Consider the following 144,179-nt stretch of genomic DNA (forward strand, 5'->3'; position numbering starts at 1 on the left):
TATGTATTATACAGTTTTCACTATTACACTGCATGTATTGATATATGTAGGCACTTTTAATTTAACACTTCTCTTGGGGATCTGTGGGGGACCCCGGGAGGGACATTTATTATTATGGACTGTAATACAGGTTCCATAGCTACTAACCTACTACTTTTTTTTTTTGGATGTGTACTATGTTGCATATGTGCATCACCATACTGCCTAAAGTCATTTTAGTGTGTTTGCCCGATCCGGGGGTTTGTGGTGGGCACTTGGTGGGACAAACAATACATTACACATATGTTTGAAGTTATCATTATTATCTTTCTGTCACTGCTGAATGTAAACTTTACAAATCACATGCGTCTCTCCATTGGCCAGCAGCCAGGGCCATGATGAGGACAACATAGAGAAAGCATAACCTAGGAATACACTAACTTATAAATAGCTAAAATAATTTTTACACAGACAAACAAAGCAGATTATGGCAGTCCGAAACTTAACAACACACAGCTAACCTATATTCTGATATGGAATTGGCGCTTATGTTGAATCAGTTCTACGGTTTATATTAATTGGGTGTAAAAATACTAAAGAGGCATCACACTCAATCCTTTAAATAGTAAGAAGCCCCTTAATACAACATCCAATATAGTACGGACATTTGGTTTATATGTAATAATCAGATGGTTGGGCTCTGGTCACTAGTTAATCAATAAGATCTAAGTAAGTTAGTTTGGATTTGTTATAACACCATAGGTCCAAAAGTGACTGACTCTGCCTTAAGGGGACAAAAAAATGGGGACCGGACATTTTATCCATAATACCAGATATGCTGTAAATACCTGAAATGACTGTTGAATACCTTGTAAAAGCATATATTGTATTGTGTTGTCCTCAATAAATAAATAAAAAAATATATAAAAAATAAAAAAATAAAAAAATATATAATAAATAAATAAATAAATATATATATATATATATATATATACATATTTAAAATTAAAAGAATATTTTCTTCTACATGAAGAACATTGGAATGTAAAGTAGTTTTATTCAAAACACAGTAAAACATATTAAAAACTGAACATATTAAAAACTATTAAAACTGGATAAAAATGATGAGAAGAGATTAAAGGTGTAAATATATGTGTATATGTGTGTTTATATGTGTATATATGTATGTAGATTAGTGATGTTGCGAACATAAAATTTTGCGTTCGCGAACTGCGAATGCGAACTTCCGCAAACGTTTGCGAACGGGCGATCCGCCATTGACTTCAATAGGCAGGCGAATTTTAAAAACCACAGGGACTCTTTCTGGCCACAATAGTGATGGAAAAGTTGTTTCAAGGGGACTAACACCTGGACTGTGGCATGCCGGAGGGGGATCCATGGCAAAACTCCCACGGAAAATTACATAGTTGATGCAGAGTCTGGTTTTAATCCATAAAGGGCATAAATCACCTAACATTCCTAAATTGTTTGGAGTAACGTGCTTTTTTTTTTTTAAATGTACACTTACACTACTATTAAACAAGATATGAGTGGTGGCACTGGGCAAGTGGGCACAGTATACGCTGTGAGCCTGACACAAAAAAGCAGATTGATGCTTAACAGTCCAAAAGGTTTTTTTTTTAAATGTACACTTACACTACTATTAAACAAGATATAAGTGGTGGCACTGGGCAAGTGGGCACAGTATATGCTGTGAGCCTGACACAAAAAAGCAGACTGATGTTTCACGGTCAAAAAAAGTTTTTATTTTTTTTAAATGTACACTTACACTACTATTAAACAAGATATAAGTGGTGGCACTGGGCAAGTGGGCACAGTATACGCTGTGAGCCTGACACAAAAAAGCAGACTGATGTTTCACAGTCAAAAAAGTTTTTTATTTTTTAAATGTACACTACTATTAAACAAGATATGAGTGGTGGCACTGGGCAAGTGGGCACAGTATACGCTGTGAGCCTGACACAAAAAAGCAGACTGATGTTTCACAGTCAAAAAAGTTTTTTATTTTTAAATGTACACTACTATTAAACAAGATATGAGTGGTGGCACTGGGCAAGTGGGCACAGTATATGCTGTGAGCCTGACACACACGCTGGCAGGCAGGCAACTGCAATTAGATTACACAAGCAGACTGATGTTTCACAGTCAAAAAAGTTTTTTTTTTTAAATTTACACTACTGTTACACCAGATATGAGTGGTGGCACTGGGCAAGTGGGCACAGTATACGCTGTGAGCCTGACACACATGCTGGCAGGCAGGCAACTGCAATTAGATTACACAAGCAGACTGATGTTTCACAGTCAAAAAAGTTTTTTTTTTTTAATTTACACTACTGTTACACCAGATATGAGTGGTGGCACTAGGCAAGTGGGCACAGTATATGCTGTGAGCCTGGCACACACGCTGGCAGGCAGGCAACTGCAATTAGATTACACAGGAAAAAAAAAACAGACTGATGTTCTAGCCCTAAAAAGGGCTTTTTGGGGTGCTGTCCTTACAGCAGAGATCAGATGAGTCCTTCAGGACTGTAGTGGACACTGAATACACTAGCCTAGCTATCGATTTCCCTATTAATCAGCAGCAGCTACACTGTCCCTCCTCTCCCTAAGAATGCAGCTTCTGAATGAATCTAAAATGGATGCTGTCCAGGAGGTAGGAGGGTCTGGGAGGGAGGGTCTTCTGCTGATTGGCTGGAATGTGCCTGCTGACTGTGAGGTACAGGGTCAAAGTATTACTCAATGATGACGAATAGGGGGCGGATCGAACATCACATATGTTCGCCCGCCACTGCGAACGCGAACAAGCTATGTTCGCCGGGAATTATTTGCGGGCAAACTATTTGCGACATCACTAATGTATATACATATTTACACATATTAACACATAATTACTTAGGTATATATATATATATATATATATATATATATATACATACACACACATATTTAGACACATATATACAGTATATAAATACCTTTCCTTATGCCATATCCCTAATAACCCATAGACAACATTTTTATTAATATTTATTTGAGCTATTTTTTATCACATTGTGTACATATGAGTGTAATACTTTATTCTAATATATTTTTGATGTGTTTGGTGAACTTGTTTTAACCCTTACAGTTTACGCTAGGTCTTCAGTGTGCTTAGTACATGCTAGGACTAAAGTGTACTAATGACAGTGACATGTTTATGTGCTCAGTCCCTGCTAGGACTAAAGTGTACTAATAACTAAGCCATTGGGGCCTAGTTATCAAGCCGTCAACCTCAAATACGCTGGAATTCCGCAGCGTATTTGTGGCGAGGCTGATTCGCCTTAGTTATCAAAGGCTTGAGACCGGCAAAAGTAGAATTTTGTGACGTAAACTTCGATCCGCCGGACTCAGTCCGACACAGATCGATTCTTACGTCACTCCAGATGTTCCGCACACAAGTGCGGCACAATCTCACTACTTTTGCTAGTTATCAAAAAACTAGCAGGTACGCTCGGCACTTTTACGGCCCAGCGTACCTGGTTTTCAAAGCGCCAGCCTGGAGGCGGCGGATCCCATAGGAATCAATGGGAGTCTGACCATAGCGAAAGTACAAGTTCGCTGCTGACAGACATCCCATTGATTCCTATGGGAGCTGTCTACACCTAACACCCTAACATGTACCCCGAGTCTAAACACCACTAATCTGACCCCCCCTACACCGCCGCAACTAAATAAAGTTATTACCCCCTAAACCGCCGCTCCCGGAGCCCACCGCAAGCTACTCTATACATATTAACCCCTAAACCGCCGCTCCCGGAGCCCACCGCAACTATAATAAATGTATTAACCCCTAAACCGCCGCGCCCTGAACCCGCCGCAACCTATATTAAATGTATTAACCCCTATCCTGCCCCCCCTACACCGTCGCCACCTATAATAAATTTATTAACCCCTAATCTGCCCCCCCTACACCGTCGCCACCTATAATAAATTTATTAACCCCTATCCTGCCCCCCACTACGCCGCCGCCACTGTAATAAAATTATTGACCCCTAAACCTAAGTCTAACCCTATCCCTAACGCCCCCTAACTTAAATATTAATTAAATAAATCTAAATAAATTAACTCTTATTAACTAAATGAATCCTATTTAAAACTAAATACTTACCTTTAAAATAAACCCTAATATAGCTACAATATAAATAATAATTATATTATAGCTATCTTAGGATTTATATTTATTTTACAGGTAACTTTGTATTTATTTTAGCTAGTTAGAATAGTTATTAAATAGTTATTAACTATTTAATAACTACCTAGCTAAAAGAAATACAAAATTACCTGTAAAATAAATCCTAACTTAAGTTACAATTAAACCTAATACTACACTATCATTAAATTAACTAAATAAACTACCTACAAATAAATACAATTAAATACAATTACATAAACTAACTAAAGTACAAAAAATAAAAAAAGCTAAGTTACAAAAAATAAAAAAATAAGTTACAAACATGTTAAAATATTACAACAATTTTAAGCTACTTACACCTAATCTAAGCCCCCTAATAAAATAACAAACCCCCCCAAAATAAAAAAAATCCCTACCCTATTCTAAATTAAATAAATTTCTAAGCTCTTTTACCTTACCAGCCCTTAAAAGGGCCATTTGTGGGGGCATGCCCCAAAAAGTTCAGCTCTTTTGCCTGTAAAAGAAAAATACAACCCCCCCCCAACATTAAAACCCACCACCCACATACCCCCTAATCTAACCCAAACCCCCCTTACAAAAACCTAACACTAATCCCCTGAAGATCATCCTACCTTGAGTCGTCTTCACTCAGCCGAGCCACCGATGGAACTGAAGAGGACATCCGGAGCGGAAGAAGTTAATCCTCCAAGCGGCGCTGAAGAAATCTTCCATCCGATGAAGTCATCATCCAGGCGGCGCTGAAGAAGTCTTCGATCCGGCCGATGTCATCTTCAAAGAGGCGCTGAAGAGGTCTTCTATCCGGGCGAAGTCATCTTCCAAGCCGGGTCTTGAATCTTCCTTCCGCCGACGCGGAACCACCTTCTTCACCGACGGACTACGACGAATGACGGCTCCTTTAAGGGACGTCATCCAAGATGGCGTCCCCTCAATTCCGATTGGCTGATAGGATTCTATCAGCCAATCGGAATTAAGGTAGGAAAAATCTGATTGGCTGATGGAATCAGCCAATCAGATTGAGCTCGCATTCTATTGGCTGTTCCGATCAGCCAATAGAATGCGAGCTCAATCTGATTGGCTGATTGGATCAGCCAATCGGATTGAACTTGAATCTGATTGGCTGATTCCATCAGCCAATCAGATTTTCCTACCTTAATTCCGATTGGCTGATAGAATCCTATCAGCCAATCGGAATTGAGGGGACGCCATCTTGGATGACGTCCCTTAAAGGAGCCGTCATTCGTCGTAGTCCGTCGGTGAAGAAGGTGGTTCCGCGTCGGCGGAAGGAAGATTCAAGACCCGGCTTGGAAGATGACTTCGCCCGGATAGAAGACCTCTTCAGCGCCTCTTTGAAGATGACATCGGCCGGATCGAAGACTTCTTCAGTGCCGCCTGGATGATGACTTCATCGGATGGAAGATTTCTTCAGCGCCGCTTGGAGGATTAACTTCTTCCGCTCCGGATGTCCTCTTCAGTTCCATCGGTGGCTCGGCTGAGTGAAGACGACTCAAGGTAGGATGATCTTCAGGGGATTAGTGTTAGGTTTTTGTAAGGGGGGTTTGGGTTAGATTAGGGGTATGTGGGTGGTGGGTTTTAATGTTGGGGGGGGGTTGTATTTTTCTTTTACAGGCAAAAGAGCTGAACTTTTTGGGGCATGCCCCCACAAATGGCCCTTTTAAGGGCTGGTAAGGTAAAAGAGCTTTGAAATTTATTTAATTTAGAATAGGGTAGGGTTTTTTTTTTTATTTTGGGGGGGTTTGTTATTTTATTAGGGGGCTTAGATTAGGTGTAAGTAGCTTAAAATTGTTGTAATATTTTAACATGTTTGTAACTTATTTTTTTATTTTTTGTAACTTAGCTTTTTTTATTTTTTGTACTTTAGTTAGTTTATGTAATTGTATTTAATTGTAGTTATTTGTAGGTAGTTTATTTAGTTAATTTAATGATAGTGTAGTATTAGGTTTAATTGTAACTTAAGTTAGGATTTATTTTACAGGTAATTTTGTATTTCTTTTAGCTAGGTAGTTATTAAATAGTTAATAACTATTTAATAACTATTCTAACTAGCTAAAATAAATACAAAGTTACCTGTAAAATAAATATAAATCCTAAGATAGCTATAATATAATTATTATTTATATTGTAGCTATATTAGTGTTTATTTTAAAGGTAAGTATTTAGTTTTAAATAGGATTCATTTAGTTAATAAGAGTTAATTTATTTAGATTTATTTAATTAATATTTAAGTTAGGGGGGCGTTAGGGTTAGACTTAGGTTTAGGGGTTAATAATTTTATTACAGTGGCGGCGGCGTAGTGGGGGGCAGGATAGGGGTTAATAAATGTATTATAGGTGGCGACGGTGTAGGGGGGGCAGATTAGGGGTTAATAAATTTATTATAGGTGGCGACGGTGTAGGGGGGGCAGGATAGGGGTTAATAGGTTTAATATAGGTTGCGGCGGGTTCATGGAGCGGCGGTTTAGGGGTTAAACTATTTATTTAGTTGCGGAGAGGTGCGGGATCAGCAGGATAGGGGTTAATAATTTTATAATAGAGGGCGACGGTGTAGGGGGGGCACGATAGGGGTTACTAGGTATACTGTAGGTGGCAGCGGTGTCCGGGAGCGGCGGTTTAGGGGTTAATACATTTATAAGAGTTGCGGCAGGGTCTAGGAGTGGCGGTTTAGGGGTTAATACATTTATAAGAGTTGCGGCGGGGTCTAGGAGCAGCGGTTTAGGGGTTAGTAACTTTATTTAGTTGCGGGGGGCTCCAGGGGCGCCGGTATAGGGGGTAGAACAGTGCAGTTTAGTGTGAGTGCTTAGTGACAGGCTAGCAATAAAGCTGGGAAAAAGCCGAAGGGCAGCGAGATCGGATGAGTGATAACTGTCACAGTCCGCTGCTCATCGCCCCGCGGCTTTTTGACAGCTTTATTTGATAACTTAGGCGTATTTTTTCAGGTCCGCGGCGGCGAAGGTAGGCGAGCTTAGGCGGGCGTATTGGGCCGGCGAAGCAAGAAAAGTAGACGGCTTGATAACTACCCACCATTGAGTGCAAATTTTGTTAGCTCTTGAGTGCAATAATTTACTTTCAACTAGTAATATGTGAAGTCATATTAATGCTTATCCTGTCCAGCGTTAACCTTAGAGTGTCATTTGTAACTAGCCCTTAATGTTTATTGTCGCTTTAAACATACAACTGACAAGATATACATTTTACACCAAATGCTTAGCTTAATCATCTAAAAAATATTACTTTTGGCTAAAGCATTTACCAGTTTTTTCTATTACTTGTGCCCAGAATTGTATTTTTTTTGTACTGTACAATTCTAGGTTCATTTCTTTGTTAATGTGATCAGGAAAACAACACAGAGCTAATGCCAGCACTGATTGTCTGTGTCTAATGCTGCACATAGCCCAACTATTTGTATGGCAATACAACGGCTACTTGCAGGTCCCAGGTGTATGAATCCCAACATTTTCTTTCATGATTCAGATAGAGTATGCAATTTTAAACAGCTTTCTAATTTACTTCTATTAGCATTTTTTTCATTCTCTTGGTGTCTTTTGTTGAAAAGCAGAGGCATATGCTTAGCAGCTGGCCCATTTCTGGAGCACTATATAGCAGCAGTTTCACAAGAATGTTATCTATTTACAAGAGCACTAGAGGGCAGCACTATTTCCTGCTATGCAGTGCACCAGATGCTACCTAGGTAGCTCTTCAACACAGAATACCATGAGAACAAAGCAAATTTGATACTAGAAGTAAATTGGAAACATTTTATAAATGTTATGCTCGGTCTGAATCACAACAGAACATTTTGAATGGGTGAATCCCTGGGAGGTTAAGAATCTTGTCATGACTGCTAACATTGTAGATTAAAATTGGTCAAATCCATGACTGTGTCGATATAGCTGAAACTACTATTAGTCTCAGAGAAAATGTATTGGCTTCATTACATCCATTTGATGGTCTGTCAGTTATGTATTTAGACTGCTCTGTGTTCTTCAGCTACGTGAGTAGAAATATAAACTAGATTACACGTAAACTACAGGAATTAGACACAAATAGCACGGAACAAGATTCACTTGTCTTAGTAATTAACAAACAGCTAGATTACGAGTTATGCGCTATAGGGAAATTAACAAAATTTGCGATATGGTGGTTTTAAGCTCCATACCGCACTCAATTCAAGCACTGTTTTGACATGCTCGTGCACGCTTTCCTTATAGAACTCAATGGGTAAAGCGGGTCAGAAAAAAGCTTACCACCTGTGACCGTGGAAAGAAAAGCTCCGTAACGCAGCCCCATTGATGTCTATGGGGAAAAAAAAAATTAACATTTAAACCTAACACCCTAACATAAACCCTAAGTCTAAACACCCCTAATCTGCTGCCCCGACATCACCGACACCTACATAATGTTATTAACCCCTAATCTGCTACTCCCGATATTACCGCCACCTAAATAAAGCTATTAACCCCTAATCTGCCGCTCCCGATATTGCCGCCACCTAAATAAAGCTAATAACCCCTAATCTGCCGCTCCCTATATCACCGCCACTATACTTAAGTTATTAACCCCTATTCCCCTGCACCCCAACATCACCCACACTATAATAAATCTATTAACTCCTATTCCGCTGCTCCCTGACATCGCCAGCACTAAATAACGTTATGAACCCCTAAACCTCTGGCCTCCCACATCACTACCACTAAATAAACCGCCAGCCCCCCACATCGCAACAACCTAAATTTAACTATATTAACCCCTAACCCTAATGTAACCTTAACCCTAATCCTAAACCTTACACCCCCTAACTTTAACATAATTAAAATAGAGCTAAATTAAAGTTACAATTATTAACTAAATAATACCTATTTAAAACTAAATACATACTTACCTGTAAAATAAAACTAAGCTAGATACAAAATAACTAATAGTTATATTGTAGCTAGCTTAGGTTTTATTTTTATTCCACAGGTAAGTTTTATTTATTTTAACTAGGAAGACTAGTTAGTAAATAGTTATTAACTATTTACTAACTACTTAGTTAAAATAAATACAAACTTACCTGTGAAATAAAACCTATGCTGCCTTACACTAAAACCTACCATTACAAAAAATAAAAAAAACTACCATTACAAAAAAATAACAAACACTAAAATTACAAAAAATTAAAAAAACTACCATTACAAAAATAACGGAATTATCTAAAACAATAAAAAATATTCCTATTCTAATACCCTTTAAAAAATAAAACCCACTCCAAAATAAAAAAGCCTAATCTAGAATAAACTACCAAGGGCCCTTAAATGGGCCTTTTGTGGGCCCTTAAAAGGGCCTTATGTGGGCCCTTAAAAGGGCCTTTTGTAGTGCATTGCCCTAAAGTTAACAGCTCTTTTGCTACAAAACAAAACAAACACCCCCTAAAATTTAGCCCTTTTTCCTGCCCTTAAAAGGGCATTCAGCTCTTTTATGAAAAGCCCAAGCCCTAATCTAAAAATAAAAACCCACCCCAAAATGAAAAAAAATACATTAAACAAAATAACAAATTATCGAAAATAATAAAAATGATTCCTATTCTAATATCCATTTTAAAAAAACCACCCCAAAATAAAAAACCTAATCTAGAATAAACTACTAATAGCCCTTAAAAGGGCCTTTTGTAGGGCATTTCCCTAAGTTAAACAGCTCTTTTACCTGAAAAAAATACAAAGACCCAATAACATTAAAAAAACCCTACCCCCCCAAACCCACAAAATAAAAAAAACTATCTAAAAAAACCTAAGCTACCCATTTAGCTCTTTTGCATTGCCCTGAAAAGGGCATTTAGCTTGTTTAAGAAAAGCCAAGACCCTAAACAAAAAAAAACCCACCCAAAAAAACCTTTAAAAAATCTATCACTAACCACCGAAGATCCACTTACAGTTTTTGAAGTCCTGCTTGAACGATCTTCATTCAGGAGGTGAAGTCCTCATCCAGGCGGCGAGAAGTCTTCATCCAGGTGGCCTCTTCTATCTTCATCCAGGCGGCGAAGTCCTCATCCAGGTGGCCTCTTCTATCTTCATCCAGGCGGCATCTTCTATCCTTGTCCCAGCGGCGGGGAGCGGGTCCATCCTGAAGACATCCGGGGCGAAGCATCCTCTTCATACGGTCGCTGCCGTATACTGAATCTTCAATGGATGGTGCGCAATTCAAAATGGCATCCCTTGCATTCCTATTGGCTGATTTGATTTTGGAAATTCAAATCAGCCAATAGGATGAGAGCTACTGAAATCCTATTGGCTGTTCAAAACAGCCAATAGGATGAGAGCTTATGAAATTCTATTGGCTGTTCAAATCAAATGTTTTTTGTAATGGTATTTTTTAATTTTTTTTTAATTTTAGTGGTTTTTTTTTGTATTGGTAGGTTTTAGTGTAGGGCAGTTTAGGTTTTATTTCACAAGTAAGTTTGTATTTATTTTAACTAGGTAGTCAGTAAATAGTTAATAACTATTTACTAACTAGTCTACCTAGTTAAAATAAATACAAACTTACCTGTGAAATAAAAATAAAACCTAAGCTAGCTACAATATAACTATTAGTTAAATAGGTATTATTTAGTTAATAATTGTAAATTTAATTTAGCTCTATTTTAATTATGTTTAATTAGGTTATGTTAGGGTTAGGGTAAGGTTTTATGGTTAGATTTAGGGGTTACTAGTTTAAATTAGTTTATTGCGATGTGGGGGGCTTTCAGTTTAGGGGTCAATAGGTTTATTTAGTATATTTCCTTGTGGGGGGTTGCGGTTTTAGGGCTTAATAACTTTAGTATAGTGGGGGCGATGTGGGCGGACAGCAGATTAGGGGTTAATAATACTTAAATAGTGTTTGCAATGCGGGAGGGCCTTTTAGGGGTTAATAACTTTAGTATAGTGGCGGCAATGTCGGGTAGCGGCGGAATAGGGGTTAATAATTTTTATAGTGGCGGCGATGACGGGAGCGGCAGATTATGGGTTAATAAGTTTAATATAGTGTTTGTGATGCGGGAGGGCCTTGGTTTAGGGGTTAATAGGTAGTTTATGGGTGTTTAGTGCACTTTGTGACACTTTAGTTATGAGTTTTATGTAACAGTTTTGTAGCGTAAAACTCATAACTACTGCTTTTAGATTGCGAAATGGATCTTGTCGGTAAAGGCTGGAACGCAAGCTTTTTAGCCTCACCGCAAAACTCGTAATGGCAGCGGTATGGAAGTCCTATGAAAAAACTGATTTTTTTTTAGTGTGGGACTGACGTTGTGTTACAGGGTAAAGGCTTGTGGTACAGCTATACCGACAAGACTTATAATGGCTGCAGTGCAGTTTTAAAGCTGAAATTACCATTTTTTTAGCATTAAAACACGAACACAAAACTCGTAATCTAGGTGTTATTGAAGGAGAAGGTGATGCATAAAAAGATAGTAACACATACTTGGGTGGAAAGGACTATTATAAAGAAACACAACCAATATTTCAAACATAAAATCCCCCCCCCCCCCGCCAGAATTGCCAGATACATTTTGGCCAGTCTAATACTCACCATATAATTCTAGAGCACATATATGTTATTAATAATCATGCATACATATCTATTGCTTCTGCATGAAAAAGATGACTCATCAGGTGCTGTGATTAGCCAGAGACACTCCAGTGGATAGGGCTCTATGGTGAAATGTAGTCTAGGGTCTACTATGTGCTCAGAGCACTCAACTCCAACAGTTCATGTGACATAAATATGCAAACAATACAATATGCTGTCTATCTGCTTACATTTCACCTCATATAAAGATAATTTAGCTGTTTAACAACACATACATTTATGCACACACACATATATACACACACATGCACACACACCCATACTCACACATGCATACACACAAAGACACACATACTCACACACACATACTTGCACACATACATTTATGCACACACACATATATGCACACACATGAACACACACCCATACTCACACATGCATACACACAAACACACACATACTCACACACACATACTTGCACACATACATTTATGCACACACACATGCATTCATGCACACACGCATACTCATACATACATTCATAAGCACACACATACACATAGTCACACATACATTCATGCACACACACACATACTTACGCATATATTCATGCACACACACATGTACAGTTATACACACACATACTCACTTACACATGCATTCATACACACATACATTTATTTACATGCACACATACACACATGTACACTTTCACACGCACATAAGTAATTAAATGCCCTATCCTCCTGGCTTGCTGTATTATAACATAACAGTCATAGAACTGACTGAACAATAACAATAATAATATTAACTTATATACTTATAACGTATAAATAAACACAAAATACAGAGTGTGGGAAAAGACCCGTGGGTCACGTTTATTATGGAACAAGAGAACTGGCTGGAAGCAACAAGGCAAACCTATACCAGGTGGCGGCAATCTAGCTAGGAGAGTAAGCAACCCCCTGCTAGGAAGATAAGCCGCGTCCGTGAATGCCTACACAAGCGGAGCTTAGCTGCACACAGAAGGCTTATGGAGTTCACTGCATCATCAGAATGGGGGTGGGATCCCAGGCGCAGGCCTGCAGTGACTGCCCTCCCCTGGGCAGCCATCACTCTACCTCTGATGGCAAACCGGGGTGCGGGCCAACTGCCCAATAAGGGTGTAAAACATAGAACTCTGAACCAGTAGGACCAGGTGTGACTAGGCGCGTGCGCATGCCACTACCTGGGGAGTAAAAAACTACTGTCCTTGGACTTAAGGAAACAAGCCGCATAGCCCTCATCCTGCCTCAGACACCCTGCTGAGAACACCATAGTGATGCCCAGCGTAAAGATTGCCGCCTTACCAGATTAAAGGGAGGGAAGATTTGAAGACGAGCTGGAAAGAGGGTCTTGGGCCTGTAACCTAGCTTCTTATAGGTAAGCTAAATCCCCACCCACTCTAATGCAACATTGTTGCCACTTCACAGCAGCACACTCCTAAGGACCTTAATTCTTATGTTTGTTACGGGCTATTCTGCCCTCCACTGTCTTAAGTAATTAAATGCCCTATCCTCCTGGCTTGCTGTATTATAACATAACAGTCATAGAACTGACTGAACAATAACAATAATAATAATAACTTATATACTTATAACTTATAAATAAACACAAAACACAGACGCCTAGATTTAGAGTTCTGTGGTAGCCGTCAAAACCAGCGTTAGAGGGTCCTAACGCTGGTTTTTACCGCCCGCTGGTATTTGGAGTCAGTCATTAAAGGGTCTAACGCTCACTTTGCAGCCGCGACTTTTCCATACCGCAGATCCCCTTACGCCAATTGCGTATCCTATCTTTTCAATGGGATCTTTCTAACGCTGGTATTTAGAGTCTTGGCTGAAGTGAGCGTTAGAAATCTAACGACAAGACTCCAGCCGCAGAAAAAAGCCAGGAGTTAAGAGCTTTTTGGGCTAAAGCCGGTTCATAAAGCTCTTAACTACTGTGCTCTAAAGTACACCCATAAACTGCCTATGTACCCCTAAACCGAGGTCCCCCCACATTGCCGCCACTCTATTAATTTTTTTTAACCCCTAATCTGCCGACCGCACACCGCCGCCACCTACATTGTACTTATGTACCCCTAATCTGCTGCCCCTAACACCACCGACCCCTATATTATATTTATTAACCCCTAATCTGCCCCCCACAACGTCGCCGCCAGCTACCTAAAATAATTAACCCTTAATCTGCCGACCGGACCTCACCGCTACTATAATAAAGTTATTAACCCCTAAAGCTAAGTCTAACCCTAACACTAACACCCCCCTAAATTAAATATAATTTAAATCTAACGAAATAAATTAACTCTTATTAAATAAATTATTCCTATTTAAAGCTAAATACTTACCTGTAAAATAAACCCTAATATAGCTACAATATAACGAATAATTATATTGTAGCTATTTTAGGATTAGTATTTATTTTACAGGCAACTTTGTATTTATTTTAACCAGGTACAATAGCTATTAAATAGTTAATAACTATTTAATAGCTACCTAGTTAAAATAATTACAAAATTACCTGTTAAATAAATCCTAACCTAAGTTCCAATTAAACCTAACACTACACTATCAATAAATTAATTAAATACAATACCTACAATTATCTACAATTAAACCTAACACTACACTATCAATAAATTAATTAAATACAATACCTACAAATAAATACAATTAAATAAACTAACTAAAGTACAAAAAATAAAAAAGAACTAAGTTACAAAAAATAAAAAAATATTTACAAACATTAGAAAAATATTACAACAATTTTAAACTAATTACACCTACTCTAAGCCCCCTAATAAAATAACAAAGCCCCCCAAAATAAAAAAAATGCCCTACCCTATTCTAAAATTAAAATAGAAAAGCTCTTTTACCTTACCAGCCCTTAAAAGGGCCATTTGCGGGGCATGCCCCAAAGAATTCAGCTCTTTTGCCTGTAAAAAAAAACATACAATACCTCCCCAACATTACAACCTACCACCCACATACCCCTAATCTAACCCAAACCCCCGTTAAATAAACCTAACACTAAGCCCCTGAAGATCTCCCTACCTTGTCTTCACCACACCGGGTCCCGATCGGTCCAGAAGAGCCTCCGATGTCTTTATCCAAGCCCAAGCGGGGGCTGAAGAGTGACGTCCATCCTCCGGCTGAAGTCTTGATCCAAGCGGCGAATGAATAAGTCCATCTTCGGGAAGAAATCTTCATCCTATCCGGGCAGAAGAGGACATCCAGACCGGCAAACATCTTCATCCAGGCGGCATCTTCTATGTTCTTGCATCCGATGATGAGCGGCTGATCTTGAAGACCTCCGGCCGGATCCATCCTCTTCATTCGACGTCCAACTGAAGAATGAAGGTTCCTTTAAGGGACGTCATCCAAGATGGCGTCCCTCGAATTCCGATTGGCTGATAGGATTCTATCAGCCAATCGGAATTAAGGTAGGAAAATTCTGATTGGGAATGGGGAAGGGACCCCAGGCGCATGCCTGCAGAGACTACCCTCCCCTGGGCAGCCGTCACTCTACCTCCGATGGCAAACCGGGGCGCAGGCACAGCTCTTGCTGCCACTCTCATAGATGTAACAAAATAGCACACCTCAAATTACACAGGAACAGGTCAATGCCCCTCTCAGAGAGGTGCACCCCATCCATCCTGTAGAGACTCCTCTCAGCCGTTGTAATGTTCCTGTGTTCCACAACAAAACCTCCTAACTGTCCTAGGAAGACCATAACTTCCCTATTAAGCTTCTTCCGAACCTGAAAGGCCGCCCTGTGGGACTGCATATGGCGCCACTCAATTCTAGGGATGATGTTGGACCACCCTAACTTTGCATTGGGAACCCACATCTGAAAAGTGCGCAGATCCGACTGAATCACCGCACTGAGCTGCTTGCACAGTAAGAGCCCCATATCATTCCCCCCTGCATGAATGATCATAACGTTGGGTTTCTCCCCAATGCTACGCCCCATGCAGTAACTCAGGCAGACCCTGCCAAGTCAGACCCCTACGCCCCAACCATCTAATGGTTACCCTAGAGGAAGGGAACCCCAGCTGACGCCCATAAGGTCTCGCAATCGCTCTCAGCTCCGCCCAATGGTTGTAGGAGTGACCCATGATCCACACTCTCAATGGACCGTCCCTCGACTCTGCAAAGAAACCACAGTTAAACAGGGAACATAGCAAGTTGAAACAAACATTCACACAGTTAAAGGCCTAACATACAACAGGTATCTCTTAGACCTCCATCTCCCTAGTGATCTAATGTGGTCAGCAGACCAGCCCAAACCCATGGCAGAGGTAGCCGCTCCAACCCTGAATGAGTGAGGAGCAATGACCCTCAGGTCAAGGCCCACTTTATATGCCGCCCAGCCCAGGACTCTCCAGAATTGGAATCTTGTCAATGGGGAACTGTCCCTGTGAACAAGGAATTGCGACGGACCCTCCGAACGCACGTCCATGTAGGTCCTAAGGAGCCTGACTGGGCAACATGCTGAGGCAACGTGGGCCGGTAAAGACATCCAAACTCCTTTCCCTTCTTAGTCGATCTTCGATCTGGGGAGAAATACAAGAATAGATTACTCATTATTCTTGACATGAGAGGCCTGAAGACCTCTAGGTTTGTTCCTCGAGGGGGGGGGGGACCAATTCCCCCACCCTGAGTGCCCCGTGAAAAGCCAACCTGAAGGCGGCCAAGAACAGGGTAGCCTCGTAGGCAGACGAACACACTGCAGGCAAAGCTTGACACAGGACAATCAAGCGCTCGATAGTGACTAGTTACCTAACGTCCTTTGTTCTGAGCATCATATGCCCCCAACCCCTCAATACCTGCCTAACCAGGAAGGTCTTTGAAGAATCAGTGAGGCCATATAGTTTACAGAAGAAGGACATGGCAGTCAATCGAGAACCGTCCACTCTTTAGATACCCCATTACCTTTGAACTCAGTGATCTACTCCAGAAGACCCCATTGGTTGCCATCGCAAGATGGTCAGCCCATCCTATCACTGAAAGTGATTCACTCAGTCCAGTGCTTCACATACGTTTTCCAGGTAGAAGTGGCAAGCGAAGAATGGATCATCCAGATCAAAGGTCCCAATCCAGTGCTACCTGCCATAGATAATCTGGACAAAGGGATCCTTTAGTATCTGCTTGAGGAACCAATGCGTAGAAGGCTTCCCATTGAAAATCCTATTCTGGACACCAGGGACATGCTTACCATGGAACACAATGTTCAGGTGCAGACACCTCAGCACCAGCAGCCTTAAGTATTGCACCACCGGAGGAGACCCAGAGGTGAGTTTGTTAATAGTAAAAACAACGCTCATGTTATCTGTCCAGAATACCACTTTGCGGTCTCGGAGCTGGTCGCCCCAAACCTCGAGGGCCACTATGATAGGGAAAAGCTCCAAAAGACACAGATTCCGAACCAGTCAAGCCACAAGCAAGGCCATGGGCTGGTGCTCCATTGACTGGACAAATAGGCACTGTACCCGTGGGACCCTGCCGCATCTGTGAACAATTGAATTGCAGAGTTGGAAGGAACAGCCTTCCGCTACAGGCAGATACCATTGAAATGGCTCAGAAAATGCTCCCATACCGCGAGGTCATCCACCAGTTCAGTTGAGATGCGAAACCTGCGCATTTGGGACTGTTCACCGCACAACTGCTGTTCGAGCTGTCGAAGGAAAATCCTACCCATAGGAATAATCATGCCAGCAAAATTCAGGAGGCCCAATAGGGTCTGAAGGTCCTTTACGGAACCGTAAGGCTCCGATTTCATGGACCTTACAGCCCCCAACATGCGGGCAATTTTATCTTGCGGCAAACTACACTGTCTTGCCGCCGAGTCGATTTCAATGCCCAGAAAAGTGAGGCACATACAAGGACCCTGGGTCTTGTCCTCAGTCAAAGGGACTCCCATTCTGGCCAGCAGGTGTCTAGTGACCTTCATCCAGAAAGTGCATTCAGCAGACCCTGCACGCCCTACAAGCAAGAAGTCATCCAAATAGTGTGCAAGGCCATTGAAACCAGCCACCGCTGCAATCGCCCAGTGCAAGAAACTACTGGAAGCTTCAAAATAGGCACAGGAGATGGCGCAACCCATAGGCAAGCATTTGTCTATGAAATACTTCCCCTCAAACCAACACCCCATGAGGCGAAAGGAGAAGGGGTGAATGGGAAGGAGCTGAAATGCGGATTCCACATCCAGTTTCACCAAACAGGCCCCTGCCCTATGGACCAGTGCAAGTGCGTCGTCGAAGTACTGTAATGTACTGAACTAAGCTCGGGAGAGATAGCATCGTTAACCGATTGCCCCTTTGGAAAGTAAAGGTGCTGAATGAGCCGAAACTTACCCGGCTCCTTCTTTGGAACGATCCCTAAAGGAGAGATAACAACCCAGGAATCAGAATCTCCCCAAACGGGCCTGCTATGTGACCCAAAGCTATCTCTTTGCTCAGTTTGTCCCTCACTACGCTGGGAAATTGATACGCGGATTTCAGATTCCTAAGAACAGAGGAATTAATGACTGCAGAGCCGACGGGTATAGTAAATCCCCATCGGAGACCGACACAAAGTAAATCGGCAGCCCCTTTATCAGGATAAAGCAGCAGCCATCTCACAATTATGGTTACCCTCAGTGGGGTGACTGCCCTTTCCAGCAGTGAAAGGCTTGGGGCCTGAGACCAGGCCGCTCCTGGGAGTGACCGGCGTCCTGGGATCTGGTGCACTTGGAACCCAAGTGGCCACCCCCGCAGTGCTTACAAGTGTGGCGGAACGCACACTCCGTTCCCCTAGTGCAGAGCTTATCCTGGAATCGCCAGCAAACCCCTGTGGGCAGCCGTCGAGAACGCTGGGGGGCTAGGATGCAAGAAGGTCCGGCAGGGACCTTCCCAGGTATGACCTGCTTTTCAGGCCCCAACTGCGCCCATAGCCATGAGTCTACGTCCCCGAAAGACAGGAGAGGGTTACCAACCTTCTTCCTGAGAAACGCCACATCATAGTCGCACCACACCCGGTTTCAATGGAATCCTGATATTTCAGAATATCCAATGTCTGATTGGGAAATTTAGTGATATAGCACGACGCGTACACCCAAAAACATTTAAGCCACTCGTCAAACAAGTCAACTAACCATTTCAACATCCTATACATTCTCTTCTGACCCTTGGCCTCCAACCCCAGTGACCTATCACTTTCAGACCCAGAATAATCAGAAGATGAACTAAAGCACCTATGCCCAGAAGACAAAATGGCCTTACCAGTTCCCAGAGGACGCTGCACCGGCAGGGGATCAGAGGAAGTTAATGGCTGCTCACGACTCTGCTCCTCCTCCCCACGACCAATTGAATTGGACTGCAAGGCTACCAATGCACTCTGGGACTCCATTGTATCCTGAAATGAAAAATGAGAGAGAGGAGTACCACGGTGGGAGGACAAAAGCCAATCAACAAAGGCATCAACCCCCTCTGGTCTAACATTCCTGTGCCCTGCGCCACATGCAGACTCCGTCAGACACTCCGCCCACGTACACATCCAACACTGCATTAGCAAACTGAACCTGCCTGCCCGGGACCTGTTCTGTGCTCATTGGAACCCCTTGGCATAAACTGGGCGTGACACTAGGGACTTTCTTAGCAGAAGTCCTCGTAGTAACACCCGGGGAGGCCCTACTAAGGGCCACGCCCACAGGTGACCCACGTGCACCCCGCTTCTTGCCCCCCGCCTAACTTGATAATGGCTGAGGCCCTAAATTATCCATTGCAACTGGCGTGTCCCCGGTCAGGCGTGCGGCCTGCTTATAATCACCAGTATTGCCCCCTACTTGAAACTCGCCACCCTGCAAATTGTCCCCACATGGCTCTTGGCCTTGGCCCCCTGAAGCACCAAACACATTGCCCCCACGCGAGTGCTGTACCCCCGGGGCACTCCTCTCTTAGCTGAGCACCCTGGAGGCGACGATGATGCTAACCGCTTTCCTGCCGCTACTCGAATGGCCGGACCGGAAGTGACGTCACCGGACGTGACATCACCGGAAATTACCAAACCAGAAGTGACGTCATCTGAAGAGGACATGGCCGCCCGCATGGATGACGGTTCCTGCGACTCAGAAGCCGACCAACGAGCCGGAAGAGGAGACCCGACGCTTATGCCCGCCGAGGGAAAACTACCACCTGCCAAAACAGACGCTAAGGACTGGAGGAGCTCAACGGCAGCAGACACCACATTGCTGGATAGGGTAACCGACAGCGACGGTAAGGCCAAGATGCTCCCACTAGGCCCAACCACCGACCATTAGGGGGCAACATTTGTGAAGGGGGAGAAATAATCCCGGACTCGCCCGCACAGGAATCAAGGAGAGGGGGGCATGACGGAGGGACCGCAGATGGAGGGGCCTGGGAAGGGGGGACCACATGGACCTCGGGGCATAAGGAGGAGGAGACCGGGGCACAACTCACAAGGAATTGGGGTGATGGTGGCACGACATCCTCCTCAGAGACAAAGTCCCCAATCATAAGCTCTTCCAATTCCTCAATCCTCACAGGAACTCCGGCTGATCGATCCATGCTGCAGCAGACTGGTATCAGACATAATGACAGCTCATGCAAGCTTTGAAGATGAGCTGGAAAGAGGTTCTGGGACCTGTAACCTAGCTTCTTATAGGTAAGCTAAATCCCCACCCACAATAATACAACATTGTTGCCGCTTCACAGCAGCACACTCCTAAGGGCCTTAATTCTTATGTTTGTTATGGGCTATTCTGCCCTCCACTGTCTCACACGCACATGCACACATACAATCATACACATATACATTTATTTACACGCACACACACACATGTACACTTTCACACTCACACACACATATACACTTATACACACACACATACTTCACTCACACACACATATACACACACACATACTTTACTCACATACACATGTACACTTATACACACATACACACATGCACACACACTCACGCACACATATACACTTATACAAATACACATATTGTACTCACATTCACATGCACATAGTCACATCTACACTTATACACACATACACACATGCACACACACTCACACACACACATACACTTATACACACATACACACATGCACACACACTCACGCACACATATACACTTACACACACATACTGTACTCACATACACACATCTACACTTATATACACACACACACACATACAGTAGTCACATACACATCTACACTTATACACACATACACACATGCACACACACTCACACACATCTACACACATACACAAATGAACACACACTCACTCACACATATACACTTATACACACACACATACTGTACTCACATACACATACACACATCTACACTTATATACACATACACACTCACGCACACATATACACTTATACACACACACATACTGTACTCACATAAATATGCACATACACACATCTACACTTATACACACATGCACACACGTACTGTACTCACATACACATACACACATCTACACTTATATACACATACACACATGCACACACACTCATGCACACATATACACTTATACACACACACATACTGTACTCACATACACATGCACATACACACATCTACAATTATACTCACACACACATGCACACTCACACACACATCTACACTTATACACACATGCACACTCACTTACTTACACACAGCCCTTCTAACAGGCTCTTTTCCTATCTTGGCTGCTAAATCTAATTAAGAAATTAAGGATACATATTAGGGCACAGCTTTCAGGGACTCAAGTCTGGGTGCAAAGCCCATAGGGAAAATTACAAAACAAATTTATAAACACAACACATAAAAATCTGCCACTCTGTCTCTTGCAAACGCAGGTAGATTAAAAGCAAAATGGAAGAGTTAGTTAAAGCATTTGGCCAGATAGTGATAAGCCCAGGACCACATCAACGTCTCTTCCTCCCCGGGTGCCTGAGTGCCTGGGAGCTGCTATTTAAGAGTGTAAATACAATGTATAATACATGTTAAACAGCACATACCAATACATAGACTATACAATTTGATAAACTTAGGGGTCAGTAAAATACATTTGTATGTGTAGTTAATGAGATGCAAAGTCTTACATGGTTAGTATGTACTTAAGATAAATGTAGTAAGTAGAAAATCTAATTATCCCAATCACACTGAATCTGTTGCTTCCTTAAAGTTACTTAATTGTGTATATTTCATAATGTTAATATAAGCTTCTTGAATATTTTCAGTGTTTATATGTGTCTAAAATACATTATAAAATACCCATAATGAACAAATGCTAACACAAGGTTAATTTATTGTTATATCAAATTAATTCAGATATTACACATTGCCTGTAAGGCTGCTGCATATCCATAAATATAGTTGCTAAACTTTGCAGTTCCTTCTCACAGCCAAGGTATTAATGAATATTTGTTAACATTTTAAAACAATTAGCCATGCGTGCAATGTATTCATGAACTACAGTTAAATACAGCCATAAGTAGTGCGTATTTTGCAGCCTCTATACCCCTTTTAAAGGGACAGTCAAGTCAAAATTAAACTTTGATGATTCAGATAGGGCATGCAATTTTAAACAACTTTCCAATTTACTTTTATCATCAGATTTGCTTTGTTAACTTGGTATTATTTGTTGAAAGCTAAACCTAGGTAGGCTCATATGCTAATTTCTAAGCCCTTGGAGGTTGCCTCTTATCTCAGTGCATTTTGACAAGTTTTTTTGTGCCATATACAAACCATGGAGGAGTTATTTATGAGTAAGTACTGATTGGCTAAAATGCAAGTCTGTCAAAAGAACTAAAATAAGGGGGCAGTCAGCAGAGGCTTAGATACAAGGTAATAACAGAGGTAAGACGTGTATTAATATAACTGTGTTGGGTATGCAAAACTGGTGAATAGGTAATAAATGGATTATCTATCTTTTTAAACAATACAAATTCTGAAGTAGACTGTTCCTTAAAGTTTAAAGGAAAAGTAAACTCAATATTCAACTTTCATGATACGGAAAGAGCGTGCAATTTTAAACAACTTTACAATTTCCAACTATTATCTAATTTATTTTTTATCTTTGTATCCTTTGTTAAAGTACTTGAATAGTCTAAGGTGCAGCAATACACTACTGCGAGCTAGCTGTTGATTGGTAGCCGTATATATATGCCTCTTATCACTGGCTAACCTGACGCGTTCCGCTGGCTCATAGTAGAACATTGCTGGTCCATTAACAAAGAGAATGAAGCAAAATTTACCAAATAAGTCAATTGGAAAGTAGTTTTACATTGTATGTACTTTCCTAATTTTGATTATTTTTATTTTGACTTTGCTTTTCCTTTAACAGAGGGGAATAAAAGCTGCAAGACATGTAATTTAGATTAAAAAAAATTGGTTAGATGTCCCTTTAATTATTTTTGTTGTGTGTTTGTTTTGCCTAAGGTAATAGAGCCACTTAGAGGATATGGGGATAAATTTAACAAGCAGCAAATGCTGCTTTCTACTCCCGAAGTTTTAGGTCTGCCTGAAACTTAAGTTAACAAGCAGCGGTCGTAAGACAGCTGCTCCTTAACTTTTCCGCCTTTTAGGTGGCGGACAGCAATCAGCCCAATCCGATCGGAATGATTGACACCCCCTGCTAGCAGCCAATTGGCCGCGAATGTGCAGGGGACGTCACAAGCATTTCACAAGAAGTGATTTCGGGCGGACATGATCCGCTACAGCCCGGCATATGATAAATGTACCCCTATATTGCATGTATTTGTTCTTGATTAGGATTCTAAATCTGCACGTTTTCTTATAGGTGTTTTCTGTAAAGTGTCACATGCACACTAGCACTTCTCAGCTTCGGGGACAACAAGCTAATTTACAGGTTAGCGCACAACTATACAAGGAATATGGTGAGGGCAATTTAATGTTAGAGGGGCTGTATTGCTCAGAACTGGGGGACTAAAAATAAGCAGTTATCAGAGGAGCCAGATTAGAGGATGGGGGGTATTTAAGTAAAAAAAAAGAAAACCCCCAATAATATCAAATTAAAAATCTCTATCACCTAGATTACGAGTTTAGAGGCTATGCAGTGCTAACGAGCAGTTTTGTCTCACCGCTCACTTAGATGCAGCGCTGGTATTCTGAGTTTTCAGAAACTCGTCGTTAAAAGACAAGAAGTGAGCGTTGAGCAAAATTTTGCTCATTACCGCACTCCAATACCAGCGCTGCTTAAGTCAGCGGTGAGCTGGTGTAACGTGCTCGTGCACGATTTCCCCATAGGAATCAACGAGGAGAGCCGGCTGTTCCAATCAGCCAATAGAATGCGTGCTCAATCCTATTGGCTGATTGGATCAGCCAATAGGATTTTTTCTACCTTAATTCCGATTGGCTGATATAATTCTATCAGCCAATCAGAATCTAAGGGACACCATCTTGGATGACATCACATAAAGGTACCTTCATTCTGTTTTAGTCATCACCAGAAGAGGATGCTCCGCGTCGGCTGTCTTGAACATGGACCCGCTCCGCGCCGGATAGATGAAGATAGAAGATGCCTTCTGGATGAAGACTTCTGCCTGTCTGGAGGACCACTTCTGCCCGGCTTGTATGAAGACTTCTGCCCGTCTGGAGGACCACTTCTGCCCGGCTTGGATGAAAAATTCTGCCCGTCTGGAGGACCACTTCGCCCGGCTTGGATGAAGACATCTCCCGGTAAGTCGATCTTCAGGGGGTTAGTGTTAGGTTTTTTTAAGGGTGTATTGGGTGGGTTTAATTTTTTAGATTAGGGTTTGGGCGGCAAAAGAGCTAACTGACCTTTTAAATGCCCTTTTCAGGGCAATGGGGAGCTTAGGTTTTTTTAGATAGTATTTTATTTTGGGGGTTGGTTGTGTGGGTAGTGCTGATTACTTTGGGGCAATGCCCCGCAAAAGGCCCTTTTAAGGGCTATTGGTAGTTTAGTTTAGGCTAGAGGGGGGGTTTATTTTGGGGGGGCTTTTTTATTTTAATAGGGCTATTAGATTAGGTGTAATTAGTTTAAATTTCTGTAATTTGTTTATTATTTTCTGTAATTTAGTGTTTGTTTGTTTTTTGTACTTTAGCTAATTAAATTTAATTTAGGTAATTGTATTTAATTTAGTTAATTTATTTAATTATAATGTAGTGTTAGGTGTTAGTGTAACTTAGGTTAGGTTTTATTTTACAGGTAAATTTGTATTTATTTTAGCTAGGTAGTTATTAAATAGTTAATAACTATTTAATAACTATTCTACCTAGTTAAAATAAATACAAACTTGCCTGTAAAAGAAAAATAAATACAAAGCTAGCTACAATGTAACTATTAGTTATATTGTAGCTATCTTAGGTTTTATTTTACAGGTAAGTATTTAGTTTTAAATAGGAATAATTTAGTTAATGATAGGAATATTTATTTAGATTTATTTAAATTATATTTAAGTTAGTGGGTGTTAGGTTTAGGGTTAGACTTAGGTTTAGGGGTTAATAACTTTAATATAGTAGCGGCGACGTTGGGGGCAGCAGATTAGGGGTTAATAAATGTAGGTAGGTGGCGGCGATGTTAGGGATGGCAGATTAGGGGTTAATAATATTTAACTAATGTTTGTGAGGCGGGGTGCGGCGGTTTAGAGGTTAATATGTTTATTATAGTGGTGGCAATGTTGGGGCGGCAGATTAGGGGATAATAATTGTAGGTAGGTGGCGGCGACATTGGGGTGGCAGATTAGGGGTTAATAAATATAATGTAGGTGTCAGCGATGTTGGGGGCAGAAGACTATGGGTTTATAAGTATAATGTAGGTGGCGGCGGTGTCCGGAGCGGCAGATTAGGGGTTACATTTTTTATTTTAGTATTTGCGATGCAGGGGGCGTCGGTTTAGGGGTTAATAGGTAGTTTATGGGTGTTAGTATACTTTTTAGCACTTTAGTTATGAGTTTTATGCTACAGCGTTGTAGTGTAAAACTCATAACTACTGACTTTAGAATGCGTTACGGGTCTTGGAGGTAGAGGGTGTACCGCTCACTTTTTGGCCTCACAGGACAGACTCGTAATATCGGCGCTATGGAAGTCCCATAGAAAAAAGACTTTACAAAGTTTACGTAAGTCGTTTTGCGGTAAGGCCAAAAAAGTGTGCGGTGCCCCTAAACCTTCAAAACTCGTAATACCAGCGGGCGCAAAAAAGCAGCATTAGGACCTCTTAACACTGCTTTTTTACCCTAACGCACAACTCGTAATCTAGCCGTATGTGTTTTGAAGTGTTGATCAACAAAGCATTGGTTGCATATTGTACAATATCCCTTTAAAAGTATGTTTGTATGTTTAATTAAATCATTTTTCAGAATTAAACAAACTCATTAAAATATTTATGGAGAAAACTCTTTTTGTAATTTATATTTGGTCAATTATCGTTCAAAACATGAAATATCAATTATCGTTCAAAACACAATTTAAATAATACTACCAAGCATTGTTCTAAGATAGCTACATCTGTAGGATTAATTCAGCAGATTGAGATATAAAACAATTTTGCACGCTGCACGCTCCAAGATTAAAATACTCTAGATCATTCCGTCTAAGTTTCTAAAATCAAATCCATAATTATATTTTAATTATTGCAGATAATTCTAATAATCAGAGAATGATTTGCTTTGGCATATACTTTATTCTGGTGCTTATTGGGGTTAGACAATTATTTTAGGTCCACAAAACAGAAGAATACTAGCTAACATTTTAAATTTGAAATAATATTATGTATTACTATTATTTGTAATATAATACAAGATAAGTGTACTAATTAATTTTCTTGATTTACTTTTCATTGACAGATGTGGTATTTTTGTATGCTAGGGATGATATGACATATCTTCAAATGATAGAGAGAATAGTTTTTGTACAGGCAGAGTCTATTGGGTGCAGTGCAGTTTGCTCCTAATTGGCCTTAAAAATGGACACCAGGTACATATTTGCAAGAGGAATTTCAAAAGATTATTCTTAGACTACAGCAGGTTTGTGAAACTCTGCTTTAAAACTATCAAGCTGTTATCTATCTATCTATCTATCTATCTATCCATCTATCTATCTATCTATCTATCTATCTATCTATCTATCTATCTATCTATCCATCTATCTTCCAGTCAATTATCTATCTGTCAATATGTAAATCTATTTGTCTATCTACCTTTTCTCTCCGTCTATGTTTTTCTATATTAAATCAAGATATCAAGAGTTTCACAGGTGCTATTTTTCCAGCACTTTTACAGTTACATTTTGAAACAGATTAATTTGCAAGAGAGATTGCAGTAGCCTAATATGTACCCTAATAAGATGCTGCTTTTTAGCTCAAACTGGTTGTTAATACATGGAACAGGCATCTAGGCTAATAAAATGATTACAATGTTTAATCCAAAAGTCATGTTCCATCACAGCAGGATCCCAATGAGATAAAAAGCCTGGCAACTATTTATATCATATATATATATATCAATCTATCATCTATCTATCTATATATCATCTATCTATCTATCTATCTATCTATCTATCTATCTAATCTAATATATCTAATTTATCTATCTAATCTATCTATCTATTCTTCTATCATCTATCTGTCATATATATATATATATATATATATATATATATATATATATATATATATATATATATATATATATAATCTGTCTATCTATCATCTATATATCTATATATTTATCTATCTATCTATCTGTATATCTGTCTATCTATCTATCTATCTATCTATCTTATATCTATCTAATATATCTAAATATCTATCTATTATTATATCTATCATCTATCTATCTATCTATCTATCTATCTATCTATCTATCTATCTATATGTCATATATCTATCTCATCTATCTATCTATCTATCTATTTATCTATCAATCTATTATTCTATCTATCATCTATCTATCTGCCATATATCTATCTTATCTATTTATCATCTATCTATCTATCTATCTATCATCTATCTATCTATCTATCTATCTATCTATCTATCTATCTATCTATCTATCTATCATCTCTATTCTTCTGTTTCTGTACCTTTCTTTCTGTTTCTTTGTTTAAAAAGTCTTGAGATGAAAACATCCCCATTCAAGTGTCCCCTACCCTCTATAATTAAGGATACTACAAAGTACACTGAAATACTTTGTCTAAAACTTAAATAATGATCACACATTTAGCTACAAAGGCAGACTCTGCACAAGTGAATTCATGTTAAATGTACAATGAGTTTGTTCGCTCCTCAACCTTTCATCTTACTCAATGACTTAATAACAAGTTATATAAATGTCTAGATGAAGGAACATTGAATATCTCCATATGTAATTGTCACTGTTAAACCAATGACTAAAGGCATTTTCAACAGGATATTATTATGATGAAAGCCTTTGCTCAAAATTCCACTCACTATGCCGAAACTCAAACTGGTCATATATTTTATGATTCAAGTATTGCACATTTATGGCTTAAATACAGAACGATTAAAATTCTTTGTGAAAAACATCCTCCATTTTTGTTTCGCAAAGCAAAATTATCATTTTATTCATTTAGAAGATAACTAAGATGTTACTTGCGATATATTTTTATGTTTTTACTGCTAAGAATTGCCAGATGTTCTAGCACATTGATTAACACTACAGATGTTTGCTGAATTTTGTTCTAAGTGCATACAAAATGTTTGCTAAAAAAATGATGCATTTTCATATGTTGAATCAACTACTGCATTAAGTATACTGAAAGGTAACATTTGTTTATTTTGTAAACACATGTAATATTTGGTTAATCAAAATATTTGAATAAGCAGATGAAATGTCAAGGGAGACATTTGTCCTGGTATTCAAACATCATATAGAGGTATTCACTCATCCATAGTAGCAGCTATACTGTTAGATAATTGTATGAAAAGACTAAGACTTCATATCACATGGCATTAGTATAAATGATGAGTATAATTAATTGGTTGTTGGTCAACATTAAAGCATTTTTTACATGTAAGGGACATCCTTAATTTTTTCAGTGCAACACTTTAAATGGATAAAGCTTTATAATAAAATCATTAGCAGTTGAATAACTTATTGCAAGAACAGATGATAAACCATGGTCCAAAAAGCTGTTAATTATTATTTTAGCTATATAAAATGGGTTATTCAGGAGGAGTGTGTCATCCATCACCTATAGATCTTTGGGAGTTGTCTTTATCAGCCAGTGAGAAATCCTCCCCTTGGAATTAGTTGTGCACAATCATACCTTTCCCATTATATTCAAAATGAAATAAAAATAAAAAGCATACCTAGGTAGGCTTAGGAGCAGCAAAACATTACTGTGATCTGGCTAGTGATTGGTGGCTACACACATATGCCTCTTGTCATTGGCTTACCAGATGTGTTCAGCAAGGTTCTAGTAGTGCATTGCTACTCTAGAGCTGACTAAGGGTTTGATTACCACCTATCAGCGATTTGCTGCTGAAATGGCTTTTGGCTTTTTGCCTGATTTAGTCATCAAGTGTTCACAATGCAAAATGAATTTGTTTATTATAATCTTGGAACCACAAACACCTTTTCGACAGAAAAGATTCCAAAAAGGTCTTTTTGTGTGTTAAGTACCTGCTTTAAAAATTGAAACTGGGAAGTCACCTGAAACTGACAGATACAATAGCCCATACAACTCTTAATGTTACAGTAAGGTCTATACAATCAACTTCTTTGTTCTCCATGGAAGGGAAATACTCATGTGCGGCATTAACCTATTGTAAACATAATCCAACCATGCAACTGATCCCATTATCCAATCATCCCATCATCCCACCATCTGAATCCCATTTGTACCTTGGCATGATGGGCATACTTAGTTACATCAGGACCCCAACATCTGCAAATTACATATAATCTCCTAAAGTAAACATTTGTTTCTAAATCCCACTTGCAAGGTTATGATTGTGTCTAGTACTGGCATCTTCATCACTTTGAAACAAACTGTTGTGACCGTGTTTGGAATTAGAGTACATGAAGGCGCTTCCCCTATAAAAACCTGTTCATGAAGGTTCAATCATGTTTGAACATCTTCTAGGTAGATACAATGTTTTGAGAGAGCGGGTTCACCCTCCACAGTTTAAGTACTGTTAAAATCCAGGATAAGAAGTGACAATATAGCAATCACAAAATGGTGTCCTGAATACCCTTCATGCCAACATACAGTTGGCATTGAGACGTTTTAGCAGCAGCTCATGATAGAAATAGATGCATTTAGTTCCTTTGAAACTTTTGATTTGGAAAATCTCATTTAAAAACTTGATTATGAAGATACCCATAGTGTTTGTGACAATCACGACAATGCAAGTGTGACTTACAGTAAAACATTCACTTTAAGAGATTACTTCATGACATTTGTATACTTTTTTTGGTCCTGATGTAAATTCTTGCAGACCTCCTTAACTTGTACAGGATATCATGTACTCAACACTTATTCATATGACCCTATACATATGAAAATATGTGCTTTGCCCACTGTAGACCCCTATACAATAGTGATAAATAGAGTTTTAATGAATCAATACCGTGAATGTTAATATACCTCTACAATGTCTCCTGTGGCCACATGTGTTTTGCGCATGTACAAGATAATAGACTAAACAAAAAATAAAAAGATCCAACAGACTACCTTGAATGATCAAAATATAGTTGCTTTATTCCAGGTTAAAACAACAGGACATGCAGTTAAAATTCAAAACATAGTCTGACCAGTTTCGGTCTCCCTAACCATAATCATAGACTAATGTTTTGAATTTTAACTGCATGTCCGTTGGATCTTTTTATTTTTTGCTTAGTCTGCATAGTAGACATTGGGATGTCTACTCCTTACCAGAAGCCTTATTCCCTTAGGCTCTCTGCTCATTATTCTGTTTTGGGACATCAAGGTACTATGCTGCTGTGTCTGTCATAACTTTTGTGTACTATATTTTTTTGCCTCTACAAGCAACATTGATGTGTATCGCCTGCTGCTCTCTCACCCTCCCTCCTAAGGGTAATTGCTGCCCGGAGTTTCCATAGTGATTGAGGTTGAAGGGGTATAGAGAGTATGATATGCTTTGGATAAAGAGGCCTACTATCAATACAGTATAGCCTATGGACTACTGAGGCTGCATATCAAGGTTCCTGTACTGTTGAATACAGCCTGCACCAGTTGGGTTATTATTGGGAGGAGTGTTTTGAAGTTCCAGCTGGTTCTGTACCCGATTGGCCACAGGGTGGTCACATGATACCAGAAACACAGAGTCTCCAGTATCGATGCCGGACTAAATTAACAACAAAGTAAGCTCAGCTGCTTTTTTCATTACCTGCTCGCAGCGGGCTGTGTATTAAGAACCCTATGCTGTTGGATACAGTTGCAACCAGCCACGGTGCCATTGGGAGGAGTCCTTTTTGCTATGAACCGGTTCAGCTTTTGATTGGCCACAGGGTGGTCACATGATACGGGAAGCATCAAGTTAACAGTAACAACGCTGGATCAGCACGGAAATGAAGTAAGCCTACCTGCTTTTCAGCTAACTACACACACCGGGTTAGTGAATATACTACCAGGCAGCAAACTGGGTTTCTATTATTATATTTAAAGCTTATCCTCACGCTGTGTCCATTGACCTAGTGAGGAGGTTCACTCCGACCTAAATACTGCCTTTGGAACTTACTTTCACCACGTTGTTTTCCAATTTCATTTGGCAAAGCCAGCTTACTGTCAAGGTTATTTTATACCATTCAATTATTTGGAGCTCGTGTTGAACGATATAAGAACTGAGTAAGCCTCACCCGGTTGTGAATACAACTTCTTATTATGGGACTTTTTCATTACTTCAGTGATGGGACTGTTGCTACATATATATATTAAAGGGACAGTATACTATAAAAAAGTTTTTTCCTTAATGTGTTTCCAATTACTTTTTTTTACCAGCTGCAGAGTATAAAATGCATAAGATTTGCTTTTTTAAAGCTTATTTGTGTATATGAATTAGCTGATTTTGTGTTTTGAAGCCACAGCCTAATAAAATGGGTTGAGCTTGTAGGTATAATGAGATTGTGTTACTTTATCACATTGTGTACATATACCTGCTTCTTTATCTTATATCTGTCCATAAACCAATCACCAATACTTGGAGAGAACAATGGAACATTAACATTTTATTACCTTATCTCTTCTATACCCCACTGGGAGTGTAATTTCTTTTACTGGCTGTGTTAACACAGCTTGGCCTCGAGACCAAAAACTTTTAGAATAGGTGGGGATACCACAGGCTAAATAAACTAATTCAAAAGCCAATATAAGGTTAATGGAAATACTTGTAAACAATGTAATACACTCCAGCAGGTAAAGTGGATCATTGGGGACAAATTAAAGGGGAGAACATTTTTGAGTAAACTGTCCCTTTAAGTCACTCTGTGTATTCCTCAGCTGTTACCATTGATGTCTTGTTTCTCTCTTGCTTGTTCTCTTTGTCATAAGATAATAAACTGTTTCCAACTAGTCCTGAAATACGTACAAAGATGTCCACATGCCATTTTAGGGTTTTATTAAATGCCTTGACTAAAAAAATGTTGAAAAGTCACTTCAAACTGGATTTTGATCACAGAGAACACTGAGGCACCAAAGTAAAAAGAGTGAGATCCAAAAACACGGGTGCAGGAAAGAGCTGAAGATGCGTTATTGTAATTGCGTAGAATCGGCCAGAAAACGAAGCGAAAGGCCTCAGTTTACTGACATTAAGTGTTTAAGCCTTTTGCAGGGCTGTTGTAAATAGTTAAATATGCACAAAAGAGTTCTATAACAAAATGCTCTAACATGATAGCTTATTTTCTTTTTGCATTTGTATGTTTCAGACTGCACTCAGTTATATATTGTTTTCACACAATAAAAATCATTTAAAGCTAGTTTGGTAATGAGTGATTTTCTTCGTTATCTATTTTGAACAATTACATTCTGCTAATTAGTCAGATTAAGCAACTTGTAGTTTAACAAGCAGACTGCATGAGCCTCAGTTTTCAGTCTTAACACTACAGAGGTTATATAATTATTGTGAAACTTAGATTGTTTAATTGCTCTAATCATGTACAGGAACATTTGCCCATGAGTATCTGGTGCTGTTTTATTCACACATTGTATCTATGACAACAAACATTGTTGCATGTGAGTTTTGTCTGAAGTGAGTTACACTTTACTTGGTGTCTCACTGATAAGCTCCCTGTGATGCCCAAAGATCTGACAAGTAAATTAATGTGAATACAACAGATTGTAACTGCCGGAGTGCAGAGTCAGAAACACATCCCAGGCATCTATGTGCCTCACACTTCATTTGGCACATGTAAAAATGCATTATTTAAAAAGAAAGAAATTCAAGACTGATTGATATAGGTACATTGTTTTTTTTAGTATGAAAACTGTGATCCAGCTGGGGATATATTTGTTCTTTTAATTAAAGGCAAGGGATGCCTCTACCCTAAGAAATGTGTACATTTCTCACCTCCTACCCTTCTAGATTATAATTTTCACAGGAATAGGACCCTCAATTTCCCCTGTATTTGTTTGCCAAATTTTGTCTTGTCTCTTACAAGTATTGTATCATTGTTTCACCTATATATATTGTACCTATAGACAGAATAACAGGATATTTATAAAGTATAATAATAATGATAAAAGTAAAAAAATAAAAATACTAACAACGGTGTCCATTATTCTAGTCTAAATATGAAGGATGTAGAAAGTGCTGTAGGGAGTCTAACACCTAGATTTAGAGTTTTGCATTAGAAGGGGTGCGTTAGCTACACGTGTTTTTTTCCCCCGCACCTTTTAAACAACGCTGGTATTTAGAGTTCTCTGAAGGGCTGCGTTAGGCTCCAAAAAGGGAGCGTACAGGCATATTTACAGCCACTTCAACTCTAAATACCAGCGTTGCTTACGGACGCGGCCAGCTTCAAAAACGTGCTCATGCACGATATCCCCATAGGAAACAATGGGGCAGTTTGAGCTGAAAAAAACCTAACACCTGCAAAAAAGCAGCGTTCAGCTCCTAACGCAGCCCCATTGTTTCCTATGGGGAAACACTTCCTAAGTCTGCACCTAACACTCTAACATGTACCCCGAGTCTAAAAACCCCTAACCTTACACTTATTAACCCCTAATCTGCCGCCCCCGCTATCTCTGACCCCTGCAGTTTATCATTAACCCCTAATCTGCCGCTCCGTACACCGCCGCAATCTACATTATCCCTATGTACCCCTAATCTGCTGCCCCTAACATCGCCGACCCCTATATTATATTTATTACCCCCTAATCTGCCCCCCCAACGTCGCCGCTACCTACCTACACTTATTAACCCCTAATCTGCCGACCAGACCTCGCCGCCAGTATAATAAATGTATTAACCCCTAAACCGCCTCACTCCTGCCTCAAAAACCCTATAATAAATAGTATTAACCCCTAATCTGCCCTCCCTAACATCGCCGACACCTAACTTCAAGTATTAACCCCTAATCTGCCGACTGGACCTCGCCGCTACTCTAATAAATGTATTAACCCCTAAAGCTAAGTCTAACCCTAACACTAACACCCCCCTAAGTTAAATATAATTTTTTTCTAACGAAATAAATTAACTCTTATTGGATCAGCCAATCAGATTGAGCTTGCATTCTATTGGCTGTTCCGATCAGCCAATAGAATGCAAGCTCAATCTGATTGGCTGATTGGAGTAGCCAATCGGATTGAATTTGAATCTGATTGGCTGATTCAATCAGCCAATCAGATTTTTCCTACCTTAATTCCGATTGGCTGATAGAATCCTATCAGCCAATCGGAATTCGAGGGACGCCATCTTGGATGACATCACTTAAAGGAACCTTCATTCGTCGGGAGTCGCCGGAAGAAGAGGATGGATCCGCGTCGGCTGCTTCAAGATGGTCCCGCTCCGCGCCGGATGGATGAAGATAGAAGACGCCGCCTGGATGAACATGTCTACCGGTCCGGATGTCCTCTTCTTGCCAGATAGGATGAAGACTTCGGACCCTCTTCTGGACGGATCGGTGATACCCGGCGTGGTGAAGATAAGGTAGGGAGATCTTCAGGGGCTTAGTGTTAGGTTTTTTAAGGGGTGTTTGGGTTAGATTAGGGGTATGTGGGTGGTGGGTTGTAATGTTAGGGGGGTATTGTATGTTTGTTTAAATGTAAAAGAGCTGTTTTCTTTGGAGCATGCCCCGCCAAAGGCCCTTTTAAGGGCTGGTAAGGTAAAAGAGCTGTTAACTTTTTATTTTAGAATAGGGTAGGGCATTTTTTTATTTTGGGGGGCTTTGTTATTTTTTTAGGGGGCTTAGAGTAGGTGTAATTATTTAAAAATTCTTGTAATCTTTTTTTATTTTTTGTTATTTAGTGGGTTTTTTTGTAATTTAGTTTAGTTGATTTAATTGTAGATAATTGTAGATAGTTTAGTTAATTAATTTATTGATAGTGTAGTGTTAGGTTTAATTGTAACTTAGGTTAGGATTTATTTTACAGGTAATTTTGTAATTATTTTAACTAGGTAGCTATTAAATAGTTATTAACTATTTAATAGCTATTGTACCTAGTTAAAATAAATACAAAGTTGCCTGTAAAATAAATATAAATCCTAAAATAGCTACAATATAATTATTATTTATATTGTAGCTATATTGGGGTTTATTTTACAGGTAAGTATTTAGCTTTAAATACGATTAATTTATTTAATAAGAGTTGATTTATTTCGTTAGATAAAAATTATATTTAACTTAGGGGGGTGTTAGTGTTAGGGTTAGACTTAGCTTTAGGGGTTAATACATTTATTAGAGTAGCGGCGAGGTCCGGTTGGCAGATTAGGGGTTAATACTTGAAGTTAGGTGTCTGCGATGTTAGGGAGGGCAGATTAGGGGTTAATACTATTTATTATAGGGTTTTTGAGGCGGGAGTGAGGTGGTTTAGGGGTTAATACATTTATTATAGTGGCGGCGAGGTCCGGTCGGCAGATTAGGGGTTAATAAGTGTAGTTAGGTAGCGGCGACGTTGGGGGGGGCAGATTAGGGGGTAATAAATATAATATATGGGTCAGCGATGTTAGGGGCAGCAGATTAGGGGTACATAGGGATAATGTAGGTTGCGGCAGCGTGCGGTCGGCAGATTAGGGGTTAAAATTTTTTATTAGAGTGGCGGCGATGTGGGGGGGCCTCGGTTTAGGGGTACATAGGTAGTTTATGGGTGTTAGTGCACTTTAGAACACAGTAGTTTGGAGCTTTATAAACCGGCGTTAGCCCATAAAGCTCTTAACTCCTGACTTTTTTCTGTGGCTGGAGTTTTGTCGTTAGAGTTCTAACGCTCACTTCAGCCAAGACTCTAAATACCAGCGTTAGAAAGATCCCATTGAAAAGATAGGATACGCAATTGACGTAAGGAGATCTGCGGTATGGAAAAGTTGCGGCTGGAAAGTGAGCGTTAGACCCTTTCCTGACTGACTCTAAATACCAGCGAGCGGCCAAAACCAGCGTTAGGACCCCCTAACGCTAGTTTGGACGCCTAATGCAGAACTCTAAATCTAGGCGTAATATTTTACAACCGGTCTTATTATGGGGTCGATTTAGCAAAGGCTTTCACCAGTCTTTGACCCCCTGTGACTGCAGGTTCTCACTAGAGAACCTGCAGTCCGTATTTAACAAGCAGCAGTTATCAGACCTCTGCTTTCCTAGCGTATGTACACCCCTGTCCGCAACAGCTTGATAAATCGACCCCTATATGTATCTATGTAGCTATGTATTTATTTATGTATTTATTATTTAATCCTCGTATCCATGCTTTATATCACCTTGTTATAGGTACAGCACTGGACATACAAAAGGTACTGCATTGCAAATACAGGGTAGCAGATACTTTGCCCATAGTAATAAATGGGGTGTGTATTAGTTTCCAGCAACCCCCAAAACCACAAATGATTTAGAAATTTTAGAAACCAAATAACAGGGACTTTAGGGATTTGTGGGATGCAGCACAAAATCTAAATATACCACTGGAGCCTACGATGAAGAAATGAGATGCTACATAGATGACTTTTTTAATACATTTTAAATTACATTTTTCTAATAGCTTTCTGTGAATTAAATGCTTTTTATCTGTTCAAATGATGCCAGTATTAGTTTTACTGTAATTTCCACTGATTGCAAACCATTTGTCATAGTGTTTCATTTCTCTATGATGAAGATAAATTTAATGACTCCTGAAAAAAGACAAAGGGATCATTTTTTTTTATCAAAAACTCTGAATCTTTATTCAGACAATATGAATGCTTCTTTCAAAGATGAGCTGCTCTGTTCTGCTTTGAAATATATTTGATTAATTCCACTAAAGATATTTAGTAATGCAGTGGGAAAATCAAACAGCACATTAGCCTGCTCAGTTTTATAAACAAATACCAATGTTGATATAATCTGAAAATGTATTTATCTTCTCCTACTTAAAGAAACAGTAAACTCACAATTAATAGTTTCATTAAAGGGACGCTCAAGCCAAAATAAGCAGCAGTTTTAAGACACTTTCCAGTTTGCTTCCATTATCAAAATGTGCACAGTCTTTTTATATTCACACTTTCTAGAGAAGAAGATACTACTGAGCATGTGCACAAGTTCACAGGGTATACGTATACTAGTCTGTGATTGGCTGATGTCTGTCACATGATACAGGGGGCTAGAAAATGGGAGAAAATGTAAATTTGTCAGAAAAAAAAATCTACTGCTCATTTTAAACTCAGAGTAGGTGTTAAATAATTGTCTTTTTATTATGTACTTATTGATTATGCAATTCTACTGCATTGAGGGGTCCTTTAAGCATATTTAAGAACTGTATAGTTTGACCTCTTTATTCATTGTGCCTTCCTTTTCTGTAATTTCCCCCTGTACATTGTGCTTTTTTCCTTAACCCCAGAGAGGCTGGGAAACATCCTGCATAATTATGTGTGTTGCAGGTATGACCTGCTACATACTACACAGTAATTTATTAGATCAGTGCACAAGCTAATTTGCATCTACCTTAAAAATGGCAAAAGAGGCTAGGTGAATATCTTCAAGAGGGGTTTCAAGGGATATAAAACTCCCAAAATTTTGTGAATCAGACAGAGCAGAGCACACGATCCTTAAAAAAAAAGTATCCACTTTACTTCTGTTATCAAATTTGCTTCGTTCTCATGTTATTCTTCATTGAAGAGATATGTAGGAAAGTGCCTGGAGCACTACATGACAGGAAAAAGTGCTGCCATCTAATGCTCTTGCAAATGGCTAACATTCTAATAAAACTGCTGCTATATAGTGCCCCAGACACGTGCACGCTCCTGAGCATATGTCATTGCTTTTCAACAAAAGCTACCAAGACAATAAAGGTAATTTTATAATAGAAGAAAATTAGAAAGTTATTTAAAATTGCTGCTCGATCTGAATCATAAAGAAAAAGTCTGGGTTTTATGTCCCTTTAAGCACCAGTGAGTAGCCTGTACTTCCTGTTAGTTTAAATATCTAATTGAAGAGCTTTCACTTAGCGCTTTTCATGCATTTGTTTTTACGTATTCCATTGCTGCTCTTTCAAGTATATGATAGAAAACCCTTGAATGAAATGCTCTTCTGAATCACAGCACAGTACCTCAGGAGAGCTGATCTTAGGGGTGAAAAGGGTGAGGATTTATTGTGTGATGTTAGCAACTGGGATACAAAAGGTTAAATAACTACTATTAAAAAAAAGCAGATAGATTATTAAATCACATACAATAACAATGGTAGACCTAGAACTGGGTAAACATATTCCAGGTTGTCTAAGAGTTTATACTGGTTCTTTCTTTTTATATATTCTTTTTAATAAATTGATTTGACATAAATGGACAAAGAGTATATTTTATCCTGTGCTAGTAGAGTGACACAACGGTGGTGACGAGTGTTTCTGACTACCCTGTGTTTGATTGATTATACCAATGATTGGCTCTGATTGATCCACATATTCGGCGCCTCTCTTGTTTCTTGAATGTTTTTTAGAAGTCTTACACTTCAAGCAGCCTTATTCCATTGGAGTGTGATTATAAGAATTGAAGCGCTTCCCAGTAATTTCCCTTTATCAATACTGGCTTCGAGGACTATTGGATTATCCCAGGGATTGTAGTTGGTTCTTATGATTATATATACTTACACATATCTTTTTTCTTTTTATATGTGTTTATCATTTGGTAGGATTTATATTTGTTAATATTTTTACCTGCCAATTTTATTTGATTCAGGTTTTTTTTGCGGCCCCTACTATTTGTTGATATTTATCCCAATATATACATTCAGTACACAAACCAGTACACAAACCTGTCTCACACAAGCTGTACTGAGGCCTGAGATGTTATTGTTGAATCTCATGTCTACCTTAGTGTTTCACATTCATGTGTTATCACAGGAGCATTATTTTTTTATGAGCACAGAAGAGTACATGTAATTTTAAACATGCTACTGTAGGGTTGGTGTTTGTGTATGTGAGTTTATACATTCCTACCTGCACCATGTTAGCATCTTGACTGAGCCACATTTTGATACCCTGATCTCAGACTCCCATGCTCCCACTAGCTATCTGTGGTTATCTGCAACCTTCTAGTTCTCTGTATTCTGTTTCCTTCTGACTCCTTGAATTCTGATTTCCTGGCTTGACCTTAGAACTACTTTTTGACTTTGATTTGTATTTCTTCCGGACCTTTCAATACCACCAGCTCACGTCTACTCTTTGTCTGGAGTACTTGTCTCATTAATGTTTCTTCAGACAAAGGGGTAGATTTATCAAGCAGCGGATGCTGCAATCTACCCCCGAAGTTTATGGTCCGCCTGTAACTTAAGTTTAGAAGCAGCGGTAGTACCTCATTCGCCAGCTCTGAGATGGCGGACAGCAACCATAGCGGCCGCATATGTACGGGGGCAGCATTGCACAAGCATTTCACCAGAAATGCTTGTGCAATGATAAATGCAGACAGCATATGCTGCTCGCCCGACATTTGATAAATCTACCCCAAAGTGTATTTAAGGCTGTGCTATAACCTATGGACCCTATTCCAGCTCCTCTGGACACTAAAGGTAACATTACACATATATCCAATAAAATTACTTCTGTTCACACATTTACAAAGCTCTGTAGGCTTCAGGTATCCCTTGCCCACATGCAGCAGTTAAGAAGCTTGTGCTGAATTAGGTTAGAGAATCTCTGAATATTTCATACTCACTAACAAACGTGTTTCACTAATCATATTGGCTACTTTGTATATTGGTTACTTTGTTGATCATGTGTAACGAGAACATCTTGCAAGTATTAACATACACACAAAAAAATAGTACAGATCCAATAATCCATTCAACATGATAACATTTTTTATAAGAAATATATATATATATACATATAAACACGTAAATACACATATATAGATATATATATAGACATGTCATGTATACATATAAACATACAACTATTTAGAGGATTCTGGTAAGATATGCAAATAAGATATGCAAATAAGATATGCAAAATCTCAGATTTTTTGCTTCAAATACTGTTTTAACACAGCGATCCCTTAATAGGTTATTGCATCAATACAGAAACCCTATTAAGGGATCACTGTGTTAAAACAGTATTTGAAGCAAAAAATCTGAGATTTGGCATATCTAAATGGAGTTTTACTGGGGGAAAGCAAGCAGGGAACTTGCCTGGATGTGCTAATTTCCTATGCAAAAAAATTGTATTGATTTACTTTTGAGACATGGAGGATTTTAATCTCCGACTTTTATCTCCACCATAATTTTAATGAATATATATATACTGTATATATATATATATATATATATATATATATATACTTTCTGATGAATTACCATATAATTGCTGGCAGCAGTTTGCTTTATTTTCATTGATTTAAAGAGGCATCTGTGCAGACTTTTTTTTAGAAATACAAGGAATATTTAAGGATCTTCCAATCTAACAAAAATAATTTTGTTTTATGATGGTCTGTTATTGAATGCATTCCTTCATCAAAGAGTGCATTTTGTTCAGACCACAATTACAAACAAATCTCAAATGTTTTCCACACCAGGGATTCTCTACCATTCTCTGTCCATTTCATCATACTGTGTATATGTCATGCGTAAAAATGAATAAACCAATACAATGCCAGTTGATTCACAATTTCCGTAAGCACTTTCCCCTCTGCTTTAAATCAATTCAAAGGGACATGTTACTGAAAATGTTTCTATCATTTATGTAAAAGACCAGCAGACGTTAAACATATTAAAATTATTTTTGCATGAAAAAAAGGTTAAGTTGTGAAGTTAACATTAAGGGCATGACTGTTAAGAACTGAGTCCTGGGACTCTACTGCTCATTGGATGATATGAACACACATCAAGTAATGGTTTTATTAAGCAGACGGGCATTTGTTTTTCAAAAAGCAAAGCACTGTAATACATTTTGAAACATTCCTTTTTATATGGTACAAATTAATTGTTATTAGTATCATACACCTTTTAATATAAATAATACAGAAATAACAATAAGCATACCAGCTTCCTATTCTCAGATAATGAATTACTGGAATTATCAATATGATTCATAAGTCAAGCAGCCTTTCATAGCTGATGAAACATTTTCTTTCTTTTATTCTAAGGACAAATGGGGTCACTATATCTTTTTTAAAACCTGTGTTTCTCACCGTAGCATTCAATTCATGTCAAATTTTAAATAGAATCAAATCGTCAGAAAGCACACTGAGCCTTTGGTCTCTCCAGTCATATTATTTCTATAGTATTCTATGTTCACTAAAGAATGTAGAGGTGAGTAATGTTTACTTAAGGGGATTTTAGAATAACAAGCAAAAGGTAAGTTTTTAGAGTCTATTTAGGAGAGGTTAAATAGGGCTGTAAATTCTGGCCTTCCTAACCTTGTGAAGAAATAATCTAGATTGTATTTATGACACAGAGATTAATATTTTGACACAGAGATTAATATTTTGCTTTACTCTTTCTAATACTACTCAGTAAACTTATTAACAATAAAAGTCTAGATTAAAAGTGGCATGCAAATTTTTGCGTGCACAATATTAAAATATTGTGCCGCGTTAACTTGCGCTCTTCTTACAAGTTGAAGAAAGCGCCTCTGCACAAGCTTGTTGGGTTAGCGTGACTGAAATCCTCAATTAAAGGGTTAGGGCTAAATAAAAAGTTGCACCAAACAGAATATTAATAAACTAAAATATACTTTTTACAATCCTGTTATATACACTATCTAATAAACATTATACATATAAATATTAATTTAAAAAATGGTATAAGGGTTCAAAGGTATTTGGTATATGACAAGGTGTTTGACTGGAAAGGGCTATTATATATATATATATATATATATATATATATATATATATATATATATATACATATACATGTTAAAATATAAATATGTGTTTGTGTGTATATATATATACTGAATATATATATATATATATATATATATATATATGCGTGTGTGTGTATAAATACTTTATATATAAATATACGCACACGTGTATTTAAGTGTGTATATATGTATAATTACAAATATATATACTTGTATATATATATATATATATATATATATATATATATATATATTGTATATACTGTATATATTTCTTCCCTCATGTGTGTACTCTCACTTAAAGGGACACTCAATCAAAATTAAACTTTCATTATTCAGATAGAGCATGCCATTTTAAACAACTTTCCAATTTACTTCCATTAAAGGGACACTGTATCCAAAATTGTTCTTACATGATTCAGATTGAGCATGAAATTTTAAGCAACTTTCTAATTTACTCCTATTATCAAATTTCCTTCATTCTCTTGGTATCTTTATTTAAAATGCAAGAATGTAAGTTTAGATGCCGGCCCATTTTTGGTGAACAACCTGGGTTGTTTTTGCTGATTGGTGGATAAATTCATCCACCAATAAAAAATTGCTGTCCAGAGTAATGAACCCAAAAAAGCATAGATGCCTTCTTTTTCAAATAAAGATAGCAAGAGAACAAAGAAAAATTGATAATAGGAGTAAATTAGAAAGTTGCTTAAAATTGCATGCTCTTTCTGAATTACAAAACAAAATTTTTGGGTTCAGTGTCCCTTTAACTAAATGTGCACAGTCTTTTTATATTTAAACTTTTTGAGTCACCAGATCCTACTGAGCATGTGCAAGAATAAGTGTGTATGCATTTGTGAATGGCTGATGGCTGTCACATGGTACGTGTATGCATTTGTTATTGGCTGATGGCTGTCACATGGTACAGGGGGAGTGGAAAAAGACATAACTTTTAAAATTGTCAGAAAAAAATCTACTACTCATTTGAAGTTCAGACTAAGTGCTATTGCATTGTCTTGTTATCTTGCATTTGTTGATTATGCAAATCTACTGTGTTGACTGGTCCTTTAAGGAATTACAAGCACTCAGTGAACTTAAATCAGCAGCTTTTTTTTTTTTTTTAAATAAAACTACATCTGCTGATTTAAGTTAAATGAGTGTGTGTAAGTTTGTTGGGATATATATATATATATATATATATATATATATATATATATATATATATATATATATATATATATATATAAAATAAAGTAAGTGCACTCGCCAGGACTTATTAACAAATTTATTCCACCGCAGGCATATCTTCTGGAATCTGGAGTGCTTGTCTGTTCTGATATATATATAAACCAAAAAAAGAAGGAAGGCACTCTCCAGGTTTACATAGGGGTAATCCTTTTAATCCATTGTGTGATGTTTCAGGGTTCTACCCCGTCTTCAAACCAACAATAATACTATTACCATACAGCCAATTTAAATACTAATCACCTGCTGTGCTCGTTACTCCCAAGTGAACCATAGCAGGGGTGCGGCGTGGTGCACCCGTCATCACGCGGCATCCGTTCCTTAGCAACCTGCAGTAAACATTTACTATTGCTAGAAGCAAGTGACTATACCCCTTGTGCAAATTAAAAGCAAGGAAAAGAACAGGTAAGGTAAAAAACAAAGTACATGGTTTGCACTTAAAATACATACAATACGTACGAGACCTAGTAATCTTCAAGGCAAATAACGAGCGCCTTAATTGTGGACGATCTTAGTCCTAACAATTGCACTACCCTTGATAATATAAGCTGCAATAGCATACTTCATAAACATATTATATTATCAATATCCATATGTTTTAATGGAAGTAGCAGCTAACAGGAACACCAACCAATACAAACAAGACAAAACATGGGGCTTTTGAAAATAAAAATTAAAAATAATAAAAAATAAAAAATAAATTAATAAAATAAAACGGAAAATAAAGTCAGAAGAAAAGGGAAGACCATATATATACAGGGAGTGCAGAATTATTAGGCAAGTTGTATTTTTGAGGATTAATTTTATTATTGAACAACAACCATGTTCTCAATGAACCCAAAAAACTCATTAATATCAAAGCTGAATAGTTTTGGAAGTAGTTTTTAGTTTGTTTTTAGTTATAGCTATTTAGGGGGATATCTGTGTGTGCAGGTGACTATTACTGTGCATAATTATTAGGCAACTTAACAAAAAACAAATATATACCAATTTCAATTATTTATTTTTACCAGTGAAACCAATATAACATCTCAACATTCACAAATATACATTTCTGACATTCAAAAACAAAACAAAAACAAATCAGTGACCAATATAGCCACCTTTCTTTGCAAGGACACTCAAAAGCCTGCCATCCATGGATTCTGTCAGTGTTTTGATCTGTTCACCATCAACATTGCGTGCAGCAGCAACCACAGCCTCCCAGACACTGTTCAGAGAGGTGTACTGTTTTCCCTCCTTGTAAATCTCACATTTGATGATGGACCACAGGTTCTCAATGGGGTTCAGATCAGGTGAACAAGGAGGCCATGTCATTAGATTTTCTTCTTTTATACCCTTTCTTGCCAGCCACGCTGTGGAGTACTTGGACGTGTGTGATGGAGCATTGTCCTGCATGAAAATCATGTTTTTCTTGAAGGATGCAGACTTCTTCCTGTACCACTGCTCGAAGAAGGTGTCTTCCAGAAACTGGCAGTAGGACTGGGAGTTGAGCTTGACTCCATCCTCAACCCGAAAAGGCCCCACAAGCTCATCTTTGATGATACCAGCCCAAACCAGTACTCCACCTCCACCTTGCTGGCGTCTGAGTCAGACTGGAGCTCTCTGCCCTTTACCAATCCAGCCACGGGCCCATCCATCTGGCTCATCAAGACTCACTCTCATTTCATCAGTCCATAAAACCTTAGAAAAATCAGTCTTGAGATATTTCTTGGCCCAGTCTTGACGTTTCAGCTTGTGTGTCTTGTTCAGTGGTGGTCGTCTTTCAGCCTTTCTTACCTTGGCCATGTCTCTGAGTATTGCACACCTTGTGCTTTTGGGCACTCCAGTGATGTTGCAGCTCTGAAATATGGCCAAACTGGTGGCAAGTGGCATCTTGGCAGCTGCACGCTTGACTTTTCTCAGTTCATGGGCAGTTATTTTGCGCCTTGGTTTTTCCACACGCTTCTTGCGACCCTGTTGACTATTTTGAATGAAACGCTTGATTGTTCGATGGTCACGCTTCAGAAGCTTTGCAATTTTAAGAGTGCTGCATCCCTCTGCAAGATATCTCACTATTTTTGACTTTTCTGAGCCTGTCAAGTCCTTCTTTTGACCCATTTTGCCAAAGGAAAGGAAGTTGCCTAATAATTATGCACACCTGATATAGGGTGTTGATGTCATTAGACCACACCCCTTCTCATTACAGAGATGCACATCACCTAATATGCTTAATTGGTAGTAGGCTTTCGAGCCTATACAGCTTGGAGTAAGACAACATGCATAAAGAGGATGATGTGGTCAAAATACTCATTTGCCTAATAATTCTGCACTCCCTGTATATATATATATATATATATATATATATATATATATATATATACTGTATATAATAAGAAGAAACCAACAGAAAGGAAAACAAAAGCCCTAAACCCAAGAAAGGCCCAACAGAATATAGGCACTATAAGAAACTGTGCCATTCTAGTTTCATATTAAGTCCCTTCGGGATAAGTGTATACAACTCAAATGTCTATCTTGCTTCCCTCTGAAAGAGTAGTTTATTTCTATCACCTCCTCTTTTTAGCGCTGGCACATGATCAATTATGAAATTTTTCAGGTCCGCCACATTGTGTCCAAATTGCTGGAAGTGCCATGCGAAAAGCTGATTTGACTCTCCCTTCTTAATGGCCTGCGGTGATTCGCCATACGAGTTCTCAAGCCATCACTCGTTTTGCCAACATAAAACAAACAGCATGGACAGTGAAACAACTAGATAATGTAGGGGGTGGTGCAGGTTACTCTATGTTTAAGATGGTATTGTTTCTTGTGCCTGGGGTGATAAAAAAATTGCTCAGTTAGGATTCCGTTGCAGGTCATGCAACCACTGCATCGATAGCACCCAGGTTTCTGTTCTTGTCTTCCTAGCCAATTCTTAGAGTAGCAGTGGGCTGGATCCGTCATCTGTAGGCTATCTTTCAATTATTTGCTCTTCCGATATCCCAGACGTAGCATGTCCATATTCTTGAAAGGTAATATTTTGTCACTTTGTAAGATACTCCAATTGTTTCTCAAGATACGGTTAAACTCATTTTTATCAGCTGCATATGTCATGGTGTATGTTAACCTATTTTTGCTCTCCTGGCCTATTGTTTTTTCTTCTTTAACAGAGGCTAATTCCATCTGTTGTTTTAGGGCCCAGTTCTGGTAGCTTCTTGTTCTAAAGTTTTGCTGAATTCCTTGTGCTGGATACAGGCAGCCTCTTTGGTGTTGTTTCTCCGTACCCTCATAAATTGGGACTTTGGGAGTGCCTTTTCTAAAGCCGGGGGGTGACAACTTGAAGCCTCCAATAAATCATTTTTATCAGTAGGTTTCTTGTAAAGGGTGGTATGAAGCATACCCATCTCCTTACAGATTTTCAGGAATTCAATCTCTTCTCTGTTCCAGTTCATTTTGAACTTCAATGACTCATGATGCTGATTAAGTTTGACAAACCATGCTTGTAGAGATGTTGAATCTCCTCTCCATATGATCAGGAGGTCATCGATGTATCTTTTATACAGGATCACACTGGGGTTCTGGAATATATTAGTTTTATCCATCTCAAACTCGTCAATAATCAGGTTCGCATAAGATGGGGCCATTCTAGACCTCATTGCAGTCCCTGCAGGTAATACTGCTTTTCAAACTGAACAAAAATATTTCTTAGACAACTTTCCAGGAGATCTAGTATAAAATCAGTTGGTGGCCCTATATAAGGGCATATCTGTAGGTGTCTTCGTATTGACTCAATCCCTTCACTGTGTTGGATAACCGTATATAGACTTGTAACATCTAACATTTCAAGCAAGTCATCATTTTCAATAGGTCCCAATTCTTTAAGTAGTGTGATTACGTTGCCAGCATCTTTCACATAGCTGGCCATATGTTGTACGATCGGTTGCAGCATGTTATCAACATAAACCGCCAAAGGTTGCAACAATGAGTCCACTGCTGCCACAATAGGCCATCCTGGTGGTTCATTAAGGTCCTTGTGCACCTTAGGCAAGGTGTAGAAGACAGGAACTTTTTGGTGTTCAACCTGCAAATAATCAAATGTCTGTTTGTCAATCCATTCCATCTCCAAGGCTTCAATTAGTAAGGCATCAATCTCTCTTTTAAATTGTGATGTCAGATTACTTGTAAGCTTGCAGTATGTAGTGGTGTCATTAAGCTGTTAAATAATTTCTTTCTGGTAATGCAAGTACGCCATAACGACGGCAGCACCGCCTTTGTCAGCAATTCTTATGGCTATGGTGTCGTCCTTCATTAATCTAGTGAGGGCTTCCCTCTCTTTTTTTAGTAAGGTTATATCAACCTGTTTTTCTGGCCATTGCAAACTCTAGCAAGTCTTTTTCCAATTTATGGCAGAAGGTTTTAATAGTTGTATTTGTACTGATTGGGTAAAATTTCCCTTTCTTTTAAAATTGACTGTATTCCCCTATATTAGGGCCAAAATATTCATTAAATTTCAGGATACGTTGGAATCGGAGAATATCTATATGTAGATCAAACTTTTCGGTATAATTGGTGGGCACAAATGAAAGTCCTTTTGTAACAGTGTTGTCTCTTCTGGGGTCAACATCCTATTACTGATATTGATCACCAGGTTATTTTCTCTTATCATCTCCTCTGATGTGGCGGTCTGCCCCTTATTGTTACCTCTCCTCGGCTGCCCCGCTTTTTGAGCGAGTGACAATACCCCTTTCTTCGTCTGATATACCTGTGTCCTGTGTGATTTGTAGGTTGTCCAAATCCATCCCGGACCCTGAGCTGTCAATGGTAGTCTGATTACAAGGCCTTCTTGTCCTAAATCATCTTGTCTCATTCTTCTGGCTTAAGTAGCCATTTATAAACTCTCCTCTCCCGATAATCCTCTAACACTGCTTCATATTTCCTATTTTTAAATTTGTTGAGCTCCTTTTGATATTGTTCCAGTTGGGTATTTATTTTATTCTCCCAATCCGTTTCTCCTTTTTCAATCAATGATGGTAAGTGCTCTTCCTTATAATTTGCTATTTCAGCTTTACAGAAAGCAAGCAGCCTTCTCACCTGCTGGATTATCAGCAATTTGAGATCCAAAGAGCATTTATTAAGAATGCTACACCACCATTCACAAAATATAGGATTATTTTTGCCTATTTTGGGGACATTTTTAACTCTAAATCCTTTAGGAATATAGGATTTCCTGTGGTGTTCTGATGGGTATTATCCATGAAATTCCAAATCTTTATCTTTTTTATTTAACTTAAGCAGATGTGACAAAATATGTGTAGCTGGTTTTTCTAGGGGTACTGTTTCACATAGAGCATTCAATTTTAAGCAACTTTCTAATTTACTCCTATTATCAATTTTTATTTGTTCTCTTTTCTATCTTTATTAGAAAAAGAAGGCATCTAAGTCAAGAAGCCAGAAATTTTGGGGTTCAGAACCATAGACAGCACTTGTTTATTGGTGCTGTCTAATCAGCAAGGACAACCCAGGTTGTTCACCAAAAATGGGCCGGAATCTAAACTAACATTCTTGATTTTCAAATAAATAAGAGAATGATGAAAATGTTATAAAAGGTAAAATTTTATAAAGTTGATTAAAATGGCATGCTCTATCTGAATCACAAAAGAAAAGATTTTTTTTTCAGTGTCCCTTTCATCCTCTTCAGAAAAGTGAAAAACATTATCTCCTGGGATTGTAGTATCACTGATTTCCTTATCTGTTTTTACCTCAAGCTGTGACATAGTACATGAGGTTAGTAAGAATAAAAGTTCACTGTCGGCTAGATTTAGAGTTCTGCGGCCAAAGGGGTGCGTTAGCTACGCGTGCTTTCTTCCCTCCGCACCTTTTAAATACCGCTGGTATTTAGAGTTCACAGAAGGGCTGCGTTAGGCTCCAAAAAGGGAGCGTAGAGCATATTTACCACCACTGCAACTCTCAATACCAGCGGTGCTTACGGACGCGGCCAGCTTCAAAAACGTGCTCGTGCACGATTCCCCCATAGGAAACAATGGGGCCGTTTGAGCTGAAAAAAAACCTAACACCTGCAAAAAAGCAGCGTTCAGCTCCTAACGCAGCCCCATTGTTTCCTATGGGGAAACACTCCCTAAGTCTGCACCTAACACCCTAACATGTACCCCGTCTAAACACCCCTAACCTTATACTTATTAACCCCTAATCTGCCGCCCCCGCTATCGCTGACCCCTGCATATTATTATTAACCCCTAATCTGCCGCTCCATACACCGCCGCAACCTACATTATACCTATGAACCCCTAATCTGCTGCCCCTAACCCCCGCCGACCCCTTAATTATATTTATTACCCCCTAATCTGCCCCCCCCCCCAACGTCGCCGCTACCTACCTACAATTATTAACCCCTAATCTGACGACCAGACCTCACCGCTACTCTAATAAATCTAACCCAAACCCCCCTTAAATAATCCTAACACTAAGCCCCTGAAGATCTTCTTACCTTATCTTCACCATGCCGGGTATCACCGATCCGTCCAGAAGAGGGTCCAAAGTCTTCCTCCTATCCGGGCGATGTCTTCATCCAAGCGAGGGCTGAAGAGGTCCATCATCCGGCTGAAGTCTTCATCCAAGCGGGGGCTGAAGAGGTCCATCATCCGGCTGAAGTCTTCTATCAAGCGGCATCTTCAATCTTCTTTCTTCTGGCTCCATCTTCATCCCGCTGACGCGGAGCATCCTTCCTCCACGACGAACGCCCGACGAATGAAGGTTCCTTTAAGGGACGTCATCCAAGATGGCGTCCCTCGAATTCCGATTGGCTGATAGCCAACAGAATGTTCCGATCAGCCAATAGAATGCGAGCTCAATCTGATTGGCTGATTGGATCAGCCAATCGGATTGAACTTGAATCTGATTGGCTGATTCCATCAGCCAATCAGAATTTTCCTACCTTAATTCCGATTGGCTGATAGAATCCTATCAGTCAATTGGAATTCGAGGGACGCCATCTTGGATGACGTCCCTTAAAGGAACCTTCATTCGTCGGGAGTTCGTCATGGAGGAAGGATATTCCGCGTCGGTGGGATGAAGATGGAGCCGGAAGAAAGAAGATTGAAGATGCCGCTTGATAGAAGACTTCAGCCGGATGATGGACCTCTTCAGCCCCCGCTTGGATGAAGACTTCAGCCGGATGATGGACCTCTTCAGCCCCCGCTTGGAGGAAGACTTCAGCCGGATGGTGGACCTCTTCAGCCCCTGCTTGGATGAAGACATCGCCCGGATAGGAGGAAGACTTTGGACCCTCTTCTGGACGGATCGGTGATACCCGGCGTGGTGAAGATAAGGTAGGAAGATCTTCAGGGGCTTAGTGTTAGGTTTTTTAAGGGGGGTTTGGGTTAGATTAGGGGTATGTGGGTGGTGGGTTGTAATGTTGGGGGGGTATTGTATTTTTTTTTTTTACAGGCAAAAGAGCAGAATTCTTTGGGGCATGCTCCGCAAAAAGCTCTTTTAAGGGCTGGTAAGGTAAAAGAGCTTTTCAATTTTTATTTTAGAATAGGGCAGGGCATTTTTTTTTTTTGGGGGGCTTTGTTATTTTATTAGGGGGCTTAGAGTAGGTGTAATTAGCTTAAAATTGTTGTAATATTTTTATAATGTTTGTAAATTATTTTTTTTATTTTTTGTAACTTAGTTCTTTTTTTATTTTTTGTACTTTAGTTAGTGTATTTTTTTGTATTTATTTGTAGGTATTTGTATTTAATTTATTTATTGATAGTGTAGTGTTAGGTTTAATTGTAACTTAGGTTCGGATTTATTTTACAGGTAATTTTGTACTTATTTTAACTAGGTAGGTATTAAATAGTTATTAACTATTTAATAGCTATTGTACCTGGTTAAAATAAATACAAAGTTGCCTGTAAAATAAATATTAATCCTAAAATAGCTACAATATAATTATTATTTATATTGTAGCTATATTAGGGTTTATTTTACAGGTAAGTATTTAGCTTTAAATAGTAATAATTTATTTAATAAGATTTATTTTATTTCGTTAGATAAAAATTATATTTAACTTAGGGGGGTGTTAGGGTTAGACTTAGCTTTAGGGGTTAATACATTTATTAGAGTAGCGGTGAGGTCCGGTAGGCAGATTAGGGGTTAATAATTGTAGGTAAGGTAGCGGCGACGTTGGGGGGGCAGATTAGGGGTTAATAAATATTATGTAGGTGTCGGCGGTGTTAGGGGCAGCAGATTAGGGGTACATAGGGATAATGTAGGTTGCGGTGGTGTGCGGTCGGCAGATTAGGGGTTAAAAAAAATTAATAGAGTGGCGGCGATGTGGGGGGCCTCGGTTTAGGGGTACATAGGTAGTTTATGGGTGTTAGTGTACTTTAGAGCACAGTAGTTAGGAGCTTTATGAACTGGCGTTAGCCCAGAAAGCTCTTAACTCCTTGCTTTTCTCTGCGGCTGGAGTCTTGTCGTTAGATTTCTAACGCTCACTTCAGCCAAGACTCTAAATACCGTCGTTAGAAAGATCCTATTGAAAAGATAGGATACGCAATTGGCGTAGGGGGATCTGCGGTATGGAAAAGTCGCGGCTGGAAAGTGAGCGTTAGACCCTTTCCGGACTGACTCTAAATACCAGCGGGCGGCCAAAACCAGCGTTAGGACCCCCTAACGCTGGTTTTGATGGCTAACACAGAACTCTATATCTAGGCGTATGTTTTTCAGGCCAGGTGCTGCAGGCAAAAATATTCAAACAAATCCAGCCTGGCCTTGCACTCACGGGAACCGTGTCTTACCGGAGTGCACTACAAATACATGCAAATACCAAAAAAGAAGAAAGGCACTCTCCGGGTTTACATAGGGATAATCCTTTTAATCCCTTGTGTGACATTTCTAGGTTCTACCCCCGTCTTCAAACCAACAAAAATACCTTTACCATTTATGTAACTTAAATACTACTCACCTCCTGTGCTCGTTACTCCCAAGTGAACCATAGCAAGCGTGCGGCCCGATATGCACGTCATCAGGCGACCTATGTTGTCTAGCAACCTGCCTTAAACATTTATTATTGCTAAAAGCAAGTGACTATAACCCTTGTGCAAATAAAAAGCACAAGGGTTATGGCGAATCACCAAAGTGCCATATGTCAGACCATTAAGAAGGGAGAGTCAGATCAGTCTGTGGCATGGCACTTCCAGCAATTTAGACACAATGTAGTGAACCTAAGATATTTCATCATTGATCATGTGCCAGCGCTAAAAAGAGGAGGTGATAGAAATAAACATTCAATTTTAAGCAACTTTCTAATTTACTCCTATTATCAATTTTTATTTGTTCTCTTTTCTATCTTTATTAGAAAAAGAAGGCATCTAAGTCAAGAAGCCAGAAATTTTGGGGTTCAGAACCATAGACAGCACTTGTTTATTGGTGCTGTCTAATCAGCAAGGACAACCCAGGTTGTTCACCAAAAATGGGCCGGAATCTAAACTAACATTCTTGATTTTCAAATAAATAAGAGAATGATGAAAATGTTATAAAAGGTAAAATTTTATAAAGTTGATTAAAATGGCATGCTCTATCTGAATCACAAAAGAAAAGATTTTTTTTTCAGTGTCCCTTTCATCCTCTTCAGAAAAGTGAAAAACATTATCTCCTGGGATTGTAGTATCACTGATTTCCTTATCTGTTTTTACCTCAAGCTGTGACATAGTACATGAGGTTAGTAAGAATAAAAGTTCACTGTCGGCTAGATTTAGAGTTCTGCGGCCAAAGGGGTGCGTTAGCTACGCGTGCTTTCTTCCCTCCGCACCTTTTAAATACCGCTGGTATTTAGAGTTCACAGAAGGGCTGCGTTAGGCTCCAAAAAGGGAGCGTAGAGCATATTTACCACCACTGCAACTCTCAATACCAGCGGTGCTTACGGACGCGGCCAGCTTCAAAAACGTGCTCGTGCACGATTCCCCCATAGGAAACAATGGGGCCGTTTGAGCTGAAAAAAAACCTAACACCTGCAAAAAAGCAGCGTTCAGCTCCTAACGCAGCCCCATTGTTTCCTATGGGGAAACACTCCCTAAGTCTGCACCTAACACCCTAACATGTACCCCGTCTAAACACCCCTAACCTTATACTTATTAACCCCTAATCTGCCGCCCCCGCTATCGCTGACCCCTGCATATTATTATTAACCCCTAATCTGCCGCTCCATACACCGCCGCAACCTACATTATACCTATGAACCCCTAATCTGCTGCCCCTAACCCCCGCCGACCCCTTAATTATATTTATTACCCCCTAATCTGCCCCCCCCCCCCCAACGTCGCCGCTACCTACCTACAATTATTAACCCCTAATCTGACGACCAGACCTCACCGCTACTCTAATAAATCTAACCCAAACCCCCCTTAAATAATCCTAACACTAAGCCCCTGAAGATCTTCTTACCTTATCTTCACCATGCCGGGTATCACCGATCCGTCCAGAAGAGGGTCCAAAGTCTTCCTCCTATCCGGGCGATGTCTTCATCCAAGCGAGGGCTGAAGAGGTCCATCATCCGGCTGAAGTCTTCATCCAAGCGGGGGCTGAAGAGGTCCATCATCCGGCTGAAGTCTTCTATCAAGCGGCATCTTCAATCTTCTTTCTTCTGGCTCCATCTTCATCCCGCTGACGCGGAGCATCCTTCCTCCACGACGAACGCCCGACGAATGAAGGTTCCTTTAAGGGACGTCATCCAAGATGGCGTCCCTCGAATTCCGATTGGCTGATAGCCAACAGAATGTTCCGATCAGCCAATAGAATGCGAGCTCAATCTGATTGGCTGATTGGATCAGCCAATCGGATTGAACTTGAATCTGATTGGCTGATTCCATCAGCCAATCAGAATTTTCCTACCTTAATTCCGATTGGCTGATAGAATCCTATCAGTCAATTGGAATTCGAGGGACGCCATCTTGGATGACGTCCCTTAAAGGAACCTTCATTCGTCGGGAGTTCGTCATGGAGGAAGGATATTCCGCGTCGGTGGGATGAAGATGGAGCCGGAAGAAAGAAGATTGAAGATGCCGCTTGATAGAAGACTTCAGCCGGATGATGGACCTCTTCAGCCCCCGCTTGGATGAAGACTTCAGCCGGATGATGGACCTCTTCAGCCCCCGCTTGGAGGAAGACTTCAGCCGGATGGTGGACCTCTTCAGCCCCTGCTTGGATGAAGACATCGCCCGGATAGGAGGAAGACTTTGGACCCTCTTCTGGACGGATCGGTGATACCGGCGTGGTGAAGATAAGGTAGGAAGATCTTCAGGGGCTTAGTGTTAGGTTTTTTAAGGGGGGTTTGGGTTAGATTAGGGGTATGTGGGTGGTGGGTTGTAATGTTGGGGGGGTATTGTATTTTTTTTTTTTTACAGGCAAAAGAGCAGAATTCTTTGGGGCATGCTCCGCAAAAAGCTCTTTTAAGGGCTGGTAAGGTAAAAGAGCTTTTCAATTTTTATTTTAGAATAGGGCAGGGCATTTTTTTATTTTGGGGGGCTTTGTTATTTTATTAGGGGGCTTAGAGTAGGTGTAATTAGCTTAAAATTGTTGTAATATTTTTATAATGTTTGTAAATTATTTTTTTTATTTTTTGTAACTTAGTTCTTTTTTTATTTTTTGTACTTTAGTTAGTGTATTTTTTTGTATTTATTTGTAGGTATTTGTATTTAATTTATTTATTGATAGTGTAGTGTTAGGTTTAATTGTAACTTAGGTTCGGATTTATTTTACAGGTAATTTTGTACTTATTTTAACTAGGTAGGTATTAAATAGTTATTAACTATTTAATAGCTATTGTACCTGGTTAAAATAAATACAAAGTTGCCTGTAAAATAAATATTAATCCTAAAATAGCTACAATATAATTATTATTTATATTGTAGCTATATTAGGGTTTATTTTACAGGTAAGTATTTAGCTTTAAATAGTAATAATTTATTTAATAAGATTTATTTTATTTTGTTAGATAAAAATTATATTTAACTTAGGGGGGTGTTAGGGTTAGACTTAGCTTTAGGGGTTAATACATTTATTAGAGTAGCGGTGAGGTCCGGTAGGCAGATTAGGGGTTAATAATTGTAGGTAAGGTAGCGGCGACGTTGGGGGGGCAGATTAGGGGTTAATAAATATTATGTAGGTGTCGGCGGTGTTAGGGGCAGCAGATTAGGGGTACATAGGGATAATGTAGGTTGCGGTGGTGTGCGGTCGGCAGATTAGGGGTTAAAAAAAATTAGGACCCCCTAACGCTGGTTTTGATGGCTAACGCAGAACTCTATATCTAGGCGTATGTTTTTCAGGCCAGGTGCTGCAGGCAAAAATATTCAAACAAATCCAGCCTGGCCTTGCACTCACGGGAACCGTGTCTTACCGGAGTGCACTACAAATACATGCAAATACCAAAAAAGAAGAAAGGCACTCTCCGGGTTTACATAGGGATAATCCTTTTAATCCCTTGTGTGACATTTCTAGGTTCTACCCCCGTCTTCAAACCAACAAAAATACCTTTACCATTTATGTAACTTAAATACTACTCACCTCCTGTGCTCGTTACTCCCAAGTGAACCATAGCAAGCGTGCGGCCCGATATGCACGTCATCAGGCGACCTATGTTGTCTAGCAACCTGCCTTAAACATTTATTATTGCTAAAAGCAAGTGACTATAACCCTTGTGCAAATAAAAAGCACAAGGGTTATGGCGAATCACCAAAGTGCCATATGTCAGACCATTAAGAAGGGAGAGTCAGATCAGTCTGTGGCATGGCACTTCCAGCAATTTAGACACAATGTAGTGAACCTAAGATATTTCATCATTGATCATGTGCCAGCGCTAAAAAGAGGAGGTGATAGAAATAAACTACTCCTACAGAGGAAAACAAGATGGACATTTGAGTTGTATACACTTATCCTGAAGGGACTTAATACGAAATTAGGCACAGTTTCTTATAGTGCCTATATTCTGTTGGGCTTATACTGTGCCTCTTGGTTTTGATATCTCTTTATACAGTATTGTGTGCACAGTGCCCTGTGGTGTCCCTTTAATTTTGTATATCCCTTTCTTGGGTTTAGGGTTTTTGTTTTTCTTTATGTTGGTTTCTCTTTATTAGTTTTTTTCTATATTTGGTCTTTTCCCTTTTTCTTCTGACTTTATTTTCCGTTTTATTTTATTTATTTATTTTTATTTTCTATAGTCCCCATCTCTTGACTTGTTTGTTTTGGTTGGTTTTCCTGTTAGCTGCTACTTCGATTAAAACATAAGGATAATATAATATGTTTATGAAGTATGCTATTGCAGCCTATATTATCAAGGATAGGGCAATTGCTAGGACTAAGATCGTCCACCATTAAGGCATTCGTTATTTACCTTGAAGATTACTAGGTCTCCTACGTATTGTATGTATTTTAAGTGCAAACCATGTACTTTGTTGAAGTAGTACCTGTTCTTTTCCTTGCTTTTAATTTGCACAAGGGTTATAGTCACTTGCTTTTAGCAATAGTAAATGTTTACGGCAGGTTGCTAGGCAACGGACGCCGCCTGATGACATGCGCACCGGGCCGTGTGCCTGCTATGGTTCACTTGGGAAAAACAAGCACAGGAATTGAGTAGTATTTAAGTTGGCTGTATGGTAATGGTATTATTGTTGGTTTGAAGACCGGGGTAGAACCCCAAAATGTCACACAAGGGATTAAAAGTATTACCCCTATGTAAACCCGGAGAGTGCCTTCCTTCTTTTTTGGAATTTGCATGTATTTGTAGTGCACCCCGGTAAAATAAGGTTACCGTGAGTGCTAGGCCCGGCTGGATTTGTTTATATATATATACAGTATATATATATATATATATATATATATATATACATATATATATATATATATATATATATACACACACACACATTGGAGTCCTTTCCAGTCAAATCCCTGAAAACAATAAAAATAATTTTTAATCAAAATTAATAAATAATAATGTGTTATAGTGTGTATGTGCTGCAAATATTTCAGATTCCAATATAGGTGTAGATATATATATATATATATTTAAAAAAAATATATCATGACAAAACATTATGTAGTTGCCTGCGGGTACTGTAATTTGGAGGGGGAGCTAATTGCTTGACTGGTTGTGCTGCATTTTGTACTGCACTTGAGTGCTATAATTTAGGCTGCATACTTAAGTTAATTAAAGATTGTGATCGATGATTTATAGCATCATTTAGCAGAGATATGCTTTAATGAGAACATTTCTCTGTGGTTCAAAGCAGCTAAAACGGAGCACGGTGTAGGGACTCAAGAGATGCAGACCTTTCTTTGTTGCCTTTGAGAAGAGCTGCTCTGTAACCAGTTTTCTCTGTACTGTAGCTTTGCAGGTTTTGTTTTATGACATAGAAGATTCAAACACTATGGGCCACATGAACAAAAGTATTTATTTACATGTTGTAACAAGGATCTACCACTGTCTTCTATGGCAGATGCAGACATAGGAAAAGTTCAGTTCAGTTTATGAATCCTTCACAATTCAATCGGTAACACCATTTTTTTTATTGGATCTGATATTGGGCATTTCACCGATATGATACCTGGCCAGCAATCTCAATGCTTCAAAACACAAGTTATTGACTAAGGGCCAGATTAAGATGTGCTAAATATTTTTTTTCGCTCGCACGCTGAAACAGCTGGAAGTAAATGAACAAGTGTGCAAGTGAAACCCGATGCATAATATTTTTTCACTCGCATGCTGACACAGCTGGAAGTAAATTAACAAGCGAGCAAGTGAAACCTGATGCATAATAACTTAAGGACTTTGAATATCGTGATAATGTTCTTCTCCCCATAGACTTCAATGGAGCATGCTTTAAAAAAATATCTAACACTTATATTTCACGAGAAAACCTGATACTGCGTTATACCAACTGCGCTAAATCAGAACGTAGTTATGAATATTTCACATTCCTATGTATACAAACATACACATATTTAGACATTTATAATCAAGAAAAAAAACAGCTGGAGGAAAATCCTTCACCTATATGGCAGCAAGGTCATGGAACTCCCTCCCGTTGCACCTCAGACAATCCACCTCCCTTACAAACTTCAGGTTTACCTCAAGACCTGGCTCTTCAACTGAATCGTCTTCCCCTAGCCCCCCTCTCCCCACCTCCCATAGCACCTTGAGACCCTCACGGGTGATTAGTTTGCGCTTTACAAGTACCCAATAGCTAGATAGATAGATAATAGCATTTTCCAGTCAAACACATTGTCATATACCATATACCTTTTTACCCTAAGTTTTTTTTTTATATTTATATTAATCTTTTTTTTTTTTTTTTAAATAAATATAGTTTTTTTATTGAGGTTTTGCAATAAAAATACAACTTAAATGAAATACCATAGAGCACAAAAGACAAAATCTATACCAAACAAATAGCTACAAATAAGGTAAAAGTAAGGCGGTAAATCACTATAGGTAGTCGTCTAGAACCTCCGTTTTATATTATTTTCTTAGGTGGGTTCCTCCTTTGGCACTAAGGGTTACTCTTGAACCCAATATAACTTATATAGGGGAGGAAGTTGGCTTTGAAGTTGGTCACTTTTGGACCTAGTTAAGTAATAAAAGGTTAGCAACTGAAATTAAATAAATATGACAATATAAGGTGTAGAATAGTATAAAAAAGAAAAAAAGAAAAAGGTTGGGGTAAATCAGCAGGTAAGAACTGCTTTAGGTTAAAGGAGGGGAAGTGGGGGGCGGGCCCTTGTAAGGATTGTGCATTATCTACGAGAAAGGCGATTAAAAAGACAATAGAAAGATGGAGTTCAACTAAATGCTATAGTTAGAATGGAGGATGCTCTAATAGGAGTTTAGGCTTAATGGAATCAATATACTCTGGGTATTGACTATTGATATATATATACCAAATAAAGGAAGATATAAAATAGTGGCCTGCTAGATTAAGTGGTGGGAGATGTCGGGTAAGGGACAAGTAAGGCAGTGACCAATATATGGTGACGTGTGCGAACCTGGTAGCGGAAGTAACATGCAACCATGTGAGTAGCTTAAGGAAGACAATCCTCATCAGTAATGACATACTATCCCCTCAGATTTAAGGGCAGCACAATCAACTGATTAACTATGATAGACTAGGGAAGCGTATGGTAAACCATAGTTGGAGCTATAAGGTAGTTGAATTAGTCAGGAGCTAGGGTAGGAAACCTAACATGTCATTTAAGTATGAAGGGTTATATTATCAGTTAGGTTCCAGATGGCATAGGGAACCTACTTCTAGATTATATGTGGACTATGGGCTTCCCAAATGTCAAGTTCAATGTGCCTGGAGGTTATAAAGTAACAGCGTTCTTGGGTTCTCTGATGTATCTAAAGCCTGGAGGGATGACCTGATGATACATATCTGCCAAGTAATAACTGACACAGGTCTAATTGCTTATAACAGGCGTATTTGAGGCACAAACTGTGAGAACCATCAAATATACAATTTCAATAACATCCATAAGCATAAAGACAGATATAATGAAGTGAGATAGGAGGTACCTCTGTAGATAACCCTTAAAAAGCAGACACAAAGGTAGGAAGCATGTATCAGAATACAAGCATATTACACAGGAACTCACTAATACCACATATCAACAATCAAAACTAGCACTAAATATGAAAGGCAATTAAACTAGTAAAACTTTCAAAAACTAATTAGTTAATCCAACTAATAGTATAGTTTAGGAAAAAACAGACTGTTCCTAATAGGAGAGAACATATAAAATTTTACCCGGAGCTAGAGCGGGGGTACTAAATTAGATCAAAGGGAGGGGGAAACATTCCTAAAGATGGTTTCCATCATTTAGTATTAGGATTTAACCTGATTAATTACCCACTAGAGTTGAATAGAGCCCTAATATATTTGTTAAATTAAGCGGATAATCGTGTATGGGTAAAACTATATTGGAGATGAGTTGACTGAGTCCATCTATCTAATAGCTAGCAAGAACAAGCGGGCAAATCAGATACCTCAAGGGATGAGTTCCTTAAATGAAATAATGCAAGTGTGAGTTATGGAGAAGCGTAAGGGCTAGGGCAACATTAGTGAAACGGGAGGTTACTGATATATAGCTGTTTGTGGGCTAAATATAAAATTTGTTATGGTTACTACTATTAACATAATGTGTACTCTATAAATTGAAACATTTTTTTTTTTTTTTTTTAAAAGAGGTGAAGTATATAGGTATTATAACTGGAGGGCAATACCGACTAACATTAACAAGGTAACCAATAATATATGTCCAGTAACAGTCTATCCCAGTCATAACATTATAAATAGACCAACAACCACTGAACAGGTAGAGGCATAACAAGCTGGACCAATGTAAAATATATACAGTTCAAAGATAGAGAAGCATAATTATCACCACCCTATGCATCGAGTCTGGATGCGGCAGAAAGGAAACCTCTCTGAATAAGGTTAGGGTATACATTTGATCACCCTATTCCAGAGCGATGTCCATATAGTGAGTAATGATGTTTGCTCAGTTCATCGTGAAGGATAATGTGGGAGTCCCAAACCTGTGAAAAACGGCTCAGATTGTTGGACAGGCATCGTCTCTCTATCCAGCAGATCTCCCCGTCAGTTATATGACCCTCGGAGGAAAGAAAAACAAGGACTGTGATTACTCTAGGGGGGCTTGCCGCATCTCCCCAGTCTGAAGCCAGAGGTAAGTGGCTAAGTGTCCAATCTGTATCGGGACCAAAAGTAGGAGAGGCTAAAAGCTGGGTACGCTGTGAGCACAGATGCCGGAGTGACTTCTTACAGCCCATTAAAGCACCGCTCATCTGTGTAAGACTCCATGAGACCTTGGCGTGGGAAGATGGGATATCAGCAGAGCACCACAACATTGCGTCTACATTGCTCCCTCCTGTAGCCGAGCTTGGATCCTGCATAGGCCTCTCCTTCTGGGATAGTGAGAGCATGTTTGCGGTAAGTGTTTTCTCAGGTGGGCCCGAGACCTCCAAGTCCCTATTAGTTCGGAGTCGGACGCCATCTTGCTTGAGCTGCCCGCTAACTGTAGCCATGAGATCATTAAATCCGCTGTCCAACTTGCTGTCAAGTTCCATCAGCAAGGTGAGGATATCTGAATAGGATGCCTCCATCATGAGTGGATAATGGGATGATTTTGTTTTACCCGGTAGCCCGGGGAAGGTTAGTGCAGTTGCACATAGAAGGCCGGCGTCAGTCTTGTATTTTGACGTAACACTGTAAATCACACTGAAATTTTTTGCCACTTATATGCTTCTGAATGGCTAGGGTCTTAAAAGACCATATGTCAGTCGATAGGAGCTTATTCAGTATTATTTGAGAAATATTTAAGGTAATTCTCATAGTAGTTCCAGAGCTATTAAAATGTGCGACTTATCATGGCCACCGGTTAGCCACGCCCCTAGATTAATCATTTTATTCAGATAGTTATAATTGTAATGCTTTATTTTAATGTACTTATGTTGTGCATGGTGCAGCTTATTTTACCCCTTATTATGGATAACTGTGAAAAGGAATCATATGTCCTTACCAACTTTGAGGATTTAACTACACAGTATGACACTGAGGGGGATATTTATTAAAGGTCTGGTGGACCTGATCCAACAGTGCGGATCAGGTCTGCCAGACCTCGCTGAATGTGGAGAGCAATATGCTTTCTGTATTCAACATTGCACTAGCAATCGTACTTGATCGGGTTGAATTGCGGCGGTGTACAGGTTATGAAGCAGCAGTCTTTAGACCACTGCTTCATAACTGGTGTTTCTGGCGAGACTGCAGACTCCCCAGAAACACAGGCCCTCAAGCTCCATCCGGAGTTTGATAAATGGGCCCCTGAGGATGAGATGGTACATGCCATTGACAGTTTTTTTATGAAATTGACACCCTGAGAAAAATTTGGAACTTGATATTAAGACTTTTCTAATATATAAAAATATAATAGAGGATTACGCATAAGAAAGTTAGAGTGACAGAGGTTGAATTTATGAGTAAATGGAATGCTATTCTGAATGTATGCTCTTTTGCCCTAATTGAACTGCTGATAGAATATAAGCAGAAACAAAGAGTTGATTTGCTGGCTGAAATTAAAGAGGTACAGGAGAGACTTAAATCAGTCCAAAAAGACCCAGAGTTTAAAGTAAATGATAAGCAATTTGAAAAGAATATGCTTACTTTTCGTCAAGAGCTATGGGAATCTAAATCTAGAAAGATTTCTAGGGACAAATATGATTATGATCACCATATTGTTTATAGATGGGACTTGATAATTTCAACCGTGACTCTAATAGAAAGAAAAAAATGGTTCAAAAATAGGGCCAAGAAAGCAAAACAGGTCACTTTCTCTGATACAGAGTATGAAGTAGTGTCCTCAGATGGTGAAGTTAATATTGATGAGCCTACCCCTGCAGTTTTTCAAACATCTCTAGAATTACTATCTACTAGTGCCTCAAAAAACGAACAGCGAGAGAATTTACCAGTGGTAAAAGAAAAAATACATAGAGGCAAAAGAGGGCAAGGCCACAAAACAAATACTGGACAAGGGAGGAGAGGAGAAATTACAAGAGAACAAGGGGAAACAACTGAGAACTTACCTGACAAGATCGGGGAATCGACAGAAGAAATATGCTTAAATAAAAATAATGTTCTGAACTTGTCCAGTGTAAACTTATCTGACCTAGAAATATGTGTGTTATCTAAGGGCTTAAATGTTGTTCCCTCACAGCATTTTAATTTGTTTAACACAATTGTAGATGTTAACAAATTTGTGCGAAAATTAATTTTACGCAAACATTTTGTGGATGCTGAAAGGGTACAGAATGAAAGTAGAACTGAACCAAATAATGTGAATATTGAAAATTATTTGACTTTTTCTGACATTTGTTCTGTTTCTGATTTACAAGAGCTCTTAGGTTAGAATGATGTGAATACTGAAGGATTAGTATCCAAAAGAAACATTGATCTAAGTAAATTTAAAGGGACACTGAACCCAAATGTTTTCTTTTGTGATTCAGATAGAGCATGACATTTTAAGCAACTTTCTAATTTACTCCTATTATCAAAATTGTGTCATTCTCTTGGTATCTTTATTTGAAATGCAAGAATGTAAGTTTAGATGCCGGCCCATTTTTGGTGAACAACTTGGGTTGTCCTTGCTGATTGGTGGATAAATTAATCCACCAATAAAAAACTGCTGTCCAGAGTCTTGAACCAAAAAAAGCTTAGATGCCTTCTTTTTCAAATAAAGATGAGAACGAAGAAAATTTGATAATAGGAGTAAATTAGAAAGTTGCTTAAAATTGCATGCTCTATCTGAAACACGAAAGAAAATTTTTGGGTTCAGTGTCCCTTTAAGAAAAAGAGCAATTTTTACCCTGTACACTCTAGGTCTAATGCGGTGGAGATTTTTCAGAGGGTTGTAGAGGGAAAACTAAGAGCATTAAACCAAAAACCTAGAAAAAAAATGAATTTAACATTTAAAGAAAGATAAGCTTTAAATAAATTGAACCAGGATTGTACCATAACAATTAGAACTTCAGACAAAGGGGGAAATGTTGTTATTTTGGACAGGGTAAAATATATAAGGGAAGCAAATAATCAATTGCAGGATATGGATGTATATATTAAATTAAAGGATATTCCCTCCCAACAGTTTAAAATGATCTTGGAAGAAGACATCACTAACCCCCCAGGGCGCCCTATAATAGCTGGGATAAATTCACTAAATGAGCCCCTTTCTGACCTGATTGATAGCTTTCTACAACCATTAGTGAAAGCGTTACCAAGCTTTATACAGGACACTACTTCCCTACTACTTAAGCTGAAGGATGTTAAATGGAAGCCCACCTATAAGTTTTTGGTGGTTGATGTGGCCTCTTTATATACCTTGATCACACATGTTAAGGGGCTACAAGCAATAGAGTACGTCCTTGACCACAAAAAGCAATTTTAATCCAGCCACCAAACAATTTTTACTTAATTCAATTAATTATCTATTATCCCACAATTACTTCATGTTTGAGGACAGCTTCTATCTTCAAAGGCGTGGAACAGCAATGGGGGCAAAATTTGCCCCCTGCCATGCCAATCTCTTTATGGGATGGTGGGAGCTGCTCCACGTCTTTGGAGATAGAAATCCCTATCGAGATCATATTGTCTTGTTCGCCAGATACATTGATGATTTGATGTTTATAAAGGATTGCACAGAGGAAAGCATTGATGTATTCTGTGCTTATTTAAACAATAATAATTGTGATATCAAATTGGTAGGAGAACAAAATAAAGACAGGATTACTTTTTTGGATATAACTACTATCAGTGGTAACCCGAATACAGGTGTAATAAAGACTGATCTATATAGGAAGACCACAGCAGGCAACACTATTCTTGATTAAAAATCATGCCATCCACGACACACTGTACATAGAATTCCCAAAGGGCAATTTATAAGAGCCAAAAGAAACTGTACTAATGAGGAGAATTACATCAGGCAGGCTGATAAGATTACACAACGACTTAAAGTAAGGGGATATAATTAAAAAACCCTAGATAAAGCCCGCAGGGAAGTGGATTCCATACCAAGAGAAAAACTGATGCAGTACAAGAATAAATATCTTGAAGATAAAAATGACAAACCAAAATTTATTACCACCTATAGCTTGGAATACAATGGTATATGTAAAATTATTGAGGCAAGTCTAACCATTCTACATACAGATCCTATACTCAAGAAGGTAATCAATGAGGGATGTCAGTTTATTCCTAAGGAGGGTAAAACAATGGGTAATTTTATATCGCCTTCAGATTTACTCAGAGTAAATTAAACCTGCTGGCTTAAGCGTAGAAATGGTTTTTATAAATGTCGACACAATATATGTAAAACTTGTGATTTTGTGAAAGAAAGGGAACATTTTATCTCTATGCAAACTAAATGTACCCATAGGCCTCTAGTTATCATGCCATCAACCGCAAATACGCCGGATTTCCACAGCGTATTTGTGGCAAGGCTGATTTGCCTTAGTTATCAAGCCCTACAGCCCGGCAAAAGTAGAATTTAGTGACGTAACATACGATCTGCCGGTCTCAGTCCGACACAGATCGATGGTTACGTCACTACAGATGTTCTGAACGCAAGTTCGGCACAATCTGACTACTTTTGGTAGTTATCAAACACCTACCAGGTACGCTCGCCACTATTCCAGGCCAGCGTACCTGGTTTTCAATCTGCTGCCCTGGAGGTGGCGGATGCCATAGGAATCAATGGGAGTCTGACAGCAGCGAGAGCTCATGTTCGCTGCTGCCCGATATCCCATTGATTTCTATGGGAAATGTCTGCACCTAACACCCTAACATGTACCCCGAGTCTAAACACCCCTAATCTGCCCCCCCTATACCGCCGCCACCTACTTTATACTTATTAACCCCTAATCTGCCGCACTGACACCGCTGCCACCTACTTTATACTTATTAACCCTTAATCTGCCCCCCTACATATACTTATTAACCCCTAAACCGCCGCTCCCAGACCCCGCCGCAACTAAATAAACTTACTAACCCCTAAACCGCCGCTCCCGGACCCCACCACAACTATAATATATATATTAACCCCTAAACCGCCGCTCCCGGACCCCGCTGCCACCTACATAATACCTATTAACCCCTAATCTCCCGCCCCCTATACCGCCGCCACCTATATTAAATTTATTAACCCATATCCTGCCCCCCCCTACACCTCCGCCACTATATTAAACTTATTAACCCCTAAACCTAAGTCTAACCCTAACCCTAACACCCCCCCTAACTTAAATATTATTTAAATAAATCTAAATAAAAATTACTATCATTAACTAAATTAATTAAAGTAATCAGCTCTTTTACCAGCCCTTATAAGGGCTTTTTGCGGGGCATTGCCCCAAAGTGATCAGCTCTTTTACCTGTAAAAAAAAAACAACCCCCCCAACATTAAAACCCACCACCCACACACCCCTACTCTAACCCACCCAAACCCCACTTAAGAAAACCTAACACTAACCCCCTGAAGATCACCCTACCTTGAGCCGTGTTCACCCAGCCGGGCCAAATTCTTCATCCAAGCGGGGCAAGAAGAGGTCCTCCATCCGGTAGAAGTCTTCATCCAAGCGGTGTCTTCTATCTTCATCCAACCGTGGCTCCATCTTGCAGACCTCCGACGCGGAACATCCTGCTGGCCCGACGACTACCCGACGAATGAAGGTTCCTTTAAGGGACGTCATCCAAGATGGCGTCCCTCGAATTCCGATTGGCTGATAGCCAATCGGAATTAAGGTAGGAAAAATCCGATTGGCTGATTCAATCAGCCAATCGGATTAACCTTGTGTTCTATTGGCTGATCGGAACAGCCAATAGAATGCGAGGTCAATCCAATGACGAATGCAGGAAAGACAGCTTGATAACTAGAGGCCATAGGATCAACTTTTACATAAATTGTGCAACAACACATGTCATTTATCTATTGACCTGTAGGCAGAACTAAGAGACCCCTAAAGGATCTCTTTCTTTGGCATGTACGATCCATTGAGGATCCTTATTCAGATACTCCAATCGCTAAGCATTTTAAAGAATTACATAATTCTGATTCAACATTATTGTCTGTACAGGGCATTGACCACATTCCCCGGTGGAAAAGGGGAGGGAATCGTGACAATAAACTTAATACAAGAGAGGTATTCTGGATTTTTACCTTGAACACCTCGATACCCTATGGTTTAAATTTTAGGAAGGACATTACTCTACGTGTATAGGGATTTAATTGGTTATTCACTTTGCTTGTTCTATATTATTAATCTTTTTTATATCAAAATATAAAGTAATAGAAATGACTTATATGAATATGTATAATATGTGATATATTTCATCCTTTACCTTTTCCCTTTACAAATATTCCATGTTTAATTTAGAATAATTTGCAACAACTAAGAAGGGATATAATAAATGTGACTGTATCTTTAAAATGACACAGCTGTAGCCTATATAAGCTGAGGGCAGCTGCAGCTCCTACAGGCAGTGAGCAAGTACTTGGGAAGCACGAAACATGGCTGCTGTATGAGGAGCTCAGCTTTCCCTTCTTAATTTTAAGCTGTCAGTCATTGCTATGCGGTCTATGGCTGTATTCTAACATGTTTTTAAACATTTGAATGAAAGCCTGGATTTTTTACTATATGTGGCTTGTGCTTGGGACTTTCTTCTGCTATATTTTACCCCTTACGCTCTACTCTATCATGTCCACCCAACATCGCTAAATGCCTACAGCATACGCTGTTGGCATTTAACATTGCACAAGCATTTCTAGTGAAATGCTTGTGCAATGCCTCCCCCTGCACATTTGCGGCCAATCGGCCGCTAGCAGGGGATGTCAATATCTTGATCGTATCTAATTGGGATGATTGAAGTCCTCCAACTAAAAGGTGGTGGAGAAGTTACCGCTGCTTCTTAACTTAGGTTTCCGGCGAGCCTGAAACTATGGGGGTAGATTGCAGCATCCGCTGCTTAATAAATCTACCCCTAGGTCTTCAATTGCAGTAATCAGACAAACACACATTTTGTTTACTTTCGACTTGTAATATGCGCACAAGTTAGCATGGTTTCGATATTGCTTATAGCTAACTTTAGTGTGCCACTTGTTATCTAACCCTAAAGGAAATATTTATCAAGCTCTGTACGGAGCTTGATGCCCCGTGTTTCCGGCGAGCCTTCAGAAGTTATGAAGCAGCGGTCTAAAAATTGCTGCTCCATAACCTGTCCATCTGTTCTGAGGCTGCGGACAGAAATCAACAGAAATCAACCCGATCGAATATGTTTGGGTTGATTAACACCCCCTGCTAGTGGACAAATCTGCAGCGGGTGGCATTGCACCAGCAGTTCACCAGAACTGCTGCTGCAATGATAAATGCTGAGAGCGTATGCTGTCGGCATTTATCGATGTGCAGCAGACATGATCCGTTATATCGGATCATGTCTGCTCACACAATCATAAATATGCCCCAATATTGACAACAAAACACACACATTGAATTTAACAGTCAAAGGGTGCTGATAAATACAAAACTGGCCTTTTTGACATGTTTGCAAGTATTTGTAATAATTCTATTATGTTTCCCATGTGTAATAACCACAGACGTAACAGCAGTCCCTTGGAATAGAAATTTACATAACTATATGTAGCAGAGAACTTAAGTTGCATCCACTTTATTGTTATGGAATTCAAATTCCTACAGCATTTTTCTTGATTTTAGATGAAAATCTAGAAGCATCACAAAACAAGGTTTTCTCGATCAATAGTGCTAGGAGTAGAGCTGGCGCTAGATTGAGGGTTGTCAGTCAATGTCTTAAAGCCCTCTCTGGCACAAAAGGGGTTAATAATAAAGTTTGTACCCTTGTGAGCTATGCCAATATCCAATATAAATGTGGTAACATTATTGTAAAATTGTGCCCACAGAGAATCACCAGCTGATATATACAGGCAAGCATGATAAAGAGGTGAGTAGTGGTCCATACAGACACAGATTGCCACTGTAGTTCCTGCAGGAGACAGACGGCTTTCATGATCCAGGCAGGAGTATGTTATTTTTTAAAAAGTTTCCAATTTACTATTATCAAGTGTGTGTCATTCTCATAGTATTCTTTGTTGAACAGATACCTAGGTAGGTAGTGTGCACTTGTCTGTACCTGACAGGAAAACTGCTGCCATATAGTGCTCCAGAAATGTGCATGCTCCTCAACTTACCTCCCTGCTTTTCAACAAAGGATACCAAGAGAATAAAGAACATTTAATAATAGAAGTACATTGAAAAGTAATTTAAAATTGCATGTTCTATATGAACCGTGCAAAGAAAAAAGTTGGGGTTTCAGGTCCTTTTAAGATCAATATTACAATTCAATTGCTGAGCAATGCCTCCCTGGCTCGTACACATTCATTAGGAAGAAGTGAAAGACCAGCACCAGATAAAATGTATTGATGGGTTGCCCAGTACTTTAGGATAAAGATACAAGATAATACAAGACCAAATGCACTCTTACTAATCTTGTTTTAAAGTATCAAGAACATCCATGAGTTTATTAAACATTAATAAATATAGTATTCCTTGGGACTAAAGCAGACTCACTTGTGTCATTATCCCTTAACACTGAGTAAATCTAATAAATAAGCGTCTGATGGAGCCAACTTCACACAAATCCGCTCAGTGTGGCAGACTCAAGCCAGCTGTGTTCATTAATTAATAGACAATCTAAGTAAAGTTTTGCCTTAAAGGAACAATTTGTAACAACGAGGGATTGAACAGCAGCAACAAATGTATCAGGCAGCGAATCTGTGATCTTGTGTAGATTTTATACTCATAGCTGCTATGTACAACAAATTATTCTCAAAAACACCTTTATCTAACCATGTCCTGAGTAGTGCATAGAATCAAACTCTGTAATGCTTGATTGTATTTCCAAGCACATGGATGATTGTAGAGTAAACTATTTGCTTGGGATTTATCAGTAACCCTCTACTAGTGCTCACACTGTGCAGTGCCCTCTGTAAATGGTCTCCTATCTAAGCACCCACTTGAGTCACTGTTTGATACCATTGAGTCAACATTTTTAAATTGATGCATACATGATATTACCACTGATATTATTATGTTTAAAGCATATTATTTTTTGCCCCCCAAAACAATTCTGTTGATATGGATGCAATTCTGGTTTGTAATTCTGTCCCGCTGTCTCCCCTATGCCTAAAATGTGCCTGTAATTGTTTGTGAGGCTGAAAAAAATGCTCAGCTTGGTCTCTGGATCTAACTCCACCCACTGTGGCTCCAACTAGACCATAGTGATTCCTTGTGGTTTTAGACACCAACTAGACCATAGTGATTCCTTGTGGTTTTAGACACCAACTAGACCATAGTGATTCCTTGTGGTTTTAGACACCAACTAGACCATAGTGATTCCACATGGTTTTAGACACCAACTAGACCATAGTGATGCCACATGGTTTTAGACACCAACTAGACCATAGTGATGCCACATGGTTTTAGACACCAACCAGACCATAGTGATGCCACATGGTTTTAGACACCAACTAGACCATAGTGATGCCACATGGTTTTAGACACCAACTAGACCATAGTGATGCCACATGGTTTTAGACACCAACCAGACCATAGTGATGCCACATGGTTTTAGACACCAACTAGACCATAGTGATGCCACATGGTTTTAGACACCAACTAGGAATTGTTGGGATGTATTCCTCATTCCCATTTGTACCATACACAAAACACCATGAGAGGAGCTGACAAGTTGACTTTGGGGAAATGCATTTAGTGGTGCAGGTAATCCATGAAGGACAAGCAATATCATTTGAAATAACTGCTGGGGCAGCTTACACAAGTATATGTAAATGGGATGAGATAATTCAGGGGTGGTCATAGGCTCTAAACTTTTTGGGTGCCTAAAAACTGCTGTAAGCCCTATATCAAGATCTAACAGTGAGCTAGTGAGAATTCGTCAAATTTTATTAATATATCATTATTTTTTTTATTTTTCACCATTTATTTACATTATTTACATGTCTCCCCTTTATCAGTAGAACAAAGGACATGTTAAATGCCCCTGCCTTTTACATTTATGGAAACAGACACTTTTGAGAATTGAGAGCGCTCCAGTTATGAATGAGGGCTTTAATTACATATATAACATTATTATAATCATTCTGTAGTGTTTCCCTTATCTCAACACAGCTTCAATGGTACATTTATGTTTCTCCATTGTAGGTCCAGTCACTAACATGTCATCTAGAAGGTCTTGTATTGCTTCTGCCCCAGCCATCTGGCAGAGCACCATGGATGAACTGCTGCCGGTGATTGCAAGTACACAGTGCTGCGCTATAGAGTAAAAAGTCATATGCACACATGAATCTGTCTAGGTTTACTCTTTAACAAATGAGACCAAGAGAAAGAAGTGTTTTAACTTTATCATTTATATTTAAACCAGCGGTGTTCTGGGAGTTTCATTGTTACTGTTTGTCACTTTAATATTTCACCCTTGGGTGCTGCTCCCTGACAACTGCCTAGTGCCCAGCGTGCCTGAATCTACAGAAATATTTAATGTTGTCCCATAAAGCTCAGTAATGAATTCGTATTGGTACCCATTAGAGGCTGCTGGTCTCTCTTGGAGCCAAGCCATTGTTATTTTGATTATTTTCTAAATGTGACTTCACTTAACCCTTTCTGACCATCAGGGGCTGCATCACATTACTTAGTGATAATCATTAATAGTATTACTATTATGATGATTATTATTAGTATTATCAGGCATTGAAAGTACATTTTATGAATAAAAAAATCTCAATAATTAATGAAAAAATAAACGCATATGGGGAATGTTTTCAATTGTCCTGAACAGTAAATAATAGAATATTTTGGGTTTGGAGAGCAACTAGATTTTCAAAATTAAAGTTGGATTTGTTAAATATATTAAATTCAAGAAAAGACAAAATTTACAGCTTGTGGCTAGAATGCTGAACACTAGGAACAATATGACGCTTTGGCATTTGAGATGATAAATATCATTGTTTCACGTGTCTCAGGCACAAAATAGAAGCTGTAAACTTTTGTAGAAGTTGTTTATCTGGAAGTGCAGATCGGCTAAATTTACAATGCAAACTTAAAAGGTCAATTAAAGTAATTTATTCTATCAATCCATAAGGAGGTTTTCACTGTACTGCACAAGATCTGCAGAAATAAGTTAAGAGCATTTAAAGCTGTCATTGTGGGGTTCATTCCAAAACATAGAAGTGATTTTGGTTTTAGTGTACTAACTCCATAAAGAGTTTTTATGGTCAGACACAGTATGGAAGCAAAAGCTGTTCTATACATAGTAACATATTAATATAGTAACATAGTAGATGAGGTTGAAAAAAGACAGAAATCCATGAAGTTCAACCTATACAAATCTAATATACTTACAAAAAAGCTCCAGCTATGAGGATAGGCTAGCCAAACTGGGTCTGGTCTCTCTAGAAAAAAGATGCTTGAGAGGCAACATGATTACTTTATATAAATTTATTCAAGGCTCATATACAGAGATGGCAGAAGGTCAGTTTATTCCAAGAAAATTGTTTGTGACTAGAGGTCACAATTTAAGGCTGGAGGAAAGGAAATGTAATCTCCTGCAACGTAAACGTTTCTTCACTGTAAGAGCAATAAAATTGTGGAAATCATTACCTAAGGAGGTAGTAAATGCCAATACCTTAGATACAAGAGAGAGGTGACTTTTGGCTTAGGATTACTAAGTAACATACTTTTAAATGTTTTTATATGTTTTCTTTCCCCTACAAACTACCATGTTGTTGAATGTGAAAGTGCCATAAAACATGTTGAGATCTGTGCATATCCTAAAATGGGCTAATTAAGTAAAAATAGTTTGCATAAAAAAATTGTTAATTGCTGGCAAGTGTTTTAAAATAATTTTAAAAAATAAGCAAATTTACTTACATAGTCATGCTGTCTGAAGTAGTCTGAGCCACCCCCCACACACACACACACACCTTATCAGTTCACAGCAGCTTATTTGCTTCTAGGCATACTCCAGTAGATAAGTGTTCACTTCTGCATTCTACTAAAACAAAGGTAGATATAGATACAGAAATAGAAGGAAATGTGTGGGGGAGGTTAGAGCTGTAAAATTCGGAAACTTAAAAGAAAGGGTAAATGGCGAGGCACTGCAGTATAATTTAAAAGTACATATTATTATATTTTGTCTCTAATCCAACTTGTTTTATGTCCATTTAAATCAAAATAGAGGTAGGGTTACACTTAACACTTTTTAACCCCTACCCTACCCCCTCCTGAAAAAGGTCTGTGGATATCTTAACTAGATACCTATCATAAAAGCTAACACACACACACACAAATGTATTTGAATTAAAGATGAATTCATCACAAAAGTCCAAAAATAACTCTGGTTAAAAGAGTATGCATTGAGTGAAGGTTTACAATTAGGTTTAACCCCTTGGATAGAAAAGATAGCTCTGCTAAAATCTCTGCGGCATCTTACGAGTTAACTAGAATGGTTCAACATAAAACCAGGTAAAACATATACCTGTATCTCACAAAGTCACCAAATTCTATCTAGAATAGATATGTTTTTAATAGCAGACAGTCTGATGGGATTTGAATGTAAGGCTGATATCAAAGACATTATTCTGTCAGACCACTCAATTATTTCTCTGGAGTTTAGAATTAATTCCATTAAAATGAGGGGCAATAATAGTATTTTCTTTCCCAAATATTTATTATCTAACAGCAATTTTCAGAATTTTTTAAAGATTAAATGGGCAGAATATCAAAATTATAATGGGGATTATGTGGAGAAAATGGCGAAGGCGGTACTCAGAGGGAATATTAAGGCATATCTCTGTAGAGTTAAGAAGAAATCCAAATAGAAAGAGCTACAACTTTCAAATACAGTGAGGAATTGTTATAATGCATATGTTGCCTCTGCAAATAATGAAACATGGGGGAAATATATTAATGCTAAAACCCAGAGGGATATATTTTTGAAGCAGAAAACTACTCAGGAAAGATTAAGACAAAAAGCATTGTATAGAGGGTTTGCTGGGAGAGCGGCAAAATACTTGGCTAGAATCTCTAAACCTAAAGGCAGTAATGTGATTACAGCTATTAGACAGAATGATAAAAGGTATACTCAGATCGAGGATATTAAGAAAGTTTTTTATAAATATTTTCAGGAAATATATAAGACAGAACCGCTGAATTTAAAACATAAAAATATGTTTTGGTCTAAGTTAAATTTGCCTAGAATTTCTCATGAGGAAGTATAAGAATTAAATTTACCAATCACTATGCAAGAAGTAATTAGTGCCATTAAAGAAGCTAAAGTGAACATAGCCCCGGGCCCAGACTGTCTCCCGATAGAATTTTAAAGAATTTTGCAAGAAAAAATAACTCCAACATTATGTAGATTGTTTAACACTTACTATGGATCTCAAGTAGGATGTTCCAAATCTTTTACAGCATCCAATATTTCACTGATCTTGAAAAAAAATAAGGACCCCGAGAAGGCAGCATCATATAGGCCAATATCACTGTTAAACACAGATTATAAAATATTAACAACAATATTAGCCAATAGATTGAAACCTTTACTTAAAGGGATTATTCATGAGAATCAAGTAGGCTTTATGCAAGGGAGAAACCCGGTTAAGAATATATGGAAGACTATGATTATTTTAGATTACTTTTGGAATAAAATAAAATAAAAGGGTGAAAGAATGTTGGATTCAGCTATATTAACCATAGATGCGGAAAAAGTATTTGACTACATACGTTGGAGTCATTTGTTTACTACAATAGAAAAATTCGGGTTTAGTGTTCATTTTAGTAATTTTGTACAGCTAATTTATAGCAATCCAGTCTCATCCATTATTATAAATGGTTAAACTACAGATTATTTTTCCCTTCAGAGGGGAACGAAACAAGGATGTCCACTATCCCCACTATTATTTAATATTACAGTTGAAGCGTTGGCAATTATTTTACATGAGCAATTAGATGGCATTAATATAGGGGAGCAAAAGTTTATTCTTTCGCTATATGCGGATGATCTTGTCATTTTCTTAAGTAATTTAAAAGTTAGTCTACCTAAGCTGCTAGTAAACGTGCAACTTTTTGGGCACGTTTTTATCCAAATCTGAGTTGTTATGGATAACGAAACCAGTAAAATTTGCTGTTAAAGATTCACTCAAAGAAACTAAACAGATCAACAACTTAGGTATAGTTTTAAGTAGCAATCCACAAGAATGGTATGATCTGAATATCTCAGACTGTTTAAAGGGAATGCAGAGTAAATTAGATAGTAGATAGTAATAGTAGATAGTAGATAGTAATTTGCCAATCTCATTAATTGCTCGTATTATGCTAATAAAAACAATATTATTCCCTAAAATACTGTATTTATTACAAAATATTCCAGCAATGCTTAAAAATACAGATATCAATAAATGTAATCAAATGTGCTCCAGGTTTATATGAAAAGGGGGGAAACCGCGGATTGCTCTAAAAAGACTAATGAATACTAATCTTGCGGCAGGGTTAGCTTTTACAAATATTAAATATTATAATCTGGTTACGTTACTTAAATATGCTATTGACTGGATTACTGAGACGGAGTATGTCACTTTGTATCAGTGTGAATCTAGTATTATTGCTTCTTTTGAGCTGAAGGCTATATTGCATTGCCCAATATATAAACTGCCTTGTAACGTGGATAATTTAATGACGTTTAAGAATATTGTAATAGCTTGGCAGAAATATTACTGTGAAATTCAGATTAATCCATATGTCACAGAATTCTTACCAATACAGGGGAATCCTGGATTTCAACCCGGGTATAATACCCAAGTGTTTCAAGGTTGATGAGATAAGGGGTTAAAATATGTTAAACAGTTACTTGTAGCAGATGGAATAATATATACATTCAATAATATCTCCTGCAAATATGGAATACAGAATAAAGATTTTTTTGCTTACCTGCAGAATAGACATTTTTTAATGGATATTCAAAAGGAATTTAAGCCCAATTAGACTCTTGGTACAATTGCGGCGGGGATTAAAATATACCAAGCAGGTAGATTTTCAATTTCAACTCTTTATAATATTTTGAATATGCACAGTAAACTAATTTAAATTAAATATATACAATTGACATGGCAAAGGTATTTTCCGGATATTGAGCTATCAGTTATTCAGGAGAGTCTTAAATTAAAGGGACGGTTTACTCAAAAATGTTCTCCCCTTTAATTTCTTCCCAATGATCCACTTTACCTGCTGGAGTGTATTAAATTGTTTACAAGTAGCTCCTTTACCCTTATATTGGCATTTGAAATAGTTGATTTAGCATGTGGTATCCCCATCTATTCTGAAAGTTTGTGGCCGCAGGTCCAAGCTATAGATAAACTTTGTAAACACAGCCAGCAGAAGAAATTACACTCTCGGTGGGTTATAGCAGAGATAAGGTAATAAAATGTTGATTTTCCATTGTTCTCTCCAAGTATTGGTGATTGGTTTATGGACAGATATAAGATAAAGAAGCAGATTTATGTACACAATGTGATACAGTAATGAGATCTGATTATACCTACAAGCTCAACCCATTTTATTAGGCTGTGGCTTCAAAACACAAAATCAGACCTTTAATAAACACAAAAAAACTTAAAAAGCTAATTTTCATACATTTTTTACTCTGCAGTTGGTAAAAAAAGCAATTGTAAACACATTAAGGGATAAACTATTTTTAAGTATACTGTCCCTTTAATCAATGATACCTGGGTTCCTACGGCGTGGTGAGAATCACATTTAAAAATATTATATGATGTTTATATTACACCTGAAAAACTGACTAGGTAGTATAAAAAATTGCATATGTGCACAAGGTGCAGCAAAGAGCGTGCAGATATTTTGCACTGTCTGTGGCTTTGCCCTAAAATGTACAATGTACAATTTTGGAGTAAGATAAGTTATTGCATGAATGAAGTGATAGAGACAGGAGTTAGAATAAGTCCCCAAGACATCTCTTTTCTAGTTAGGTATTCTGCTATCTCCAAAAACAACAAACTTATTAATACATTACTGATATTAGCTCATAATATTATATTGAAAAGATGGAAAGCTACACATGCGCCTATATTTGCTGAATTTAAAAAGCAGTAATTGCACAAATTACACTGGAACAGTATAACATACAAAACGTGAATAGTCAGCAAGTACAGTTATTCTTTATTAAATGGGCAGGACACGATGAATCAGATGAAACTGTTTATGTAATTGGAAAATAATAAAAATAAATAAAAAAAAAAGAATGGTTCAAGGCGCAAACAAAAATTACAACTGGAACACCTTTGCAAAATAGGTTATTTAAATGTATATTTGATTTAATTGCATTTGAGTTAGACTCATGATGGGGTTTATTAATAGTTATATATTTTTATACTTTTTATTATTATTATTATTATTATTATTAAAGGTAAAGTTTTTAATAGTGAGGTGAACTAACACTGAGGGATTATTTGTTGTAGAGTTGTTAATGTGTGAGTCTAAACTAATGAGTCTTTTTCTAGAACTAATTTAGCATGTTTGTGAACTAAAATAGAGAACCTTCCTCCACTTCCCTTTAATGTTCTAAAGTAAAGCGATGCATTTTTAGAACATGAACACGATTGAGATATTGATAACTGAGGTGGGTTATATTATAGAAATGTTATATTTTGAGAATTATGTAAATATTTTTTTGCTGTGAAATATTCCTATGTCTTTTTTATAAGAGTAAAGTAGTGTCATTGCAAAGAATGAAATGCGTCTCAGAAACCTCACAGACACAAACAGAGGGTTGGCTGTAGGTGTTCCAGGACATTCTGGATGTGTGGTCAGGAGTCATCTGCATGGGGGGAAATCTTGTTTCGTCCAAAAGATTAGTTTCTGATTTTTCAAACGTTCCGTTAAGCCTAATTTTTTACATTTCATTTCTTTAAAGGGACATGAAACCCAAATTGTTTCTTTCATGATTCAGATAGAGAATACAATTTTAAACAACTTTCTCATTTACTTCTATTATCTAATTTGTTTCATTCTCTTGGTATCATTTGTTGAAGTAGCAGCAATGCACTAATGGTTTCTAAATTAACTCATGGGTGAGCCAATCACAATCGCAATATATATGCAGCTACCAATTAACAGCTAGAACCTAGGTTCTCTGCTGCTCCTGAGCTTTCCTAGATAAAGCTTTCAGCAAAGGATAACAAGAGAAGGAAGCAAATTAAATTATAGAAGTAAATTGGAAAGTTATTTAAAATTGTATTCTCTATTTGAATCATAAAAGAAAAAAAATGTGGGTTTCATGTCCCTTTAAGTTATGTTTGTTTATAAGGTGTTTTGTGATGCTGGTATCCTTTACAGTGGTGCTTGTTCTATGCAACAAGAAGTTAACAGCTGATTATAATAAAGCTGTTCATGCAACTTATAGCTGTGACAAAGAGAAGGTTAAAATTTCAACACAAGGCAAAACATGACTCGGGCTTATTAAAGGGACATAAAACCCAACATTTTTCTGTCATGATTCAGATAGAGAATACAATTTTAAAAAACTTTCCAATTTACTTCTATTATCAAATTTGAGTTATTCTCATGCTATCCTTTGTTGAAGATATACATAGGTAGGTAGCGTGCACATGCCTGAAGCATTACATGACAAGAAATAGTGCTGCCATCTAGTGCTCTTGCTAATGTATAACATTGTCATATAGTGCTGCAGACACGTGCACACTCCTGAGCTTACCTTCCTGCTTTTCAACAAAGTATAACATGAATACAAAGAAAATTTGATAATAGAAGTGCATTGGACAATTGTTTAAACTGGTATGCTCTATCTGAACCATGAAATAAACTTTTTGTGTTTTATGTCCCTTTAAGGGATTAATGTTAGTTGTACATAGTGAAACAACTTTGCATTATACTTTCATTATTTAGTTTGCCCCTTTTTCATGCAATTTAGCTAAAAAAAGCACCCTGCAGACTTCTCAAGATTAGCCATGCTACATATATTTTGTTAATTAGTTTAACAGCCAGCCTTGTAGTCTGCAGACTCATGCCTTGATTGGGCCTTCAAAAAAGGCCCCTGGTGGGAGGAGTTTGGCTATTGAAAAAAACAATTATATGAAGCAAACAAGATATGACTTTGTTTTAAAAATCTTTAGACTTGGTTGATTTGTTGTGATATAGTAGATGTGATGTAGACTTACACAACGACTGCCACACATTTTTCTGGGATTGCTGCACATTGCAATGAGGAACATTTTAGGTTCCTGCCTCTTTAGGTTTAGTAAAATCTGTTCTATCACACCCCTGCTATGTTGTTTTATGTATGCTTCATGTATTTTTCACATCTGAACAGTTAATTCACCATTTTCTGCCAGAGACATATAAAGCAGTAATCATCTACTCCAAGAGGCATGTATAGAGCAGATAGTCACATAAACAGCAGTAGTTAGCTTTTCATCAGCCACCTAACCCTTTGTCATACACAAAGAACAGTGATAAACCTTTACCCACATATAAAGCAGTGATGAACTATGGTTTAATGAAGTGGCACAAACACTGCTCATGTTCTTTGTTGAAAGCCAATACATATCAGATTGCAATATTGTTCTAGGAATGTAACTTGCTTTCCCATCTAGTTCTGTTCATATCATTTGTCTGACATTCTAGCAGACTTTTAATACAAGCTTATAAAGTAGTGACTAATAATTGTTGTCATATACATGTAGAATAGCGCTTAACCCCCTACAACCCTAATTATCCCCCTTCCCAAAGCAAGTAATAAGGCTTGCTGGAAGCAAATCCTCACTGGGGTATACAGAACTGTACCATGAATAGCTAGAAACTGTGTCTCAAGCCAATAGATATCACATTGTAATGTTTCTCAAGGATATTGACTTGATTTCTTTTCAGTTTTGGATAAATTCATTTTTAACAGTTTAGCGAGTTTATAGCATAACCAGCACAGTCAAAACAGGGACTTCTGAGATAAAGGGGATTGAGAATATGGTAAATGATGTATGAAAACTTCAGACACATCTAAAGAATAATCTTACAATTTGTATTGTTGCAGAAACTAAAAACATAATTATAGGGACACTCAAAATTAATCTTTCATGATTCAGATAGAGCAACAACTTTTCAATTTACTTCCATCAACAAAATGTGCACCGTCTTTTTATATTTACACTTTAGGATGAACAGCCAATAGGATTTCACAGCTCTTATCCTATTGGCTGATTTGCAAATTTCAGCCAATAGGAATGCAAGGTACCCCAATATAAAAGGGTACCTTGCATTTAATCTTTAGTGTGTGGCGGACAATCGCATGAAGAGGACCTCCACATGACTGAAGACTGCTGCTGCTGAGGACAACCAGCGATCCAGATCCATGCATTGGCAAAGACCGCTCCGCACCTCCGGCAAAAAGAAAGAAGATGGCCCCGCAATGGATGAAGATGGAACCGCCTGGAAGAAGACCTTCACTGCCGGACTTCAGGAATGGTGAGTACATTTTTTAGGGTTAGTGTTAGGTTGTTATTTTGATTTTTGGGTGTTTTTTTTTAGATTAGGGATTTTTTTAAATTTTTAATGGGCACTAAAGAGCTGATTGCCCCTTTAAGGGCAATGCCCATAAAAATGCTCCTTTAGGGGCAATGGGTACCTTAGTTTTTTTAGAGTTAGGTCTTTTTTATTTTGGTGGGCTGGGTGGGTTGGGCATTTTACTGTTAGGGGTTAATTTGTAGTTTTTTTTATGTAAAAGAGCTGATTGCTTCAGGGCAATGCCTTTTAAGGGCTATTGGTAGTTTAGTGTAAGATTAGGGGGTGTTTTTATTTTGGGGTGTTTTTTTCTATAGCGGTATTAGTTAAGGTTTAAAAAAATAATTTTGGATAATTTGTAATATTAGATTTTTTATTTTAATTTAATCATTTGTATGCGCGCAGTATATGTGATCGCGACATCCATCTAAAAACAGCCGACGCAGGTTTTTGTGGGCATCACCGCATATGTGATCAAGCCCCTAGAGTATACAACAGAAGTTAGTACACCCCTGTACAATATCACTTAAAAATGTCAAGTGATTCAAAGTAATTGCATTAATTATAAGTTGAACAGTAGGGTGTATGTAAAGATGTATGTATATTAAAAACTAACACCTAGATTACGAATTTTGCGTTAGAGGCTGTGTGGTGCTAACGAGCAGTTTATTCTCACCGCTCACTTACAGACAGCGCTGGTATTACGAGTTTTTACAAACCAGACAAGAAGTGAGCGTTGAGCAAAATTTTGCTCATTATTGCACTCCAATACTAGTGCTGCTTACGTTAGCGGTGAGCTGGTGTAACATGCTTGTGCACGATTTCCCCATAGGAATCAACGGGGAGAGCTGGCTGAAAAAAAGTCTAACACCTGCAAAAAAGCAGCGTAAAACTCCTTAACGCAGCCCCATTGATTCCTATGGGGAAATAAATTTTATGTCTACACCTAACACCCTAACATGAACCCGAGTCTAAACACCCCTAATCTTACACTTATTAACCCCTAATCTGCCGCCCCTGACATCGCCGACACCTACATTATACTTATGAACCCCAAATTTGCTGCCCCAACATTGCCAAACCCTACATTATATTTATTAACCCCTAATATGCCCCCCCCCAATGTTGCCACCACCTACCTACACTTATTAACCCCAAATCTGCTGCCCCCAACGTCGCTGCCACTATAATAAACATATTAACCCCTAAACCGCCGCACTCCCGCCTCGCAAACATTAGTTAAATATTATTAACCCCGAATCTGCCGGCCCTTACATCGCCGCCACCTACCTACATTTATTAACCTCTAATCTGCCGCCCCCAACGTCGCCGCCACTATATTAAAGTTATTAACCCATAAACCTAAGTCTAACCCTAAACCTAACACCCCATAACTTAAATATAATTAAAAGAATTCTAATAAATATTCCTATCATTAACTAAATTATTCCTATTTAAAACTAAATACTTACCTATAAAATGAACCCTAAGCTAGCTACAATATAACTAATAGTTACATTGTAGCTATCTTAGGGTTTATTTTTATTTTACAGGCAAGTTTGTATTTATTTTAACTAGGTAGAATAGTTACTAAATAGTTATTAACTATTCACTAGCTACCTAGCTAAAAAAATGCAAAAGTACCTGTAAAATAAAACCTAACCTAAGTTACAATTACACCTAACACTACACTATAATTAAATTAATTCCCTAAATTAAATACAACCCTAACCCCTTGAAGATCACCTTACCGGGAGAAATCTTCATCCAACCGGGCCGAAGTCCTCAACGAAGCCGGGAGAAGTCTTCATCCAAGCCGGCAAAAGTGGTCCTCCAGACGGGCAGAAGTCTTCATCCAGACAGCATCTTCTATATTCATCCATCCGGCGCGGAGCGGGTCCATCTTCAAGACATTCGACGTGGAGCATCCTCTTCATCCAACTGCTAACACTGAAGGTTCCTTTTAATGACGTCATCCAAGATGGCATCCCTTCAATTCTGATTGGCTGATAGAATTCTATCAGCCAATCGGAATTAAGGTAGAAAAAATCCTATTGATTGGAACAGCCAATAGAATGCCAGCTCAATCTTATTGGCTGATTAGATCAGCCAATAGGATTGAACTTCAATCCTATTGGCTGATTGCATCAGCCAATAGGATTTTTTCTACCTTAATTCCGATTGGCTGATAGAATTCTATCAGCCAATCGGAATTGAAGGGACGCCATCTTGGATGACATCATTTAAAGGAACCTTCATTCAGTGTTAGCCGTCGGATGAAGAGGATGCTCCGCGTCGGATGTCTTGAAGACGGACCCGCTCCACACCAGATGGATGAAGATAGAAGATGCCGTCTGGATGAAGACTTCTGCCCGTCTGGAGGACCACTTCGCCCGGCTTGGATGAAGACTTCTCCCGGTAAGGTGATCTTCAAGGGGTTAGTGTTAGGTTTTTTTAAGGGGGTATTGGGTGGGTTTTAGAGTAGGGTTGGTTGTGTGAGTGGTGGGTTTTAATGTTGGGGGGGGATTTGTAATTTTTTTTACAGGTAAAAGAGCTGATTACTTTGGGGCAATGCCCTGCAAAAGGCCCTTTTAAGGGCTAGTTGTAAGTTAGTGTAGGGTAGGGCTTTTTTATTTTGGGGGGGCTTTTTTATTTTGTTAGGGGGATTAGATTAGGTGTAATTAGTTTAAAAATCTTGTAATTTGTTTATTATTTTCTGTAATTTAGTGGGGGTTTTTTTTGTACTTTAGCTAATTTTATTTAATTGTATTTAATTTAGAGAATTAATTTAATTATAGTGTAGTGTTAGGTGTAATTGTAACTTAGGTTAGGTTTTATTTTACAGGTACTTTTGTCTTTATTTTAGCTAGGTAGATATTAAATAGTTAATAACTATTTAATAACTATTCTACCTAGTTAAAATAAATGCAAACTTGCCTGTAAAATAAAAATAAACCCTAAGCTAGCTACAATGTAACTATTAGTTATATTGTAGCTAGCTTAGGGTTTATTTTACAGGTAAGTATTTAAATAGGAATAATTTAGTTAATGATAGGAATTTTATTTAGATTTCATTTAATTATATTTAAGTTAGGGGGTGTTAGGTTTAGGGTTAGACTTAGGTTTAGGGGTTAATAACTTTAATATAGTGGCGGTGACGTTGGGGGTGGCAGATTAGGGGTTAATAAATGTAGGTAGGTGGCGGCGACGTTGGGGGCAGCAGATTAGGGGTTAATAATATTTAACTAATGTTTGCAAGGCGGGAGTGCGACGGTTTAGGGGTTAATATATTTATTATAGTGGTGGCGATGTCCGGTTCGGCAAATTAGGGTTTTTTTTTTAAGTGTTTGCGATGCGGGAGGGCCTCGGGTTTAGGGGTTAATAGGTAGTTTATGGGTGTTAATAGGTAGTTTATGGGTGTTAGTGTACTTTTTAGCACTTTAGTTAAGAGTTTTATGCTACGGCATTGTAGTGTAAAACTCTTAACTACTGACTTTAAAATTCGGTACCAGTCTTGACAGGAGAAGGTCTACCGCTCACTTTTTGGCAGACTCGTTATACCGGCGCTATGTAACGTTTCTTGGTTTCCCCTTTTATCAAACCTAAAAAACAAACAGTGACATACCTCGCGATATAACCCATTACCAATGTCTCCATCCAGCTCTGCCAAGCGTGACTTCTGGTGGCATCCCCTCATTGCAACTGCGCATGCCCCGAGCAGCGCCAAGGATGCCTGACCTGGCCAACTGTAGGAAAAAGCAAACTAACAATACCGTAACTAGGATATGGCAAATAACAAGATACAAGCAGAAGAACAGACCTATCTTGATGAATGTGACAGCTAATCTAAATGTATAATACACAATGATAGCTATATATCATTATGTCATTACATCATTTCACATGTTATAATATTAGTGTCCTCACTATGGCAACTGATACTGCTAAAAAATAGAATCCTACATTATACCTGATAATACCAGTCAAATTTAATTAGTGAGCGAAACAGCATACCTGCACTATACTTCTGTAAAACTTTGAAATTACTTAGCAACTGTTGCTGTCGCATATATAATATTTACCCAATTGTCTATAGCGGTTAATAATGACAAGAGAATTCAGCTCATGCTTAAATATATCTACATAGCATATCTACCTCTCTCATGTGTCCCCTATCACTAACAGATCATGGATATACTATAGAAAATATTAAAGAAAACATTGTAAATCAAAATGAGTATTGAGGCCCTTACCTTAGGCATCAAAGTATCAAGTGTGTGAATCCATCTGGATTCTTTTTGCAGCAGGAGTTTACCCCTGCCCCCCCTCTAGGTAGAGGGGGGACATGGTCAATGATGACGTACTTCAGATCCATAACTGTGTGCTTGTGTTTGGCAAAATGTCTAGCTACGGGCTGATCAGAATCCCCTTTGTTGATGGCAGCCCTTATCGCTGCCCTATGATTTGCCATTCTCGTTCGTAGGTCATCAGTCGTCTTGCCTACATAAAATCTGCCACATATACAATGTAGCAGATATATAACAAACTTAGTAGTGCAAGTGACACAGTGTTTAATCTTAAATGTCTTGTTAGTCCAAGGGTGTGTAAATTCCGTGCACTGTGTTAATGCACTGCATGTTGTACAACCAATGCATTTAAAACATCCTATTTTTTTCTGTTGTAACCAAGTAGTGTTGGTATATGCCTTAGTTAGGTCTGGCCTCATCAGTACATCCCGTAGTGATTTCCCTCTACTATAGCTTATCCTGGGTGTTGGGGAACCCTGCAATGGTAATCCTTTATCACTTGAGATGATGCGCCAGTGTTGATCAAGTATATTCCTGTACACTTTCATATCCGGACTGTACTCAGTGATATATGTCATCATATTTGCTCTCTGCCCTTGTTGTTGGCCATCCTGCATGTCCAGTACTTGTTGTGTCATCTTGCATGCACTTTGATATGCCTCATCTATCAAGTTGCTGTTGTATTTTCTATCTTTGAACTTCTGGTACATCATTTTTAGTTGTTCAGTGATGTATTTAATTTTCCAGCCTGTTTACTTATTTGTAGGTCAAGGAATTCAATTGCATCAAACTTGCAAGTCAATTTGAATTTTAACTCTGGGCAAATGTTGTTTAGTCTAATAAACCATTCATGTAATCCTTCTTGTGAGCCCTGCCAGATTAAGATCAAGTCATCAATATATCTCCTGAATAGGAGTATCCTGGGATCCTCAAATGTTGTAGTGTGTTCTCTCTCAAATGCCCACAAGAAAATATTAGCATATGATGGGGCCATATTTGACCCCATTGCTGTTCTTGATGTTTGCAAATAATACTGGTTTTCAAATTTATAATAATTCATTCCTAAACAGAATTCCAGTAATTGTAGTAACACTTCACTAGGAGGACCTACATAAGGATGGCGGGCCAGTTCTTTCCATACCGCCTGTATCCCGCCCAGGTGTGCGATCACCATATATAAACTGGTCATGTCTAAGGTGACCAGTATACATTATCTGTGTCCATAATGTTCTCGGTCCTCTGCAGCAGTCTTATAAGATCAATGGAATCTCTTAAATATGATGGTATGGAATGGACCATTGGTTGAAATACCTTTTCCAAGTATGTAGCAATCGTCTGAGGTATCGACCCTCTGGCAGATACAATGGGCCTGTCAGGTGGGTGTAACAGGTCTTTGTGTACCTTAAGAAGAGTGTACATGATCGGTGTGATAGGGTACTCTACCATCATGTATGTCAAGAGTGACTGTGAAATTAGTCCTTGGTAGTTGAGGTTCTTAAGATATTCATCTATTTTCATTTTAAAATTTCATTTTGGATTGCTTGCCAATTTTTCATAGACCAAAGTGTCATTCAACTGTAAGAGTATTTCAGTTCTGTAGATGGTGTAATCTTGAATAACAAGTGCACCTCCCTTGTCCGCCTCTTTGATGACAATCTCACAATTGTCCTTCAGTCCTTTCAATTCTTGTCTTTCTTTTTTAGTTAGATTATTCCTAACACCTTGTTGGTTGCTTTTTGTTGTTTCATACATATCAGTGTTAGTTAATCTTGTGAAAGTAACAATGCTAGGTTGTTGACTTCTAGGGTCAAATACACTTTTTTTTTAAATCCAATTGGCTCTGTAGTTTTGTCACACATCTTGTCTTTGTAGTATTCTTTCAGTCTCAATGTTCTCTGAAATTTGTATGAATCAATACACATATGAAAACTGTCAGCATAAGTAGTTGGTACAAAACTCAGACCTTTGTTGAGTACACTTCCTTCATCCGGGCTTAGAACATGACTACTCAAATTAATGATATTATCCTTTAATATCTCCAGTTGTGCCTGGGTGGTCTGCCTCTTACAGAGGTTCTTGACCCCCCCCCACCTCGTATGTGATCTTGGCGCTCCCCGTTTTTTGACCGGGTCACCATATGAGTAGTTTGTTCTGTTTCCCAGTCTGTTGTAGCAGATGGGGATTCAGTATCGGTGACATTATCAGAACTGTCGACAGTTTTTTAGCAGTATCAGTTGCCATAGTGAGGACACTAATATTATAACATGTGAAATGATGTCATGACATAATGATGTATAGCTTTTATTGTGTATTATAGATTTAGATTAGCTGTCACATTCATCAAAATAGGTCTGTTCTTCTGTTTGTATCTTGTTATTTGCCGTATCCTAGTTACGATATTGTTAGTTTGCTCTTTCCTACAGTTGGCCAGGTCAGGCATCCTTGGAGCTGCTCGGGGCATGCGCAGTTGCAATGAGGGGGCGCCACCTGAAGTCACGCTAGGCAGAGCTGGATGGAGACATCGGTAATGGGTTATATAGCGAAGTATGTCACTGTTTGTTTTTTAGGTTTGATAAAGGGGGAAACCCCGAAACGTTACGTATAATAAATTCACAAAGGTGATATTGTAAGACCTTTGAGTGCGGTCTCTCTTTTTGATTTGTATGTATTATTATATGCATCGCACCGAGGCAGATAAGGATTAAATGAGAGTGCTTGGTACTAAACTTTGAGATATATATATATCAGTGCCAATATTACGGCGATTTAAGGCAAATCCTGAATATATCAGAAGGCATTTCAGCACTTATTTACTTGATACACACTATATATCTTCTGTGTAAGAGTTAATATATGACGGCATTACATACAACACTGCTTGTAAGTCTCACATTGTATTGCCGCGAAACCGGAAGTGAGATAACATCACTTCCGGTAGGTACTAACACCGTGGAACGCAAGATGCGTTCCACACTCGATATTTTGCGCACTTTTGGAGTAACACTGGATTGGTGAGATGTTGTTTTGAAACACTATAAATTGTGATATGTTTGTTTGTAAGTTGATGCTGATGAAGGGGTTGTGAACCCCGAAAACGTTCCATTAAAGAAGTTTGTGGAGGTCCTGAGAGTGCATCTGTTTCTGTTACATATACCTTTCATATTTGCACCCAGGCTGATGTCTCTTGGTGGGCTGAACTGGAAATTGTTTGCATATTGGTTACTGACCAGTGGAACCCCCTGCTTTTGACCTTATTTGTTTCATTCACTCCAGCGCTTTATTTTTGTGGTCGTATCTTGCTGCATAGCTTTATGACTTTTTACCATCTGGATTCCTTTTGACTGTTATCAATCTCTTTAACTTTATGTTTCCACTTGGACACTTTCTACCTGGGATTTAACTCCTGACCATGCCTCACTAATAACCCATTGCTTCCTTTGATCTATACCTGCGGAGAAATAACTGAGCATATTTAAGAATTTATTGTTCCATCTTTTCTACCTGATTACAGCATGTCTACATCACAGACACAGGAGGAACAAATTAATCAGGATGTACAGAGTGTGGATTTAACCTGTCAAGCAGTGGAAGCCCAGACTGGTACTGTATCCTATACGCCAGATGATGCTGCACGGATCTTGTTCGCACCAATCTCCAAGACTGTTGGTGAGACCCCTATTAATTTATACCACACTTTATTAAAATTGAAAAAAAGAGAGGTCGATTTGACCTTACACGGCAGTTACCTATCTGATTATTTCAGAACAGGGCACATACCCCGAGGTTTCAGGGTCCATAATGTACCCACCATTGGGCGAGAAAACCCAGAGTTCAGAAAAAAGTGGTGCTTTATTCTAAACAAGTGCTCTTTAGACTTAATCTTACTTGTTATAGAGGAAGTCACCTCAATCCTAGGTAGAGTCAAAGTCGAAATACAGACCTTTGAAAATTCATATCAGGCCACACTCACTAGTGACACACAAGAAAACTGGTTATCTAAAATTAAAACTCAAATAGATAAATACCAGACAGACTTAATAACTTTTAAAAATAGAAAGTTAGAAACAGTAAATCAGGATTATAAACAAGGAAAAGTCTACAAATGGTTAACCACCACACCTGATACAAGAACCAGGAGGAGACAGAGAAGTAGACGGGTTCACTTTGACACAGTAGACACCAGTGGGGGAGAGTCCACAGATACTGATAGAAACCCTGCTGATACTTCTCTGACCCCACCTGGTTCATATAGACATTCAAACCAATTTGCAACACAGGCATCCAGAGAACACTCCACACCTAACCAATATTTTTTAGGGGTAACCACCCGATCCCGGGGTGGGGGCAGCATAACAGACCCCATATTAGGCGGGCGGGGCATAAGACTCCGACCCCCAAGACGTCCACGACAGAGGACATAGTAATTAACTTGAGTACACATGTCCTCTCAGACAGTGAACGCAAAGTTTTGAACAGGGGACTCTCTTTTGTGCCTAGCACAGCCCTTTCTGAATTTGATTTAAAATTGGACCTGTATAAATTGAACAAATCACTTAAGATTCGGGAGTTTTTTCAAAATTCCACATCTAGTTCAATTAAGACACAGGTAGAACTTAAATGTAAACTTCCTAGCACCTTTGAACCAACTAATAGCAGCCCAAGTACAAAAACCTTTATCAGGCTTGTCACCCAAGACCTTGAATCAGCCAGACATCAAACCCTATGGACACATAACCTGTCTAGGGAAGAACGACAGGCGATAAAAACTCTACAGAATGATTCATCCATAGTGATCAGGCCTGCTGATAAGAGCGGGGCGATTGTGATACTGAACTATGTAGATTATCGTACTGACATTTTGACCCAACTGACTGATACACATACCTACACTGCATTGCCTAATGACCCCACTATGAGGTTCAATTCACACAATTGGATACGTTGATCCAGATGGGTTTTGAACAGGGCTGGTTGTCTGAACACATACGTGACTTCTGCTCCACCTCCTACCCAAAAACACCTATCCTGTACTCCATCCCTAAGATACATAAAACCCTGGATCATCCACCAGGCCGGCCCATTGTGTCGGCGAGGGACTCGCTGACACAACCGGTAGCACAACTGGTGGACATACTACTACAACCTGTAGTTAGGGAAACTAGGTCATACATCATGGACACAGGTGATTTTATTCGGAAGATACGGACTGTTGACGCCCAATCTGATGACCTATTGGTCTGTTTGGACGTCAACAGTCTGTATACTATTATCCCACATATAGAGGGTCTTAAAGCAGTTCAGGAACATATCACCAATAACCCACTCTATGAGGGTCCACCGGTTGAATATTTCCTCTCCCTGATAGAATACTGTTTGTATAAAAATTACTTCAGATTTGAAGGTAAATTCTATTTGCAAACAGCTGGTATGGCTATGGGTTCCTCCATGGCCCCCGCATACGCCAACCTGTATATCTCTCAATTCGAAAATCTGTATCTGTGGCATGCTACCAATTTGGCGGTGGTATGCTATTACAGATATATTGACGACATTTTCATGGTGTGGCGGGGGACCATGGAGGACCTACAAACTTGGTTTGAGAAATACAACATGGCCACCAGTAATGTAAAATTTAAAATGACGGTTGATACACAGACTATCAACTTCCTGGATTTGACAGTCTTTAAAAAGTGCCAATTGGGCACTACCCTATATCATAAACAAACTGATCGTAATTCTATCCTGAGAGCAGACAACTGCCACCCCCCTGCCCTCTTAAAGGGCATAGTCAAGTCTCAGTTTGTCAGAATAATGAGAAATAATTCGGAGATGCATACTGGGGTCTCCCAACTGGCAGGAGTGGGAGAAAGATTCCGTGAGAGGGGGTACAAATCCTCTATTATCCAAGATAACATGACCACAGCATCCTTACTTACTCAAGATGAACTGATCAAGCCCACATCTAAGAGAGACATGAGCAATAAATTAATTATGTCTACTACATTTACTCCAACCACAAAAAATACGGGACACATTTTACATCAGCATTGGCCCATAGTGGCATCTGATCCAAAATTAACATTCACTCGTCAGTTACAACCCATGGGGGGTTTTAAGAGAGGTACTAATCTTAAAGACCTCCTTATGCGCACTGATCAGAAATCGAGCTACACCACAGGGCCCAAAATAAACATCAAAGGATCTTACAGATGCTTAGGCTGCACAACGTGTAATGGTCTGGTCAGTACCAAAACCTTTCATCACCCACACACCAATAGGAGATATGTGATCAAACACTCCATTACGTGTACCACCACACATGTAGTGTACCTCCTCTTCTGCCCATGTTCGTGCTTCTATGTGGGTAAAACTACAGGCACGTTATGGGAACGAATGGCAAACCACAGGCATGCAATACGATCTGCACTAAAACAGGGAGACTCTGAACAGCCTGTCGCACGCCACTGCGCCAAGCAAGGCCACGGTGTTTCTTCAATACGTTACATCCTCATTGACCACATACCCCCGTTGGACCGGGGAGGGGATAGGAGCAAGATATTGCTTAAACGTGAAGCCCAGTGGATCTTCAAACTTGAAACCATACACCCAGGTGGATTAAATACCACCCCAGATTTCAAAAACCTTATTTGATCCCTTAAGGTAGTGCCACATGCTTGGGGTATTACCCAGGGTCATTGTGGCTATGTGTAGCTTCCAGCTCCATTGTTCTTAGGAACAATGTCAGCTGATCGCTTACGACACATTCTGGTGGAGGGGATACCCCCCACTTTGGTTGTGGAAGCCTGGACCCTGAGGTAGAATTACCTGTGTATGCACCTTAGACCTTATTCCGGGGTTTTCATCTCATCACTCCTCGACTTGAATAAGTTACTAGAGGGACTATCTTTACCTAGGTCACCTACAAGCTGGCCTTTCTTACCTTTCTGAATTTGTGTGTTAAGGAGAAATATTTACTAGATGTAATTAAGATATATTCCCATACACTACCAAGCATTATTTTAACATATGATAAGGAATATTTTTGAGACATAGTGGGGCATCCACCTAAAGATTGGATTGCGAATATTGATGTAATCACATAGCCTTTCCCCAGTCTCAGTTTAATAAGTTATGTTTCTGTGAGAATTCACAATATAATTAGGAGAATATCTCTATTGGGCTCAATATTTATACATGGCCATAACAATACAGTTGAATTGATGCACTAATACCTTAACAGTCTTGGGGTTAATGGTAAATAGATTTGTACTCAATCAACTATAGTACATTATCTACCTGTCCATATTTCCACTGGAAAACATAATTACAATGATATGTTTCTACAAACAGATCCTGGGGGTATACAGTTAGTAAAGAGCCCCCTTATGATTTGCAGCCATTCTACATCATTGTATGAGTTGATAACAAGTACAGCAAGTACCATCACATTTTTTTGTAATTAATTGTATATTTTATTTGTGTACATGAATTGTTGTTTTTTATGCATGAAAGTGACCGAGAAGGTTTATCACTCACTGTCACATGTATATGATTGCCACATTATGGGAATTAACACAGTGTTAAGACACGACGTATTGTTTATTATAACCATAGCTACCGTTGCTATGACGATGTATATACACGCTGACACTTGAAAATGCCGATCAGTGCCAATATTACGGCGATTTAAGGCAAATCCTGAATATATCAGAAGGCATTTCAGCACTTATTTACTTGATACACACTATATATCTTCTGTGTAAGAGTTAATATATGACGGCATTACATACAACACTGCTTGTAAGTCTCACATTGTATTGCCGCGAAACCGGAAGTGAGATAACATCACTTCCGGTAGGTACTAACACCGTGGAACGCAAGATGTGTTCCACACTCGATATTTTGCGCACTTTTGGAGTAACACTGGATTGGTGAGATGTTGTTTTGAAACACTATAAATTGTGATATGTTTGTTTGTAAGTTGATGCTGATGAACCCCGAAAACGTTCCATTAAAGAAGTTTGTGGAAGTCCTGAGAGTGCATCTGTTTCTGTTACATATATACATCGTTTTTGTTTTTGTTTTTGTAATTCAATTGCATATTGATCCATTAAAGGGACACTGAACCCAAATTGTTTCTTTCGTGATTCAGATAGAGCATGACATTTTAAGCAACTTTCTAATTTACTCCTATAATCCCATTTTCTTCATTCTCTTGGTATCTTTATTTGAAATGCAAGAAAGTAAGTTTTGATGCCGGCCCATTTTTTGTGAACAATCTGGGTTGTTCTTGCTGATTGGTGGATAAAATCATCCACCAATAAAAAAGTGCTGTCCAGAGTACTGAACCGAAAAAAAGCTTAGATTACTTCTTTTTCAAATAAAGATAGCAAGAGAACAAAGAACAATTGATAATAGGAGTAAATTAGAAAGTTGCTTAAAATTTCATGCTCTATCTGAATAACAAAAGAAAAAAAATGGGTTCACTGTCCCTTTAAATTATACTGTGTAAAAAATAAAAGTTAACCGACACTTTAAAGGGACAGTCTACTCCAAAAATGTTATTGTTTAAAAAGATAGATAATCCCTTTATTACCCATTCCAGTTTTGCACAACAAACAGGGTTATATTAATATACTTTTACCTCTGTAATTACCTTGGATCTAAGCCTTTTGGAGACTGCACTGCACCTTTATTTCAGTTCTTTTGACAGACTTGCATTTTAACCAGTCAGTGCCCTCACACATGAACTAACACCCTTTAGCTGTGAAAAACTGTCAACTGCATTCAAATAAGAGGCGGCCTTCAAGGGCTTAGAATTTAGCATATGAGCCTACCTAGGTTTAGCTTTCAACTAAGAATACCAAGAGAACAAAGCAAATTTGATGATAAAAGTAAACTAGAAAGTTGTTTAAAATGACATGCCCTATCTGAAAGTTTAATTTTGACTAGACTATCCCTTTATGCATACTGCTCCTGGCCATGTAAAATAAAATGACTTTCATCAAAGTCAAGGCTAGGGCACTCTGGATCCTGCTGTGCATGACATATACAGGAAGCTCTGCAGCTATAGACAATATTTGCTGAAAGAAATACAGGCTGTTTTTATGATAGGAAGCAGTGTATGTGCATCTGTTGTAAAGGTGAGAACTAACAAAATCACATACTGTCCGTCTTTCAATACGTGAGGTTACATGTAGGAATGTTATCTCTACACAAATGTGCACTCATTAGCCGGAGAGTCACTGATCACTTGTATCTATAAATACTCAATGATTGCATCAGGAATAGAGGCAGACAAAACAGTTAGTAGTTTTATTCACAGACAGCTAGATTACAAGTTATGGCGTTATGGCTGCTCGCTAATTTCGTGTATATTATTTTCATCGCTCACCTTTCATAGCGCTGCTATTACAGGTTTGGAAAAACTTGGCTTGCGCGGGCGATATGGTGGCGTTGAGCTCCATACCTCACCCAAATACAAACGCTGCTTTGACATGCTCGTGCACAATTTCCCCATAGACATCAATGGGGAGATTCGGCTAAAAAAATGCCTAACACCTGCAATCGCGGAATGAAAAGCTCCGTAACGCAGCCCCATTGATGTCTATGGGGAAAGAAAAAGTTACGTTTAAACCTAACACCCTAACATAAAAACCACGTTCAAACACCACTAATCTGCCACCCCCGACATCGCCACCACCTACATTACAGTTATTAACCCCTAATCTGCTGGCCCTAACATTGCCGCCACCTACATTAGTTATTAACCCCTAATCTGCCGTCCCCAACATCGCCGGCACCTACATTACAGTTATTAACCCCTAATCTGCTGCCCCGACATCGCCGCCACCTACATTACAGTTATTAACACCTAATCTGCTGGCCCTAACATTGCCGCCACCTACATTAGTTATTAACCCCTAATCTGCCATCCCCAACATCGCCGGCACCTACATTACAGTTATTAACCCCTAATCTGCTGCCCCCGACATCGCCGCCACCTACATTACAGTTATTAACACCTAATCTGCTGGTCCTAACATCGCCGCCACCTACATTTGTTATTAACCCCTAATCTGCCGTCCCCAACATCGCCGCCACCTACATTAAGTTATTAACCCCTAATCTGCTGGCCCTAACATCGCCGCCACCTATATTACAGTTATTAACCCCTAATCTGCTGGCCCTAACATCGCCACCACCTACATTACAGTTATTAACGCCTAATCTGCCGCCCCCAATGTCGCCGCCACTATACTAAAGTTATTAACCCCTTAACCTCTGGCCTCCCACATCACTAACACTACATAAATATATTAACCCCTAATCCTAATCCTAACCCTAACGTAATTTACAATTATTACCTAAATAATTCCGATTTAAAACTAAATACTTACCTTTAAAATAAAACCTAAGCTAGCTATAATATAACTAATAGTTATATTGTAGCTATCTTAGGTTTTATTTTTATTTCACAGGTAAGTTTGTTTTTCTTTGAACTGGGTAGACTAGTTAGTAAATCGTTATTAACGATTTACTAGCTACCTAGTAAATATAAATAAACTTACCTGTAAAATAAAACCTAACCTGCTTTACACTAAAAACAAACATTACAATAAAATAAATTAAAATAATCAAATACAATTATCTAAATTACAAAAAAAACAAAACACTAAATTACACAAAATAAAAAACGAAAAAACTCCTAATCTAATAGCCCTACCAAATAAAAAAGCCCCCCCAAAATAAAAAAAAACCCTACCCTACACTAAACTGCCAATGGCCCTTAAAAGGTCCTTTTGTGGGGCTTTGCCCCAGAGAAATCAGCTCTTTTACCTGTAAAAAAAAATGCAAACAACCCCCCAACAGTAAAACCCAACACCCACACAACCAAACCCCCCAAATAAAAACATATCTAAATAAACCTAAGCTAACCATTGCCCTGAAAAGGGTATTTGGAAGGGCATTTAACTATTTTACATTGCCCAAACCCTAAGCTAAAAATAAAACCCACCCAATAAACCCTTAAAAAACCTAACACTAACCCCCGACGATCCACTTACAGTTTTCAAAGACATCCATCCTCATCCAGCCAGCAGAAGTCTTCTTCCAAGCGGGCAGAAGTCCTCATCGAAGCCGGCAGTAGTCTTCATCCAAGCGAGCAGAAGTCTTCATCCAGACGGCATCTTCTACCTTCATCCATCCGGTGCGGAGCCGGTCCATCTTCAAGACATCCGGCGCGGATCATCGTCTTCTTACGATCGCCGCTGGTAAATGAAGTTTCCCTTTAAGTGACGTCATTCAAGATGGCATCCCTTACATTACGATTGGCTGATGGAATTCTATCAGCCAATAGGAATTAAAGGGGAAAAAATCCTCTTGGCTGTTGCAATCAGCCAATAGGATTGAGCTTTCATCCTATTGGCTGATCCAATCAGCCAATAGGATTGAGCTTGCATTCTATTGGCTGATTGGATGACATCACTTAAAGGGAAAGATAGAAGATGCCGTCTGGATGAAGACTTCTGCCGGCTTCGATGAGGACTTCTGCCCGCTTGGATGAAGACTTCTGTCGGCTGGATGAGGATGTATGTCCGGTCTTCAACAACTTTAAGTAGATCATCGCGGGTTAGTGTTAGGTTTTTTTAAGGGTTTATTGGGTGGGTTTTATTTTTAGCTTAGGGGTTGGGCAATGTAAAATAGCTAAATGGCCTTTTAAAAGCAATGTATTTTTTTTAAAGGTAAAAGAGCTGATTTCTTTGGGGCAATGCCCCGCAAAAGGACCTTTTAAGGGCAATTGGCAGTTTAGTGTAGGCTAGGTTTTTTTATATTTTGGGGTGATATTTTTATTTTGATAGGGCTATTAGATTAGGAGTAATTCATTTTTATTTTTGATAATTTCGTTTTTTATTTTGTTTATTTTTATTTGTAATTTAGATAAATGTATTTGATTAATTCACTTTATTTTATTTGATTGTAATGTTTGTTTTTAGTGTAAGACAGGTTAGGTTTTATTTTACAGGTAAATTTGTATTTATTTTAGCTTGGTAGCTAGTAAATAGTTAATAACTATTTACTAACTAGTCTACCTAGTTAAAATAAATACAAACTTACCTGTGAAATAAAAATAAAATCTAAGATAGCTACAATATAACTATTAGTTATATTGTAGCTAGCTTAGGTTTTATTTTATAGGTAAGTATTTAGTTTTAAATAGGAATTATTTAGGTAATAATTGTAAGTTTCATTTAGATTTATTTTAATTATATTTAAGTTAGGGGGTGTTAGGGTTAGGGTTAGATTTAGGCTTAGGATTACGTTAGGGTTAGGTTTAGGGGTTAATATATTTATGTAGTGATGTGGGAGGCCAGAGTTTTAGGGGTTAATAGTTTAATTTAGTATATTTCATTGTAGGGGACTTGCGGTTTAGTGGTTATTAGGTTTATTATAGCGGTGGTGTGGGCGGACTGCAGATTAGGGGTTAGTAATATCTAAATAGTGTTTGCGATGTGGGAGGGCGGCAGTTTAAGGGTTAATAGGTTTATCATAGTGGCGACGATGTTGGGGAGCGGCGGAATAGGAGTTAATACATTTTTTAAGTGGTGGTGATGTCCGGAGCGGCAGATTAGTGATTAATAATTTTATTTTAGTGTTTGCGATGCGGGAGGGCCTCGGTTTAGGGGTTAATAGGTAGTTTATAGGTGCTAGTGTACTTTGTGACAGTTTAGTTATGAGTTTTATGGTACAGCTTTGTAGCATTAAACTCATAACTACTGACTTTAGATGGCTGTACAGATCTTGTAAATTTTAGGCTGTACCGCTCACTATTTGGCCTCCCAGGCAAACTCATAATACCGGCGCTATGGGAGTCCCATTGAAAAAGCACTTTTTTAAAAGTACGGTACTGATGTTGCGTGACGTCCAAAAAGGTGTGCGGTACACCTATTCTGACAAGACTTGTAATATCGGCGTTACGGAAAAAGCATTGTTATGGGCCATAACGATGCTTTTTGAGTCATAACGCAAAACTCGTAATCTAGCTGAGAGCCAATAATCTACACATAACCTTTTTGAAAAACATCTGTATTTATAGAAATGTTTGTTGAACTAATCATTTAAAAACATGTAGTGCAGTTATCTGTAGTACATTATACTAAACAATATACATATACATTAAACAATGTATATACATATATCATACACCCACAATATACAGTGATATGTTTAATTTACTATTGTATTGTATGAACAGGAGGGGAGTTTGTGTTGACACATGTAGAGTGTATTGTCATACTGTACTGTTTTAAGGGATCATTTACATTACACCTTTGATGTAAGTAGTGATGCGGCTTTGAACATATCGCCGGTATCAGAGAAGTACAGAAATATACAGTAAAACACCTCTCGGTAATGCTGCCTTTAAACAGCACTGTCTGCTTGTTTGAATATTTTGACAGCTTTCTCGACATGGTGATTAGTGATGTCCCGAACATAAAATTTTCCGTTCGCAAATGGCGAACGCAAATTTCCGCAAATGTTCACGAACGGGCGAACCGGGCGAACCGCCATAGACTTCAATAGGCAGGCGAATTTTAAAACCCACAGGGACTCTTTATGGCCACAATAGTGATGGAAAAGTTGTTTCAAGGGGACTAACACCTGGACTGTGGCATGCCGGAGGGGGATCCATGGCAAAAACTCCCATGGAAAATTACATAGTTGATGCAGAGTCTAGTTTTAATCCATAAAGGGCATAAATCACCTAACATTCCTAAATTGTTTGGAATAACATGCTTTAAAACATCAGGTATGATGTTGTATCGATCAGGTAGTGTAAGGGTTACGCCCGCTTCACAGTGACAGACCAAACTCCCCGTTTAAAGCACCGCAAACAACCGCAAACAGTACATTTGCACAACCGCAAACTCCCCATTTGCACAAGGTTGGATACCAAGCTAGCCATGTCTCATTCCTTGTCCTCACTGATGTCATTGAAGGTCTCTTCCTCCACCCAGCCACGTACAACACCAAGGGTCCCCGAAAGGTGACAACAAGCCCCCTGGGACACCTGCTGTGTTTGGTCTTCCACCTCCTCAAAGCCACCTTCCTCCTCTGACTCCTCTTCTTCAGACTCCTCTCTCTGCGTTGCCTCTCTCTGCGTTATTATAAGGTGTGTTAAGTAGTACTATTCCTATCAGTTTAATCCCTGTTACGTCCCTTATCAGGGGACGTGTATATGGCATCGATTTTAGGAACCTGGAGATGGAAAAAGATGCTTGGTTGGTCCTCCTACTTCATATTTGGGGCACTGCGCGTGCAATCTAATGTGCCACCAGATAGAAGTGGTGTGTTAAGTAGTTCTATTCGTATCAGTTTAATCCCTGTTACGTCCCCTATCAGGGGACGTGTATATGGCATCGATTTTAGGAACCGGGAGATGGAAAAAGATGCTTGGTCGGTCCTCCTACTTCAAATTTGGGGCACTGCGCGTGCAATCTAATGTGCCACCAGATAGGAGTGGTGTGTTAAGTAGTACTATTCCTATCAATTTAATCCCTGTTATGTGCCTATTTTTTTGTTTGGTTTTTGAAGCCACAGTGCAGCACCAGAGGCCAGAAAAATTAGGCATGTACACATGCCTGAAAAATTATTTTTTGCAGCGGCCAGAAAAATTGATGTTTGTTTCTCAGGCAGAAAGTGCCCTAAAACATTGCGGCTTGAACCCTAGTTGGTGGCAGATAAGTCCCGCAAGTCATCCGGCATTCAGAGATAAAATACAGCAGTGTGCTGCTTGTACTCATGTGTTGATCCCATAGGCGTTTGTGATGTGCGATCATGTGCCTTCGCAAAGCAGTTGTACCTAGGTGGGTGTTGGACTTCCCACGACTTTTGGCACAGGTTGCAAATGGCATCGCTGTTGTCAGAGGCAGACACACCAAAAAAATGCCACACTGCTGAGCTCTGCAATGACGGCATTCTGGTGGTGGCAACAGCATGCGTTGATTGGCGTGCTGTCTGGCTGACCCCGGGTGCCGATGCATGCTGTCTGACTGTGCCACTAGCTCCTTACGACGACCTCCCCCTGCTTGTATTTTTTTTTTTTAAATTACACTACTGTTACACCAGATATGAGTTGAACTGGTGTGACACTGTGCCCTGGCAGGCCCTGAAATGCACAAGTGTGAAGGAAACTGACTGCTATTATTTCACAGTCAAATTTCTATTTTTTTTTTAATGTACACTACTGTTACACCAGATATGAGTTGCACTGGTGTGACACTGTGACCTGGCAGGCCCTGAAACGCACACGTGTGAAGGAAACTGACTGCTATTATTTCACAGTCCAATTTCTAGTTTTTTTTTTTTAATGTACACTACTGTTACACCAGATATGAGTTGCACTGGTGTGACACTGTGCCCTGGCAGGCCCTGAAACGCACACGTGTGAAGGAAACTGACTGCTATTATTTCACAGTCAAATTTCTAGTTTTTTTTTTAATGTACACTACTGTTACACCAGATATGAGTTGCACTGGTGTGACACTGTGCCCTGGCAGGCCCTGAAACGCACACGCATGAAGGAAACTGACTGCTATTATTTCACAGTCAAATTTATAGTTTTTTTTTAATGTACACTACTGTTACACCAGATATGAGTTGCACTGGTGTGACACTGTGCCCTGGCAGGCTCTGAAATGCACACGTGTGAAGGAAACTGACTGCTATTATTTCACAGTCAAATTTCTAGTTTTTTTTTAACCCCTTAATGACCGAGGACGTACGCCATACGTCTTCAGAAAAAATACAGTTAACGCCTGACGACGTATGGCGTACGTCCTCGGTTTGGAAAGCAGCTGGAAGCGATCCTGATCGCTTCCAGCTGCTTTCCGGTTATTGTAGGATGCCTCGATATCGAGGCATCCTGCAATAACAAATTTTACCCCTCGGGTGCAGAGAGAGCCACTCTGTGGCCCTCTCTGCACCTGGCATCGATGGCCGGATTCGTTGGTGGGTGGGAGCTGAAGTGGGAGGCGGGTGGGCGGCCATCGATGCGGTCCTTTTCAGAGAGGGGGGCGGGATCGGGGGCGGGATCGCCGGGGGCGCGCGCGCGTGCACGGGAGGAGGCGGGCGGGTGCGTGCACGGGGAGGGAGCGGGTGGGAACCGCTACACTACAGAAAAAAATGTTTTTATAAGTAGGAGAAAGGGGTGCAAAATATTTAGTACTTGGAAATCTAAGTGATCTGGGAACAGGTGGGGGATTGGTCTTGGGGGGGGAGCTACACTACAAAAAAATTAAATAAAAATAAAAAAAAAACATTTTATTTGCAAACTGGGTACTGGCAGACAGCTGCCAGTACCCAATATGGCCCCCAATAAGGCAGAGGGGGAGGGTTAGGAAGCTGTTTTGGGGGGGATCAGGGAGGTTGGGGGCTAAGGCCGGGGGGATCCTACACAACAGCATATGTAAATATGCTAAAAAAAATATATATATATAAAAAAAAGATACCTTTTATTTTAGTACTGGCAGACTTTCTGCCAGTACTTAAGATGGCGGGGACAATTGTGGGGAGGGGGAGGGAAGAGAGCTCTTTGGGAGGGATCAGGGGGTCTGATGTGTCAGGTGGGAAGCTGATCTCTACACTAAAGCTAAAGTTAACCCTGCAAGCTCCCTACAAGCTACCTAATTAACCCCTTCACTGCTGGGCATAATTCATGTGTTGTGAGCAGTTGCATTTAGTGGCCTTCTAACTACGAAAAAGCAACGCCAAAGTCATATATGTCTGCTATTTCTAAACAAAGGGGATCCCAGAGAAGCATTTACAACCATTTGTGCCATAATTGCACAAGCTGTTTGTAAATAATTTCAGTGAGAAACCTAAAGTTTGTGAAAAAGTTGACTATTTTTTTTTATTTGATCGCATTTGGCGGTGAAATGGTGGCATGAAATATACCAAAATGGGCCTAGATAAATACTTGGGGTTGTCTACTAAATTAACCCTACAAGCTCCCTAATTAACCCCTGCACTGCTGAGCATAATACACGTGTGGTGCGCAGCGGCATTTAGCGGCCTTCTAATTACCAAAAAGCAATGCCAAAGCCATATATGTCTGCTATTTCTGAAAAAAGGGGATCCCAGAGGAGCATTTACAACCATTTGTGCCATAATTGCACAAAATGTTTGTAAATGATTTCAGTGAGAAACCTAAAATTTGGAAAAATGTAACGTTTTTTTTAATTTGATCGCATTTGGCGGTGAAATGGTGGCATGAAATATACCAAGATGGGCCTAGATCAATACTTTGGGTTGTCTACTACACTACACTAAAGCTAAAATTACCCCAAAATGCTCCCTACATGCTCCCTAATTAACCCCTTCACTGCTGGACATAATACACGTGTGGTGCGCAGTGGAATTTAGCGGCCTTCTAATTATCAAAAAGCAACGTCAAAGCCATATATGTCTGCTATTTCTGAACAAAGGGGATCCCAGAGAAAAATGTACAACCATTTATGCCATAATTGCACAAGCTATTTGTAAATAATTTCAGTGAGAAACCTAAAGTTTGTGAAAAAATTTGTGAAAAAGTGAACATTTTTTTTTATTTGATCGCATTTGGTGGTGAAATGGTGGCATGAAATATACCAAAATGGGCCTAGATCAATACTTTGGGATGTCTTCTAAAAAAAAATATATACATGCCAATGGCTATTCAGGGATTCCTGACAGATATCAGTGTTCCAATGTAACTAGCGCTAATTTTGAAATAAAAATGGTTTGGAAATAGCAAAGTGCTACTTGTATTTATGGCCCTATAACTTGCAAAAAAAGCAAAGAACATGTAAACATTGGGTATTTCTAAACTCAGGACAAAATTTAGAAACTATTTAGCATGGGTGTTTTTTGGTGGTTGTAGATGAGTAACAGATTTTGGGGGTCAAAGTTAGAAAAAGTGTGTTTTTTTCCATTTTTTCCCTCATATTTTATAATAATATAATGGTATCTTTAGAAAGTCCATTTAATGGCGAGAAAAACGGTATATAATATGTGTGGGTTCAGTAAACGAGTAAGTGGAAAATTACATCTAAACACAAACACCGCAGAAATGTAAAAATAGCCCTGGTCCAAAACGGACAGAAATTGGAAAAGTGCTGTGGTCATTAAGGGGTTAATGTACACTACTGTTACACTAGATATGAGTTGCACTGGTGTGACACTGTGCCCTTGCAGGCCCTGAAATGCACACGTGTGAAGGAAACTGACTGCTATTATTTCACAGTCAAAAAAGTGTTGTTTTTTTTAAATGTACACTACTGTTACACCAGATATGAGTGGTGGCACTGGGCAAGTGGGCACAGTATATGCTGTGAGCCTGACACACACGCTGGCAGGCAGGCAACTGCAATTAGATTACGCAGGAAAAAAAAAAAAAAGCAGACTGATGTTCTAGCCCTAAAAAGGGCTGTTTGGGGTGCTGTCCTTACAGCAGAGATCAGATGAGTCCTTCAGGACTGTAGTGGACACTGAATACACTAGCCTAGCTATCAATTTCCCTATTAAATCAGCAGCAGCTACACTGGGCCTCCTCTCACTAAGAATGCAGCTTCCGAATGAATCTAAAATGGATGCTGTCCAGGAGGTGGGAGGATCTGGGAGGGAGGGTCTGCTGCTGATTGGCTGGAATGTGTCTGCTGACTGTGAGGTACAGGGTCAAAGTTTACTCAATGATGACGAATAGGGGGCGGACCGAACATCACATATGTTCGCCCGCCGCGTCGAACGCGAACAAGCTATGTTCGCTGGGAACTATTCGCCGGCTAACTATTCGGGACATCTCTAATGGTGATTAATCCCTTTTGAATATCTCACCCCCTCGTGTCTCTTTTAATCATCAGGGCAAGAGTCTCACATTTTAAGAGAGTTTTAAATTTACTTCTGCTATTAAATTTACTTAATTCTCTTGGAATCATTTGTTAAAAAGCAGGAACTGCAAAGCATTACTGGGAGCTGGGCGGTGATTGGTAGGCACACACACACATATGCCTTTTGTCATTATTCCTAGTTGTGCATTGCTGCCCTGAAGCTGACTTTAACTATGTGTGTAAACCCTTTACCAGCATTAAACAAGAAATAATGTGATAACAAAATGCTCAAACACAAAAACCTGAAGCTGAACTTCTGTAGATAACAGAAACACCAAATGTATTGAAATAAATAACTGCTGTAAAACGAGTTGTTCTAGCACACGCAATTCTATTGACAAACACTCGGATGAAATAGAAAAACAAGCATTTGTAGAAGATAGTTTCTAAGTCAATTTAGCCCCATCTGAAAATTAGAAATCTCAAGCACATTATACAATAATAATTAGTCAACGTAACGCTTTAATTCTGTTGTCTTGTTTTTCCATTGGCGCATAAAATAAAATCCTCATTAAGTATGTAACTGTCGTTCAATTGGTGCTTCATAGTGAATATTCAATAACTGCTTTCCCGGATCTGAAAAAATCAGTTTCCATTTCAAATTGATTATATGGCAAAGATTGACAAATATGAGACTGGGCTGTTAAAACGTGTTTCTTGGTTATGCTGCAGCCACATTTAAATAAACATATTGGAAATTAACAGTATTATTGAGAGGAGAGGTTCAGATTTCTACTAATTAAGACGGCTTTGATTTTTTTTTTTTACGTTTTCAGTTTCACACACTAGACTTTCTGTCCGTCTCCACTGGGTTTTGGGAAATGTGTTATATTAAAATATCATTTTTGCCCTCAAAGGTATAATTTGGGGGAAACTATATTCTTTTTTTCTTTTTTTTTATTGATAGGAGTGGGATCTGAGTAATGTTGTATAGCACATCTCTTAAAATAAATTAGACCTATTAAAGAAAAACACTTCATTTTCATTTAATGCAGTTTATTTTTATTGCTATTTAAACAGTCATGAATTGGAACACTAAATTTCACCTCGAAGACTCAGTCTGTCTAATAATAGTCTCACCATGGAAACACTAAGCAGAAATATTCAGGCAATTTTGAAGTTTCAATAAAATCTCAATAGAAATGTTTAATGCATATCTGAGAAAAGTCTTAAAGGGACATGAAGCCCCAAAATTGTATTTTCTTATTCATATACACCTAGATTACAAGTTTTGCGTTATAAGTAAAATAGCAGCGTTGTGGCCCATAACGCATCATTTTCCCTAACGCAGCCATTACAACTCTTGTCAGTATAGGTGTACAACAAGACTTTTAGCCTGTAACGCAACGTCAGTACCGCACTCCTAAAAATTACATTTTTTAATGGGATTCCCATAGCGCCGGTATTACTAGTTGTAACAAAGTTGTAACATAAAACTCATAACTAAACTGTTACAAAGTACACTAACACCCATAAACTACCTATTAACTCCTAAACCAAGGCCCTCCCGCATCACAAACACTAAATGAAATATATTAACCCCTAATCTGCCGCTCCTGACATTGCCGCCACTTAAAAAAATTATTAACCCCTATTCCGCCGCTCCCCGACATTGTCACCACTATAATAAACTTATCAACCCCTAAACCGCTGTCCTCCCGTATCGCAAACACTATTTAAATATTATTAGCCCCTAATCTGCCATCCGCCCACATCGCCCCCACTATACTAAAGTTATTAAGCCCTACATCACCGCCACTATACTAAACCTATTAACCCCTAAACCGCAAGCCCCCACAATGAAATATACTAAACTATTAACCCCTAAACTAAAAGCCCCCCACATTGAAATAAACTAAATTAAACAATAAATCCCCCTAAACCTAACAACCCCTTTACTTTATATTAAAATTACAATTTCCCTAGCTTAAATTTAATTAAAACTTACCTGTCAAATGAAAAAAACTAAGTTTAAACTACCAATTAAGCTAGTATAATAATTAAACTAAAATTAAACTAACTACCAATTAAATTAAACTAAACTACACATTAAAAAAATCCTAACACTACTCTAAAAATTACAAAGTATCTAAATAGAAAAACAAAAAAATACTGTTACAAAAAAATTACTAAATTACGGAAAATAACAAACAAAATTATCCAAAATAAAAAAATAAAAAAGAATTACACCTAATGTAATAGCTCTATCAAAATAAAAATAACCCACCCAAAATAAAAAAAAACCCTAGCCTACAATAAACTACCAATGGCCCTTAAAAGGGCCTTTTGTGGGGCATTGCCCCAAAGATATCAGCTCTTTTACCTGTAAAAAAAAAAATACACCCCCAACAGTAAAACTCACCACCCAACCAACCCCCCTAAATAAAAAACTAATTAAAAAAAACCCCTAAGCTACCCATTGTCCTGAAAAGGGTATTTGTATGGGCATTGCCCTTCAAAGGGCATTTAGCTCTTTTACTGTCCAGACCCTAAACTAAAAAAAAAACCTTAAAAAAGCCTAACACTAACCCCCTGACGATCCACTTATAGTTTTTGAAATCCTGCTTGAACGATCTTCATCCTGGAGCTGAAGTCCTGATCCAGGCGGCAAGAAGTCTTCATCTAAGCAGCGAAGTCCTGATCCAAGCAGCGAGAAGTCTTCATCCAGACGGCCTCTTCAATCTTCATCCAGACGGCATCTTCTATCTTGATCCCGGAGACGCGGACCGGGTCCATACTGAAGACATCCGGCGCAGAGCATGCAGTCGCAGCAGTACACTGAATCTTCAATGCAAGGGACGCGATCCAAGATGGCATCCCTTGCATTCCTATTGGCTGAAAAATTTGAATCATCCAATAGGAATTAGAGATGCTATGTTGTTTTTCAGTCCTTTACATTTTTTGAATCACAACATATCTACAATACCAACCACTGCTTAAAAAATTAAATAACAAAATATAGGAAATTAAAATATTTTGTGCTAATAGGGACTTTAATAAAACAAATTAGTGTTAATTAATGTAAATTAGAAAAGTTTTACAGAAATGTAATTGTTCCTTTATTACTGGAATGTATTGTGAAACTAATATCTTGTGAGATAATTTTCATTACAATCAATGGATGCATCTTGCTCGTAACCAGCGCATTGAACAAGTTTAACTGTGAAGGATACAAAAACATCTTCAAAACATTGTAGAATAAATGTATTAAAATGGAGAAAACTCCCTCTATAAAACAAAGGAAAAATGAGACATAGCGCTCTATATTTAAAGCTGCGTATACAGCTTTGGGGGCCCTTCTCTGCAGGCTCATATGAGCGAGCCTGCAGTCAATAGCTATAAAGCAGAGGTCATCAGACCTCTGCTTCTGAACCTATATGCTAGCTCTTAGCTGGCAGATAACACTCACCTCAGACGTGTTTGCTGGGGTGATTGACAGCCCCTACTCTTGTGCCATTGGGAAAGCATGAGACACTTGTGCAATGTTAAATGTGGCAGAGTATTGCTGCCCGCTTTCTATGATCTTGGGCTTTGATAAATGGAGCCCATACTTGTCAGCTTTGAAATAAGGAGACAAAGGGTATATTTATGTAAGTATGAGTGGACATGACATGATGTAGCATATCATGTCTGCTGCACATTGATAAATGCAGACAGCATACGCTGTTGGCATTTATCATTGCACCAGTAGTTCTTGTGAACTGCTGGGGCAATGCCCCCCCCTGCAGATTTGTGACCAATCGGCTGCTAGCAGGGGTGTCAATCAACCCGATTGTATTCGATTGGGTTGATTTCTGTCCGCGGCCTCAGAGCAGACGGAAAAGTTATGGAGCAGTAGTCTTTAGACCGCTGCTTCATAGCCTCTGTTTCCAGCGAGCCTGAAGGCTCTAGCGGAAACAGGGGCATCAAGCTCCATATGGAGCTTCATAAATTGACCCCATAATCTCAAGACGAGACTTTGTATGGCTGGTGTACACTAAGAGCAGAGGTGTAAGTGAAACATCCTGACCATGCTAGTATATGGTAAAAAGGTAGTTACTGTAACAAATTCTGCAGAAGATAAGTTACAGACCCAAGATACGTACAGATCTAAGTTAACACAAGACAAACTGCGGCGGCAGTAGTTCTGCAGAAGATAAGTTACAGACCCAAGATAAGTACAGATCTAAGTTAACACAAGACAAGCCGCAGCGGCAGTAGTTCTGCAGAAGATAAGTTACAGACCCAAGATACATACAGATTTAAGTTAACACAAGACAAGCCGCTGCGGCAGTAGTTCTGCAGAAGATACATTACAGACCCAAGATACGTACAGATCTAAGTTAACATAAGACAAGCTGCGGCAGTAGTTCTGCAGAAGATACGTTACAGACCCAAGATACGTACAGATCTAAGTTAACATAAGACAAGCTGCAGCAGTAGTAGTTCTGCAGAAGATACGTTACAGACCCAAGATACGTACAGATCTAAGTTAACACAAGACAAGCCGCGGCGGCAGTAGTTCTGCAGAAGATACGTTACAGACCCAAGTTACGTACAGATCTAAGTTAACACAAGACAAGCCGCGGCGGCAGTAGTTCTGCAGAAGATAAGTTACAGACCCAAGATACGTACAGATCTAAGTTAACACAAGACAAGCCGCTGCGGCAGTAGTTCTGCAGAAGATACGTTACAGACCCAAGATACGTACAGATCTAAATTAACACAAGACAAGCCGCAGCGGCAGTAGTTCTGCAGAAGATAAGTTACAGACCCAAGATACGTACAGATCTAAGTTAACACAAAACAAGCCGCAGCAGCAGTAGTTCTGCAGGAGATAAGTTACAGACCCAAGATATGTACAGATCTAAGTTAACACAAGACAAACTGCGGCGGCAGTAGTTCTGCAGGAGATAAGTTACAGACCCAAGATACGTACAGATCTAAGTTAACACAAGACAAGCCGCAGTGGCAGTAGTTCTGCAGAAGATAAGTTACAGACCCAAGATACGTACAGATCTAAGTTAACATAAGACAAGCCGCAGTGGCAGTAGATCTGCAGAAGATAAGTTACAGACCCAAGATACGTACAGATCTAAATTAACACAAGACAAGCCGCAGCAGCAGTAGTTCTGCAGAAGATAAGTTAGAGACCCAAGATACGTACAGATCTAAGTTAACACAAGACAAGCCGCTGCGGCAGTAGTTCTGCAGAAGATAAGTTACAGACCCAAGATACGTACAGATCTAAGTTAACACAAGACAAGCCGCAGTGGCAGTAGATCTGCAGAAGATAAGTTACAGACCCAAGATACGTACAGATCTAAATTAACACAAGACAAGTCGCGGCGGCAGTAGTTCTGCAGAAGATAAGTTACAGACCCAAGATACGTACAGATCTAAGTTAACACAAGACAAGCCGCAGTGGCAGTAGATCTGCAGAAGATAAGTTACAGACCCAAGATACGTTACAGATCTAAGTTAACACAAAACAAGCCGCGGCGGCAGTAGTTCTGCGGAAGATAAGTTACAGACCCAAGATACATACAGATCTAAGTTAATACAAGACAAGCCGCAGCAGCAGTAGTTCTGCAGAAGATAAGTTAGAGACCCAAGATTCGTACAGATCTAAGTTAACACAAGACAAGCCGCGGCGGCAGTAGTTCTGCAGAAGATAAGTTACAGACCCAAGATACGTACAGATCTAAGTTAACACAAAACAAGCCGCGGCGGCAGTAGATCTGCAGAAGATAAGTTACAGACCCAAGATAAGTACAGATCTAAGCTAACACAAGACAAGTCGCGGCAGCAGTAGTTCTGCAGAAGATACGTTACCGACCCAAGATACGTACAGATCTAAGTTAACACAAGACAAGCCGCGGTGGTAGTAGTTCTGCAGAAGATACGTTACAGACCCAAGATACGTACAGATCTAAGTTAACACAAGACAAGCCGCGGTGGCAGTAGTTCTGCAGAAGATAAGTTAGAGACCCAAGATACGTACAGATCTAAGTTAACACAAGACAAGCCGTGGCGGCAGTAGTTCTGCAGAAGATACGTTACAGACCCAAGATACGTGCAGATCTAAGTTAACACAAGACAAGCCGCGGCGGCAGTAGTTCTGCAGAAGATAAGTTACAGACCCAAGATACGTACAGATCTAAGTTAACACAAGACAAGCCGTGGCGGCAGTAGTTCTGCAGAAGATACGTTACAGACCCAAGATACGTACAGATCTAAGTTAACACAAGACAAGCCGCGGCGGCAGTAGTTCTGCAGAAGATACGTTACAGACCCAAGTTACGTACAGATCTAAGTTAACACAAGACAAGCCGCGGCGGCAGTAGTTCTGCAGAAGATAAGTTAGAGACCCAAGATACGTACAGATCTAAGTTAACACAAGACAAGTCGTGGCGGCAGTAGTTCTGCAGAAGATAAGTTAGAGACCCAAGATACGTACAGATCTAAGTTAACACAAGACAAGTCGTGGCGGCAGTAGATCTGCAGGAGATAATCCGGAGAAGTCAGTAGCAGCTAAGTAAATTGCATTCTTTGGTTAAAAGTTTCTCTATTCTAATTGTATTGTTGTACTATATCCATTAAAGCTGCCTTCCCAGGCCTGTAAGGTCCTTTGTCAATTTCACAAATAAATAAAACACATTGTAAAATAAGGATCTTGAAGGGACATTTTTCCCATCTTTATTTAAAGAAATTGTTATTTTCACTCAAAATATCTTCAGCTCACCAGAGTAAGTGCTGTTGGAGCAATTATCCTTCAATCACTCTTTTTACTGTCATCTACATGGTGAAAAAAAACAGGCAGTGAACATTATCATTGCTGTGTTCACACTTTGCTTTACTAAGATCTTGTGGGATTTACTATATCTATTATCTTATGAGATTTCCTGGAAAACTGCCTTAAACTGAGGTGGGAAATAAAGTGACTGTGCTGCACTTGCCAGGTGTACACTCTATTAAATTCCCAGGACAAGCGTTGCTTAAAGTCCCTTTACAATAGAATGTGGCTACTGAGGAAATTATGTGGCAAAATATCTTCTTTTTAATATATTGAGATGTTTATGTGATGTTTTATAGTTAGATTTTTATAGATATGATGCATTTTTTAAGTGATTCCGCATTCAGGGAATGTCGCTTTAACTTACATTAAAAGTATATTTGAACTTCAAGAATGCAAACATATTCCTGTCATCATTATTTGCAGCCTCAAATAGACTCAGGAAGTACAAAATAAAAAGACAAGACAGGGATAAGCAGACTGACAATGGATTAGAGGTCTCTTCTCCTTAGAGGGTTTACATTTGAAAGGTAATTATCAAAGACTTTTATTGAAGGCTCTGATTCCATGGAACTCTGGCAGAATTAACATTTAAATGAAAGATATGAAACATTTGATTATATTTGACTATATCTGCTCAGAATGTTGGAAATCTGTTTTACATGTAACATTTAGGGGCATATTTATTATGGTGCGAGCGGACATGTCGGCATTTATCATTGCACCAGCAGTTCTTGTGAACTGCAGGTGCAATACCACCCCCTGCAGATTTGTCAATCACCCTGTCGATTTCTGTCCACCGCCGCCTCAGAGCACGCGGACAGGTTATGGAGCAGCGGTCTTTAGAATCATGGGGCATCAAACTCCATACGGAGCTTGATAAATATGCCCCTTAGTATAAAGGGATATACATCTAGATTAATAAATACTCTAATACAGTGCTTGTCAATTCCAGTCCATGAATGCTGTATTTTCCTTATTGGACTATTCAGTGGTTTATTTGCTGTGACAGTACAAGCTGCACTCTTGGAAATATCCAATATGGCCAAAAGCAGTTGAACATCTGACCATCAAACCTATATGAGCTGGTTGGGCATCCCCTTCCAAAACCATGGGCATTAATATGGAGCTGGCCGTCCCTTTGAGACAAAAACAGCTACCATTTTTCTCAGAAGGTTTTCCACAAGATTTTGGAGCGTGTCTGTGGGACCATGTGCGCATTCAGCCAAAATGGCATTTGTAAACTCAGGTTCTAATGTTGGATGAGAAGGTCTGGCTTGCAATTGGCATTTCAAATGATCCCAAATGTTCAGTGGGGTTGAAGTTAAGAGTCTGTGCAAGCCACTCTTGTTCTCCCACACAAAACTCTTCAAAACATGCCATCATGGACCTCTCTTTGTTCACAGGGGCACTGTCGTGCTGGAACAGAAAAGAGCCTTCCCCAAACTGTTACAACAAAGTTGGAAGCACCCATTTGTCTAAAATGTCTTTGTATCTTGTAGCATTATGATGACCCTTCGCTGGAATTAAGAGGCCCAGCCAAAACCTGAGAAACAGTCCCAGACCATTATCCCTCCTCCAACAAACTTTACAGCAGGCACTATGTATTCTGGTAGGTAGCCTATTCCTACTACACTAAGATAATTTCATCAGACTGCCAGATAGTCATGTAACATTGTGACATTTAATATAAAGGGATATACATCTATATTAATAAATTCTCTAATGCAGTGTTTCTCAATTCCAGTCCAGGAACGCTAGGATTTATTTTCCTTATTGGGCTGATCAGTGGTTCGTTTGCTGTGACAGTACTAGCTGCACTCTTGGAAATATCCAATATGGCCACAAATCTCCCAACACATAGTTCTTGTGCTGATGTTGCTTCTAGAGGAAGTCTGAAACTCTGTAGTGAGAGATGCCACAGATGTCAGGTCTGCACCACTGTGAGTTTGTGTGGACTACCGCTACGTGGCTGGGCTGTTGCTCCTAGACACTTGCACTTTACAATAATAGTACTTATGGTTGACCAAGGCAGACCTAGTAGGACTGACATTTTATGAGCTGACTTGTGGCAAGGTGGCATCCTACGGCAATGATACATTTCAATGCCACAAAACACCTGTAAACAAACTAAGTGCTAGATTACAAGTGGATCGCTGTATATCACTTTAATGAAAGTGATATTAGCACTCCACTTTGTAATACCAGTGCACGATAATGTGCGATTTTATCACAAGTTAACCGCAATGTGAACGCGACCTCCATAGGCTCCTATGGGAGCCTCATTCTGATGCCATCACAGACGGCATCAGAACTTCAGCGCCAGTGAAGGGGGTAAGTCACGCAGCGATGGCAGCAATCAAATATATATATGTATATGCTGATATACATATACTGTATATTTATGTGTTAATATGTGTATATACACATATTAACATAAAAATATATATGTATATAAGCATTTACATATATATTTACTGGGAACACACAGTTCCCATAGACCGCAATGTAAAGATACTTTTCAGTGACGTTTTTATTTCTAACAACCCCACTCCCACCAAGTAGTGAAGTACTATTATTAAAAAAATAAAGATGCTGCCAGCTTTATTTTTTAATAAACTAGACAGTATTTTGGGGCCATTTGGGGCAGATTTAAAAATTAACCAGAGTTCCGATCTCTGGTTAATTTTATAAGCGCTAATCACCACCACGATTTGTAACTTAGGTTAGAGACAGTTATAAAAAGGTCACTAGAGTCTGCAGCCAATGGCTGTGTGTAATATAACAGCGTTTCGCACTTCCAATTTTAACAGGAACTGAAATGTTCATAATTTCGGAATGAAATTACAGGAAAAGGGAACAAATAAATAATGGAAGTATATTGTAGAGTTGTTTTTATATATAAGATTTATAATTTTTTATTACTATCTCAAAGTGTTTAATGCCCCTTTAACCAGCCAAAAAAGAGTAAATAATAACACAGAAAAAGCCTTTGTGGTCTCAAAATCCGTGATGGAATTTTGTTTGCTGATTTACTTAATGTATCAGCATCCAGCTTCCTTTGTGGAGTTCAATTACAAGGATAGGATCTTTTCTCTGACTTTTCTAAGTAATTAAAGAACAGAAATGAACCTGTGTCTGGATATTGTTCAGTAGCAAAACCACTGCCAGCCGAGAAATTGCCTAACAAACTAATTTATCTTTATTTGTGAAGTTAAAGAAATAAACCAGACCTCAGTCCGGCTGGAGATTTTCTACCTTATCCCATTAAATATTATAGATGTAAGGTATGATGTGAATGTTCTGAGACTATTGTTAATGGTACATTTAAAAAATGTACATTATATTTATAGCTATTGGCCTTGATTCATCAGAAGCCCAGTGAGATGATTAGAGTAATCCACTAGCTAAAATGACTTGCTGCCAAAGCCAGATTAACCCTCTCACTTTCTGTTGACAGCAACCACTAAAAACATTTATATGTAATACAGTTAGAACTGGCTATACATGCATAATTTCAGCCTCTAATTGACAGAACAATTTAGGGAAATTATTTATGTCATGATTCAGATAGAGCAGCGGTCGCCAACCAGTGGTCCGTCGCAACTCCCTACAGTGCCTGGCTATCAGTGAAAACCAACGGAGGAGGAATTAAATTACAATCTCCCTACGCACGTTGTGTAGTACTGCACAACTTGCGTAGCTAGATTGTATTTTTAACGCCTCTCGTCTGGCGAGCTGCTCAGAGGAAGATGCTTCCATTCTAAAGCCAGCAGGGGTTGGTATAGTCTTGGCTTGAAATAGTGGAATTAAAGTATATAAAAAAAGAAATTCTTAAAAAAAAAATTCTCTCTTATATTTAATTTATTTTCTTCCCTTTTACCTGTCTCTTTGTAGTAGTTTTCCTAATTCCTTCAGATGGACTTACATCACTGTTTGTCTTCCTCCCCATCTTCTTTTTTTTATTAAATATGAATTATTTTTCATTCTAAAAATTTTATTCCACCTGAATTCCAGTAATTGCCATCCACCAGATCAGCCATATCTAGGGTGACCATATTGCCGCTTTAAAAAGGGACACATATGAAAAATACATATGTCAGGGCTGTTTTTAGGGCTGTTTAAAGAAATGTTTTGTATAAGAACCCTGACATGTGTATTTTTCATATGTGTTCCTTCTTAAAGCGGCAATATGGTCAGCCTAGCCATACCCCACCAGTATTATAGTAATTGCCAGTAACATCAGTCGTGGTTAGCTCACATCCATATTGAGAGCTTTCTGATATAAACTTAATTTATGACTCCGATGTCTGTCCATGATCATAAGTAGTTTTGAATAATTCCTAACTGGGGAGGTAACTTAGAAGTATTGTGGTCCTTTTGAACATTATTCTTTCTTTCCCATTTTCTGCCTCTCTGTTTCCAGCTCACAAGTTGGCACTCACCCTTCATCTGTCATTTGGAAGTTTCTCTCAGTTCTGTTATTCAAATAGTTAATTCCAAAAAATAATTCTTAAAAATGTGTATATACATAATGTAAACTTAGCTATGGTTATACTAGTTATGTACAGTAGGTGTGTGTGTGTGTGTATATATATATTCACACACACACAGAGAAGCACACTCACAGGAGCAAACAACTGGCTCAATACTATTGTTAGCCTGTTCTATGGCAATTTACCACCTGGGTGCAGCATCTTTTAGCCCAGTAAAGCTTTTCACAGAGTAGAACTTTCCTGTAGTATATCAGTCTGATCCTGCCTATTACGGTCAGTCCAGCGCCTAAATACCAGGCAATTCCTCTATGAACAAGGAACACAGCAAACCCAGATGATCATTTCCGCCTTCATTGGGCCTCGTCAGTGAGGTGTAGCCATATTCCTCTAAGCACACTGAGCAAGGAGTCTACGTCTGGTTTCCCCTTTTTCCCATAGGGAGACTAAATACACACAGAGAGAAGCACACTCACAGGAACGAACAACTGGCTCAATACTATTGTTAACCTGTTCTATGGGTTAAAAGAAGCTGCACCCAGGTGGCAAATCGCCATAGAACAGGCTAACAATAGTACTGAGCCAGTTGTTCGTTCCTGTGAGTGTGCTTCTCTCTGTGTGTATTTAGTCTCCTTATGGGAAAAAGGGGAAACCAGATGTGGACTCCTTGCTCGGTGTGCTTAGAGGAATATGGCTACACCTCAATGACGAGGCCCAATGAAGGCAGAAACGATCGTCTGGTGTTGCTGTGTTTCTTGTTAAGAGAGGAATTGCTTGGTATTTTGGCGCTGGACTGACCGTAATAGGCAGGATCAGACTGATATACTACAGGAAAGTTCTTCTCTGTGGAAAGCATTACTGGGCTAAAAGAAGCTGCACCCAGGTGGTAAATCGCCATAGAACAGGCTAACAATAGTATTGAGCCAGTTGTTCGTTCTTGTGAGTGTACTTCTCTGTGTGTGTATTTATTTATTTATATATATATATATATATATATATACACACACACACATTATAGAGGGTTGTACATTTAAAAAAAATTCATGTTAGTGGTCCACGGGATTCAAAATTGTGAGTTTAGTTATCCCTGAGGTCCGAAAGGTTGGCAACCCCTGAGATAGAGCATATCATTTAAACACATTTTACAATTTATTTCTGTTATGAAACTTGCTTAATTATTTTGGTATCTTTTGTTGAAGGAGCAGAAATGCACTACTGGGTGCTAGCTGAACACATCGGGTGAACCAATAAAAAAGAGGCATACCTGTGCAGGCACCAATAAGCAGCTAGCTCCCGGTAGTGAATTGCTGCTCCCAAGTCTACCTAGGTATGCTTTTCAACAAAGGATACCAAGTGAATGAAGCAAATTAGATAATACAAGTGAATTGGAAAGTGGTGTAAAATTGTATCCTCCATTCGGATAATTAAGGTTTTATTTTATCTTTACTTTTATTTTAAAATCACGAATTCAGCTCTTATTGTTGGAGATGGTTCGGGAGGAAGAGTTTTCCTAGTGCCTAGGGCAGCACTAATTCTATCATTAAAAGCACAAGAAACACTGAGATTGTGATCTAAAAATTTTTATTATGTGTACTAAACAAAACTTTGTAATATTTAACTATAAAACTTGTGTTTTTTTAATTCTGAGAACTGGAAGTGCACACTGCAAACTTCACAAGCATAACTATGCTACATATCTGTCCCTAATCTCAGCAGAGGTGATAAGATAATATAGAGCAAAATGATGCACATATTGTTGGCTATTAAAAAAACAGTTACAGCAGTATCTTTACAGGGGTTTAAAGGACATAAAACCCCTAAGTTTTCTTTCAGGAATCAGATAGAGCATACAATTATAAACAATTTTCCAATTGACTTCTAGGAGCCGAATGATCAAGCTCTGAATGGAGCTTGATGCCCCTGTTTCCGTGCGAGCTTTCAGGAAACAGCAGTTATGAAGCAGCGGTCTACAGACCGCTGCTCCTTAAATTATCCGCCTGCTCTGAGGCTCCAGACATCAATCCGCCCAATCCTATACGATCGGCTGATTAACACCCCCTGCTAGCGGCCGATTGGCCACGAATCTTCAGGGGGCGGCATTGCACAAGCAGTTCACAAACACTGCTTGTGCAATGATAAATTCCGACAGATTATGCTGTCGACATTTATCGTTGTGCGGTGGACATGATATGCTACATCGTATCATGTCCGTCCACGCTTTAATAAATCGGCCCCCTAGTATTTAAATTGCTTTGTTCTTTTGGTATCCTTTACTGAGAAGCTACCTAGGTAGGCTCAGGAACTGAGAGCTAGCTGCTGATTGATGTCTGCACATATATAGCTCTTGTCATTGGCTTACAAACAAGCTCAGCTAGCTCCCAGTAGTGCATTGTTGCGCCTTCAAAAAAGGATTACAAGAGAATAAAGCAAAATTAATACTAGAAGTAAATTGGAAACTTGTTTAAAATGTTACAATCTCTCTGAATCATGGGGAAAACAATCCATTTAAGCCCATACTTCGAGGCAAGCAGTTGTGCAATAATAAAATGCTCACATATAAGACTTTTTTTCACATTTATGTCTCTTTAAGAAAACAGAAACTAACAATAATATTAATTTCAGGTCACACTCGTTTTGATTGTCCATCAAGATGGGTAACTCAATATCCCAGCACTTTATTAGTGAACATAATGTCATGCAGAACATACAGTTCTATGTATTATTTATTGCAGAAACAAAAGGGTATTTTCTTTTTGGCTTTTCACGTGAAGCAATGACAGAGAACACAAAGTTCGATAATACTGCGCCTCTCCCTCTGTTTTTCCACCGCTCTGAATTTCATGGTTGACTTGGCATTTATAACTGTCAATTTTCTGCATGGTTGGCAGAAAACAGGGTGATTTTTGCTTGGGGGGGAACCTGAACACGTACTTACTGAGAAAAAAACCCAAACAATAAATAAATCCCTAAATAAATAAACAAATAACCTTTGTAACCAGATATAACAGTTTGGTCAGTGAAAACTGTAGTCTGTGTACTCAAGATATTATTTGATTTTTTATTTATTTATTTGTTTGCTTTAGTTTTTAATGCTGCAAAAATCTCAAGAGTTTTATTAATTGTGCCTGCTGGGTATTTAGATATGCAGATGTGGATGACACAGCGATAGCTCTCTCTATAATATTAATATTTCGGTGCCACTCACAGATTCTTGGAGGCAATTGTCAACAATCGTTCTTGTTTGTCACATACTGTAATAATTTTAGTGATCTTGATTCTCTTTCTAACAATTTAATTATTAAATACACTCAGCTGCAGCTGGAATTAGATATAAAGATACTTTCGGATCGGTTGCCTTTGGGGTTCCCCAAACTCACTTTTCTGTTGTATCAATTTAATCTGACACTTCTGTAAAAATGCAGATGCACCTAATTAGCATAAATAATTGTTTGTTGTAACCCTTCTGAATGCTGAAGGGTTTGATTTAGAGGTATAGTCCCTGTAAGTGACAGAAAACCCCAAATTAATATTGATAATTTCTCTTATGTTTAATTATGCATACACAAAAATGTAGTGCAGGTTGATTATTTATTTTTCCTGCAATTTAAATCTTAAACATTTACGGCGAGATTACGAGTTCTGTGTTAGCCTTAAAAAGCAGCGTTAAGGGGTCCTAACGCTGCTTTTTATCTAACGCTGGTATTACGAGTTTGGCAGGTACAGGTCTACCGCTCACTTTTCTTCCCCAACTCGAGGCTACCGCAAATCCCCTTACGTCAATTGCGTATCCTATCTTTTTAATGGGATTTGCCTAATGCTGGTATTATGAGTCTTGGAAGAAGTGAGCGGTAGAGCCTCTACCTCCAAGACTCCAACCGCATAAAAAAGTCAGTATTTAAGAGTTTTATGGGCTAACGCCGGAACAGAAAGCTCTTAACTACAGTGCTACAAAGTACACTAACACCCATAAACTACCTATGAACCCCTAAACCGAGGCCCCCCCACATCGCAAACACTATAATAAAATTATTTAACCCCTAATCTGCCGACCGGACATCGCCGCCACCTACGTTATCCCTATGAACCCTTAATCTGCTGCCCCCAAAATCGCCGCAACCTATATTATATTTATTAACCCCTAATCTGCCCCCCCCAACGTCGCCACAACCTAACTACACTTATTAACCCCTAATTTGCCGACCGGACAACGCCGCCACTATAATAAATGTATTAACCCCTAAACCGCCGCACTCCCTCCTCGCAAACACTATAATAAATTTTATTAACCCCTAATCTGCCCCCCAATGTCGCCGCCACCTACATACAATTATTAACCACTAATCTGCCGCCCCCAATGTCGCCGCTACTATAATAAAGTTATTAAACCCTAAACCTAAGTCTAACTCTAACACCCCCCTAAGTTAAATATAATTTAAATAAAACAAAATAAATTTACTATAATTAAATAAATTATTCCTATTTAAAACTAAATACTTACCTATAAAATAAACTCTAATATAGCTACAATATAACTAATAGTTATATTGTATCTATCTCAGGATTTATTTTAACTAGGTGCAATAGCTATTAAATAGTTAATAACTATTTAATAGCTACCTAGTTAAAATAATTACAAAATTACCTGTAAAATAAATCCTAACCTAAGTTACAAATACACCTAACACTACACTATCAATAAATTAATTTAATAATTTAACTACAATGATCTAAACTAAAATACAATTAAATAAACTAAACTATAGTACAAAAAAACCCACTACATTACAAAAAATAAAAAAATATTACAAGAATTTTAATCTAATTACACATAATCTAAGCCCCCTAATAAAGTAAAAAGCCCCCAAAATAATAAAATTCCCTACCCTAAACTAAATTACAAAGTAATCAGCTCTACATTACAATTACAATTCTATTGGCTCATCCAATCAGCCAATCGGATTGAACTTCAATCCGATTGGCTGATTCAATAAACCAATCGGATTTTTCCTACCTTAATTCCAATTGGCTGATAGAATCCTATCAGCCAATCGGAATTCGAGGGACGCCATCTTGGATGACGTCATTTAAAGGAACCTTCATTCGGCCTTAGGACATCAGAAGAAGAGGATGGCTCCGTGTTGGATGGATAGAAGATGGCTCTGCTCCGGAAGGATGAAGATAGAAGATGCCGCCTGGATGAAGATGTCTGCCAGTTCAAAAAAGGAATCCTCTTCCTCACTCCAGTATGGAGTTTCTGCACCCAGCTATGTGCTAGATTACGAGTGGAGCGGTAATTACTGATCTCGCTCGTATGCTAACACCTCTCGACTTCTGCACAAAATAAAAAACCTAGCATTACTTAAAATAAATAAAACATAGTACACAAAATAAAAAAAAATTAACTTTAAAAAAAAAAATCAAATTACCAAAAAAATAAAAAAAGAGTTATGCCTATTCTAAAACCCCACTAAAAAACCCACCACCAAAAAAAGAAAAATATCTATAGTGAATCAGCTCTTTTTGTGAAAAAAAAAACAAAACAACCTACTAACATTAACACCCCACCCACCAACAAAAATCTACTCTAAAAAGTGCCCTTAAAAGGGCAATTTGCTGGGCATTGCCTTTAAAAGGGTATTTTGTTAGCTCTTTTGCTGCCCATGAAAAATCCATTAAACTTAAAAACCTAACACTAAACCCCAAAGATGGTACTTACCAAAGATGAATCGGCAGCAGCACTCCACCTTCATCCATCTTTTGATCTTTATCCCGACGGTGCTCCATCTTCTTATCTTCATCAAGGTGGTGGTCTTCATCTATATTCATATCTTGTATTCCTATTGGCTGATGTTCATGTTCAAATTCAAATCAGCCAATAGAATGAAAGCTTTTTCTATTGGTTGATTTGATTTTGCGATGGGGTGTGTGGGGTTTAGGGGTCAATAGTGTAGAAAGTTACTTTGCGATGTGGGGGTGTGGCGGTTTAGGGGTTAATAGTATACAGAGGTAGTTTGTGATGCGGGGGTGGTGGTTTAGGAGTTAATAGTGCAGTTTAGTGTAACTGTTTCTTCCGGACAAGCGATTTACGCAACTTTTCACGTGCATACATGGGGAACTAAAACTCTTTATAAGGTCTTATGAATCTGATCAAATGTTGTAACATGTTTTATGCAAAAGAAACAAAATTAATTTTAGTGGTATAATGTTACTTTAAACAAAATAATAAAGAATACTAAACTTAAAGGGATAGTACACCCAATTTTTTTCTTTCATGATTCAGATAGAGTATGCATGTCACGGATACCGGATTGCAAAGGTTAAACCTTTACCCCCTACTACCTTACCCCCTCTTGTTTCTTGGTGGTTTTGGGCTCCTTTAGAGCCACCTCGATTCCCCAGACCTTCCCTTTTTGTGAGAATTTGTGTGTGAACCTGATCTTGAAAGAGCTGGTCTCTGACCGACCTATCCCTCTCCGGCCAGCCGTGCCCCTGGATCTCCCGGCCGGCCGCCGCACCCAGCATCCTCTGGAGACCTTTACCTCTGGCCACTTCAGAGGCCCCTTGCCCCAGAGCTCTGCTTTTTTGGGGACTGGTAACCCATGGGGAGGGTAAGATGTGGGCCATTTGCTGGAGGTGAGCTCCATAGGGAACCGGGGTTTCCAAACCCTACTCAGCAGACCACCCTTCGGCTGGCCGGCCCGATGGAACTGCCGGCCGGCCACAGCAGCTTGGATTCCCAGTCCCCTTTACCTCAGGTCACTCCAGCGGCCCCTTGTCCTAGAGCTCCGCTGTTTTGGGGATTGATACCTCTCAGGGAGGACTGGAGGTGGGGTGAATAACAGGGGTGAGCCCTCTTAGGAACCGGGGGTTTCGGACTTCCCCTCAATACCTATTTCCCAGAGGTCTTCCCAGTGTACGCTTTTTGGACTGAAGTAACTGGGGGCCAAGGGTTTTCCAGTGACACCCTGGAAATGCCACCGCTCCCCCGGGATCACCCCAAATGCACCCTCCCTGTCCTGCTGGACACTGGGGGCCATTGGACATTATTGAGAAGCCAGCCTGTCTGGTATAGCGGGAATGGTGGGAGATTTGGGGGACTGATAAGGCTCTTATCCAGATCAGTTTGTGTATAAATGTTGTGTGTTTTTCCCAATAAAGTGTACTTCTTGTTTCACCTGAATGCTAGTCTGTCTTGTTATTTGGGTGGGAACTGCTATAATCACTCTTCTCTGCTACATAACGGCAGGTTCCAGGTGATGGAAGGACCCTTTGGCGGAGCTACCCAGTCGGGGTAGTCAGTAATCCGTCACAATACAATTTTAAGCAAATTTCCAATTTACTCCAATTATCAATTTTTCTTTGTTCTCTTTGTATCTTTTTCTGAAAAAGCAGGAATGAAAGCTTTGGAACCGCTCTATTTTTTGTTCAGTACCCTGGATAGGACTTGCTGATTGGTGGCTATAGTTAGCCATCCAATCAGCAAGCGCAACCCAGGTTCTGATCCTAAAATGGGCCGGCTCCAAAGCTTTTATTCCTGCTTTTTCAAATAAAGATACCAAGATAACGAAGAAAAATTGATAATAGGAGTAAATAAGAAAGTTGCTTAAAATTGCATGCTCTATCCAAATAATGAAAGAAAAAAAATGGGTTTAGTTTCCCTTTAATTTGAGAATTTGTCTTTTTTTCTTTAATGACATGAAATGTATAAACAGCAGCAAAATATACAACGACATTGAAAGAATAATTGTAAAAAAGAAAAAAAAGCAGTGAAACTCAATACCATGATGGAATCTGTGATAATGTAGATTTTGTGTGTTATAAAATAATGAACTTATGACAACCCTTAAAAGTCAGTAAAGATCATGCAAGGAAATTAAATGTGAATTACTGACAAGGAACTGTGTGACGTTCTGGGGATAAAAAAAAAGTTAATATTTCATACTAGCACTTAAGGACAGGCAGGAACAAGAGGTCCTATGTAGGATCATTTGAAAGGATATGAGGATCAGGTATGGCAAGTAATCATGCAGGAGATCAAGATTCTAATAGTAATTTGTAATACAAACACTGACATTTATAGACAAATGGGAAACTCCGGCAGCAGATAGATCTAATGGAAGCAATGGTACAGTAAGATGGTATAACCTCACAGATAAAGAGGTTTTGTTATGAAGAATAAAAAATATCTCATCTGCAGATGCTACTTCACTTCCCGCTAACACTTGCACATGGGTCTCCTGCCTGAAAACATTGTCTTCCCACGGGTTAATTAAATGGGGCTCATCTGTGTGTTTATTTGTCTGTCTGTCAATAAGAAGAGCCATGTGAAAACATGATTTCGTAGCTTGGCTTATTTTTGTTGTAATGTTTGATCAATTCCAAACTATTAGGGTCACTATGAGAAATAAAAAGACATTCTAGTATAAAAACAAGATGATCTATTTTTTTTTTTTTAAATAAGTGTCCTTCTTTTACTATATGTTTAACTCCTAAAGGGTTAAACACTCAAAGTTGCACACCTGAAGAACCCCTATTTTTTCCAAATGTGGATACAGCCAGCGATAGGAGCATACACATGTATGTCTGCTACTGATTGACTCAACAGCTATAGCCCCATCTGGAATAGTACACGGCACAATTTAGTCTATATGCTTAACCCTGTTTCAGAAAAATAAAGGGATAATAAACTAAAGGAATTGAATCCCTTCTACCATTTAGACAGACATATACATAAAACTGTTCTTTGCTCTGAGGACCTTACAACATACATAAACATCCATGTGTTTTCTACTGAATTTCGCTGTTGTCGCTGCTGACACAAAATAAAAAAATTTGGGTAAGAGAAGAAGATCAGATAACATAGAAAGCTTCCTTTTATCTGTCTTAACCTTTTTCTGACGGTACTTATTTGTCTTGAACAAATAAGTAAAAATTTAAATCACGCGATTGTTGGTGTAATCGCATGATTTGAATGATGGGATTGTGTCAGGGGGGAGTGCCTATGACGCTAGGCACCCCTTCCAGCCCGCGATCCCATTCAGGAAACGCCTATGGCTTCAGTAGAGCCAAACATGCATGGAACGTCCTAACAGCGAGAAGGAGTTAAGCAGAGGAACTCAACAAAGGATCAAATAACTACAATTTATAGGAGTTATCACCATTCTCTATGGGCTCTGCTGCTAAAGCCACCAACATATTCCCAGTCAAAAGGCCAGTAGGATAACCATAACTTCCAGCTGTTTTGAACGTCAGAGTTTACAACAGCAGAAGATAGAGTTGTTTGCTACTTTGTGAAGGCAAAAGCAATATGGTAAGATAAAAGTGAACAAGAGAATTCTGGGTAACATATGCTAATCAGATATACATCGCCTCACACTAAAGCAAGTGTTTGCATATCTTACCCAGAGTTCTCCGGTTCACTTTTTTCTCACCACAAATTAAATTATTATTGCCCAAGAAATAAGCTTCACAACTCAGCAAACCTGCTGTTATGATCTTCTAAACAGCTGGAAGTCATGGTTGTTCTTCTGGTGTTTTTTGGTTGTGGACTTCTTGGTAGCAGCAGCTACTCTGAGTGACAAAGTTGGAGAATGTTCCCTCAGATTTAAAGGTGTGCACAGGTGAAACATTTGTATTTGAATATTTGTTGCCTGTGCCTTTCTGTTTTTTTTTTTGTTTTAAATTAAGCAAATACTGAATATTTGTGGATTATTTACATTCTATTTTGTTAAATTAATGTAAATGTTCCTTTGCTACAGGTGAAAAAATTCACCTGTAGCGTTAAATACTTACCTTTAGCTCGCTGGAGAGCAGCACTAATCCCGATCCTTGATCACAGAGCACTGGGGTGCATTTAAAGTGGCAAATTTTTGAGCCTGTGCTAAAAGACCTTCACTTTTAGTGCGGTCCCTGCGATTCACGGTGATAGGACTCCTAATAGCATCCGCTTGGAGCTCTGTGCAGAAGGATCAAGATTAGCGTCATAACAAAAGCACATTTCTACTTCAGATGCCTCAGCAAAAAGACATGATTGCTGGCACCAAACTAAATAGGTTCCCAAGCCCTTGACAGTTAAGTCCTGGGGGGCAAATTATCAAGCTCCAAATGGAGCTTGATGCCCCTTGTTTCCGGCAAACCTTCAGGCTCACCGGGAATAGAAGTTATGAAGCAGCAGTCTAAAGACCGCTGCTCCATAACTTTGCCTGCTCTGAGGCGGCGGACAGAAATCAACCTAATCAAATACGATCGGGTTTATTGACACCCTCTGCTACCGGCCGCAAATCTTCAGGGGGCGGTATTGCACAAGCAGTTCTGGTCAACTGCTTGTGCAATGATAAATACCGAAGTGCAGTGGACATGATACGCTACATTGTATCATGTCCGCTCGCACTTTAATAAATATGCCCCCTGTTCTCCAAGAACACAACACAAGAAAACAAAGGGGGGGGGGGAATGTGTACAGAGGTAAATAGTCTTGTATCACAGCATCTATTTCATAAGGATGAATGTCACACAGAGGCTACAATGATGTCCATAGCCAAAAGGCTAGCAGGGCAACTTTGACTCCCAACTGCTTTGAACTTACAACTACAAAAAAAAGGTGTTAAATTTGTTGTTTATTGATGCATATTTCCTGGGCAAATGCAATATTCATTTAACTTATGGAGAGATAAAAGTGGACCAGAGAACTCTGGGTACGATAGTGTGAGATGATATCTATCTAATTTGTATTTCTTACTCAGAGCTCTCTGGTTCACTTTTATCACCATGTTACATGAATGTTCACCATAAGTTAAATGAATATTGTGTTTACTTTATAAATGACTCTCTAAGCAGTAAACTACCCCTGTGTTCTTATGTTGTGCATAAGCAAGTTTTTTTTAAAACCCAAAAAACACACAAACACACAAAACTAAACAAAACACAGACAGACATACATACCATGTCAGGGTGTTAGGCTTTCTCTGCCTGATCTTTTGGTCTGGAACTAGCATGAAAGAAACTGGTGGCAGCCATACTGTTTTTATTGTATTTGGCACATATTTTATGGCTGAGTGGTGTCATGAAATGCAAACAAAATGCCTAAATCACTACCTGGGATGTCTATTCACACACACACATATATATATATATAATTGTTGTTCATTTTTCATATTTTCGTCAGTTATGCCATTCCAAATGAGCAGTTGACCCATTGGGCCTATCTATGAAGCTCCGTGTTTCTGGCGAGCCTTCAGACTAAACACTGCTGCTCCATAACCTGTCCGCCTGCTCTGAGGAGGCGGACAGACATCGCCGCAATTCAACCAGATCGAATACGATCGGGTTGATTGACACCCCCCTGCTAGTGGCCGATTGGCCGCGAATCTGCAGGGAGCGACGTTGCACCAGCAGTTCACAAGAGCTGCTGGTGCAATGCTGAATACGGAGAGCGTATTGCTCTCCGCATTCAGTGAGGTCTGTCGGACATGATCCGCAATGTCAGATCAGGTCCGACAGGCCTTTCTTAAATAGGCCCCATTGCCTGAATGTTTCAAAAATTCTCTTTCAAAACTGTGATGCACAGCTGCAATTCAAGGTCTTCTTATTATCAAAACTACCCACACATTTCTGGTATTCCTGAACACAGGAGACCATACAGAATATTTTAAGACCATTTTTCCTATGACTGCACAGGTTGCCTGTTAATAATTCCAGTGAAAAACGCAACGTTTGTGAACTTATTAATGATTTTTTGTATGATTGCAATTGGATTGCATTCAACCGGTGGCAGGAAATATCAAAACTGGAGCTAGATCAATACCTTGGGTAAGCATTTTGAGTGTTTTGAGGCAAGCACGCTATTTTTTAGTTTGTGAGAAAAAACAGCGAGATTTAAAAATCTTTACAGAATTACACTGGTATTTGAGAGACTATTTCATATACTCCCCTGGAACTCCCATGTTCAGCCCATTTTTCGCAAGAACAAAAATTACGCTTTATATTTATACTTGTAAGTACAAATTTCTATGTTTGTTTTCCACACCCAGTGACTGTGCATATTTAATATGATATATTCCTTTGTTATTTACATACAAATTTTATATTTTTGGTGAAGAATTTTGTTACAATTTTTGAAGCACTTTAACAATATATTTTTTTTCAAGCATATTTTTTGTGATTGGTTCAATTATTTATTTTGTATGAATTTTAAATTATGGATTTTATTGTGCACTTTTGTAATGTATGCATCTCCCTCCCATACGACAATGCAGTATACGCCACCTCCCATACGAAAATGCAGTATACACCCCTTAGCGAGACACCCTGTTTTCAGAGTAAAAGGTGGCTTTATAGAATTCCACCAGGGAAATAGAAGGACTGGGGAGCATTCTTATAGAATCCCACCAGCTCAGAGAGCTTTAGAGAATCAGCACCGTAGTTTAAAAAGACAAGCTTTTGTGGATTTCTATTCATCAGGTCTGGAGCAAAGTATCAAAGATAGCAAAACTTACGGCTAGATTACGAGTTTTGCATTAGAAGCTATGCGGTGCTAACGAGCAGTTTATGTTCACCGCTCACTTACAGACATCGCTGGTATGACGGGTTTTTACAAACCCAGGGTTAAACACAAAAAAATGAGCGTAGAGCAAAATTTTGCTCCACATCTCACCTCAATACCAGCGCTGCTTACGTTAGCGGTGAGCTGGTAAAACGTGCTCGTGCACGATTTCCCCATAGGAATCAATGGGGGAGAGCCGGCTGAAAAAAAACCCTAATACCTGCAAAAAAGCAGCGTTTAGCTCCTAACGCAGCCCCATTGATTCCTATGGGAAAATACAAGTTATGTCTACACCTAACACCCTAACATGAACTTGAGTCTAAACACCCCTAATCTTACACTTATTAACCCCTAATCTGCCGCCCCCAACATTGCCGCCACCTACATTATATTATTAACCCCTAATCTGCCACTCTGGACACCGCCGCCACCTACATTATACTTATGAACCCCTAATCTGCTGCCCCCAACATCGCCGACACCTACATTATATTTATTAACACCTAATCTGCCGCCCCCAATGTCGCCGCAACCTAACTACATTTATTAACCCCTAATCTGCCACAACCAACGTCGCCACCACTATAATAAAGTTATTAACCCCTAAACCTAAGTCTAACCCTAACAATAACCCCCCTAACTTAAATATAATTTAAATAAATCTAAGTAAAATTAATACAATTAACTAAATAATTCCTATTTATAGCTAAATACTTACCTATAAAATAAACCCTAAGATAGCTACAATATAACTAATAGTTACATTGTATCTAGCTTAGGGTTTATTTTTATTTTACAGGCAACTTTGTATTTTAACTAGGTACAATAGTTATTAAATAGTTATTAACTATTTAATAACTACCTAGTTAAAATAGAGACAAATTTACCTGTAAAATAAAACCTAACCTAAGTTACAATTACACCTAACACTACACTACAATTAATTACCTAAATTAAATACAATTAATTACAATTAAATAAAATTATCTAAAGTACAAAAAAAAAAAACACTAAATTACAGAAAATAATAAAGAAATTACAAGATTTTTTATACTAATTATACCTAATCTAATCCCCCTAACAAAATAAAAAGCCCCCCCAAAATAAAAAAAGCCCTACCCTACACTAAATTACAAAATAGCCCTTAAAAGGGCCTTTTGCAGGGCATTGCCCCAAAGTAATCAGCTCTTTTACCTGAAAAAAAATTACATATCCCCCCAACATTAAAACCCACCACCCACACAACCAACCCTACTCTAAAACCCACCCAATCCCCCCTGCAATCATCCAATAGGATTGAACTGGCATTCTATTGGCTGATTGGAACAGCAAATAGAATGACAGCTCAATCCTATTGGCTGATTGGATCAGCCAATAGGATTTTTTCAACCTTAATTCTGATTGGCTGATAGAATTCTATCAGCCAATCGGAATTGAAGGGACGCCATCTTGGATGACGTCATTTAAAGGAACCGTAATTCTGTGTTTAGCCGTCGGAAGAAGAGGATGCTCCGAGTCGGATGTCTTGAAGATGGACCCGCTCCGCGCCGGATGGATGAAGATAGAAGATGCCATCTGGATGAAGACTTATACCCGTCTGGAGGACCACTTCGCCATGGTTGGATGAAGACTTCGGCCCGGTTGGGTGAAGACGTCTCCCGGTAAGGTGATCTTCAGGGGGTTAGTTTTAGTTTTTTTTTAAGGGGGGATTGGGTGGGTTTTAGAGTAGGGTTGGTTGTGTGGGTGGTGGGTTTTAATGTTGGGGGGGATTTGTAATTTTTTTTTTCAGGTAAAAGAGCTGATTACTTTGGGGCAATGCCCCGAAAAAAGGCCCTTTTAAGGGCTATTTGTAATTTAGTGTAGGGTAGTGCTTTTTTATTTTGTGGGGGCTTTTTTTATTTTGTTAGGGGGATTAGATTAGGTGTAATTAATCTAAAAATCTTGTAATTTCTTTATTATTTTCTGTAATTTAGTGGGGGTTTTGTACTTTAGATAATTTTATTTAATTGTAATTACTTGTATTTAATTTAGGTAATTAATTTAATTGTAGTGTAGTGCTAGGTGTAATTGTAACTTAGGTTAGGTTTTAGTTTACAGGTAAATTTGTCTTTATTTTAACTAGATAGTTATTAAATAGTTAATAACTATTTAATAACTATTGTACCTAGTTAAAATAAATACAAACTTGCCTGTAAAATAAAAATAAACCCTAAGCTAGATACAATGTAACTATTAGTTATATTGTAGCTAGTTTAGGGTTTATTTTATAGGTAAGTATTTAGTTTTAAATAGGAATTATTTAGTTAATTGTAGTAATTTTATTTAGATTTATTTAAATTATATTTAAGTTAGGTGGGGTTAGGGTTTGACTTAGGTTTAGGGGTTAATAACTTTATTATAGTGGCGGCGACGTTGGGGGCGGCAGATCAGGGGTTAAAAAATGTAGGTAGGTGGTAGCGATGTTAGGGCCGGCAGATTAGGGGTTAATAATATTTAAATAGTGTTTGCGATGCAGGAGTACGGCGGTTTAGGGGTTAATATATTTATTTTAGTGGCGGCGATGTCCGGTTCGGCAGATTAGGGGTTAAAATATTTATTTTAGTATTTGCAATGTGGGAGGGCCTCGGTTTAGGGGTTAATAGGTAGTTTATGGGTGTTAATGTACTTTTTAGCACTTTAGTTAAGAGTTTTATGCTTCGGCGTTGTAGTATAAAACTCTTAAAGGGACACTGAAACCAAATTTTTTCTTTTGTAATTCAGAAAGAGCATGCGATTTTAAGCAACTTTCTAATTTACCCCTTTTATCAATTTTTCTTCGTTCTCTTGCTATCATTATTTGAAAAAGAAGGCATCTAAGCTTTTTTTTGGTTTCAGTAATCTGGACAGCACTTTTTTATTGGTGGATGAATTTATCCACCAATCAGCAAGGACAACCCAGGTTGTTCACCAAAAATGGGCCGGCATCTAAACTTACATTCTTGCATTTTAAATAAAGATACCAAGAGAATGAAGAAAATTTGATAATAGGAGTAAATTAGAAAATTGCTTAAAATTTCATGCTCAATCTGAATCACGAAAGAAATTTTTTGGGTACAGTGTCCCTTTAACTACTGACTTTTAAATGCGGTACCAGTCTTGACAGCAGGGTCGGCTCCAAAGGGAGGAATTGGGGGGCAATGCCCACCCAAATGGAATGCTGTGCCCCCTCAAAAAATATTGATATGATCATACGCTTTCAAAATAATAAATTAAATAATGAATTGTTATGTACTGCTGCATGCTGGGGGCAGCTTTATCTGCTGAACTGTGAGGTCGCATCACGCATCTGCAAGGAGCTCCGTGTCTTAACCTCTTATTTGGAATTGGAGATTAATTCGAGACTTTTTGGTCTTGTCTTTAACCCTATTCATTTTACCTAACTATCGTGAGTTACTCATTTTCTTAAACAATAGACCATGATAAGAATATGATTGTATCATATAAATATAAGTCTATAAATTGCTACCGGCTTCTATCAACGCCTAAGATCACAGTGCACTTTTTAGGCGTCGATAGAAGCCAGTAGCCATTTATAGACATATTTATATGATACAATCATATTCTTATAGGTTCACAGTACATAGGTTGTATTAAGTAGCCTGATATCCGTTAGTTATAGCTAAATCTAATCTACAAAATTACCAGTACCTGAAAACCTAGTATCCTCACTGCTATTGCAAACAAAGGGGTTCATTGCATTGGGGGGTTTGGGGTGCATGGCTGTTTAGGGGACATGATTGAGATTTGAGAATGAGTTTAAGGGTTTTGGATCATGGTGATTAAGGGGTGAATTGTTTTTAAGGAGCTATTGCACTGGGGTCTAAAGTTTGATGACTATTTTAGTGCACTGCATAGGATTCAGACTTCATTCTTTTACCTAGTGATTAAGCACATATTCTCCAAATGTTAATAGCGGGGAATTAGCCAACCAGAAGCTACACTTTCCTGCAGAATATGTAGGTCTGCTCTTATTTTGACTCTCATACATGCTTTGTAAATGCGTGCCCCCTCATGAAAAAAAAATGCCCCCCCATTTTATTCGTTCTGGAGCCTACCCTGCTTGACAGGAGAGGGTCTACCGCTCACTTTTTGTCAGACTCGTAATACCGGCGCTATGCAAGTCCCATTGAAAATATAGGATACACAATTGACGTAAGTGGATTTGCAGTATTTCCGAGTCTGGCCAAAAAAGTTAGCGGTACACATGTACCTGCAAGACTCGTAATACCAGCGGGCGTTAAAAAGCAGCGTTGGGACCGGCCAACGCTGCTTTTTAAGCCTAACGCAAGACTTGTAATCTAGCCGCTATTTTTCTTTCATTTTATTGTATCGCTTCATGCTTGTGTGTGTGTGGTCTGAAGTATCCCCTTAAATTCATACCAATTCTATATAATGTTTAGCCTGGAAATGCAGAGTTCATGTCTTTACAGACCATATTTTGTGAGGTTTATGCTGTAATCTTACATTTATGGTCATAAAATGTTTTTTGCTTTAAATATTCTTTTCTGATCTGTTGATAACAGTTTGAACTTAATTATAACATTAAAAAACAAACACTAAAGTAAAAATAAACATCAGTATATCCTATTAATAAAATAAAATAAAGACATTTAGACCACTCAAGAAATATTTATTTATACATTTAAAATCTATGTGTTTAGTACAGTTAGCACAAAGAATGATTTCCACTCTTACATCATAGACAATCCATAACGTTGCTCCTTCTCAGTTTGACAAAGGCATTTAACTTGATATTAAATTAAAACCATTTGCAATCAATATATAAATAAAGAAGACATCAAAGTATTAAAATATGTTTTTTAATTTTGTTACTGATCAGTAAGTATTTTTATTTTAATTAAATGAATTATCTTAAATACTCTCTACCACCTTCTGCTATGTGTTTACGTTGAACTTGGCACAGTTAAACCATTCTGCATGGCCCATTATGATTAATACAGATGCACCAAGGGAATGCCTGTCCGTGCAATAGGAACTTCCTGTTACATAAAAGCATTTCTAAGGCAGCATGCGCACGTTTTCTTCCTCCTTGTCAGTGACTGGGTGTGTACAGGCCATAAAATCTATAGAGTAATGGTGTGCACATGCTATGAAATCTATAGAGCAAGGGTGTGCACATGCTATGAAATCTATAGAGCAAGGGTGTGCACATGCTATGAAATCTATAGAGCAAGGGTGTGCACATGCTATGAAATCTATAGAGTAATGGTCTGCACATGCTATGAAATCTATAGAACTAGGGTGTGCACATGCTATGAAATCTATAAAAGAAGTGTGTGTACATGCTATGAAATTTATAGAGTAATGGTGTGCACATGCTATGAAATCTATAGAGCAATGGTGTGCCCATGCTATGATATCTATAGAGCAAGGGTGTGCACATGCTATAAAATCTATAGAACTAGGGCGTGCACATGCTATGAAATCTATAGAGCAATGGTGTGCACATGCTATGAAATCTATAGAGTAACGGTGTGCACATGCTATGAAATCTATAGAGTAATGGTGTGCACATGCTATGAAATCTATAGAGTAATGGTGTGTACATGCTATGAAATCTATAGAGTAATGGTGTGCACATGCTATGAAATCTATAGAGCAATGGTGTGCCCATGCTATGAAATCTATAGAGCAAGGGTGTGCACATGCTATAAAATCTATAGAACTAGGGTGTGCACATGCTATGAAATCTATAGAACTAGGGTGTGCACATGCTATGAAATCTATAGAACAAGTGTGTGTGCATGCTATGAAATCTATAGAGCAATGGTGTGCCCATGCTATGAAATCTATAGAGCAAGGGTGTGCACATGCTATAAAATCTATAGAACTAGGGTGTGCACATGCTATGAAATCTATAGAACTAGGGTGTGCACATGCTATGAAATCTATAGAACAAGTGTGTGTACATGCTATGAAATCTATAGAGCAAGGGTGTGCACATGCTATAAAATATATAGAACTAGGGTGTGCACATGCTATGAAATCTATAGAACTAGGGAGTGCACATGCTATGAAATCTATAGAACAAGTGTGTGTACATGCTATGAAATCTATAGAGCAATGATGTGCACATGCTATGAAATCTATAGAGTAATGGTGTGCCCATGCTATGAAAGCTATAGAGCAAGGGTGTGTACATGCTATGAAATCTATAGAGCAATGATGTGCACATGCTATGAAATCTATAGAGCAATGGTGTGCACATGCTATGAAAGGTATAGCACAGGGTGGGACCTCTCAGTACAATTCTGAACTACAGAAATATTAATGAATAGGTGGAGTGAAGAAAATCTACAGAATAAAAAAGTATGACATATATTATGCTTTTTGCTTTTTTTACAGATACAATATTGGGCAAGACTACAGGTGGAGAGCTGGTTATTTAGTGCTCAGGAAATTAACCAGAGATGAGATCTCTGGTTAATTTTATAATTAACCCCCACGGCATGAGGACGAGGCTCCCAATGTAGCCTATGGAAGCGCACTCTATTGAGCGCATAGCCTCATAGCAATAAGGTCTGTGTGAGCTGGTATTATGAGTCGAGCGCAAATATCAAGCTTGTGTAAGCGCAATTTTGCGCTCCACTCGTAATCTGGCCCATTGTGTTTACAATACTACAAACAATGATTGCATTGCATTGGTTAAAAAATTTGCCATCACTTTCATTATATTTGTGAGTTTGTTAAGAACTGTTTAGAAATATTGTGCAAATATTGCCCATCTCAAGACTGCAGATACAGATCGATGGGACAATATTTAAAGCTATATGAGGAATTAAATATCTATGTTGCTTGCTAATGTAGATAGGGTCTGAACTCTGATGTATTTTAAAAAAAAATTGGCCTGATGTGCAGTTAGAGGTGGGGGTATATACACTATTTAAAGCAATGCATTAAAACCATAGTACTTTTTTAAAGTTTATTGTAATTTACCATTTGGAAAAGGAAATTATCCATTTTAAATGCAAGATTGCCCCCTTAAAAATAAATAAATAAATAGATAAATATATATACATATTTATATAAATGTGTGTATACACAGCACACGCAGGCACGCAAACCCACTCAAAACCATATCTATATACTTCTAAATATATTTATATAAATGTGTGTGTGTATACACACTCACACGCAGGCACACAAACCCACTCAAAACCATATCTATATACTTCTAAATATATTTATATAAATGTGTGTGTGTATACGCAGGCACGCAAACCCACTCAAAACCATATCTATATACTTCTAAATATATTTATATAAATGTGTGTGTGTATACACACGCACACACAGGCACACAAACCCACTCAAAACCATATCTATATACTTCTATATATATATTTATATAAATGTGTGTGTGTATACGCAGGCACGCAAACCCACTCAAAACCATATTTATATACTTCTAAATATATTTTGTGGGTAAGGCTTTGGAATTTTGGAATTTAAAAAAAAAAAAAGTTTTCCAAACAGATTATAATAGAAAAGTTTGTTCAGCTAATAGTTTTATTAATTTTTGTCACATGGAAAACATAGACCAAAATGAGGTAATTTAAATAAAGGAAAAAGTTTTCTTATAGTTTTAAATCCATGGTAGAAAATTTGGAACTTTGACTTTATATTTTAGTTTGAAATACAGAGAAAGAAACTTTTTTTTTTTAGCCAAATAAAATGTTTTGATTGTTCTATAAAACCCATATTTGAGTGTAAAATAGACCTATCCTCATCTAGTAATACAATATGTGCTAGACAGAGACAGACCAATTACACCAGGGTCTTTTTTCACTGCTTACTTCATGCCTAGAATTTTATTAGCCCAAATTTCACAACTCTCAATAAAATATAATAGTGCTATTCCTTTTTTGTACAGTTAGTTTCCAGTCAAGAGACTTGGGAGAAAAGTGACAAAACAATCTGCATTAGGTTTCTAAAAAGAAATTGGAAGTTTCTACCTATTTATTCATTTGAAATGTATTCGATTCATAGTTTCCAGTTTTATGTATCACCTGTCTTTATGTTTGTAATAAAACTCACCCTACACGGATGAAAGTGATTTTTTGCTGTAAACACAACACAGGTTATTATATCCTTTACTAGACTCAGGATTAAACTGTTAAGGAAGAAGATAATCTGGTTTGTGAAGAGTTCCACTTTCCAGTGGGAATACAAGCCCACATGAGATAGTCACAATAAATTACTTCCAGCGACTTACGAAATATTATTACTTTCATCAAGAGTACGTTGACCAGGAATCTGCCAGAATTCAGTGGTCTCTGTGCTGTTAATTTGAATTTCTTTCGCTGATCTGTTCTCGTTCTTGCATATCAAAGAGGCCATAGAAGATTGAACTTTGGCTTATGATTTTGGAATGAATGAAATGGCTAAATTCATTATTTTGATAAAATAACAAGTATACAGCTTGAGCCCTGGTACTGACAATCCCAAGAGAAATGTCCGTATGTTTGAGATAATCTTCTTATAAATATTGCTGGGTTTCTATTTATATATTAATTTATCAGACGTGCATAAACACAGCTAGCAAGACCTGGTATTCCTTTGGGAAAATCTTTTCTTATTAATGTTTCCTTATTGGACATTTCTCCATCATGGTTAAAAAAGACTCATTTTGTTAGATTCTTTGTTTTAATTAATTTCCTCTTGTCATATATTAAATGCAATGCTAGTTTATTACTCTGTTCTGCTTGATTTGGCATAAAATAGTCGTTGACATTTTTGTCTGAAGTCACTTTTAAAGGGATTTTAAACATAAACACACACTAGATATAATGATGTATTCAAAGCAAAGATTAGCCTTAGAACTATATGCAGCTGTGTTTTTTTACTGTCATATTAGATGTTTAAATATTGATATATACGTGTAAACGTTTAGTTTCTATAAAGTACTCTAGATTCTATAAAGTAATGGCTGCCACCATGTTTGAACTAGTTTTCAATGTATCTCTCTCTTCTGCTGAGAACAATTAGGAAAATATATCTAAATCTGGCAATAAAGTAGAGTTTGTTTAAACAAGGCTGTTTTGAAACCCACACAGCCTTCTATTGCCTGTTTTTTTTTTTACTGTACGTCCTAATAATTTGCGGCAGGGCAGTGAGATAAGGTGAAAACTTAAGTTCTTTTACTGTACAGAAACTCAGTGAAATTTATAAAAACAATAATATTTAGAGTTAAATTACAGGAAAAGGGGACACAATAAATAATGAGAGTATATTATGATTTTTTTTAACTACACAGAAATCTTTTCTTTTTTTTTAAGGAAAAACCTATTTAAATGTAGCATGCAGCCTACCTTAATTGTGAAGAAGACATACAAGCCTCCCCTAAAAATGTTTAAATTTACCTGCAGAAGTGAATGGGGCATAACCCTCCCATCCCAGCGGTGTGCCCTCCTGGTAAAGACCTGGTAAAAAAAAATCTGCTCCTGTCAGAATCACTTGATGCATTCAGCTCATGGTTTTTTAAAGGATGCAAATGCTTTGAAAGGGATGCAGAATATCTGCAAAAAGCTGACTACAAAATATCACCTGAATAGTTCTAAAAAAGAATATTTTTTTAATGTTTAATGCAAAGTGAAGCATCCAATCAGGATGCTTGACCTAGGACACCCACTTTATTTCCCTCCTCAGTATACTGAAGCTTACTATGAAATCTTGCAAGATTATGATTCAATCCCAGAAGATCACAGTAAAGCAAAGTGTGACAGACCCTTCTGTCAGGACTGAAGGAGTTAACTGTGTTTAGCTTTAAGAAACTATTTTCTAAACACAAGTTGCTGGCTCCAGCTATAATTTAATTAGTGCTAAGCATTCTATTGTTTGATCACCTCCAGAGAGAAAACGCCTAAGTGATAAGAAGGGCCAAGAGTGTCTTGTGGTTGAAGTGTTTAAGTAATATAATTCTATTGTATCATGTCAAAGGGCTTGTTCCCTCCATGTAATGTACAACAGTCTTTCAACCCCCATCGGGGGGGGGGGGGGGTCAGACCTGCATAAATACTAGGCATAGCCTTTTAATAAATGTCATTCTGTTTTGAAACCTGAAATGTGGAGCTTGGTCTCATGTTTGAGGGGGAACCGATTGGGGTTGTGAATTGCTGGTTCTGTATGCAAGACATTGTTCATCTGGTATTAACCTTGGTATCCTGTTGGTACCATAACAATTGGTGGCAGCGGCGGGATGAACCTTATCGCCCAGAAGAGCAACTACACAAGCCAGTAACCTCAGGAAGAGGGGGATTATTACAATACTGACTAAGATGGAAAGAGTACCAGGGACAGAAGGAACCAATGGGCCCAGCATAGCAGACAGAACCCCCGCAGAAGCAAGCTTTGATCGGGCGGTTAAAATAAGACTGGCACATTATGGCCCCAACCCATCTGCGGAAATTATCGACCGGGTCATAGCAGCTGTGGAGGCCAACCTACTTCGCCAAAGCAGCGCTGCAGCAAACCCAGTGGAAAAGAGAAAAGTAAATTTTGCAGCTTTTAAAAACTTCCTGGAAACAGAAGGAGAGATTGATGGGTACCTTGCGGATTTTGAGAGGCAATGTGCACTACACAAGGTACCCGCAGAGGACTGGGTCATGATATTATCCGGAAAATTATCCGGCCGGGCCAGTGAGGCTTTTTGGGCCATTCCAGATGAGGAAGTCGGGGATTATAATACTGTAAAAGAGGCTCTGCTCTCCAGGTATGCGGTTACGCCGGAGGCATACCGGAGGCGGTTCAGAGACACTGTTAAATTAGCTGGTGATTCCTACCTTGAGTGGGCATGTAAGGTGCACCGCACAGCAGCTCACTGGATAGCGGGGTGCCAAGCCGTATCTGGGGAAGAGGTGCTGCAGCTATTCCTGTTGGAACATTGCTTCGACAAGTTACCCGCAGGAGTTCGAGAGTGGGTTCGGGACCGTAAACCCTCCACCCTGCATGAAGCGGCTCGCTTGGCAGATGAGTATACGGATGCCCGCAAACTGGACACTGCTACCACTAAGCCCCCTGCTAGAGTGGAGTACAGACCCCCAGTCACCCCAGCAGCTGCCAGTTACCAACCCCCGGCGCACCGCTATACCACACGGCCTCTGGCCACGAACTACCCTCAGAGAGCCCGGTTCAATTCGCGGGGCTACTCACAACCTATTCGGTGCTTTGGATGTAAGCAACTAGGGCACAAAAGACCAGAGTGTCCCCTAAATGCAGCGAACCAAGCACAGTCCTGGAGAAGACCCGCCGGCGGAATCCCACGTAACCCTCAGCCTGCGGCCCGCTACGTAGGGGCGCAAGAATGCTGGGGCATCCTACATGAGGCAGACCTTGTGCAAGCTGCCCACCGGAATAACCGGCAACTGGTTAAAGTGAATGGGAAGGAGGTCAGTGGTCTACGGGATACTGGTGCTACCACGACCTTGCTTCGAAAGAACTTGGTGTCTGAGAAACAGCACACTGGAGACACTGTGGCTGTGAGGGTAGCAGGGGGCACTGTGTTCCGCCTACCTGTTGCCAGGGTACATTTGGATTGGGGAGGGGGCGCTAGACCTGTGAATGTGGGGGTCATGAAGGATTTACCCGCTGATGTTCTCCTTGGAAATAACTTGGCCCCCCTTGTTTCTGCCTATGCTCCTATGGGTCCCGCTGATGTTAACCCTGTGACTACCCGTGCCCAGATCCGTGCAGCAGAGACTGACCCCCCTGCTGCTAAGCCCCAGGACGCTGAGCTCAGTAAATCTCTATCTGCTATTGATACGTGGAAGTCCCGTTACAATGCGCTGATGAAGGAGAAGAGGAGCGCAGAGGAAAAAGCACGTTTAGAACAGGAATCTCTGCTAGACAAGCTGCACCGACAGACTGCAGAAAACACCAGCTTGAGAGTGGAACATGAAACCTTAAAGACAAACTTAGTGACACTTGAGGAGAAGCTGACGCTGGCTCATAGAGAGGTGCAGCAACTCAAGGGCACCCTATGTCAGTATGAAGGGATTGTGGATACCTATAAAGAGCAGGTACAGAAAACTCGTAAGCTGATGGGATTTTGAAGGACTGTTTAGCCCTAGTCTGGGCACTGAGGAAGTTGAACCCTTGTTTGTATGGACAGGAATTCTCTCTCATAACGGGAATACAGATGGATTGTCCTGGCAAACTGACATGCCTACCACCTCCTAGTCCGGTCATCCCCAGGTTGACCCGCCAAAGGGTCAAGCCGGGTCTGCCGGAGTGTTCCACAAGGGGGGAGCTATGTGACAGACCCTTCTGTCAGGACTGAAGGAGTTAACTGTGTTTAGCTTTAAGAAACTATTTTCTAAACACAAGTTGCTGGCTCCAGCTATAATTTAATTAGTGCTAAGCATTCTATTGTTTGATCACCTCCAGAGAGAAAACGCCTAAGTGATAAGAAGGGCCAAGAGTGTCTTGTGGTTGAAGTGTTTAAGTAATATAATTCTATTGTATCATGTCAAAGGGCTTGTTCCCTCCATGTAATGTACAACAGTCTTTCAACCCCCATCGGGGGGGGGGGGGGGGTCAGACCTGCATAAATACTAGGCATAGCCTTTTAATAAATGTCATTCTGTTTTGAAACCTGAAATGTGGAGCTTGGTCTCATGTTTGAGGGGGAACCGATTGGGGTTGTGAATTGCTGGTTCTGTATGCAAGACATTGTTCATCTGGTATTAACCTTGGTATCCTGTTGGTACCGTAACACAAAGTGTGAACGCAGCATTGAGGATTCTGATTGGCTGATTTGTTGGCATGCAGATAAGTAGGAAAACTGTTCACAGTTACTCTGTTGCGCTTAAGACATTTTGAAGTAAAATATCTTTTTTACATAGAGATGTTCATGTGACATTCTCTAGTCAGGTATTTACAGATATGTTGTATCCCTTTAAAGTGGTTTAACATATAAATAGCATGCCCATTTAAAGGGACAGTCAAGTCAAAATTAAACTTTCATGATTCAGATACGACATGTAATTTTAAACAACTTTTCAATTTACTTTTATCATCAAATTTGCTTTGTTGGCTTTGTATGCTTTTTTGAAAGCTAAATCTAGGTAGCCTCAAACTGATTTCTAAACCATTGAAAGCCACCTCTTATCTCAGTGCATTTTAAAGCTTTTCACAGCTAGATAGTGCTAGTTCATGGGTGTCATATAGAAAACATTGTGCCCACTCTCATGGATTTATTTATGAGTCAGCACTGATTGGCTAAAATGCAAGTCTGTCAAAAGAACTGAAATAAAGAGGCAGTCTGCAGAGGCTTAGATAAGGTAATCACAGAGGTTAAAAGTATAATAATATAACAGTGTTGGTTATGCAAAACTGGGAAATGGGTAATAAAGGTATTGTCTATCTTTTTAAACAATGAAAATATTCAAGTAGACTGTCCCTTTAAGTACAAGATTATTATATCACATATAACTCTTGCACATAGACTTGGGACAAGATATTTCGTACAGCCCTTCCCATAGTGCTACCTACAACTGCCGGAAAAACATCCAGCATTTTTTTTGTGTTCCCACAAAGTTTTGCATTGCCAAAGAAAAAAGTATTAAGTATAAAACTATATTAATATATTTTTGGAGCATGTGGCTAATCTGAGATTTTCTATAAATATGTTGCACGTAAATACACTTTGTGAATAATAGGTTGTCTGTGCTCTCTATAATTTGCCCTGATGCTTCACTAGCATATTAAATTAGTACCCAGGGTTACACAAGTTCTATTTGGGTTCACTGAACCATTTTCACAGCATGATATAAGCACATGACAACAGATGAACAAGTCATGGTCCTGGAAATGTTGCAAATTAAACTGCCAGTTTTGATAAATTCATGTTTGTCTGGTCCTCTGGAACGTCTGAGTAAATGTCTTCATTTCAGATTAAACACTGATGATTTTTGCCCCCAAAATATTTCAGGTTAAACATTAATACACACAATGATGCAGCATATTAAAACTGTGCGTATATTAACTTTATGTCCATATGAAAATGACTAATGATGGCTATTTCTATATTTCCAAGATGGAAAAAAATGAAACATTATTAGACACAAATTCACTGCTACATACACATATATTTACTTAATAAATACATAAATATTCATAGGTGTTAGTAGCAGATTTCATTAGGGTGTGGACCCAGGGTTTTTTTTTTTAAGTGACATAAAAAAAGAAATGAAAACAAACCCAAACAAATTAAAGTTTTAAATAAAAAAAACTTTACATAAAAATAAATACTCAACAAAAATGACACAAAATACCAACATTCCCTAGTAGTGATAAAGAAGCACACAAAGGGAGTATATGTATTTATAACCAGAGAACTAAAACCCTCTACCTGTGGCTCCCAGCCCTGCCCACACAGGTATCTCGCTGCAGTGCCCCTGCCTATGTCACAGAGGGCCCAATTTTCAAAAACTCAAGCCTTAAAACCAATACCCAAGGGGCCTCATAATGCTGAGAAGGCGTCCTATTGAATCTCGCCAGACGAGAGTGCTCTAAAGAATCTGTCTCCAAGACTTTGCCTCCTTGCGCTGTTGAAGCTGGTGACATAACGCTAAAATTGTGCATGGCATGGAATTTACAGTTCTCATTACAACTCATCCGCCACCTCTGAGGCGGCGGACTGTAATCAGCCTGATCAGATACGGTCGGGTTGATTGACACCCCCTGCTAGCGTCCAATTGGCAGGGGGCGGCATTACACAAGCATCTCACTAGAATTGCTTGTGCAATGATAAATACCGACAGCGTATGCTGTTGGCATTTATCGATGTGCGGCGGACATGATCCGCTACAGCGGATCATGTCCGCCCGCACATTTTTAAATCTACCCCCAGGCCTTTTTCATACAATAAATCCCTTCCACCCAGATACACCTTTATATTCTACACAAGGATTTTGACTCCCTCCCATATAGCTTTTGCATGGCATTTGATAGACCACTCCATACTGAATTGTGCATAAAATTGGAAAAATAAATAAGGTCTCTCTTTTGCTCTTCCCCACTCCTGCTGAAGATGGCTGATTTTGAACAAAGAGAGAAAACACACATTAGAGAATTTAGCTGAGTATTCTACCCTCTTTTCCTGGGACAAATTCTCTGTGATTATTTTATTTAGTTAGCAGTTTTGCAGAAATTAGGGGTGTGCTAGCTAGAGCTGCCTTGTGTTAATTGGACTGTTTTGTTCTAATATATATATATATATATACAGTGTATATATATTGTTTTAGTGGTTTTTACCATAGAATTATATTTAGTATTAAAATAAAAAATTAATCTCCTTTAATAACCTCACACCACTTTGAGCTAGATCTACAAGGCCCCCTTAAAGCCAATCCTCAATGTCATGAATACACGGACAGAGGAGAGGGAGGGAGGTGACACTATCTGACAGTGACAGTAGTTGTAATGTTGGTATTGTAAAACTCTGGTGCTTAGTGCACGCTCTCAGTGCAAACATTTTGGAGACTGCAGTGCTTACAGGCGTCCTGTGTAAGTCTCACTGGTCCTGCATTGCTGCATTACTCTTATGGTAGCCCTAGTCACATAACTCAGATAATAATCAGGCTCTTTTCCTCCATGCCTATGTCAGCCTGGGATGCAATTACTTCCCTGCTACCCCTGGCTCAGTCCACAACTAGATTCTTGGAGCACTTAGCAGATGTGTGTGCATCCAACAGTGGCCTCAGCCAGGCTTTTGAGAATGAGTAAGTGGAGACAGAGTATGGAAGTGCTTAGGAACCCACAAAAATGACAAACAGTGGTGTAAAAAAACAAACAGTGCCTAAGAAATGTAAACATAGTACATTACACAGCATAACATCATCACCTACCTCCCTCCTCATATTGAAAAGCAGAGATACATCACTTGCTGAATAGCAGCCACCATGTTCTCCTGCTCAACCAGTTCTGCATCTGCAGACAAGGACACATCAAGCTCTGCCAGCGCCCAGATAGTGGCAATGCGCAGCTCAAGCCCGCCTCCAACACTGCTCACTACACTACCTTCCTGCTGCGTAAATGCCCTGCGCCATTTAGGCGCTAGGCATTCTCTCATCATTTTCTCACTGGGGAAACTCTGGCCTGGTGGCAGACCACTCTTACCTGCAGACCATCCCACATCACAAGGTGCGCGGAACGAGGATTGTCACCACTATTACCTAGGTATGTTCTTCAACAAATGTTCTAAAAAGATCAATGTAAATTTGATAATGGACATATATTGGAAAGCTTTGTTAACCTCTTAGTGTTGCAAGAGGTTTAATGCCCTCTTATCGAGCAAGTTTCACGGACAATGGCAAGAAAGAGCTATTTTGTTTCTGAATATTTGGCTGCCGTGCTATTGGGTATTCGTTTAGTTTTAAACA

The sequence above is a fragment of the Bombina bombina genome, chromosome 9 (assembly GCF_027579735.1).
Source record: "Bombina bombina isolate aBomBom1 chromosome 9, aBomBom1.pri, whole genome shotgun sequence".
Taxonomy (NCBI): domain Eukaryota; kingdom Metazoa; phylum Chordata; class Amphibia; order Anura; family Bombinatoridae; genus Bombina; species Bombina bombina.